We start from the raw sequence: 114,749 nt of genomic DNA on the forward strand, positions 1-114,749 counted from the left end.
TGCGGAGCAACTAAGCCCGTGCACCACAACTACTGAGCCTGCGCTCTAGAGCCCGCGAGCCACAACTACTGAAGCCCGCTCACCTAGAGCCTGTGCTCCACAACAAGAGAAGCCACCGCAGTGAGAAGCCCGCGCACTGCAGCAAAGAGTAGCCCCTGCTCGCCGCAACTAGAGAAAGCCTGCGTGCAGCAATGAAGACCCAACACAGCCAAAGATAAATAAATTAATTAATTAAACATGTATACATTAAAAAAAAAAATGTGAGCCAGGTAGATTGTCAACTAGATACGAATTTTGCTGGTGGGAAGGTCACCTAGAATTTTAAGTTCTGCCCAAGAAGATGACCTGGAAGGATGAAGATTCTCCAACAGGGAGCGTCCAAGTGTGAAAGGGCCCCTGGAGAACCAGGGCTAGGGGGAGCGGCAGCCCCAGGGGAGACTTCCCGCTCACGGGTGTGCAGCTGGGGGCTGGGGTACAGGGGGTTTCTGAGGGACCAGCAGAGAGAGCTGGTTCTAATCATGCCAGGCCAGAGGGTGCAAAACCGGGTTATGACAGAACCAGTTCAAGTGAAACTGCCCTGTCCCCTTTGTCCCCCACCTCAGTCTAGGAATGGAATCAGCAGGGGGCAGAGGAGGTGTAAAAAGGAGCAGAGCCAGCCACATGCCTTCCCCCACCAGAGGCAGGAGCCCACTTAACACATCCTACCTGGGGGAGGGGGATGATTCTTATGCTGGAGTGAGGATTGCAGTGTTGATTAGTATCTTGGACTGAATGCTGTCATTTCATCATTGAGATTCTGTTTGCAACTAAAGTGGCTGCAAAATTGTTTACTACCTAAGTGGGAGGGTGGGGGAGTACTCAGATTCCAACAACATGGGGAGGGTTGCTTTACAAAGTGTCAAATAACAAAGGTGGAGACTGCATGGCAGGAGAAAACCTCAAGGGATAGACGGAACCTAGGTTAATAGCATTGGAACTGACACCACCCCTCCCTCAACCCACAGGTATGCAGGGAGGGAAACAGAGTTAGGAAGAGCAGAGCACCTTGAGAGGATCACCCTTCCATCAAGGGATACAGCCAGCTGAGTTGACCTCCCAGGGAGGGAGGCTGGAAATTAAATTCCTTGACCATGTTCTCATCCCTCCCTCCAGTTTGCTGCTGGAGCTCCGCATTGCCCAAATCCAACTGGAACCCAGAGGGCACGAAGCATATTGATGTGATCCGTACACATCAAGGTGGAGAGTGGATCTGGAGGGGCAATTGGAAGGAAACCCACACACAGACCACCTTTGCCCAGGAGCACGGGAAGTCCATCCTCGCCAAATAAGTTCTTAGGGCATAATAGGAAGCAAAATTCAAAATAAGGGTCTGTCTTGATACTATCCTTCAGTCCATTTTTTTTTTTAATAAATTTATTTATTTATACTGTATTTTTGGCTGCATTGGGTCTTCGTTGCTGCGCACAGGCTTTCTCTCTTTGCTGCGAGCGGGGGCTACTCTTCATTGCAGTGTGTGTGGGCTCCTCATTGCGGTGCCTTCTGTTGTTGCGGAGCATGGGCTCCAGGCGCGCAGGCTTCAGTAGTTGTGGCGTGCAGGCTCAGTAGTCGTGGCTTGCAGGCTCAGTAATTGTGGCGCACAGGCTTAGTTGCTCCGCAACATGTGGGATCTTCCCAGACCAGGGCTCAAACCCGTGTCCCCTGCATTGGCAGGCAGATTCTTAACCACTTTGCCACCAGAGAAGTCCCTATCCTTCAGTCCATCTTGCCCAACATACCAGTTACTTGGACTATCTGATTCAACCCTCATTTCTGGCTGGGTTTAAAAGACTTGGTGTAATTAACAGACAAATGCTAGTCTAATTTAATATCTATGGCTAGCATTCGAGAAAGAGAAAGAGGTGAAGCAAGAAACTATAACTAGGGGAGAGAAGGAACAGGAAAAGTGGGAGAAGAAATGCATGAGACCTTGACAGTTTTGATGGAAAAAATTTATGACTTTTTAAAAGTGCTCTGGCAATTGGGGAAAATCAGAAATTAATGGCGTCTGATTACAATCAGGGACTAGATGTTAATTGCATGCACTTCCTTACACTTACACATAGAATGACAATGAGGTGTGTATTGTGAAATGATCATGGAAAAAAGAAGAAAAAAAAAAAAAGAATGACAAAGAGGTGTGATTACAGTTGCTCCACGTCAGCCAGCTAGCCCCTTTAGTATTTAGAGAGCTGGCTGCAGCTGCATTGGAAGAGTGTTTGGTCCAGCTCTTACCGGTAGAGGTGTCTGGGAGTCAAATGGCACTTGCACTGCCCTCCCCGACTAGCTGGCACCAAGAGAGAGCCATGCCACGTAGTCAGCCCCCAGGGACCTTCTGCCACAATCAGAGCCTCCTTAGGGCGATAAAATACACGGTGGGAAAAGGGTGGTTAGATATTTATATCTGTGTTCCAGGGGTGAAACAATAACTACAGGAATATGCTTCACCTTCTGAAAAATTCTCAGAGGCAGGATGTTCTCTAAATAGTTGTTTCCCTCTCCTAGTTAATGTGTGGAATCACGATTTTCCGGTCTTTAACAGAGATATTTAATTCTCATGCAAGTTAAAAAAGAATAAGGAGAAGAACTTGTGACTTTTCAGCAAAATCATGTGTTTGAGCTGGAAAAGAATCACAGAGTTACCTCATCCTCATGAAGTATCCACAAATAGAAGAGTGAGATCTGGTTTGGCTCAGAAGTCATGGATCTGGCTGGTGGAAGAGAATGGTGGACGTCCGGGCTGTTAGATGTCCAGCACCATTCCCCTTTCTCGGAAAAACTGTTTCCCCTCCCCCCACAACAGCATGGTTGTGATAGGGCTTCCCATCTTGGGGGTCTTACCCGACTCCTGCCCCATCCCAGAGGTGGGCTCTCACCAATCTCAGCCACCAGCTTCCTGGCCACAGAGATTGGCTCTCGGTGAGCAGGTGTCAGAACTAGAGCCTGTCCAAGTCCGTCCCTGGAACTTTTCATGTCAAAGCTTGGAGGGAGAGTCCTCTGATCACCCTTTCCTCTTGACTCATGATCCCAGAACTGTCATCAGCCATGTCCCCAGCTAGGTGGAACAGCCTGGCATGACACTGACCGTCAGGGAGAAGCAGGATATGAGGTGGAGATCAACAGTAACAGCAGCACACTGCCCCCAGTTCTGCAGGCACCCCTCACAAAGTGCTCCCATTAAAACCCGCTGGTGTTTAAGCTAGTTAGAATCGGGTTTCTGTCACTTACTACCAAGAGTCGTGACTAAGACACAGATTCCAGTCTAGAGCCTCAGACTTTTGACCCTAAATACAGTGGTCATACCACTACACCAAATCGTTGAAGTTCAACACCATACATTTGATAATGCCTTGTAGTTTTCAAAATATAGTCCCTCAAGGGGGCTAACTCTGGAGAATTACAATATCATGTAAGGGAAGAATATATTTTCAACATAAAATTCTTAAGTCAGTCCCTGCTTTCTTTCCAAGCACCCCTTTGTTTCCCCCTAGTGCTTTTCATCTTTTTTGTGTGTATAACCAGAGGAAGGTCTCAATTAGGGAATAGTTTTTAACACCCATACCAAACACCTAAACTCAACACAGACTGATCCAAAAGTGAAGATTGTGACTCCTGGATCGGGAATAATACTAGAGAGACCTTAAGTATCAAAGATATAAATTATGTATCTTTAAAGAGATTTGAGGCAATATTGCATCCATGGTAGAAGCACTAGAAGATAACATTGAAGAAAATTCACAGAAAATATAGTAAAATAACTAAGAAATATAAAAAGTGGGGGAAAAAGATAAGAGGCATAAGCAATCAGTTCAAGAGTTCCAACATCTGACTAACACGTTGTTCAAACAGACAGGAGAGACAAAATAAAGGAGAACAAATAAAGGAATAATACAATATAATTTCTCAGAGCTAAAAGATATGACTCTTCAGATAGAAAGGATATACCAACTGCCCAGCACAAAGAATGAAATAATCTCACACCAAGACTTAGCATTGTAAAATATCAGAACTCCAACCTTCAGAAAAGATTCCAAAGTTTCACAGAAAAAAGAGGTGCAAGAATCAGAGTGGTGTTAGACTTCTCATCAGCAACTCAATTTCAGAAGCTAGAAAGTTCAAAGTTCAGAGGGCAAATAATATTTAGACGGGAATTACCCACTTGAATCATGATCCATGTACTGTTGACATTTTCAGACATAACTGGACTTCAAAAATGTTTCTTAAACATATCCTTTCTTATTCAAAAATGTGTTGCAACAAGAAATGTGAGAGCAAGGTCACAGTTAAAGAAAAGCAAATATTTAACATATGAAGAGATTCTCCACCACCCTGATTTTTAAACTACACTGAAAACCAACAGCTCACCTATCAGTTTGATAAAATCCGCAAGTTTGACAACATAATCAGTTGCCCAGACTATTGTCCGGGAAAACAGGTAGTTTCCTACCTGATAAGAATGCAAGATATTATAACTTCTACAGAAGGGAATTGTCAACGTCTAACACAATTCCATATGTATGTATCCCTTGACACAGAATTCTCATTTTCAGGAATCGATTCCAAAAATGCAATGACAAAAATATGATAAAAACATGAACCCAAGGTATCAAAGCACTATCTGCAATAACAAAGACTGAAAACAACCCAAACAGCCACCAACTGGAAACTGGATGGGTAAGTTGTCATATATCTACACAAGGGCAGCATTATGTATCTGTAAAAAAGAAAAAGTATCTCTACATGCCACGGAGAGGTCACCAGAATAAATTAAGTGAAAAAAAGCAAGATGTAAAAAAAAAAAGAAATGTAGTTTTGCTACTGCACATCTAAAAATGGAGAAAAGGAAAGAATGAATATATATACTTTTTTTTTTAATTGAAGGATAAACCAAAAACTTTTTTTTCTAAAGTGCTTACTTGGGTGGAAAGTAACAGGAAGAGAGAAGAATAGAAGCTAGAACTCTGTAGATATACCTTATTTTGTATATTTGATTTTGGAATCAGGTAAAAATTTTATAATTATAAATATTACATAATTATAAAACAAAATAAAAATTTTAAAGTGATCTCTAAATATTGCAATATTTAATATATTTAGTGGTAGCATAACTTCATACAGAAGAACAATTTCAAGTGACTAAAACATGAAGTTGACCATACATATCTTGTAGGAGATACTCGAAGAACAACAGCAACAGCAAAAAAAACCCTGCCCCAACCCCCCAAAAAAAGATCTTAAACTGTTTTCAGTAATCATGTTGTTGATATTAATATTATTATTCTGAGATTGTATGTGTATTGTATATTGAATAATTATTTGGGGGAATAGGATTTTAAATTTTGGAGAAAAGAGATGCAGCTAAGAAAGTTAAGGTTAATTAAAACCTCCACGGTGATGATTTTGAATTTAAAAGTATCAGTATGAGAAAAAAGAAAATAATTAAAAACAGGAAAACAAGCACAAAAAACAAACAAAATATCAGTATGAACTCATGGTTTTTTTACCTTTAAAAATAAATGTTTCCTAGCTCTCTACCTTGACTAGGCCTGAACATTGTAACCAACTCAGTAGCAATAAGCACCCTTAACACCCAGATTATGATAGCTAAATATTTCCTACTAAAAGAAACCAGGAGTCCTTGCAGAAATGGCTGAATCCACAATCTGGGGTAAGAAATGTACAAAATGAGCCTGGAACATCTTGTCATTCCAGAAAGCAAAGAAGCTATAAAAACCAAAACAAACCTAACTACTAATATAACCAACATGAAGAGGCTCTCACTGTCCAAATACTGTATGAGGTAATTTGTGCATCAGTAAAGATAATAGCTGTAATGGATTGGAACACACAGATAGGTTTAATTGCACGAGTTCACAGTGATGCAGAATAAAAACAAAAACAAACAAACAAACAAAACCTCTCACTGTTCACTGCTAGAAGATGCTAGAAAACCCAACTATTATTTTGAAAACTGGCAAAAAGAAAAAAAGGGCAAGAAGGAAACAAACAAGTAAATCAAATATTTGTCCCACCTTGATATGAACTGTACCTCAAGTAATCAAATAGTTCATAAAGGAAGGGTTTCTTTGTTTGTTTGTTTTCTTTTTTGTTGTTGTTTCATTTTGTTTTGTTTTTTCAGAAGGATGGTAGCTAATAAGTGAAGAAGGAATGATGGAATAAAGAAATCACCATTTTTACAATGCTTAATGCGTTAAAGGATCTCACTGGCTGATAACATCACACAAAAAGACACAACTGGACACTGTGTCTCCTGAGCGTAGTACACCACACCACATATGAGGTATTCTTGCCAAAAAAAAAAAAAAAAATTGAACGTAAATCTGATCCAGCCTCCAGATCTAACTTCACTTTCCAGGAAATACAGGGAATGGGGAACATGACTAACCCCACATGGGATCCAACTGGCAAACCCTTCAGGGCAAATAACTCATTTCCTCAACAAATAAATTCCAAATTAAATTTTAAAAAGCGGGAGGGAGAGGAAGCCTACAAATTTAACAAGAAGACTTCAGAGTCATTTCAACCAACTGTAACACATGCAACTTATTTGCTCCTGATTTGAACAAATTAACTATAAAGAAATTATGAGACAAACTGGGAAAATCTTAACATTGACTAGATATTTGATGCAATTAACTACTATTCATTTTTAGTGGGATAACAGTATTATGGTTTTACTTAAACAAAAATCCTCCTTCAGAGATACATACTAAAATATTTACAGATGAAATGATGTATTTAGGATTTGCTGCACAATAGTCCAGAATCGGGGGAGTGGATGGAGCTACAGATGAAACTAAATTACCCACGACTTGATGGTTGTTGAAGTTGAGTGATGGTTCCATGGAGTTTTATAATACTATTCTTGCCGCTTTTGCAAAAGTTTGAAATTGTCTATGATAAAAATTTATTTCTTCAAAAAAGTCATGCAAAGTTTGTATTTACTCTGTTATATATCTATGCTTGTTTCAATATTAAAATGTAACTTTTTTGGGCTTCCCTGGTGGCGCAGTGGTTGAGAATCTGCCTGCCAATGCAGGGTACACGGGTTCGAGCCCTGGTCTGGGAAGATCCCACATGCCGCGGAGCAACTAGGCCCGTGAGCCACAACTACTGAGCCTGCACGTCTGGAGCCTGTGCTCCGCAACGAAAGGCCACGATAGTGAGAGGCCCGCACACCGCGATGAAGAGTGGCCCCCGTTTGCTGCAACTAGAGAAAGCCCTCGCACAGAGACGAAGACCCATCACAGCCAAAAATATTAATTAATTAATTATTTTTTTTTTTTTTTAAAAAGTAACGTTTTACCAGAAATCTTTGACAGCAATGGATACCCCAGAGATAAGTGCTGTGTCTACCTGAAGGATTTGTATACCCACAACATGACATTCTCTGCCCCATGTGGCAGGCTGAATAATAGCCCCCGAACACATCCACATCTAATGCCTGGAACCGTGTGAATAGTACTCTTTATGGCAAAGGGGACTTTGCAGATGTGACTGAATTAAGGATTTTGAGATGGAGAGATAATCCTGGATTGTCTGGGTGGACACAGTGCCATAAGTAGGAAAAGAGAGATTTGACTACATAAGAAGAAGGTCATGTGACAAAGGAATCAAGAGGAAAAAATGTATGGCGGGAACGCAAGCTGAGGAATGAGAGCAGCCTCCAGAAGCTGAAAAAGGCAAGGAAACAGATTTCTCCAGAAAGGCCACCAGAAGGAACCAGTCTTGGCAACACCATGATTTTAGCCCCAGAACTCATTCTGAATTTCTGACTCCCAGGACTGTAAGATAACAAATCTGTGTTGTTTTCAACCACCATGTCTGTGGTAATTTGTCATGGCAGCCATAGGGCATGAATACACCCAGTTTGCAAGTCCAAGGTGTCCTGGGCTGAGCTTGCAGCCTGCCCTAACTGCCTGTATCCCAGAAAATGGGGCTCCCAACACCTGAGTAGTGTATTGTGAGAATCGCAGAAAACACGGAACACAGTGGCCAGCTCAGGTCATTGTCCAGTAAATGTTTGTTCCCTCCTTTCTTCTCTTCCTTTACCTTCTCCCCTGTACTCGATCTGTAATCGCAAGATAGCCAACAAGCATGCGCGTTTCCTGTAAGAGAAAACATTGAAGGAAAAACAACTTTACCTTCAAGTTTGGGGTTATAAATTAAAGTGAGAAGAAAAACAATACCAAATGTCAAGGTCTTCGAGGTATTTGTTAATATAAACATGTCATTATTATCTCGGAGAGCTGACCTTGATGGGAGTATTAGTTCTTACTTATGTCAAAGGGGAAAAAAAATTTTGTTTAATCTGTTTTTCTACCAGGGCACTTTCATGGGTGTTTAAAAGTCAAGATTATTACCAGACCAATAAATTCATTTTTAACAATCTGAAGTGTGAATTCCAGTAATTTACAGATGTGATTCCTTTAGACAGAGGAAATTGACTTAAGTGGGGTTTTTTTGTTGTTGTTACTGTTGTTTTGAAATGGTCCTTTTAAAGACAATTTATTTTATTTACAGATCAGGTAAAATTTACATACAGTGAAAAAGCATATATTATATCTTAAGTGCACAATTCAATGTTTTGAAAAATGCATATGCTCATGTAACACATCTGTGTCGACACAGAAAACATTTCTATCACACCCAGAAAGTTCCTTTTTGCCTCTTCCCAGTCTCTCCCCAACTGCCATCCCCAGAAGCAACTAAAAAAATTTTTTTGGCATAGTTTTGACCTTTTTTAGCATTTCGCATATATGAAATATACTGGTTTTATTCACATTTCCCTGATAGCTAATTCTATTAAGCACTTTTTAATGTGCTTATTGGCTATTCTCATATCTTTGTGCAATTCAAGTCTATTGCCAATTTTTTAATTGGGTTGGGTTTTTTTTATTATTGAGTTATATATTCTGTATATAAATTCTTTATCAGATATATAACTTGTAAATGTTTTCTTCTAGTATGTGGATTGCCTATTCATTTTCTGAATGGTCTTTTTTGATAAGCAGAATTTTTAAATTTTGGCAAAATACAATTTATCACTATGCCAATTTCTATTTTTTAAAAAGCTACTGAGATTATGATTGGGATTGCATTGAATATATAAATCAATTTGGGGTCAACTGACATCTTAATAACACCAGGGGGCATGGTTTCACCCATAAGCATGGCTTCTGTCTCTAAGTTTTAGGTCTTATTTAATTTCTCTCAGCAATATTTTGCAGTTTTCAGTCTTGCCCATCTTTTGTTAATTTTATTCCTATGTAGTTATAGGGCTTTTTTTTAACACAACAGCAGACATTTTTAATAGTATCAGAAAGCATAAATTATACTTGAAAAGATGTGTATTCTGCAACTGGAGGGTATAGTGTTCTATACAAACAATAAGGTCTAGATGATTGATCGTTGTATGAGTTTGCTAGGGCTACCATAACAGAGTACCAAAGACTGGGTGGCTTAAGCAACAGAAATTTATTTTCTCACAATTTCAGAGGAGAGAAATCTGAAATCAAGGTGTCAGTAGCGTTTGTTTCATTCTGGGGCCTCTCTCCTTGGCTGTAGACAACCACCTTCTCGCTGTATCCTCACGTGGTCTTTCCTCTGTGTGTGTCTGTCCTAGTCTCCTCTTCTTATGAGGTCACCAGCATATTGGACTAGGGCCCATTTTAACGGCCTCGTTTGAACTTAATTACCTCTTTAAAGACCCTAACTTAAGTCCCTAAATTTATGATTTTTACCTGATTTAGGGAATTTTCAGCCATTACATTGTCAATATTTTTTTTCTGTCCCATTCTCTCATTCTTGCTCTTTGGGGTACCATTTACCCGTATGCAAGAATGCTTTATACTATCCCACATATCACAGAGTCTATTTTCTAAATCTCTTTTCTCTTTGTTTTTCAGATAGAATAAGTTCTGATTATCACTCCTCAAGTTCCCCAGCCGTGCCCACTACCATCTCCATTCTGTGTTAAGCCCATCCAGAGAATTTTTCATTACACATGCCGTACTTTCTCAGGTCTGGACTTTCCATTTGTGTTTTGTTTTTGTTTTCAGTTTCCCTTTCTTTGCTCAGATTCCCCCATTTGTTCATTCATTTTGGTTATATTTTCCTTTTAGACATTTGGACATATTTATAATAGTTGCTTTAAGGTCCTTACCTGCTAATTCCAATGTCTAGATGATCTCAGTGTTGGTTTCAATTGACTTCCTTTCCTTCAGACTAGAGAGAAGTTACGTCTTTCCTCTGTCTTTGTAATTCTAGTTTTTCTATTGTATACTGAACATTGTGGATGACATGTTATGGAGACTCTGAATTCTATTATCAAGCTCTGCAGTGTTGATTTTTTTATCTACAGGCAGTTAACTTTGCTGGATTCAGACTCCAGACTTTGCTTCTCCTGAAATGAGAGGTAGTTGAAATCTCCATTCCGTTCTTTCAGCCTTTCAGCTGTTACTTCCCACCGGGCTCCTTTGACTCTCCCCTTGCACATACACAGCTCAGGAGTGACCCAAGGATTTTTTGTTAATTTATATTTTGAAATAATGTAAGACATACAGAAGTGTTCAAAAATAGTACAAAGAGCTCCCAGCATCAGCAAAACCAAGAAATTAACATTGGTGGAATACTATTAACTAAGCTATAGATTTTATATTGATCTCACCAGATTTCCCACTAATGTCCTTTTTATTTTTAAAAAATATTTTTTCCAGTTTTATTAAGATATATTTGACATACAACATGTGTACTTTTAAGGTGTACAACATAATAATGTCTTTTTTCTGATCCAGGAACCAATTCAGAATGTTTCGTCGCATTACTTGTTACGTTTCTTCAGTCTGCACCAATTTGTGATAGTTCCTCAATTTTTCCTTGACTTTCATCACCTTGACTGTTTTGAAGAAGACTGGTCAGTTATTTTGTAGAATGTCCTTCAATGTGGTGTTTCCTGGTGTTTTATCATGATTAGATTGAGGTTATGCATTTTAGCAAGAATACTGCAGAGGTGATGTGCTCTCCTCAGTGGGTACATGATGTCACTGTATCTTATAACTGATGATGGTAACTTGATCACTTGTGTAAGGTGTTATCTGCTGGATTTCTCATTGTAAAGTTATTGTTTTTCTCTATGTAACTAATAAATAATTTGGAGTACGTATGTTTTAAACTATGCAACTGTAGTTTTTCTTCAAATACTTTCACCCACTAACTTCAGCATCCATCAGTGGATCTTGCCTACCAGCAATTACTACTGTGGTGTTCTAGTGGTGGTTTTCTATTTCCATCCTTACTTCTCCATTTATTTATTATAATTCTTCTGTTAGGAAGGGCCATTCTTTCTCTACCATTTGTTTATTTAGTCATTTATTTATATCAGTGTGGGTTCATGGATATTTAGGTTACCCTATGGGTTATAATCCAACACTGTTGTTAAATATATATTTTGCTCAAGTTGTTTCAGATTTGGCTATCATGATCACTTTTAGGTTGGCTCTGTACCATAGCCAAGGATATGAGCAATATTTACACACAGATTTGAGGGTTTATTCTTCTGTGACCCTGTACTTTCCAGGACTCCCCTCCTCCCACTTTCCAGTTACTCAGTCTGTTGCCCCAAGCTCTGTCCCCTGACTCCTCGAGCCAATGAAACTTTAGTTTTCTGTTTGAGTTCAAGCTGTTCCATGCTAGGAGGACTGAGGAAACATACAAGCAGAGAAACTGCTGTATAAATACAAATGTCACCCAGTGCAGTTCCCTTTTTCAAGGATTGGCTTCCCTTCAGTTTCTGCCTGCTTTCAGTCACTCTCCAGTGCCTCCAAATAGTTGCTTTATCATATCTTATCCAGATTTTATAATTGTTATCTGTGGGCTGGTTAGTGTGATACACACCATGCCACAATTATTGAAAACTATTTGATTGGATTTTAATTTCATAATTTCGTACCTCAAGAACCTGAATTAGCTGACAGCTGTTAACATCATTCTTTGCAGCCTTAAGATTTCTGGTTGTTAGGAATAAGTTTTGTTTATCTCATGGAAAGCTTTTAGTATGATTGATACTATCAACAAATACTGATATTATAGTTATTGTGTAAAGCATGGTCTTTGTCTTCAAAAACTTTAAAAAGCAGTTAAGCAAGTAAGGACATGTACGGAAGTGAATTTTAAAATGTGGTAGGTCCTTACCAGAGTATTTAAGCATTTGACAATAACAAAGGTTGGTGAAGATGTGGAGCAACTGGAAATTGCATATTTTATCAATTACCTTTTTCTGTGTAACAAATCACCCCGAAATTAAAGGCTTACAAGAACAACCATTCACTTATGGTTACCAAAAGGGAAAGGGGTGGGAGGAGAGGGATAAATTAGAAGTTTGGGATTAACAGATACACACTATCTATATAAAATAGATAAACAACAAGGACCTACTGTATAGTACAGGGAACTATATTCAATATCTTGTAATAACCTATAATGAAAAAGAACCTGAAAGATATATGTATTTTTTATATACAGTTATATATATATATATATATATGTATAACTGAATCACTTTTCTGTACACCTGAAACTACACAACATTGTAAATTAACTATACTTCAATAAAAAAATAAAATTAAAAACAAACAAACAAAAAAGAACAACCGGGACTTCCCTGGTGGCTCAGTGGTTGGGAATCCGCCTGCCAATGCGGGGGACACGGGCCCGTGTGCCACGGCTACTGAGCCTGCGCTCTGGAGCTCGCGAGCCACAACTACTGAGCCCGTGCGCCTAGAGCCCGTGCTCCACAGCGGGAGAAGCCACCGCAAGGAGAGGCTCGCACACCGCGACGAAGAGCGGTCCCCGCTCGCCGCAACCGGAGAAAGCCCATGAGCAACAACGAAGACCCAATGCAGCCAAAAATAAATAAATTAAAAAAAAAAAAAGAACAACCATTCAACTAGCTCAAAATCTCATGATTCTGTTGATCATCCATTTAAGTCAGGCTCAGCTGTGTGTTCTTTGGATTTTGGCTGTGCTCACGCATGGGTCTACAGTCAGCTGCTGGTCAGCTGGAGTGCTCCACTCCTAGGGATTAGCTGGCTGTTGACGGGGCAACACGTCTCTGATCACCCAACAGGCTGGCTTGTGCTTATTCACAGCGTAACTGGGCAGGGGTCTGGGACAGTGGGCACATGGCCTTAAGGCCTTAATATGTTGGCCTGAAACTTACAAAACTTAATAGTCCTACTTATTAGTCAAAGCCAAAACAAGTCACAAAATCAAAAAATGGAGAAATGTGCTTCATTTTTTGATGTGAAGAGGATATAAAGTCACTGGGTGTATAAGGAAGAGGATTGTAGGCATTTCTGCAATGCTCCATATATATACTTGTGAGCGTGTAAACTGGTATTGACACTTTTGAAAACTGTTTAGCTATACCTAGTAAAGCTATCCCCATCAATTCGACTCCTGATATATACCTGATATATAAATTAGTACTTACGTCCACCACATATGTGAAAAAGAATGTTCGGGGCTTCCCTGGTGGCGAAGTGGATAAGACTCCACGCTCCCAATGCAGGGGGCCCAGGTTCGATCCCTGGTCAGGGTACTAGATCCCACGTGCATGCTGCAACTAAGAGTTCCATTGCCACAACCAAGGAGACTGCATGCCGCAACTAAGGAGCCAGTGAGTTTCAACTAAGGAGCCCACCTCCTGCAACTAAAACTCGGTGCAACCAAATAAAATAAATAAATAAAATATTTTTAAAAAAAAGAAAGTTCATAGCCCATTTATTCATAATAGCCAAAAAAGTGAAAAGAACTCAAATGTTCATCAAGAGGAGAATGGATAAATAAATTACAGAATATTCATATAATGGAATACCACAGAGGAAAAAAAAGAACATGTTGAATAAAAGAAGTGAGATACAGAAGAGTACATATTGAAGTGCATGATTAGATTTATATGAGGTGTGAAATTAAGCAAAACTAATCTGTGATGATAGAAATCAGAATAGCAGTTTCCTTGGTGTGTATGAAGAGTGGAGGCTGGTTATCCAACAGGAAGGATCCCGAGGGAACCTGCTGGGGCACCGGAAACATTCTGTATCTTGATCTAGATGATGTTCACGTGTGTGTATGTTTCTGTGTGTGTAATAGTCATCAAGATATATCCATAAGGTGTTTGCATTTAATTGTAAGTTATACATCAATTTTAAAATAGTTTTTTAAAGGGTGGTAGTGTTGCCAAATACATGTGATTAACGTTGAGGGGAGGGAAAGTCACCGGGGCCCGGCAGGATCAGAGAAGTTGTCTTGGGCCATGGGGAACTTGCACTCGAAGGAACCGAATAGGAGGAAGATCCAGGGATTGGCCGAGAAAGGGGCAAGCACTCCCTCTTGACTCAGCTATTCTCACACTCTGCATCACTCCACCTGCCAATTTTGCAAATCCCCTTGACTCCAACCTCCTCAGTTTAAAATGAGAAAAGAAAAAAATTATAGTGACTTGGACAGGTACATGTTAAATTGCTTAAAAGTGTAAAAACATGTACGACCCCAATTAAGGTAGAGCTGGTAGCATAATTGTTTGTTTCAACACATCCTTAAAAGTCAGAGATCCTCTTATTTACAAAGCAGAAATAGAGACACAGACATAGAGAACAAACGTATGGATACCAAAGGGGAAAGGTGGGGATGGGATGAATTGGGAGATGGGATTGACATATATAAACTATTGATACTATGTATAAAATAGATCACTGGACTTCCCTGGTGGCACAGTGGTTAAGAATCCGCCTGCCGATGCAGGGGACACGGGTTCGAGCCCTGGTCCGGGAAGATCCCACATGCCGTGGAGCAGCTAAGCCCGTGCGCCACAACTACTGAGCCTGCGCTCTAGAGCCCACGAGCCACGACTACTGAGCCCACGTGCTGCAACTACTGGAGCCCACGTGCTGCAACTACTGAAGCCCACGCGCCGAGAGCCCGTGCTCCGCAACAAGAGAAGCCACCACAATGAGAAGTCCACGGGCTGCAACGAAGACCCAATGCAGCCATAAATAAATAAACAAACAAACAAATAAATAAATAAATTTACCAAAAAAAAAAAAAGATCACTCATGAGAACCTACTGTATAGCACAGGGAACTCTACTCAGTGCTCTGTGATGACCTAAATGAGAATGAAATGCAAAAAAGAGGGGATATATGTATACATATAGCTGATTCACTTTGCTGTACAGTAGAAACTAGCACAATATTGTAAAGCAACTATACTCCAATAAAAAAGTAATTTTAAAAAAAGTCAGATCCTTTATCTTTTTATCAACAAGATCTCACTCAGCCTTGAAACTGAAGCGCTCTTTGGTCACATTTCTTTGCTGCTAATAGCCTAGGTCACCTCATTTGACCTTTAATTCCCAGCGGAGAAGGAGTCCCTGTCTCTTCTCCCTCCCTGTATCCATGCCTGTGTCTTAAGAGCATGATGTTCTTTGTCAGTTGCTTTTTGTAAGTCACGTCCATGAAGACTGCCTAGTGCCAAGGGGAGCTCAGCAGACTGGGAGTCGGGAGACTCAGGTTCTTATCTGGACTCAATCACTTATTGGCTGGGTAAGCCTGAACATGTCACTTAACTTTCTGGAAAATACTGTGTGTGTGTGTGTGTGTGTGTGTGTGTGTGCACGCGCATGTGTGCACATGGGTGCATGCTGGTGGATGATGATGGTAACCTGAGGTTGGGAAACTTTTTACAAGAGGTTCTCCTTAAAGGACAGGCAGAGAGCTGGAGAACGTGAATAGTTAAGGCAAGAAATAGAAGGAGTTCATCTGTATCCAAGGTTGGTGTTGTACACAGAAAGAGATGGATGGATTATGAGAGAGGGGGGTGAAAGTAGAGCTGCAGAGGAGATGGACTCGATGGAGGGTGAGAAATGAGAAAAGAAGCACGGTGGGGTGGGAGGAAAGGCCACATTTGCTGGCAGGTGACAACAGCAGCTTATGTTTACGGGCGCCTCCTACAGACAAGGCTGCTGTAAGTCCCGTGCCTGGCTGTGCCCATTCGTACTTCCCAGTCCCCCCGCCCACTGCCCGGGAGACACATGCTGTGGTCATGCCCATTTCACGGGTGAGGAAAGCCAGCTGCAGAGAGGTTAAGTCACTTGTCCAGGGCCACACAGCTGGGAAGAGCTAGAGCCAGGATGCAAAGTGGGCAGCCTGGTTCCAGAATCCGTGCTTGTGTCCCCTACACTCTACTGTCCCTTAACCAAGGACTCCCAGGGGGCATGTGCACAGCCACAGCTGGACGTGCGTGCACAGGGACGTGCGTGCTGTATGGAGCGTCTTTTCAAGGGGATCTTTCATCTCCTCACTTTGGAGACGCAGGAGCTCACTTCTCCCTTTCTAATCGACTGAACCACCGAGGTTCCGTTCAGGAGGAGGGGTCCCCATGGAAGGCTGCAGGCCCCCCAGGTGGGCCTGAAGTTATCTGGGTTCACTGTCTACACCATCAGTGCCCAGCTTTCCTCTGGCAGTGTAGACCTGAATCAAGAAGACGAGAAAGTTCATATACTGGAGGGAAAAGTCCCCGTCATTCTGTGCATTTCGATTTCATAACTAATTCTAGGGATCCTCTCACATTTAGTCCTGCTCACTCCCAGTATTTGCAATGCTCCTCTTGATTGCATCTGTGCTCTTAGAAAAGTGAGCGTACAACTTGGAGTCAGGCCCTGACTGGCAGAATCCTTGTCCCATCTGTCGTCAGCAGAGGGCTGGTGAACCCTATTCACCCTGGGGCCCTGTTTCCCAAGAGCACAATCCACGTGGAATCTTGACACGAAAAACAGCCCGTCTGAACAGAGGCGACTGACTGATTGTTTCTTGGGGGCTCAGATGAAAGCTGGGAAGTGTGCTCAGTTGGAGTGGAGTGTTCTTTTGGTTTAATTAATTGCTGATGTGTACACGAGAGGTTGCAAGTTCAGGGCTGACATCACTCAGGCCCTCGGATAAGGAATCTAAGCCAGTGATTTGCTGGTTGCTTAAGAGCACCAAGCACTGCCTTAATGCAAGTCAAGGGCACGGCCAGGCTTTTGATTTGTTGATTAACTTTGTAAGTATTTAAGGTAAAAAGTGACTGTCCTTTCCAATCCTAGCCCACATCTTGCCTTTCAAGGGGCCCTGGGGGATCTGTTTTCCTGTCCTGATGCTGAGGGCCAACCTGGAACTGCCCTGGGACTGCAGGCGCCAGCCTTGTAGCTCTGTTTGTTTTGGAGTTCCGTCAAGCAGGGCAGGATGGAATGCTCTACTTGAACACTGAAGATGTCAGGCCCACCCCTCTGACCTTCCTCTGAGCCCAACGGCTCTGATAAGTGGGCAGGCCTTGAGCCTGGAGACCCACAGACACACTTGGATGATTTTACAGAAATCAGCTGGGCATCCTCCTGGTAGAGCTCTGAGCAGCTCCGGAGGGGGCCACCTGCCCGTGCCGCAGGCATGGCCAACAGGACCAATGCCTCCACCGCATACTACAGCTACGAATACTACCTGGACTACTTGGACCTCATTCCCGTGGATGAGAATAAGCTGAAAGCCAACAAACGTGAGTCCTGAACTGGGAAAGCTGGCCGGGCAGAGGCTGGGGGTTGGCCCAAATGACTTTTCTCCATTCACTTAAGAACTACAACAGATGTCACCGGGAAGCCAGAACATGACTTGAACGTGTGGAAATAAGGGAATGGGGGGGGGGGTGTATCTGTTATCTTCTGTAATAAGTTTGGAACTAACCTCCTGAGAAACTAAGACACTTTGGGAGCAGAATCTACTGGTAAGATAGATTTCTGGATAGAGTTAGATTTGTCTAGGGATCCAATAAGCTAGATGAGTTTCTTCAAATTGCAGATTTCACGTTTTCTGTTGTCTCTATACAGATGTGGGAGAGAGTTACTGTGTCCACTCCTCAGATGTGTGACTTACTAATTCTTATTAAAATACCCACCAGTGTTTCACCTTCACAGTCTCAGGAAGGACAACCAGACAAGTAAACATCCTTTTCCTCCTTGCCCCTGCCCAGTCTTTATCTCTTGAATAACTTGGTACTTTGTCAGCAATCTCCTCTGATTATCCCAGCTAGTCAGTCAAGATAATGAGTTAACTGAGGGAATGAACATGAAAAACAAAACAAAACAAAAACAAAGTCTCAGTTTCAGGAGCCCATCCTCTCTGCCTATTCTGAAGTCCCCTGGGTTCCTTGGGATTTCACTACCATCACACACTATGTCCTTCAAAAAATGAACGCAGTCCTTAGAAGGAACCGGATGCTTCTCGTATGAAAAGAAAGATAGTCTGTTACACACCAGCTCAAAACTGAAATTCACTCGGATGGTATCATTTAATAAAAGGAGGCAGATCCCCGGCAGGGCCCTTGGGGAAAGTCCTATAGAATGTCTGGTTAGGAAGTGTTCTGTTTCCTGTTTCATTTACAACTTGCAGAAGCTGAGGACTTCTGTTTCATGTTTGCTGAGGACTTCCTGTATCCCTGGCCCTGTAGCAAAACCTTTGGGGGCACAATAGATTTGGTGTGTGTTTTCTGATACAAGGTATATAATCATGACATTAAAATGCAGATTTTTTTTCACATACGACTCCCAGTAAGGAAGACATATAGTAATAGGGAGAAAGTGGCAGATTTGAAATAAAAGCCCACATAAGTATATTATCAAAAGTTCAGAACTTCGGGATACATATTGATCCGGACAACATGTAGCTCTGCATTCAGGAAAGAGTTTTTAAAATTAACACGAATTAAATAAAATTCTGGCTCAGCTTCAGACACCCTTTTCAGCCACCACCTGGGCTCCAAAGAGTCTCCCAGCTGCTTTGGGTGGGAGGACCGTTTGCAACTTTAGAATCTTAGAACCCATGATGTCAGTCCTCTGCCCTTCCCCCCTTCCCCACAAACAGCTTCCATTTCTGGCGAAAACGGCTGGTGTTCTCTAAATTGTGTATGAGGTTTGAGATGTTCTTTCTTGCACACTTGAACTGGAGTTGGAAGTTTACAACCTGGGGAGCTAGAAATGAGGTCAAATAAGAAATTCCTCCTCAAACTCCCAAACCCAGTAAAGATTATCTCAGTGAGGAATCTTACCAGAGACACAAGTCACTGCCCTGCCACCCCCCAGACAAGCTAGATGTTGGGGGCTTTTGACTCCTACAGGGGGAAGCCAGTTGCTGGGTCATCCCTCCCATGAAGAGTAAACATCGATTGGTATTTTCATAGCAAGGATTCAAGTTATGCATCTTAGGGGACTGACAAAATAACTCTCCCATATCTGCATACAGACAATAGAAAACATGATATCTACAATTTGAAGAAACTCACCCAGCTTATTGGAACCCCAAACAAATAAATTAAACTCTATCAAGAAATCCATCTTAAGGAAATTCCCTGGTGGTCCAGTGGTTAGGACTCGGCGCTTTCACTGCCGAGGTCCCAGGTTCGATCCCTGGCCGGGGAACTAAGATCCCACAAGCCACGTGGGGGTGTGGCCAAAAATTAATTAACTAACTAAAAAAATTTTTAAATTTTAAAATCTCATTTGTTAAAAAAAAAAATCCATCTTAAAAGAATATTCTGTCTCAAAAGTGTCCTAGTGTCTTAGAAAGTTAACTCCAGATTTATTACAATGGATATCAGATACCACTTTATACCCAACCCCTAGATATCAGGAATCTTTGACACCCACAGGGAGAGGTGTTCCTTCTGGGATCCTTTATTCCTGTTTGTGTCTCACGTATCCCAGGCTTCATGTCTTATCTGAATTTAATTTCTAATGTCTCTGGAAAAGAATTTTGGGGCTAGGCAAAAATCCCTCCCCCACCAGGGTGTTTATGCCCTGAATAGATTAATTGTCTTGTTTTTTTCTGGGTGACCAGCCATGGGGCCCTGGCTACATCAGGGCTAGGTGCATGGACTCCCAAGCCTGTCCGCTGTAATTCACATCTGAGCTCTGCTACTTACTAGCTCCGTGATCTTGGGCAAATAAGTTAGCAAGGCCAGGCCAGATTCAGGAGGAGGGAATTAGATGGGTTCTAGTGGGAGAAGCATTAAAAATTGGAGGTACTCTTCAATTCACAATAAACAAGAAAAATATGGCAGATGGCAAGATGTGCTCCACAGAAAAATCAAATAGGAAGGGTGGCTAGGAGAGCTGGGGCCCAAGGAAGGGTTGACACCCTGACTAGGGTGGTTGGTAAAGGCCTCTCCAAGGTGACCTGTGAAGAGGTGAGAGATCAAGCCTTGAGGATGTCTTGGGAAGGAGTCTTTTAAGCAGCAGGAATACCGAGGGCAAAGGCTCTGAGGCAGGGGAGCGCCTGGTGTATTCCAGGAATGACAAAGAGACTGCACTGACTATTCCCTTATATTTTTGGAAACTACTTTGGAAATATCGTTTTTCTCTTAAAATGGAAACCACTTTATTATTTCATAAGTCAACACAACCCATCCATCAACAAGAACAAAAATAATAGAAATATATGGGCAGTCAATATGTAAAGACAATAACAGAAGGAACTCAGATGGCCAAGGAACATGAGAAAATGCTCAATGTCAAAAGTCATCAGGGAAATGCACTGGGAAAGAACAATCAGATACCATTTCCCACCCACTGGATCAGCAAAAATTAAAAGGTTGGTATTTCAAGTGTTGGGGTAAGAAGTACAGAAATTAGTGCTGTCAAATGCCGCTGATGGGATGAAATCTGGGTTCACCGTTTGGGAGAGCAACTTGGCAAGGACCAGAAAAGTTGCAGATGTTCACAAGGCATCATTCAGCATCCCTCTCCCAGGCAACCACCTCAGGAAATGCTTGCACGTGTCCACAAGGATACATGTATTTCGATGTTCACTGCAGCACTGTATGTCATAGGCAGAAACTGGAAACGACCTCATATCCATCAACAGGAGATGGGATAAATAAATGATGGTGCGTTACTATGACCACATTTTTTAAATATATTTTTTAAAGGTTGATATGCTCCTTAGTCAATTACTTCACTCTACCAGTCAGAAAAAAAAATCAGTGTCAACGTTTCAGTGCCTAGCCAATTAGGGTTGTTCTGTGTCTGTATCCCCATGTGCACACAGGCACATACACACGTGCGTGCATGGACATACACACACACACCTATACACCCACATGCAATTGCACTCCTACTTTGTGTGCTGTTTTGTAATAACTCCTGCCTGGAGCTGCTGAGGGGAAACTGAGAACTCCCTTGGGTCCCCTCTCTCCTCCCTGGGCCTGTCTGTAACTGTATGAGGCTGGGTCCAGTGGGTGGGAAAGTGGACATCCTCTCCTATGGATGCTCAGCAGAGCTCAGGTGGGGAGGACAGGCCGCTGAGCTTGCGGGAAGTTGTATTATCAGCTGGTGACAATGACTCCATTTTCTGGTCCCTTTGGAAAACATCAACCTACAAGCTTATCTCCTTCTTCCCCCGGTCTCAGTCTCTCTCCATCTTCACTTCCATCTCCTCAACCTCTTCTTCCTCTTGCTGCACTCTCCTGAGGGCGACCAACCTTCCAGTTTTGCCCAGGACTGTCCCATGGATGCATATTGAGAAACCCAGGCACATCAGATGGTCACCTTAATTCTCCTCTCTTTCCTCAAGCCCCACAAACATAGGAACAGGGCTGCCACTAACCCCCATGGTAGAGAAAATTAGAAAAAAGCCTCCTCCTTTGGACACACAGCTAATCACAACCCATTCAGGTGGGGTCCCTTGAGCAGTGTGCAGCCTGTGTAACTGTTCATGGCGTCCCTGCATAGGAGGGACTCCAGGCTCAACCATGTGCCCTTTGCTCATTTCCCTGCCCCTGCCCTCCCCAATAGGTCTAAGCCCCCTATTCCTCCTGGTAGCCCCTCTGAAATTAGGCACTGTCAATTTTGTTTTCAGTCTTTTCAAAGACACCCACTTCCACACCAGACCAGAAACACTCCATACCTTTTCCCACCTTCTGGCCATTGCTCATGATTAATTCAACAATCAAAATTCTGTAACTATCCATTACGCGTCAGACAGTTGCACTGGGAGCTGGAGGTATAAAAGCAAATGGACTAAATCCACGTCCTCGATTTTTTTTTCAACAACTATTTTATTTTATTACCATGATGATCTATTTTGTGATGATGTATTTCCAAGTAGGTTACAGACCTCATGACACTCCTCCAGCAAATTTAGGAAACTATTAAAAGTTAGGACATCACAGTACGTCTAAACTCTTCAACAATTTCTTAGTATCATCTAATCTCCGGTCTATATTCAAATTTTCCCAGTTCCCCCCAAATGTGCATGAGAGCTATTTTGTGCACTCCATGCGGATGAGCTGAGTGTGGTCCCTGGAGTCTCTCTTAGTCTAGACCAGACCCTTTTTGTAGATGACACTGGCTCGAGGAAGAGATCAAGCAGGTCACACTGTTTATCCTCAACTGTCCTGTCAAGTGGGAGATACTGATCAGTAATAAACGGTTATTCAGTTAATGGTGTTAGGCTGGAGATTTGCGAAAGTTGCCCACAGAGCACAGAGAAGGACACCCCTGGAGAGAAGTAAGAGGTGAAGGAAGGCTTCCCAGGGAAGATGTGGCAAAGCTGAGTCCAAAAAATCGATGGGAATTTGCCTGCTACTCAGGGGGCTGGCGCAGGGTAGAGAACAGTTACACTCCTGTATATAAAAGATGTGCTTCCGGGAGGGTGTTTTGGGAAGAGTGACAAAGGATGAGCTCCAGATCCCCGGGGGGCCAGATTCTTGCAGGCCAGCCTAGGAGGATCCCTGTAAACTGCAGGGAGTCATTTAAAATTGTAAGCAGGGAAGAGACAAGGGCCAATTTGCTTGCTAAGAAAATGGCTCTGGTGAACATATAAATGTGAGGGTCAGTAGGGTAGTGGTGACACGTGGGCAGGAAACAGCCATGTGCGGGGGCTGGAAGCATAAAGTTGAAAAGATCCCTACCCTTAGGAGTTCACAGTATAGGAGGGAGCGGCCGCATAAATGAACGAATGAGCGTGCTCCGGTGTTACAGCCACGGGAATAGACGTATGTGAGGCTCAGAGAGGCCAAGTGACTTACTTAATGTCACCCAGCTGACTAGTCACAGAGCCAGGACCTAAATTCCAGCTCTGATGCCTCAGGACTCTTCCCAGGACACTCGTCATGATCAGGGGGCAGATTCTCACCAGGATGTCAGATCCAGCAGAGCAGGAACCTTTGTCCACCTCTCTCTCTCTCTCTCTCTCCCCCTCGAGCTCCTAAATAGTGCCTAGCACACAGTAGGCACACAATAGCTGTTTGCTGAATGAATGAATAAACTAATGTGAAGTAGGCAGCTCTTGCACACATTATTAATTTTTACGATGAATATTTGCATCAATTATCAATTTATTGCCTCTCAGCTCTGAATGCGCCCTTCAAAATAGGCTCTGTGATCAACAATGGAATTTCTTTAAAGTGAGCACGTGTTAGGATTTCTCAGGAGAGGGCTCTGGAGGGCACTGCTGGAGCACCGGGGTTGAGGGTTCAGCAGTGAGGGCGTGGGGATGTCTGGGGGAACTAGCTCCGGTCCCTGGCCCAGAACACCGTCTCCCTGAGATCTTGCAGCCTCAATGTGGCAATAACCTCTCTGCAGCCATATAGACAAAGAAACCAAAGCCCCCGGGGAACCTGTGGTTGGTCGGGGAGGGGCCGTGCCTCCAGAGCCCCTGCCGGCCAACTCCTCCCTCTCCCTCCCTTCCCCCTCAACGACCCCCACCCACCCACCAGGCCTCCAGAGGGCTCTCCATGGTTTGTCCAGCAGCTCCAGGCAAGCTCAGGCCTGGCTGAACGACCCAACCCCTCTGCCATCCAGTGGCCAAACCACATCTCCTCCAGGGAGGTCTGAACCCCTTCCAAGTTTGTCCTTCCTTGGTGTTATAGGCTGAATTGTGTCCCCCGGCCCCCCGCCAAATTCTTATGTTGAGGTTCTAACTCCCAGTACCCCAGAAGGTGACTGTATTTGGAGATAAGACCTTTACAGAGGTGATTAAGTTAAAATGAGGTCATTAGGCTGGGCCGTAATCCAAAGCGACTGGTGCCCTTGTAAGAAGAGATTAGAACACAGACACACACAGGGGGATGGCCGTGGGAGGACCCAGTGAAAGACAGGCCAAGGAGAGAGGCCTCAGAAGAAACCGACCCTGCGGACACTTTGGTCTTGGACCTCCAACCTCCGGAACTGTGAGAATATTAATTTCTGTTGTTTAAGTTACCCCAGACACGGTACTTTGTTTACAGCAGCCTGTATTAGTCCTTTCAGGCTGCTATAACAAAATACTATAGACTGGGTGTATTATAAACAACAGAAATTTATTTCCCACAGGTCTGCAGGCTGGGAAGTATGCAACAGACACATAGGGAATGCCCTGGATTGTCCCCATGGACTCGAGGGCAGGGCACCCTCTCCTACAAGATGAGGGTCGTGGGGGACTCTGAATACTATTTACTGTCTCTAAAGAAAATTCCTTATAGCTAAGCATCACCAAGTCAGATTTTAAGTAGTCAAGCCCTGTCTTAGTCTCCTTGGGCTGCTATAACAAAATATCACAGGCTGGGTGGCTTAAATAACAGACATTTATTTCTCACAGTTCTGGAGGCTGGAAGTCCAAGGTCAAGGTGGCAGTAGATTCTCTGTCTGGTGAGGACTTGCTTCCTGGCTTGTAGATGGCCACCTTCTCTTTGTGTGCTCACAGGGCCTTTCCTTGGTGCAAATGGTGAAAGAGTGTATGTGTGTCTCTTTCTCTTCTTATGAGGTCACTAATCCTAATGAGGGCTCCACCCTCATAACCTCATCTAACCCTAATTACCTCTCAAAGGCCCCACGTCCAAAAATCATCACACTGGGGAGTAGGGCTTCCACATATGAATGGTGGGGAGGAGACACAAACATTCAGTCTATAGTGGCACCTTTGTCTTGGCCATCAGCTGAAGCAGACAGAGAGAATTCACTATGCACATCCTGTCTGCTAGATATATTTCAAATCAGATCTGGCTGTGTATGCTATTTTGTACCCTGCTCTTACTGACCTCACAGTATTTTGTTTTCCCGTGTTGTTAAATATTCTTTCACAAAAATTTTGCAAATAGCTGCATGGTGTTCTAGAAATATGTATCTTTGAACATATAGAATGTTTCCAGAATTTTGCTCTTATAAGCAGTGGCCTTGGGGAGAGAAGAACTTCTTCCACTGTTGTGTGTTAAGTAAAGATGTCTCGCCTATTTTTGTCCTTAGTATTTGAATTCAAAAAAGTTCACTAAAAAAGAAAAAGCCTAAAAAATGCAAAAGCAGAAATCTCCCTCATCCAATCTCTGTGCTCCTGGTATCACTGTGTCACTCTTGTTTTCTGTGATGATCAGCAAAAGGCAGCATTGGGCAGTCTCAGGGATGCTCTGTTACTTGGCTTCGAAGGTACGGTAAGGTAAGCGTGAGTCCAGGTGAGGGTGGACAGAGGTCAACCACGGCAAGCAGGTGACCTCCTTTACTGACAAATGTGACTTTCTCTCCCTGCCTGTTCCTCTGGGCTGGATCGCCAACCCAGTCAAACAAATCAGAAAGCATCGTATCCTAGGTCTCTGCAGGGGTGCACATCAAAGACAGAAAGATGCTGGGAATGCTTTGGGCAAAGAGGCAAAGCTCTCGCTCAGATCGTCTCACTAGAAGGTCACCTAGGGCAGCAGGTAGACATGGCGAAGTCCAGGCTGGGTTCAACTCCTATGTCAAGTAGAGAAGACAAAAATAGAAGAAAAAATCCCCAAGCTCATGTGTTAACCTAACAAGCAGGAAGGATTTTAAGATTTTTGTGTTCATGCCCAGGCAGTGCAATTTATTCCATCATGGTTGGGCAGATAATTGGAAACATCTAGGGATTTAGATATATTTTTATGAGCATTCAGTGCTGACTTGAAGGCTGTGGGTTGCCCTTTCCCAGGGATGGCTTAAAATCTGGTGTGATTCTGTTACAGGGACGTCACAAGGATTGTTACCCTTATGATTTTTCAGATGTGGCTTCTGTTTCACGGAAAGGTTAAGAATCTTCCCAACACTGTCAGAAAGGTGGAAAATGCAAATCTGTTTCCTGAGACCCTGCCTGAACAGACTGACTACACGTTTGATCTTCTATTTGTTCCCTTTTCAGAGGCTAAGCTTAGGAGAAAAAAACAGTCCCATATTCCAGTCTTATAGCAACCATACAGATTATTTTAATACGATGAGTCTCCAGATACTACTCAAGTACTCCCTTGCAGGGAGTAGTGAGATGAATTGATTTTCCTTGGGTAGTGTCTGGCTTTACTGCTGTATTATTTACCTCTCAGGTCAATATGTCTTCTTCCTTTAATTAGGGGTTAGGAAGAATTTGTCATAGCCCATATTGACTTCTGCTGATGCACTGCCTCTGGCGGCTTCAATAATAAGGCAGTCTGGTAAGCTGGGATGAAGTGAGAGAGTGGCATGGACATATAGACACTACCAAATGTAAAATAGGTAGCTAGTGGGAAGCAGCCGCATAGCACAGGGAGATCAGCTCGGTGCTTTGTGACCACCTAGAGGGATGGGATAGGGAGGGTGGGAGGGAGACGCAAGAGGCAGGAGATATGGGGATATATGTATATGTATAGCTGATTCACTTTGTTATACAGCAGAAACTAACACACCATTGTAAAGCAATTATACTCCAATAAAGATGTTAAAAAATAAATAATAATAAGGCAGTCTATTCATCTGCTTCTCTGACAGCTAGGAGAGGAAGAACAAAAACACACCGCTAACCAATCTGTTCTGAACACAATGCATAGACTTCAGGGTAAAGATTGAACAAAGGACCTATATATAACTCTTCTCTTTTGGTCAGAGGGATCAAGTTCAGGTTACAACTTTAATTATGATGTTTAAGTCTTCAGCAAATTGTCAGTCCCGCGGACATGATGTAAGCAGTGAAAGTGATTTTTAAACAAAGATATGAGCATGTTTACCTTGGAACAAATTTCCCATCAAGCTAGCCCCATGTGGAGCTGCCAAACTTGAATGAGTCTGTCATTGCTCAAAAACTGCTTGGAACTCTTACTTTGGAAATGACTTTGGTGGCCATGACACATTCTATGAAATGTCCACAATGATAAATTATGTATTTCTTTGGAGAGTGGATTTGCTTCTGGGAAATAGTTAAGAATTACCCAGAAACCAATCAGGTGAATGGACTTAAGCTGATTGATACCAGCTGGGTGTCAAAAATAAAATATCTCATAAAGTAGCAAAATTGGTGTGTGTGTGTGTGTGTGTGTGTGTGTGTGTGTGTCCTTCAAGGTGATTGCAAAAGAAGAATTTATAAATGTTTGATCATCGTATGTATTTTAGGAAAATTTAGATGACTCCGTGGTAGAGAGCGGATGATTATTTTGAAGGTCCGCATTCATTTGGATTTGTCAGTTTTGATATGTTCATTTAAAAAGTCAATTTTTTTACAGATTCAATAGAGAAAATTGGTTGAATTAACAGAGTTCCAGATAAAACAGATGTTGATTTCTCTTTCATGTACAAGTTTGAAGGATGGGATGGTAGGTCAGCTCCATGAAATCTTCAAGAAGTGGCTTTGTTCTAGCTCATATCTCTGCCATCCCTGCCATCCAAGCCTGGCTCTAGCCATCACATCCATGTTCTGGGCAACAAAATGGAGTAAGGGCATAAGAAGGGACATGGGTTTTAGAAATCCAGCCATCTCTGCAGAAGGACTCCTAGAAGCTGTCCTGTAACTGCTCCACTCATATCTCATTGGCCAGAACCTTGTCTCATGACCCTACTAACTGAAAGGGAGGCTGGGAAATGTAGTCTTCATGCCAGGAAGCCATGTGACCTGCTAAAGGAGGGGTTCTATTACTATGGAAGCATGTGAAAGCAAACATTAGGATTGACAGCCAGCAGTCTATGCTACAATTACCTTTACTCGTAGCTTACATTTTAGTGAGCTTGAAGGATGCTGTGATATTACTTGCCACAAAGCCCTCTTAACTGAAATAATATTAGTTCTATTTATACATTGGTTCACGACCATTAAACAAGGAATTGTGCCATGTACATTGCATATACATATTATTTTATTTAATTTGCCTAACAGCCAAAAAACACATACTATTATACCCGTTTAACAGATAAGGAGTTTATCTGTTAATAAATTTAGAGATGTAAAAGTCTCCGATTGCCTGAGATCAAACAGCTAGGAAATGACCAAGTCAGAACTTGATGGCCTCCAGAGCCTAGGCCCTTAACCCCGTTATTATTCCCCAAGAAGGGAAAAATCTCGGGGTTAATTTTATTCTAGGACCTTGGAGAAGAGGGAAGGGAAGGAGAGTTTTCCGTGGCTGGACCAGTTTCATTGTCAAGCCAGCCTGGTGTTCCTTGTTGTAAAGACAAGCCCACGGATGTTTAAACATTTCCAACACTGGGGAATGACAGCTCTCACCCTTGGTACAAAATGTTCTCTCAAGCACTTAGGCTGAACCTTCAGGAAGAAGAGGAAAAAACCCTATTTTCTTGTCTGCCTTTTTCAACAGAACACGATGAAATAGAATATAGTACAGGAAACGGCTAGTGGCTACTGTTCGCCTTTTTGGTCTGGCGAAATTAAAATTTCACTTCTCTGAAGACGCTGTGTTCTGGGAGTGGTAACATCTCATTTCCTGCTCAGCAGATAATGACCAAGGGCTGGGACAGACAGTGTGAGCCTGGGAGAGGGGAGCAGGCGTCTCAACTGCTCAGGTTTGGAAGCTGTTTTCTTAGAGGCTCTGACGGAACTTACGTAGGTGCCAGAGACCTCAAATCCTGCATTACTTTTATGAAAGTAAAAGAGCGTTAGTGTCTGCAGAAATCTGAAACTTCCTTATACAATAAAAATCCCAAACCATATTTTCTGAAAACATACATACTCATACTTTGAGGGTTATACAATAAATTGTGACTCTTTGGGACAGAGTTGAACTGAAGCAGGTATTGTGGAATAATACACAGTGAGCAGGCAAGGGACGCTAAGAAAGTCAGAGGCTTCTTTAGATTGACGTATACACACTACTGTATATAAAATAGATAACTAATAAGAACCTACCGTACAGCACAGGAAACTCTACTCAATACTCTGTAATGGCCTATATGGGAAAAGAATCTAAAAAAAGAGTGGATATATGTATATGTATAACTGATTCACTTTGTTGTACACCTGAAACTAACACAACATTGTAAATCAACTATACTCCAATTAAAAAAAATTTTTTTTAAAGATGGTTTAATGAAAGAGTTAACTTTTTCTTTTTTTTTTTTAAATTAATTAATTAATGGCTGTGTTGGGTCTTCGTTTCTGTGCTAGGGCTTTCCCTAGTTGCGGCAAGTGGGTGCCACTCTTCATCGCGATGCGCGGGCCTCTCACTATCGCGGCCTCTCTTGTTGCGGAGCACAGGCTCCAGACGCGCAAGCTCAGTAGTTGTGGCTCACGGGCCCAGTTGCTCCGCAGCATGTGGGATCTTCCCAGACCAGGGCTCGAACCCGTGTCCCCTGCATCGGCAGGCAGATTCTCAACCACTGCGCCACCAGGGAAGCCCTCCAATAAAAATTTTTTTAAAAAAGTCCTTAAGCTTAAGACAGATGGCAACAACCTCATTTCCTATTTCCCAGGAGCCCATGCGTCCCCTTCAACAGTTTGTGGCTCTAGGGCACCCCCAGCGGTTTCTCAGGTCAGGGACAGAAAGCAGAGAGGATGTGAGAGTCAGTCTGGGGGGCTTTGCTGTCCTCGCCTCTCTTCGGTGTGAGTGCCAAGTGGCTGATGCATTACTAGGTGGTGGAGGTCCATGATTCCTTTTGCAGATACTGCATCTTTTCCTTATTACCTGTTTTTGACACTTTTAGGACCTAAAATCAACTCTTACAAGGTCTCAGTTTCTCCCTCTACCTGTCTTGGATCATAGAGGGCAGAGGTAACGATCTTTACTAAATTACTATTATTTACCCCACAAATGACTCATAGATCTCTAATCCTCCATTCATTCATTCAGTTATTTGTTCATTTGTTCACCCATTTATAAACATCTTTTCATTTGAATCCACCACAGAATCATCTTCTGTTTGAACAGAACCCAACAGAAGGCAGGGCAGGGCTAGCACAGGCAGTGCAGCAGGAGTGCCGAGGAGGATGCTGGGGGAGAGATGCAGCATCCTGAAGGGGGTCAGCGATTTCTGGTGGGCTAGGTTGGCCCCCTCTGAATCCTTAACAGCCCCCAGCAAAGCCTGGCTCATGTAGGTGCTTAATACATGCCTGTTGATTACCATCCTTCAGTGGCTTCCTTTGGTCACACATGTAGGTGCCTAGCATATCCTGGTCTGGGGCATCTTGTCCTGGGGGCATGAGTGTGTCTGGGATAAGGTACTTGCAGACACTAATTATGAGCCTGGTACTCTGTGCCCAGAGCCAAAGACAACCCCCAAGAGAAACTATACCCCTGCAGTTCCTTAGCAACTTGCCGAAAGTTCCAGACCCGGAGTCTCAGAGAAAGGAACCTCCTGACCTGCCAGGATCTACCCAGGGCCCGGAAGAGACTAAGCATCTTTCCTGTTTTCCCTGTGTCCTTTCACCTCCGGCCACAGATACAGCCAGAGTAGCGGCTGCAATAGTGCTTTTTCCTCCTGCCACTGCCCCGCAGCTGGGCCTGTCCCTCGGAAAGAAAGGGACCAGCTCTTTCCACGTCTAGCAGGCTGGCCGTGGCAGGCCTCGGGTGACAACTCCACAGCGGGAAGGGCCTGGCCCTTCATGTGGCAGGCTGGCACTGCTGCCTAGCGCACATCTTTTTTTTCTAAGTCTCTGATCTTGGGGTCTTTGAAGTTGTCCCTAACCAGGCTGGTAGGGGCTGTAGCCCTCACAGGGGAGGGGAGGCCGTCTTGCCACGTGAAGTTGCTCGCCGCTCTTTCTTCTGCCTCCCGAGAGGAAGGGAGGCGGGGAAATCCATTCTCTGAGCATTAGTAGCAGCTGAAAAAGCAAATCCATAGGTGTCACCCAACTTCATTTACTGTCTTTTCCCCACAGTAAGCCCCCTAAACTCACCCAGAGGCCCGTGGCCCTGGGAAAACGCCAGGTCCCTGCTGCTGCCCATTTCCTTCCCAAGCTTATCATTAATGGAAACATCTGCCCCCGTACCTCTGCCCCCCATCACAGCCGAGAAGACTTAAGCCCCAGAGCCCCACCCCCACAGCACATGGGAGCCCTCGCTTCCTGCCCGTGGGCTCTGTGACATCACGCTGACGTGGAGACGCGTGTCCACCTCCCACAGATTCGATCGTCATCGCCTTCTGGGTGAGCCTGGCAGCTTTCGTGGTGCTCCTTCTCCTCCTGCTGCTTTCCATGTCCTGGTCAGCCTCCCCTCAGACGAGGTAAGTGAGGAGAGGCGGAGGTATGTGGTAAGTGGCCACGTGAGGGGCTGAATAGTGGGAACCCGTATGTCCGAGGTGGAATATTATTTGGCCATAAAAAAGAATAAAGCCCTGATTCATGCCACAACGTGGATGACCCGTGGAAACACTGTGCTACGTGAAAGAGGTGAGGCACCGAAGACCACACGTGGTGTGATTCCCTGGATGTGAAATGTCTAGAAGAGGCAAATCCACAGACAGGAAGCAGATTAGCGGTTGCCCAGGGCTGGGAGAAGGCAGAGTAAGCGGGGCTGACTGCTAAGGGGCACAGGGTTTCTTTGGGGCACGAGGTAACTATTCCAACATAGATTGTGGTGATGGTCGCACAACTCAGGGAACATACTAAAGACCATTGAATTATAAACTTTAAACGGGTGAACTTTGTGGTGTGTAGACTATAACTCAGTTAAGCTGTTGCAGACCATGAAGCGGAAGTTAAATTGGAGGTACAATCCACGCGTTCCAAGTAGTAACTAGAGCCGAGCTCATTGTATGTTAATTCTCCCGTGCTACGCAATTGGCCTCCCGCATCCAACTTTCTTTCCCTTCCAGCTGAATCCGCCCAACACAGCCGCCGCTGTCCTAAGGACAATGCTTACAAGGGGCCCTATACCACCTCTCTCCCTGCCATAGCTCATGGGACCAGGGGTGGGCAACCAACCCGGCGAGGGCTGGTCCAGGGCTGGCCACTGCCCCTGGAAACGTATGGCCTGGCAGGGGAGCTGGGGCCACGAGGCACTGAGGGGGCCAGAGGAGGACGGTAGCTGGGTGCCATTATGGACCAAGAGGTCCTGGGGTGTGGGAACCGTGATCTAGCACAGGCAGCTGGGAGCAGGGGAGGTGAGCAGAGCTGTTCTGAGAGGAGGGGAAGAGGCGCCTCCAAGCCCCTGAAGGAACCAGAGGGCAGCCCCCTGCCTGATGGGGTCCCCGTGCCAGTTCCCCAAGGACCTGTGGATCTGCGGATTCACAGACCTGCCTGGAGGAGCTTCTGACTCTCCTACCCCCTCGTCCAGCTGCCCTGTCCACAGTGTCTCATGCACCGGCTCTACACACACCAGGTCATTCTGGTTCCCTTGGTCACATGTGGGAGGCAGGGACCAGCTTTCGAGCAACGAAGAAATCCATTCTTTCAGTTTTCAGAACTGACGTTGAAGCTCAGCAGATTTTTTACCCCCAAGAGATCCCCGAGGGACAAACTAATGAAATTGACTTTCTTTTCTACTCTTCTGAGTTGACTTGGAGCAAGCCCTGTGCTAGGGACAGCTTGCGAGGATACTCAGCTACCCTCCCAGCGGAAGGTTCCCCAGTCTGGTGGGCACACAGGGGTTTTGCGCATCTTCTGGGCTACAGTTTTACAACAGGGCAAAATAATGACGCTCTTTGCCCTGCCTGGCCGCATGGCTTACTACAGAAAATGCTCTCCAGGAACTCTGTGACAAGGAATGCTCAGGGCGGCCAAATAGATCCTTAGTTAGATTTAGGAAAGAGAATGCTGAGTTGCTTCCCAAAGAGTCGTTCTTTCCATGCTGGGAAAACAAAAAACAAAAAAAAGATTGTGCTAGCATCATCTGAGTCATCTGGAAGGAGGGCTTGGCTCCCTCGTGCTCCCTCCCTGGCCTTCTTCATTCACGTTCCAATTATAACCACATTTGAACGAGTTCTCTAGCTTAGACAGCTGTCAGTACCTGGCCTCATCTCATCCTGATACCCACAAGGCAGCTACCATCCCACTTCACTGATGAAACCAAAGGCAGGCGGGACGTGCCCCGTGGCCCCAGCACCTCGAGTGCAGGAGGCTCCATCCGGGGGGGATGGATTTCTGGCTCAGATACAAGTTGGCGTGAGGTACGGACACGAGACGAGCTACACTCAAACACGTGGATGGACGGAAGGTCAACCTCCCCGCCTCCCATCCCCCCACCCCTGCCTCCGCCAGCTGTGAATCTGTGACATGAGGTCAGAGGGAAAGCCCCAAGGTCAGGGTCACCATCGAGCACTTCCTCTTCTCTTCCATTTCTCCACTGTGGTGGCCTTGGTGAGCCAGGCTGACTGCCCCCCTTCCTGGGCCTGCTTCCCTGGCAGAGGGGCTCTCGCCCTGTGACTCTCCCCTGCAGGCTTTGGCCAGGCAGGAGGGTGCAGCAGGGAGCCCCCTCCCCAAGCCAGGGAAGGACGGTTCTCCGGGCAGCTTGGATGCTTCCTTCCCTCTGTTCTGTCCGCAGGAACAATGCCCAGCACCACCCAGCGTGCCCCTGGAGTCTCGGCCTCAACCTCCCCTTCTGTGTCTGGAAGCAACCCCAGCACCACAGGGCCCACCAGGGGACCCCGCCGCCTCTACCGAGCTCGGTCGAGGAATCAGGTGGCAGAGCATAGGGCCCCGTCCAGCAGCTGCAGCGGGGGAGTCCCTCTACCTCGGCCCCCCTCCACCCCCCAGGGCCACCCTGCTCTCCTCTGGGAACTGGCCCTCGATGGGGACCCGCACGGCACCAGCTGACGTCCGGAACTTCAAGCCCAGTGAGCCTCCCCTGCAGACAGAACCTCTCGATGGTAGAACCAACAACCCAAACCAGGGCCATTGCTGAGTGAGCCGGGGAACTCAAACCAACCTGGACACACACGTGCCCTCTGAAAGCCTGTTTACAGGTAGCAAGTTGTGCAACTAGGTCAAGAATGACTGTACAAGGGGGCGCATGTATGCATTTACCCAAGGCTGGCAACAGCCCATCTGGCCGAGGGAGGAAGTCCCAAATAGTGCTCATTTTATTTAGTGCACTTAACCTGCCTACTTACTGCTTATGCTTGCTTTGGGAAGGATAGAAAAGTAAAATATGTATGAATTAAGATTAAAAAATATTCACTGATCTTTACTATGTCACTTTATAGTTTCAGCTATTACTTCTGCAATGTTTTTTTTTTTATCAACTCTGAGTTCTCTTGGCTGATCTGCACCTCTTTTAGGACGCCCAGGGAGTGCCTGCCAGGTCCCCCTCCATCCCCCACTGACACCCACTGTTACTAAGATGGGGCAGTGTGTGCCCGGCCAGACTCGCTGACTGTGGTCAGGGGACCTGAGCCACACCTCCGACCTCCCCAAGGCCTTTCACAGACAGAGCCCAGGGAAGCGTCTCCCCAGACAGGGCAGTCGGGTCCAGCAGGCAAGGCTTAAGCCCAAGTGGCAGGAGGATCCCGTGCTGTGTGACTTCATGTGACCTCTGATCTGAGACCCCCGATGGACCTAGTTCTCTAGTGCCTGACAGCCTGCCCCTGGCAGGGTGCCAGCACCATACCACAAAGCCCATAAACCTCACCCCACCCCATCCCAGGTGACTGAAAAATAATTCTGTAAGGTGAGGGCCAGGCCTGGCCTTGCCAGCCTGGGGGACAGTGGGTTAGAAGGGAAGACGGGGGAAGGGAGACTGATGGGCTCCAGAGATGCAGAAAGAGGGCAGAAAGGACCACATGGGCTTTCCAACTTGAATCTAAACGTAGGATTCTGGCTTCAGGATATTCCGAGAACATTGTTGTGGGTGTTTTGCAGGGGAGGGAATAGGGGAGGTAAATGCTCCTTGTTTTCAAGATGATGAGCCCCACTTGTGGGAAGGGGACAAATGCACAGAAGCATTACTCTTGTCTTGGTAGAAATCTTAAGTCATTAAAAAAACCAGAGAAGAGTCTAAACAACACTGGAAGGAGACAAACGTGTAAATGTTTAAGCTGGAACCAAGCCATTGCCAGTGCTATAAACATCACATGGGCAAACAAACAGCGACCTCCCAGGTGGCAGACAGGGAATGCCGTGTGCTGACGTGGCACGAGGGCCCAGCAGACCCCTGGGCACCTGGGTGCGCAGGAGGGTACGTGCAGAGCTTTAAATGACCAGGACCAAATTTTATCTGGGAAACCCATGAAACTTCATATTCAACGTTCGTCAGCTACAATATCAATTAATGTAGTGAATCTTAAAAGTCAAATCCTGACCTCTGAAATGCAGGTCTCTGTAGAATAAAAATAGCCTGTGATTAAATCAATTAAACAAAACACAAAAACCTAACAAAAATAGACATTTATTAACAAGTTATAAAATTCTAAATCCCCCTTTGAAACAGAATTTTTAAAAATATAGGCTGTCTTTCCAAAGCAGAAGTCAAAACAATTTTATACTTTAAGGATTTAGTGTAACATCCTTTTTATTTACTAAAATAATTTAACACAACACGGGCAGGGCTTATTTATTCAAAAAGTTACACAAAGCTTTATTTTAAAGCCTTAAGGCAAACTTTAAACGTCTCTCTTCTTGCTCTTCTGTCTGATATATCTCTGGACACTTCAGCTTTAAAGTCCATGAATCCCTTAAGCACTCAGAAGCGCCACCTCGATTTGTGGTATTTCTTTGAGGAACAATGAGCCCCTAAGAGGAAGGGTCTTCGCTGACTGGGGCTCACGGCCCGAAGGTCCCCAAGCCCACTGTAACCGTGACCACTTCGCACACGTGGTCCCTTGAGCTTATTATTTATCAGTCAGTTAAATGAAGCCAACTTTTCCCATCGGGACACCTGGTCGATATTCAGAGCTTGTCATCTCGCAGGCCTCCCATGGAAACCCTTGACTCAACCTGACTCCTAGAGCCTGGAGCCTGGAGCCGGAAGCGCCAGCCGCAGGGGGTTAAGTGTCAGGGATCGCGGCCGCGATGTCCTTGCAGAGCCTGACGACGGCCTCCTCGTCACCACCTTCCACGTCCTCCGAGGCGTCGAGGACCATCCGGACGTGGGTCAGGAGGGTGTCTGGCCGCTGGGCCCCCAGCCAGACGTCCTTAATGTACAGAGACACCAGGAACGCAGCAGTGGCTGAGGACAGGGACAAGGCCATCAGAACGCAATCCGGTCGGTCGGAAGACAAGTCACCCGCCCACATGCCCGGGGCCAGGGGCTCTGCGAAGCCCCAGATGGCAGTGAGCGTGCACTGCCGTAAATTAATTCCGCCTTCGCTTGACTTCTAGGTTAACCTTTCTTGTTCATTTTAAAATTATCTTTTCACGTGATGAATGAATGTGTGTGAAATGTAAAAAAAAAAGTACTACAAGACAAGCCTCTTCCTTGGTGCTGACGACCCAGGCCAAGAACCACAACCGCAGTTTGGGAGGAGCGGCCCGGAGTCACTTCCCATCATCCCCTCAGTGGCACGGGAGAGAAGGTTTACAGGCCCAGACTCAGGTCCCCGACTGCGGCCACAGGAGAGGGCAGGGCACCCCGGCTACCAGGTGAGCTCACCTGCCGCGCTGTGGGCCCGCCCCCTTCCCTCTCCCCCTCGTGTCCCTCATCCCTCAGTGCAGGGTCCACCCTCCCGGACGGAGGAGCCACCTGCACATGGTCATAGCCTCCCTGCTGTCCTCCTACAGCCTTTGCTGTTCCCTCGTCTGTGCAGTCACACCCTTATTAAGTACCTGCTAAGCGCCAAGCACATAAGTTGTGTGACTTGTGTGTTTGTGTGCGCACATGTGTGTGCTCTTGTGCACACGTGCTCGAGTGTACACACACACACACACCTGGCCACGACATGAAACATAACTCTTCACGTGGGTAATAACGGTAGAAACTTAGGGGAGCCACTGCTCTGCAGTAGAGCGTCCCGGTGGGACACAAGGTTGTGACGAGAGCATCTTTCTCCACTGTAAGCAAAACCATCACTAAAGGTTCCTTTCACCTGAAGGCAAAGGCAGAGACTTCCTCTCCCACTACACTCAGGGCCCCGTGGCCCTCTCCCCGATCCCCAGAACCGTGGTGAGGGGCCCCCAAAGACTTATGACAGGCTCCAAGGAACAGGAGGTGCTCCCCACCCCAGGCCCCCTCCCGCATTTCTTCAGCCTCCGACCTGAGCACCAGCCTTACCTCGCGTGGCCGCATCCTCCGCGTTCAGAGAAGAGAGGTGGACGGCCTCCAGCATCGGCCAGTAGGGGCTCCCCGTGGGGCCGCGGGCCGCAACCAGCTGCAGCATGACGGCGTTGAAGAGGCCGGCCGCGCTCTGCTCGGGCCCCGCCAGCCCCTCGGCGCCGCAGAACCGGCTGTACAGCCTGAACACGCCGCTCGCCACGGCGCTGTCCTGAAGGAGGTCGGCCACGACCGCCGGCCGCAGCAAGATGCGGCTCCTGAGCCAGCCCAGGAGGCCCGCCGTCTCCGCCCGGCCGAGCGGGCTCGCGGCCGCGGAGCGCAGCACCCAGCCGGCCACCAGGGCGGTGACGGCGCCCACGGGGCCTGGGCCTTCGCTCTCAGGTTCGGGGTCAGGAAACGCGGGCCCCCAGTGGGTCAGGATGGACCTCAGGAAGCTCCTGCACGCCTCCCAGGTAGACGCCGGCAGCTCGGGATCCACCGCCTCCTCGGCCTCCCCGGGCCTCCGCTTCCGGCCCCGGGGGCCTCTGGCTCGGGCTGGCCCAACTGGCTTGTTCTTATCCTTGAGCATTTCTGTCTCAGACACACACACACACACACACGTGCACACACACACACACACACCACAGACACACACACCACACACACACACCACACCCCCCCACCACACACACACACACACAGACACGTGCACATACACACCACACACACACACACACACACACACACACACAGAAAAGAGAAAAGGCGGTGAGACCGGTGTCCCGCCCACCCCCAAACACACACACAGATGCAGATGGTGGGGCGGCCCGCGGGCTGTGCTCTCCCGCGATGCGTCCCCACGCTTGGAGCACAGTGAGTGCTCAGTGCTTCCCTGTGACCCGTCGTTACTGTTAGCGTAGCAGCCGAGCGCTGGTTAGCGGCAGAGCTGGGACTCAAAGCCGGCCCCCGCCTCCCTCCCGGGCTACGAAGGCGGATGGGCCCTGTCTCTAAGCTGCAGACATGCCGCTCAGGGACGGTAAGACGCCGGCTGCTCCGCGGGGCAGCGAGCACAGCTTGGGGGGCGGGTCTGACACTCACTCAGCAGCTCCCTGACTTGGCATCTCTCCGCGGCTGCTCTCAGGTCCTCCTGGAGCCTGACGTCTCTCTCGACGAGGCTCCACTGGTGCAGGAGGACGAGGGCATCCCTGGTGGACAGCACAGTCTCGTTCACGGTGAAGCGGTTCATGTCCCTGAAGGCCTGCAGCACGGTGGCCCGGTACCTCAGCACAGAGTCGAGCGCCCCGAAGAAGCTGGTGAACTGGGTGGGGGCCAAGGCGGGCCTGCGGGAGCCAACGCCACGGACTGAGCCAGGGCCGCCTCCTCGCCCAGCGGCCCAGGACCTCGTCCTGCAGCTCAGCACACCGTCCACCCGCAGCCCAGGAGACCCTTTACAACAGACAAGAGCGTGGAGCCCAGCGCACAGTGCGGGAAACAGGGAGCCCCTCCAGGGGAGGCAGAACGGGGACCGGAGTCTGAGCTCCACCCTGGAGGCACAGAAAGCTCTCTGGAAACCGGGAGAGCTGAGCAGAGCCTGCGGTGAGGGCGCCAGTGGCCACGCTGAACAGCTCCAGGACCGCCAGCTCCTCTCCGTCTCAGGAACTCTCAGCCTCGAGGGAAAAGGCTCGGCAAAGCCCGGGGCCGGCACCACCCACGGCCAAACCTGACGGTGGGCACTGCGGGGACGCACATCCCTCCGAGTTCTAAGGAATTTAAAATTCAAAACCATCTGCCTTCCACAATTTTAACATTTACGATCAGTATTCTGAATAACAATCGATTCTCAGAGACCAATGTGTCTTTGGACAACCCCAAAATAAGAAACGGGCGCTCTGGCATGAATCCAACAATTGAATTCCGAACAACAGAAAACCAAATGCCCTGTTCTTTATCAAGACAGTTTCATTCTGAGATGACAGTCCATTTGCTATCGATCCTCTGGTTTCAATCAGCATACCCCTGTTCCCAAATCAGAAACCTGAGGGCACACGGTGTATTTTCTCTAACACAGTAGAATCTGAGAAGAACTGAGCTCTCCTGAGGAAACCAAGAGTGTAATTCCAAGGGGAAAATACTGAAATTTTCAAGGAAATTCATGGATCAGGGAGCCCGTAGGCTAATGAAGGCGGAGGCGAGTTTGGGAACAGCTCAACTTTCCTAGGCTTAGATCATGGAAAATATGTTCTTTCTATAAAACATTTTGAGTGCTTGAATCCAAAAGTCCAATAGATGGTTTGCCTGCTAAAAATGACCTGGCATGACAGGCTTTAGGTTTTTCGAGTGTGCTAAGTTCTCACGGTCTTGAAAGGAACCTCCTGAAGTTGACGTGGAAAGAGGAGCAGCTGAAGTAGGTTTCCTGACGTCACCGAAGGGATGGCAGCCCCGGCCCAGAGCCTACCTGTGGAGCCGTGACTAAGGGGGGGTCGACAGGTGACCTCCAAGGGGTCATGGCCAGTGGGGAGGGGCTTACCTCAGGTGCTTCGTGAGCACAAGGAGAACGTAGAGGAACTCGTCGACCAAGTGCAGGGCGAGCAGCTTTGGGGGCTCCTGGGACCCAGGCTTGCAAGGAGGCTGCTGCCCTGCCTCCACGCCTCTGTCCCCCAGGGTGGTCACCCACAGCGTGTGCAGCAGGGAGATGAGGTTGGAGAGCAGCTGAGTCTCCAGGAACCTGAAACCAAATGTGGGCAAGTCCACTGTCTGTCACACCCTCTCCTCCCAGTGACATCTCCTGGAGGGGGTGGGCGGCAACCATGGAAGAGCTTGCGACGGTGGTGACCATCCCAAGTGGCAGACTTCTCCCCTCTCCCCCAGCCATTCTATCCTCGCACCTCCCGCTGCAGCCCCCAAAGAGGGGGACACAGCATCTAAGCGAACACAGGATGTCTGCTACAGAAATGCAGCTCCAACCCAGGGCGAGGCCCCAACCCTCCTTTCTAGACAGCCAACCACCTCAGTCCCCACTAAGGGACATTCTGGAGCCGCTGTGGCACCGTAAGAAGAGCCTTCCCGCCCACGAGAACAACCCAACCCTAAAGCATAAAGGTAACAGCCAGGAACAGATAATCAGCCAATGCTGCCTTTAGATATAAGACATTACTTTCTTTCAGAGAAAAATCTTTTAATTCTTTTTAAAAAATGCACAAAAGGAAAAAAAAAATGCATGAAAGAGCCTGGATATCCCCAGGCTTATCATCATAGGTAGCTGTTTGAAAGAAAGATCCCTGCCACCAAGGGCTGTCTGCTGAGACAAGGTCTTCATCTTTTCACACAGCCTCAAACTTAGGAGAGTGTTAGGAATCAAAACCGATCGCACTATGGACTGAACTGTGTCCCCCGCCCCATTCAGATGGCTGAAGCCCTAACCCCAATGGGACTATATTTGGAGGTGGGGCCTTTGGGAAGCCATTAGGTTTACAAGTCATGAGGATGGAGCCCCCCCGATGGGATTAATGTCCTGTAAGAAGAGAAAGAGACCAGAGCTCTCTCATTCTCTCCCTGGTCATGTGAGGACACAGTCGGCAGTGTGTACGCCAGGAAACGAGCTCTCACCAAACCCAACCGTGCTGGCCCCCTGATCTCGGACTTCCAGCCTCCAGAAGGCGAGAAAATGAAACTGTCGTTTGAGCCACCCGGTGACAGCAGCCCCAGTAACAAGACAAACACCCACTCCAGCGCTCGACGCCGCTCTGGCACCGGCTCTTCGCCGAGCACCTTGACCCTGGGCGGGAGTGGAGTGCGAACCCACATCACCGCACAAGCGTTCATGAAACAGGAGCTCCCTGTTTCTGCCTCAGGAAGGGCAGAGACCTTGAAACCTCGGATGGGGGACCCCACTCCAGGGGAGGAGCCTGGACCTGGCACAAGAGACGGAAAGGTGGTGCAGAGGATGCTGTTTCGGGAACAGATTCTCCGGGACACTTCCAGCGGACACGAGAGACGGCAGGAGGCGCCACGGTCTCCGCGTCACCTCCTTCTGCTTGACGCACAGCACAAACAGTCTCTTGCTCTCTCTCTCACACACACACACACACAGACACACAGACACACACAGACACGGTGCTTACTTGCTCTCCAGGATGTGTAGGATCCACGTTAAGAGGCTGTAATCCCGCAGGATCTCATAGGCAGATTTGGCATCCCGGGCAGCATTCTGCAGAATTTCCAAAATCCAATTCTGCAAACACAAAACAAAAAGTTACTCTTCAGTGGGAAAACCTGACTTACTTGATCCAGGGGACACTTTAAAAAATAGAATGGTATGTTCCAATTACAGGCGGTAGCTGCACGTGACGTCTGCTAAGTCTATAAGAGTGGTGGCCATGTGGGACCACCATTCCCCACAATGACAGCCAGAGGACACAGACGGCCACGGCGAGCTCGGGCCCGGGGACGCCCACCCGCTAATCCGTCACAAGCAGAGACACAGCATGGAAGCCACACGGCCCGCATCTGGGGCAGCCTGAGTGGGGAGGAGGGCGGACCCATTTCTAGCCCAGCCATGAACTGCTGGTGGCTCATCCATTGCCTTGATTTTACCACCTGGAGAGGACAGAAAGCTGGGACTCCTGCTGGAACTGGTAACTGGGTGCTTTAGAGTTCTCATGTGCTGTAGAAAATAGAAATCTACCGTACTTGAATTTGGTTTATTCAGACTCACTCCTATTTACCCACGTTTTACATGATACCAGAAGCAGAAGCTGACCAGGCTAGAAGTTAACCAAAATACTGATGAATTTTCCTAGTTACGTCTCACGCGACGTGAGCTCCGGCTCCAGGGGCAGAGCTAATGGGCAGACTCCCTCGTCAGCTGTGAGGCAGGCAGTTTCGACTCCCGACTCATTTTCCCAGCCGAGTTTTGATAACCTGCAGCTTCTCTGCATCATGAGACAACCTGGTGGCTCGGGCGTGTCTCCAAGCACCTCAGTCATTTATGGGGTGACGTGTTTCTAGAGCTCTCAGCCGTTCCAGAGCCACCTGGGTACTCATCGCCTCCCTCCCTCTCCACAGGCCCTGCCCCCAGGCCAGGGCCCCGGAAGCTAATGGAGAATCGGGAGGCCAGGCTGGGTGAGACTCCACGGGGACTTGACCGGCAGATGGAACCCCGAGCAAGGGTCCCGGCCTCAGCCCCCCAGGAGCGCTGGCCGCCGACCTGGGCCACGTCGTCGCAGAGCGGGCTGCTGAAGAAGGACAGGACGATGTGGAGGATGCCCCGCCGGGCGCAGAGCTTGTAGCAGTACTTGTCCCGCATCCCCTGGCGCAGAAGCCCGAACATCCACTCCCGCTCCGTCTTCTGCTGTAACCCAAGCAACCAGGAAACTATCGTTAAATAAGTGAAGGCTTTTCCCCTTGAAAACTCTTCAAACGCCGGTACTTTCAACTGGGGGCAAAGGCTGCAGCACGGCTACCCCCACCCTCCGTTTCTGGGTAGGTTATTAAAAGTCCTCCATCTCCTCTCTGCTTCCGTTTCTCCAGGTCAGGAATAAGGCACCAGGTCAAGTTTACACAGTGAACTGTGCTAGCTCACAGGGGGTGTTCTATAAAAGCACATTAGTATTCAACCCAGTGATTCACCAAGAAAATACAACGAGGATGCCATGACTCGAGGCCTCTGGAGTAGTCTGTGAGGTCTGAGAAGCCACCCAAGAATCAAGGTGTGGAATGGGAAGCGTTTCCACACACAGGCCCGCCTGGCCCCAGCTCCACCGCAGCCCGTGCTCTGTAGCTGACAGTCTCCTCGGGGAAACGTCAGCGCAGTGGCGGAGCATCCCATTTAGGAGTCTTTCCAGGACCCCGAGGACCTCAGAGCATTACCTCGAAGTCCGAGCTGTAGAAGAACTGGTAGAAGCCTGGAACTTTGTTCATGTTCAGGTACTCGTGGGACAGCAGGAACTTGTTGACCTTCAAATACATGTGCTCCTCTGTGAACGCAAGCAGTCAGTCACTCACCGTAGCGCCAACAGGACACCCGTGGCCGGCTGGAGTAGGGGAGCAGGGCCCTGGGGGCGGTCACACATAAATCCCTGCCCCCTTGGGGCTTTCCAATCCTTATCCAGGTTATTAGTTCTCAAGAATTAAAACGCAGTTAAGACACCTTAGTTCTACACAGCGTACGGGCTTCTCTCGCGGCCCAGGAACCACGTGAGGATGTCCAGTCCTTCGGAGACGTCACCCCTCCCCAGGCATCAGCCCACTGCCTAAACTCTAATCAGCTGGTGGGGAGAGTGGGGCCTGGCCACACGTCAGACAGCACAGGGCTAACACCCAGCCCATCGGCCTCCCACTGAGCTAACTGCCACAGCAAAGGGGGCTCACACGTGCCCTGAGTCACTTGGCTCTCGAATGCAACGGGGCCGACACCTCGTCCCCTGGTCCCAACCCTGGACCACTGATGCTGCCCTGTGCGCCAACCCCGACATGAGGTCTGATGTGGGGCAGCTTGCCTGGGGGGCACAGACTGGATGGGAGGCCAAGACCATCCACCGTGACCTCTGCTGGGGTATTTTCACAGAAGAGTTTGTTTCTTTGGAGTCTAAATGGCTAATTACCTTCTTTCCTCCCGTAATTTCTAAGGTAAAGAAAAAATCATGTAATAAAAATGATACGGGGGGACTTCCCTGGTGGCACAGTGGTTTAAGAATCCGCCTGCCAACGCAGGGGACACAGGTTCGAGCCCTGCTCCGGGAAGATCCCACATGCCGCGGAGCAACTAAGCCCATGCGCCGCAACTACTGAGCCTGCGCTCTAGAGCCCGTGAGCCACAACTACTGAGCCTGAGCTCTAGAGCCCGTGAGCCACAACTACTGAAGCCCCCGCACCTAGAGCCCGTGCTCCGCAACAAGAGAAGCCACAACAATGAGAAGCCCTCGCACAGCAATGAAGAGTAGCCCCCGCTCGCCACAACTAGAAAAAGCCCACGCGCAGCAACAAAGACCCAACGTGGCCAAAAAAAGAGATACGGAGCAGATGAAAATCAAATCTGAATTCTAACAGCAACTTGACTACAGATTGACCGTGGGGCCTTGAACAAGCTATTTAACCTTGGGGGCCCCAGCTGGGAGGCTGTTTCCTCATCTAAAAACAACCATGTTACCTCCGAAGAACCCTGTGGTCCCTGACGTTATCAACATTCTATGACTTTTCACTAATTCCCAAAAAAAAAAAGGTCCTATGATAGACTGACTTGTGCTCACACTACCTCGGCAGTGCCCTGCTGCGAGGAACAAAGCAGAGCCGTGTTCCACGCCCTGGGCGACACCTGCGCTGGGACCCACAGGCCGCTTGTCCTCTAGCTGGTGAGCTACACTGACGCTGACCCCCGAGCTCAGAGCAGCAGCTGCCAGCACGGACGGGCCTCCGTGTCAGGTCCCCCTAAGCGCTCACGTAGGGATCCGTGACGCCCTCGAGCAGTCCCTTTGGTGGGAGCTGTGACCTGCTTTTACCACAGCTTTATACCCCTACAGGCAAATACGAATACATAATCTTCCCCCATCATACACACTGTGCTGCGCCTTGCACGTGTGACCCTGATCCGTCTCCCTCACGTGTGCGGTGGGCTGGTTATGCCTGCGGGATGAACGCCTCCAAGCGGCCTCGCTCAGCCTCAAAATTTCCACCTCACCCCAACCTGATTCTGTCAGTGGCACCTGGTCTCAAAATTTGCAAGGCTGCTTTGGCGATGAAGAGAGTCAAGGTGAAGGTGAGTCTCATGTTCTTAGTTCGGATGCCGTTCCGGACTACGTCCAACAGGTACAGCACCTTCAAACCAGGAAAAAGGGGGAAAACAAAAAAAAGAGAGAATCTGCAGAACGGTTGTGATCAGCCTTACCTTGTACAGCCTAAACCACGGCTTCGCAGACTGGCCGGCTCCTCACACCCCAGGGACCACCCAAGGTGACGCCTGTCCCCACCACCTCAGGGCACAGCTTCCGAGGCTCTGTGTGTCCTGGGTGACAGCTGCCGTCACCCCTGAGTTCAACAGAAATTAGAACTGCTCTGCCCACCACGACACAAGAAGACCACTTGTAAGGGGAGACCTCTCTCCATCTCCCGGGGCTGAGGACCCGAGACAGCCTCAGGCATCACCCCCACTCCCCCAGCAGGGGACAGACTTTGTCCTGGATCAGTCTCCCGGCAACACCTCCGATCTCCTTAGGAAATCCTTCCACCAGGCCGGGCGGAGAGCCGTCCCCTCAGCCCCGCTCACCTGGGGCTGCTCCCGGAAGCGTGCCCCCTCCAGCTGTGAGTAGTAGGCTGCCAGCACGGAGTAGGCCGCGGCTCGCATCGGGGGGTCGTAGCTGCTGAGGGCTGTGACAGTTAGGCCCAGAGCATTTGAATCCACAAATTTCCGACAATCCACCACAAATTCTGAGGGAAATAAAATACAGCATTAACTACACACACACACACACACACACACACACACGCTATGATTCCGTGACGCTTGTGCAACACAGAGAATTCCATTTGCTCTTGCATCTTACCACCATCAGCTACGTGTGCGTGCTAGGTACAAGAAATGCAAGTCTTCCTCCTGCTCCCCTTAACTTCTGCTAAAGCCGGATAAAAGACTGTCTCCCCTTCCATGGCAATAATCACATGCCTTCAGTTTCTAAGATGCTTGTAAATCCCAAGAATCCCAGGAATCTTTCATTACTTCTCACAAATACCCAGTGAGCCAGAGATCAGAGGTGACATTCAGACCCACCACTGAGATCCCAGCATGCGGAGGCCTGGGGGACACAACCAGAGGGTCAGCAGAGAAAGCCGGCTCTCGGGTCTACCCTGTTCAGCCCTCGGCCTCTGAGTTCCTACCTACAAACACGGCCAAGGAAAATACGTAAGGCGGCGATGCTGGGAGATACAGCCAACGCGAACTGGTCTGAGCTGGCATGTAGATTTTACGAAGGATTAACTTATATCCACTCTGCAACCCTAGTTCTTTCTTCAAACAAATGACAGAAACCTCACAGAAGAGCGGCTCACCAAGCCTGAACAAAAGCTACAGCCCAGAGCTTGCTGGCTGGTATTCTCTCATCACCTGTGAGGCCCTGAAAAACTCACGTTACTCCAGGAGAGGGTGTGATGGGAGAGAAGGTCAGACACATGAGGGGACCCACTTGATCACACCTGCAATTCAGGACACTCCAAATCCTCTTTAACAAAAACCCAGGCCTTTTTACAATATAAACACTGTCAAGAAAAACCTCAGAACAGGGATAGGTCACCTGGGGAGGGTGAGATGAATTGGGAGATTAGGTTTGACATACATACATTGTAAATCAACTATACTTCAATAAAACAAACAAAAAGCCAAATAAACAGAGAGAAAAATGCACTAGATGGGCTGATCAGCAGATTAGACATTGAAGAAAAAAAGAACAGTGAACCTGAAGACGGCAACAGATCTAACCAAACTGAAACACAGAGAGAAAAAAGAACTTTAAAAACATGAGCATCAGTGAGCTGTGGGACAATTTCAAGCAGGCTAATACATGTATAACTAGAGTCCCTAAAAATGAAGAAATAATGGCCAAAACTTTTCCAAATTTGACAAAACCACAAACCTACAAGCCCAAGAAGCTCAATGAACACCCCAAACACAAAAAATATAAAGAAAATTACACCCAAGCTTGTCATAATCCAATTGCTTGAAACTGGTGATTAAAAAAATCTTAAAAGTGGTCAAAAAACATAGAGTGGAACAAAGATAAGAACACTGTTTCTTGTTAGAAACAATGCAATCCAGAATCAAGGTGGCAACATCTTTAAAGTACAATAAGAAAAAAACCTATCAACCGAGAATTTCCTACCCCATGAAAATCTTTCAAAAGTTAAGACTAAAAGCTGAAAGAATTGATCACCAACAGCCTTGAACTATAAGAATTCTTAAAAGTATTTTGAGGAGAAGGAAAATGATAGAAGATGGAAATCTGGATCTACACAAAGGAATGAAGAGAACAAGGAATGATAACTATGGGGTAAACAAAATATTTAAATCCCTTTAAAAGGTAATTGACAGTCTGAAGCCAAAACAACCACATATTGTAGGCTTTTTAACATTTATCAATAGATGGAAAATGTATGATAATTATAACGCAAAGCCAGGAGGGGAGAGATATATACTATTGTAAGGTGCTTCTACTATCCACGAAGTGGTATAATCTCACTTGAAAGTAAACCACAATAAATTGAAGACGTACACCATAAACCCTAAAGCAACCAACACACACATGCACACAAAAACACATATACACACACACACACACACACATACATATGCTGACAAGCACACACACAAATTATAGTTAAAAGCCAAAATAGAAAATAAAGTGGAATCAGATCGATAATCACATTAAATGTAAATGGTGTATACATTCCAATTAAAAGGCAGAGATGGTCAGATTGGATATAAAAACAAAACCCAAGTATACGCTGTCCACAAGAAACCACTTTTAACCTCAAGATGCAGATTTTAAGTAAAAGGATGGAGTGGTGATCATTTTGAAATGTAGAGAAATAGGTAATCACTATGTTATGCACCAGGAACTAACAGTGTTGTAGGTCAACTATACTTGAAAACAACAAACAAACAAAGCCATAGGAAAAGAGATCAGATTTGTGGTCACCAGAGGCAGGAGGTAGGAGGAGGGAAAATGGATGAAGGCGGTCAAAAGGCACAAACTTCCAATTATAAGATAAATAAGTACGAGGGATGTAATGTACAACATGGTAAATATAACTAACACTGCCGTACGTTGTATATGAAAGTTGTTAAGAGAGTAAATGCTGAGTTCTCATCACAAGGAAAAAAAATTTTTATATTTCTTTAATTTTATATGTATATGAGATGAAGGATGTCCAGTAAACGTACTGTTGTAATCATTGCATGATGTATGTTAAGTCAAATCACTATGTATGCCAATGATATCTTAAACTTATACAGTGCTGTATGCCAATTATATCTCAATAAAACTGGAAGGGGAAAAAAAAGTAAAAGGATGGAAAAAGAATAATTAGAAGACTCTTGGGCTCTAACAGCTTATGGACTAAATTTTCTCATTTCTAACAAGTGACTACTTTTGATGGGAGGGGGATAAAATTCCAAATGCTTTACAAAGCATCAAACTGAGGGATAAAATTATATTGTTTTGGAAAAGATGAGATACGTTTAAGATACACCTACATACCTACATAACAAACACACATAAATGGAATAAATCTGGAAAAGAGAACACTCTAAACATTTAATATTACACTCACTAAAAATAGCTAGTACTTAGCAGGGATATTTTTAGTAATCACTGACACTCTCTAAGACAAAAGGATTTTCCACGTGCCCGTGAGGAAAAGTCAATTTCATGTTCTGTGGTCATCTCTGTTATTCTCCGGAAGTCTTGGCTTTGTAACGTGTGTGGAAAAGAGCTGCCCTTGAGTGTTGAAAACATAATGGGCTATCAAAAAATAGTTATAAATACCATTCTCTTTGTTTTAAGAACCTCATAAATAGAAACTCGGCCTTGTGATAACAGATTTTCAAACCAGAATGGCTTAACCAGGACAATTATCAAGGATTAAGAGAAAAAGCACCCCACGCTCTACGGGCTTTGGCGGCAGTGCAGCTGTGCTGCCGGAGCATGAAGAGCTGTTCGTCACGCCTCCTCTCACACCATCTCCTGGAGGCGGCCTGGCCAGGGAGGCTCGTCACAGGGAGGGGTCCGTGGAGCCTGTGTCCAGTGGTCTGGTGAGAACTGCACATGGGCCTCCCTGTTCTGTGAGCTAGGAGCCAAAGAGTTCAGCCCGGTTCTCTTGAGGACAAGAATTTGCTGTGGAAAAAGCATTTGTCACTGCCATTGCTAACAGCCTTGGCTGGCCCTGCTTTTCAGCCAAGGACTCAAAGAAAAGAAGCAGTAAGGTTAAGAAAACAGGTTCCATTTTCAGCAAAGGGTTGACATGGAGCAGTGAGACTAGTTTCTCTGAAGCCTGGCCACCACACATACAAACTAATCACACACCCAATTTACGACTGCAGAATGTTTAGCAATACTTGGACCCAGGTGCCACTGCAGGAAGTAAAAACATGCTGTGGAGAACTTCTGCTACACACAGCATGGATGAAATCTCACATATATAATGTGGATAAAAGAAGCTGATACAAAGAATATAAAGTGTTTAATGCCATTTACATAAAGTTCAAATACAGGACACTGGTCCCTACTGGGGAGGAAGGGGCCTGAGGAGGAGCTGCCGATTATGTTCTGTTCCTATCTGGCCGGTGGTTTCACCAGAACTTGAGCCATACATATATGATTTGCACTGGTTTCTATACATCACACTTCAATAAAAGTTTACTTAAAACGTTGTTCATGTTTAGCTATCCACCAGGGCAACAGTAAATGGAATAGTAACTTTTTAAAAAATAATAAAACGAGGAAAAAGATTCGTGTCTTAATTCAACCACAGTAAACCTTTGGCCATTATGCTGTTCACAGATTTCTGTTCTGTTCAACTTATCATTTTACTGCTAGGAATTTTCCTCTCCTGTTGAATTGGTATACTTCCTTTTATCAGATGATGAAATTTGTTTAAAATATTATGCTTCCATTTTTTTTTGTTCTGGATTATAAGTAGCCCAGAGCAAAATTTAATGAACCTAGTTTTTCTTGGTTTGCTTGTTTGTTTTGCATATCTATTTCCCTATCCACTTATATGCTTTTTAAAATTTTCTACTTCACCATGAATGATTTTGGTGTAACCAGTATTTTAAGCTACTGCAAATCCTTTCTGGGTAGACATGCTCTGCAAATTTTTCTACCTGTATTATACCAATAAAATGTAAAAGCGGTGGTATTTGGAGATTTCCCTAACTTGAAAGAGCATTTACTAGTTACCTCTCTTCACAAAAGGCCTTCCAGATCCTGTCCTTCCCCCTTACCCCCACTATTCAAGATTCTGGGAAAAACACTGTCATGATTTTACTATTTCTCTACTGTTTTCCAAGCCTTTGCCTTCTGTCTCCTAAAAGCTCTACTGAAAGAGCAACAGACTAAATGATTTGTTATAATTCACTAAAGTTGCATCATATTTTTAGACTGTGGAAAATCTATTTTCATGTTTGATGAGAAACAGACTTAGCCAGCACTGCCAAGACCTGGGGGGAATCAAAGAGCGCAGTAGATGTGCCTCACTTAGCCGCTGCTAATAGCCACCAGGGCAGTTACGATATCTGCTGGCCATCGTCATCTGACATTTGCATGAAATGAAATGCCCCTGCTCTCCTGCAAAGAAACTCTGGCTCAGCCACAGAACCCAGTGTTCGTGGAGAGGCTAGTCTCTGAGAACACAGCCCTCTCACCTCTCTGTTAGGGACTAAGGGCAGTGCTGGAGGGTCAGCAAGTCCATAAGGTAGAGCATGAGTATAAAAAGACCATCAAGTTAAAAGGGGAGAAAACAGGGCAATCAGTGAGGCGCGGTTTCCTGGTGCACCTAACCTACATGGCCAGCACAACCAGGAGGGAGGAGGAGTTACAGAGCCCCTCAGGCATCACGCTGGCTGGTCCCCACTGGGCATCAGAGGGACCCTAATACAGAGGAAGGACGAGGCTCCCGCTTGGTGCCAGTGGAGGCCACGTGAGGAGCAGTAATGGCCACTCCTGCCCTCCCAGCCAGGAAGCGTCAGTGCAGGGGCGCCGGGACTCCCCAGCCCGGCAGTAACCGGGAGGAAGGACGAGGAGGAGAGATGGAGGATCGACAAACGGGGACGGGATCAGAACATCCATAGGCGAAAAAATGAAGCCGGACCTAAACTTCACACCTTATACAAAAATTAACTCAAAATAGGTCACAGACTTAAATGTAAAACCTACAACTATAAAACTTTCAGAAATAAACATGGGAGAAATTCTTTAGGATGGAGCGATGGGCAAAAAGTTCTTAAGACCTGACACCAAAGCATGACCCATAAAAGGAAAAACTGATAAACTGGACTTCATCAAAACTGAAAACTGCTGCTCTTTGAAAAACTCTGTTAAGAAGGTGAAAAGATAAGCTACACAGTGGGAGAAAATATTTGAAAATCACATATCAAACAAAGGACTAATAGGTATAATATATAAAGAAAACTCAACAGTAAAAACAAACAAACAAACAAAACCCATTAGAATAAATGGGCAAAAGACGTGAACTGACGTTTTACCAAAGAGGATTACAGATGGTAAATAAGCCACAAGATGTTCACCATCATTAGCCATTAAGGAAATGCAAATTCAAACCACAGTGAGATAGCACTACACACCAATCACCGACAAAATGCCCCAAACCAACAGACCTGACCGGCCTGGGAATCAGACGCTGGTCTTTACGAGTGTGTACTGATACACGTTTCCGTTCTTTCTGTCTCTCCGAAGCACTCACCCACAAAGATTCCCACCCTCAGGGTAGCAGACACAAAATGCAATTTCAAAAATATACTTAAACCAAGAAAAAGCCAACCTTAGCAGGCTCTCACTCATTGTCAAAGACAAAATCTCTCATTTCTGCTGGTATGTGACCACTATTCAGTGAAAATTCAGAAAAGGCTCCTGTCATTAAAATTAGGAAGACATCAAAGGGACACTCCCAGATTTTAAAATTATAATTAAAAAAAAAATCACTGTGTATTCAAAACATTAACTGTTACTTTGCTGAAAATCACTGGAATGGAAAGGTGAGAAGGCAGCTGAAGACCCTTCAAGAATTATTTTCAAGATTAAGGTCCTAATTCGGTAATTATGGTAATAATCATGCCCCCTCAACCCACCCTGAAGGCTGCAATTACCTGGCCTGGTCAATTCACTGAAGAGATGGAGGAGGAAACAGGGGTCATAAAGGTCACTGAGATCCATCGTGCTCCTGTCTTTAAATATCGGTTCCTGTGTGTCCTGAAATAGCCCGAGACAAACAGAAACGTGTGGTTCGACTGCGTAAGTGTAACACCATGTGCATGTTTACCCACTGTTACCTAGAGTTCAAATTATTTTGAATATTCAAGCCCATTAAAAAATGGTTCTATTAAATAAAAACAACAACAGTGCTTGTACATGAAATTATACCTTTGATATTGCCTTTGTGGAAAGAAGTTGTAAAAGAAACAAGTATGGCCAGTGCTGAAAAGTTCTGAAGCTGGGTGGTGGGTACATGGGTCCTGTCTCTGGACCTTTGCAGATGGTTGGAATTTTACTTATAAAAAGTTAACAAATCACAAGAAAAGCAGTGCTTGTATTTTACAGCGGCTAAAACCTGATGGCTTCCCCCTGGGCCCCCCGCACCTCGGGGGGCAGCAGCCTCCGGTTCTGGGGGAAGTGGAGGACAGTCTTCATCATGCGGTCCGGATCCAGCAGGCGGAGGATGTCCCCGACGCTCGGCTGCTGCCACAGTGACTTGCCCAGGCTCTGGCACGTCTTCTGATGCTCCACGGCCGCTGGGCCCCAGGGCAGCAGCCTAGAGCCGGACGGGAGAGCAGACTGGTCACAAGGCCCCATCAGGAACAGCAGTGCCGATGGTGACGATGGCACCGCAGGTAGCTTTGTCGAGCAGCTAGCACGCCAGGCACTGAGTACATGTCCTGTGTGTTGTATCATTTAATCCCCATCATAACTTAGGGGGAAGGTGGGAGTGATGGAGAGGCTGACAATGATGAGGCTGGTGTGACAGTGTCAGGGATGATAGAGGCCAACACTTATGGAGAGTTTACGATGTGCCAGGCACTATTCTAAGCCTTTCAGGTGTATTCATTTCACTTAATCTGCACGGCTATCCCATAAGGTAGGTACTATTATCATCCCTATTTTGCAAATGCGGGAAGAGAGACACAGAGAGGATCTGGAACGTTGCTCAGCTGGTCCCCTGCCCAGCTGGTAAGTGGCAGAGCAGGAATTCAAATTTGGGGACTCTGGCTCCAGAGTCTGTGCTGGACACAGCGGCAGAACCCTGGCAGCTCAGCGATGCTCTCCTGATACAAACCTTTCCTCGCTGCCACGGGGCCGTGAGCGCACCAGGTCCACCTGCACAGCCTTTGCGCCGCCCCCAGCTCTACCTTCCGCGCCACCAGTCCCCATGGCAGCCGCCCAGAGAGGTCACCTTGCCTTCCTCCTGGAAAGCGACTGAACCCGTCCGCGCCCAGGGCACCCTCGTGTGACTTCCATTAACCTGAGAGGGGGTTCTGAGGCCGCAGGGGATGGGTAGGACGGCTCGCTATTCACCGTGAGGGAGACTGCTTCTGTTTTCTCTCCTCTCCCTCATGTACACAGGGGCTGTTTATTCCAGAAAGAATACAACTGACGCAGCACCACCTCCAAGGCAGTAAGTGGGTGAGGCCACGAGGGAAAGGGAGAGACAGTGTTTATTCATGACCTGGGCTCTTTTAAGAGGCAGAAAATGGTTCTCTTTACTGTTTTTTTCCGGCGGGGGCGGGGGGCTTCTAGGCTAATACATCTTTAATCTTTAAAAAAAAAAAAAAAGAATTCTACAAGGGAAATATTTTTTTCCCTTCCCTGCAGAGTTCTCCTGAACTATTTTTCTTGGCCCAGTAAGCTTACTTCCTGTCTCAGCACACAAAGCTCTTCTTATGTACTGGGCAGATGCTGGGGTGCTGGTCCCAAATTAAGGAGAAAAGAAACTAGGGCAGCAAAGAGAATCTCAGATGCTGTCTATGAATAGCTTAACCCCGGCCCCTGCAGAGCTCAGGCAGGGCCCAAAGGGAGAGGAATCAGCCCAGCCCCTCAGGGCCCAAAGCTGCGCTGGCCAAGGAGCAAGCGGCCCCTGGGAACCCAGGAGAGACAGACAGACACAGAGACAGACAGACAGGAAAGAGACAAACCCAGGGACAGACACCGCACGCGCACACACACACACGCACGCACGCAGACAAGGAAGAGGGCGGAATTAACATCCAGCCAGCGCTCCTCAGTCTTTTCCCAGATCCCCACCTAAGTCACTCCCACCTAAAGGAAGGCACCAAGAGAAAGGTTTTCAGAAGAATCAACTAAATGACCCCCAGGTCAGGAGTGAGTCCGAGGGCAGGTCTGTGACAGACACACACTGTCAACCAGTGAGGTGGCCCAGCCCAGACAGGCCCGGCCATCGGGGACCATCCTCCCAGTGAGGGGCCAGAGCAGCCCACGCTGGCAATGGTGTGTGAGCCGAGGGGTCCACCCAGCCCCCCTTTTCCCTGGGGGAGCTCACTGGGTGGGGCCTTCAAGGCCTGCCGTTCTCACCTCCAGGCCCAGCGCTCACCTGAAGTTGACCAGGCTATGGTTGTTCTGTTCGTAGGCCCGCAGGAGAAGTAAGATCTTCTGGTCTAAAGTCAGTTGAGGGTCGGTTTAGAAAGCTTCCTGGTGACCCCCCGAGACCTTATACGCTCTGATCACACCGCCCGGTCCCCGCACCCTCACCCAGGACGCTGAGAGAGGCTCCGTAGGCCCCGAGGAGCACGGCGAAGTGGCTGCTCTCGCAGACAGAGGGACACAGCCTCACTGCCACCGACATCAGGTCCACCAGCGCTTCTGGAAGAAAAGAACACTGAGATGCCCAGCAATACGGGGGATGGGCACATGCAGAGTAAAAGTGGAGAAGGAAGCACTTCAGCAGACACAAATGCTTGAGCTATCCTTCTCTAGACAACACTGGCCGGAGGACTGTACCTGGTCCCTTCCCTGCTTTTTCCTTTTTTAAAATAAACACATCTTTGACGAGGCTGCCATCAGCCTCTCCAAGCCCCCTCCCAAACTTTAAGCATTTTTCTCCATGATTATGTTACCAAAATCTCTAATATTTCTACTCCTGCCTGAAAGCGGGGAGCCTTTCTACTTTTTCTACTGCCTGTACCAGGAACTTGGGTAAAGGTTCTCTCCAGTTCAGCAGTTTATTACAGACCAGCTCTGCAGTGATTCCTAACAGTTTGGGGATGTCAATTTTGTCTCTAAACAGGGCATGGCTTCGGGAGGGCAGGACCCCTCAGACCTCTGCCATCTCCCACGGCCTTCGCCACGCTAACGTAAACGCTCACCAAACCGACCAGGGAAGAAGCCTGGGCTGTATGAGTCCCTAGCAGGGACCCACCAACAGGGACCTTCGAACCCTTCGCCCTTGATGAAAGTTTCAATCACCCCGTTAAGACATTTAACGCAACCAAACAATTTCTGCCGGGTGAGAACCCCCCTCCTGACTGCCCTTAAGCCCCAGGTTTTAGCGCTCGCCCACGACACGGCAGGAGACCTTAACTCTGGCTTCCGTAGGCCAGAATAGGCTCTCAGGAGAGGTGGTCTGCGTTTGCTGCGTGACCCCAAGTCAGAGGAAACACTTCTTGAGCTGGGATTTGACAGACATGAAATATTCGGATACCGTTTGGGTAATGCTTCCTTAGCTCTGAGAACACATGAAATCCGGGAATAAGCTCCGCGTCTGAAGTGGGAGGTGGGGTGAGGAATCACCTCTGATGGGACTGCCTGGGGTTTCCTGCTCTCCAGCCGTCAGCAAAGTGGGCAGGAACAGGGAGTGCTGGGTGAGCATCATGTGGACCACCGAGAGCTGGGTGAGCCGCGAGCACGCGGCGCTTTCCGGGAGATACAGGAGCTGTACGGCAGCACGAAGGGCCTTTAAAAATGCATGGTCCTGATACCGAAATCTAGGAGGCAAGAACCAAAGGGAAAACTAGCTTCATAAACAATAGAAAACCTTTTCTCTCGACATTTTATTCAGGAAAACTTCCAACATGCCACAAAGGTGAGAATCCTAGAGTGCACATACACCCGTCACCCACACCACCCATGCTGCTGCGGCACACCTGCAGCAGCACACACCTAGTCGCCCACCCGTCCCAGGGAGCACTTCTGACCTGGCCTACCTGCCGGCTCAGCTTCCCTCCTTCCTTCCTTTCAGCTACTCAAAACACCCCTCTAACGGTTCAGAAGCCTTCTCATCTTAAATCCCTTTAGAACCCACTAAAGAAATGAAAGCATCATGCTCTGGAGAAAAAAGTTTTTAGTCATATGTGAATATTGTTAAGAATCACTTAGCACACAGGCAGCATTCTAGAAACACAAATTAACCAAAGACTCAAAGAAATGTCGTCATGTCATGAAGGTAATCCTCGGTTGCCATTAACCTCTGACTCACCTTCACTTATTTCTCTCTCTTGGGTGTTTTTCTCTGTTTCAAATTGATGAATAATCAGGGAAATGAAAATTACAGGTGCAATGAAATACCGTTTCATGGCTACCTGACTGCCAAAAAGAAAGAGTCTGACCACATCAACTGCTGGTGAGGAAGTGAGGACAAAACGAACTTCCATACCATGTTACGTTAGCTTGGAGAACAAATCAAAAAATCTTGTAAAACTGGAGCTGTGCCCACATTAAGAGCCAGCAAGTGACCCCTCCCCTAGAAAATCTGGCACCTGGGCACAAAGAGACATGCAACGTTCACTGTAGGGTCGGGAGGGAGGAGGGAAGGAAAGAAGGGAGGTCCTGTCCGTGAGTAGGACGCTGGCTACATGAACCGGGGTACGGTCGTAAGACAGAATGCCCCACAGCAGTAAAAAGCAATGACTTGGATCTCCATGTATCAACATGGGTAACTCAAAAACTTCTGAGTGCAAAAAAGGGACAATAAAGTGATACATCTGTATACAATGTCAAACTCAATAAACACTGTTGTTTATTGTTTAGAGACATACTGACATGCAACCAAAGTGTTAAACACACAGGGCCATGACAAAACTCAACCTCAGAAGAGTGACACTTTGGGTCAAGGGAGGGAAAAGACGCAATTAGGGCAAATAGAGAAAACTGTCAGCATTTATTAAATATGGGTGCTCTTGTATTGTTCTCTGCACATTTCTGGCTTTTAAAAAATATTTCAGTAAAAAAATTTATTTATTATTTTTTTCGGCCGTGCTGCGTGGCTTGTGGGATCTTAGTTCCTTGACCAGGGGTCGAACCCGAGTCCTTGGCAGTGGGAGCGCGGAGTCCTAACCACTGGACCACCAGGGAATTCCCAAAAAATATTTCATTTTTTAAAGGCTGTTTCTCTCATCGCTGTTAGAAGGACACACATGTCAACGGGCAAATCATTTTCCCTCCCCAACACTGCTGTCTCGTCTCGTTTGCCCAAAATGGGAGCAGTATCTGCTCCACCACGTCCTTTACGCTAATAACAAGCTACACCACCGGCCCTGCACCAGCAAAGACACTCGCCGCCTTACTGAACAGCACCAAGAAGATAAATTCAACTTACTTGAGTCCAGTCTTCACAAATTTCTGCCAGTCACCAGGATCAATTTCATTAAGTGAATTCTAGGAATAAAGTAAGCAAGAAATATATGTGGAATATCTGAATTAATTTAAAATAGAGGACACAGAATTTAAATTACAGCCCTAGAGTAAATATGGAATATAGTTATCTAAGTAATTCGCAAAAGCTTGTAGTTGCTTCTTACTGTGATTTTTTAAATTGTTTTGTTATTTCCATTAGTAGCTCTGTCTTAGCATACCTATGATCACCAAATGACCAACAGAAAATTCCCAAGTAGCTGTGTAACTTTCCCCTTTGTCCACCACTCTGAATAGCACTGACTGATCTGCGACACACAGAGGTGCAGCCACATGTGACTGTTTAAACACATGAGAGAACGTCTACCCAGAGCAAGACCACTGCGCCCTAACAGGGCCAACGTAAGTGCACAGTCCCTGACGTGGAGAAAAATCTCCACACATGGTGCATTATGTTACATCGGAAGAGTGGCTGCTCTGGAGGGAAGGGGACCACCTGGGAGAAAAGCACAAGAGAGCTTTCTGCAATGATGAAAATCTTGGAGAGCAGTGTGGGCACAGGGGTACGTGTATCTGTCAGCACTAAACTACACACTTAAGACCTCATATTCCACGAGATGAAAACCACACCTCAATTACAAGGAAAGGGCTGTTGGAGATGCTGATAGCGGGGAGGCTGGGCACGTGTGGGAGAAGGGGGCACGTGGCAACTCTGAGTTTCCACCCAATTTTGCTGTGAACCTAAAACTGCTCTAAAAAATTAAGTCTGTTAAAAAAGGAGCGGGGGAAGCAAGAGAGAGAGAGAAAGAAAACAGCAAAGTGGGGTAAGGAGGGAGGCCTGTCCCGAGAACACAAATCCCTTGAAGAGCACAGCCCAGCACCCCCAGCTCCACAGCTCGGTTCCCTTACATCTCAGGAATGCTCCTCCTCCTCTTTCCTAGCTCTACTGGGTCAGGTTCCTACATGCCTTAAGTTCACAATCTTGTAACACAACACATTAAGTTCTTCCGGATGCTAATTATCTCTGTGCAAAAATGTAACATTAAAAATAAAAGAAAATAAAGGCCCAAAACAGCTAAATATTTCCAAATTTTATGAAAGCTCTAAACTCACAGAGCCAGGAAGCTCGTTGAACCCAAAGCACAGAAAACCTGTAGAAACAACTCTCGGGCGTATCGTAATCATATTGTTTAAGCAACGTAAAGAAAAAAATCCTCAAAGCAGCTGGAGTAAAAAGGCATCATGTAAAGAGAAATACAGATAAGAATGAGAGATTTCTTATCACAAACAATGCACACCAGAAGACAGTAAAGCAACATCTTTAAAATGCCTGAAGAAAATAAAAACTGTTAACCAGGAATTTTGCACCCAGTGAAACTCTTCCTAACTCAACCTGAGGCCAGTATTACCTGACCCTAAAGCCAGACAAGGGCACTGCAAGAAAATAAAATTATAAGCTAATACTCCTCATGCACACAGATACAAAATTTCTTGGTAAAATGTCAGCAAATCAAATCCAACACTATATAAAAATGACAACATATCATGACCAAGTAGGTTTATTCTAGGAATGCAAGGGTGGTTTAACATTCAAAAATCAGTTAATATAATTCACCCCATTTAACAGTCAAAACAAAAAACAATACCATATAACCATCTCAGTAGATGCAACAAAAAAGCATTCCGACAAATTCCTGCAACCATTCCTGATAAAAGATGGCTCATCATTTCAAAGCTTGCCCTCCACCTGCCCTTCGCCTCCTAGGCGCGGCTCCTCTCATCCCCCACCAGGTCGAAGTCACGCCACCTGGCTTGAATGTATCTGCAAGCCTGGGTTTGTCTATCTCACTCGTTCCCTTAAAAGTTTAACCAGGGGCTCTAATAAGAGACACCGACCAACAGTTCGTTTAATCTTAGCAGCATCTGCTCCTCGCGATCCTGGGCACCATCATCTTGCTGGCCGCCGCTAAAGGACGCGATCAGCCACTGTACACAGGCCTCCAGCAGAGTCCTTCTCCAAGCACGCAGCTCTTCCGCCGACCCTTCCAGGACAGCCAAGACAGAGTCAGCCACGACCCAACTGCGGCAGAAGACAAAAGTCAGAGTTACAGGCATGGCCCAAATCCCTCTAGCTTTAAGTATATATAGTCCAACATCACAGTGGGCCATATAAGGCAGATGCCCTGAGCCCTGGTCCCTACACTAACTACCCAAGCACAGAGACCACAGGCTTCCCCTGTCCCTTACGCAAACTTCAAAGACGTACCAGAACTTTTACGACTAGGGGAAACACTATTAGCACACCAGAAAAAGGATATATTGTCCAGACTTTGTCTAGATCAGGCTCTCTCAGCCTCAGCGCTACTGACATTCTGGGCCGGAGAATTCTCTCTTTGCGGGGAGGGGAGGGGGCCTGTCCTATGCGTTACAGGATATTTAGCAGCACCCTTGGCCTCCACCCTCTAGCAGCCAGAAGCAACAAGCCCCCCATACCCATATCGTGACAGTAGAAGATGTCAGGCGTTGCCAAATGTTCCCTGGAGTGGGCAAAATCACCCCTGGTTGATAACCACGGCTCTAAGGGAATCAGAACCACCCACTTATGGAGACGAACTTGCTCCAGCCAGGATGGAAGTAGAGTTCTCGGAGGAACTGCGTTCTCCCCAACTGCACAACAGCAGTGCAGCAATTTCCACTGCTTTATAACCACTACCGGGAAAAGCGAAGCTGAGACAGGGAGAGCCATTAAACAATCTGAGCCTTCATACCTCTTGTGACCGCCTGGAGTCTGAAGCAAGCGGGGCAATCGGTCCATGAGGACATGGAGGTCCTTGGCTCTTGCAAATGGGACCAGCTGGGCCAGGATCTCCTGATGCAGCCCAGACTCTAGGGGCCCATCAGCACTGAGAAGCCTGGTCTGCAGCGGCCTCCACAGGGCCTTCCTCAAGACAGGAATGACAGCAGAGGATACTGGGGCAGACAAACAGGAGAGGGAGGTGAACACCGCGGAGCAGTACAACCCGCTCACAAGGGCTGACGGCTCTATCTCAGGGAACCTGTGACCTGCGTGATGCCACACTGGTAGCACGAGACTGACCACGGCAGGAGCTGTGATGCCACGGAAATCGGCAAATGCTACAAATCAGTCTCCCCCAAGAGCCAGCTGTTGAAACATTTATCAACACGCCACTGGTCACCTCTCATCACTCAACCCTGACAGGGACTGTTCAGTCCCGCAGACCCTGGGTACAGCCCCAGCTCGAGGGTCGTGACGAGACGGTGAGCACCCAGGTCCTGAACTCACTCGGGAACAAGAAGAGCACTGAGAACCACTGGCCGGAAGACGCCCTCCTGCAGGGGCGCTCTTACTTTTTAAAAACATCTGTTATCGATGATGTGAAGCTATGCAGCACAGAGGTAAAGCAGTGAGCGAAAAATCATTCATATACACGACAAAAATGAATTAAATTAAATTGGAGGTGATCAGAAAGTGCCTTGGATCTGAAACCCAATGGGTGGAGAGAGAAGAGAGAGCTGGGCCCAGCTGAGTGCCCCGCCTCAGCACAGACTCACCAACGCTCCCAACGGTGGGGAGAGGGGGACAGGGCAAAGGACCATCACCCGAGCCACTCCCTCAACCTAACAAGACCCAGCCGGGGTCGCTCCTTCCTTGGCCCCCAACGGCCATAGCTACCGCCCACCGCCGGCCCCAGCTTCCCGTGGGTAACTCAGGGTCGATGGGAGCTCCATCCTCAGAGCTGGGTCAGATATCGGAGGAGAAACAGAACTAAACGACACCCCCAGAATGTGGAGTCCCAGGGCTTAAGGGCGGACACACAGTTCTCAGCCCTCCCGGCTGCCCAAAGCCCCCCTTCCTGTACCTCCTGCGGGGCGCGTGAAGTGCTCCCGGGTCCTGCGCTGGAGGTACGTGCGGACGACAGGGAGGAAGTCATCCAGGGCCTCCTGCAGGCAGAGCCCCAGGCTGGCCCGCCCGCACCACCGCTCAAACCGCAGCACGTGGGGACAGCTGTGCTGCAGGAGCAGGGCCGCGGTGCCCAGGGCCGCCGGCGTCCGCCGGGCCAGGCAGTAGTCGAGCAGAGAGACCCCGACGGCGGGGGCCAGAGCCGGCTCTCTCTGCAGAGCCTGGAGGAGCACGGCGTCCAGCTCGTCCACGGCCAGCGTGGGCAGCAGAGCCCCCAGGCCTCTCACGTACTCGGAGGCCCAGAGGAGCTCGCCGCTCTGCAGCTGCTCCTGGGCGCGGCTGGTCAGCAGCTGGACCAGGGTCTCCCCGAGAGCGTTCAGGTGCCTCTCCTTCTGGCGGGACTCAGTGGGCCGTTGGGCCACCAGGTGGGCCTCGGGCAGGCTCAGCAGGGCCAGGGTGACCTCCCGGAGCTGGGCGCCCTCCATGTACGGGTGCAGCCCCTGCAGGGCTTCGAGCTGAGGAAGGGTCTTTGGCATCGGCGTGGCTGCGCGGGCCCTCCGGTTCCGCAGCTCTTTCAGGACACTCTGGGTGACGGCCTCCGAGTACCTGGCCAGGAGGCCCAGCTGACCAAGGCCCTGGAGGACTGGGGCACTCGCCACCAGCAGCGGAAGGACGCCCGCGCTGAGGTGGGCCGCCAGGAGCTTCACGAGGACGGGACTGAGGGTGTGCGGGGGAAGCGCCTGCTGCTCCAGGGCCAGGTACCAGGCCTCCAGCGTGGGATGCGTGAGGATGGCCACGAGCACCTCCTCCAGCGTCTGAAACACAGGGACAGGGCCCAGACCTCACCCACGGCCCGGCCACAGCGGCCACTGAGGAGGACGGAGAGCAGAAAGCAGCTTCCCTAAGCCACTCCACCCTCAAGCTCACGTCCCAGTGCCCCTCTCAGGGGTGCCCGCAGCACCCCAACCCAAGCCCACAGCTCTTACCCCATCGTAACGCACCTCCTCCCCTGTACAACGATGGGGCCCGGACTGTGACTCAGTCAGTGACCCCCAGACCGGCAGGAATCTGATGAACGCAGCCTGAATGAATTCACTGTGCAGTAAAACTCTCTCCACAGTCACTCAGGCAGGGCCGGGCCACGCAGAAATGCCAAAGTGGGAGGACGATCAATCCTCTCCTGGTTCCTCCCTAGCAGCCCTGCCCTCCTAAATAAATCTGGTTGAGGGACGTGGGTACCACCCGACAACCAGGGCAGGGCTACCCTGGCTCCGGAGAGAGTCCGTGGCTGGGGAAGATGGGTAGGGGTTAAACGATCCAGAACTGAAGGTGAGCCTGCGTCCACTTTCAGAAGGAGACTGGGCCTCCAGTGACCCCCTGAGGAACTAGCTCTGACCCCGAGACTAGTTTAAACCACCGAGCAGAGAGCAGCCGAGTGTGCTTTGCTGGATTAGATGATGATTTGATGCAGCCTCGCTGAACACGATTCCTAGCCAATGAAGTCACCCAGTCCCCGGGGACAGAAATACATTTTTTTTCCTTATTTACTCTTCAGGAAGGAAAGAGGAGCCTATCACACTTTCCAACTGAGCTCTCCCAAATAGAAAGAAAAACAGAAAAGCACACATCAGGAGTGCTTTGCCCAACAACTGGCTAATAGGTGGTCTTGCACCAACAAATGCCTCCCCCCGAAGAAAGCCCCCTTGGAGATCAAAGGAAGGGAGCCATGCGTTCGACTGTGAACTGAGGAACATGCCTGCACCCAAACCCAGTACAACAGGTCAAATGGCAAATGGTGAGAGATTCAGCCTGGCCCCAGTTAAAAAGCTGACTCCCGAGACTGCCAGCAGGAGGGAAGGCTCACTCTTCCCCAGGCAGTGTGGTCGCTGTGTGTACTCACGATGAAGGGCCTCACCCACTGCCCAGCCTTTACTCAACACAGGCTGCAACCCTTTAAGAGGAAAATACGCAGTCCGAGTTCTCAGGATGCTCACGGCACAGCGGGAGGGAAAGTGATCGCAGCAGGGCAAGTGTGGGCACAGAAGTGACTGGAAAGATGGACGCCCCAAGTAAACCGTGCTTCTCGCGGGGTGGGGGGATGGTGCTTAGTGCCTCCTCTGGACTTCTCTGCACCTCCCTGCTTCCCTGCAGTGAACATGTACTCGCTTTTAACCAGAATGGAGGGAAAGCCAGTGGCTGTGACCTCACAGGAAAAGGCGAACCGGAAGGAGACCCAGGGAGGAAGGGCGGCGGTACCTTGTCATTGGCCAACTCCAGCGAGGCCATGGACTCCACGTCCAAAAAGAGGTCGGACTCAGCCTGGGCGGCCTGGCACTTCTGCTGGTTCTGGGTGTCCAGCTGCTGACAATGGATGACCAGGCGCCTGAGGAGGTCCAGGAGGAACTGCAGCAGGGGAGGCCCCGTCCTCCTGCCCAGCTGTGAGGACGAGAGACACACGACCCTCAGGCCCAGGAAGGGCTAACAGTCACCAGAACAGAGACTGCCGGGTCACGCCAGGGCCAGAAGGGGCGAGTTGCAAGAAACAAGAATCAAGGAGGGTAGCAGGCTAAAATGGCAACTCCCCGTAAACTGCCAACAACCTCAAAGTCATTTCTTTTTTTTCTTTTCTTATAAAAGTTTTTAAATTTTATTTATTTATTTTTGGCTGCATTGGGCCTTCGTTGCTGCGCGTGGGCTTTCTCTAGTTGCAGCGAGCGGGGGCTACTCTTTGTTGCAGTGCGCGGGCCTCTCATTGCGCTGGCTTCTCTTGTTCCGGAGGACAGGCTCTAGGCGCATGGGCTCAGTAGTTGTGGCACATGGGCTCAGTAGTTGTGGCTCGCAGGCTCTAGAGCACAGGCTCAGTAGTTGCGGTGCACAGGCTTAGTTGCTCTGCGGCATGTGGGATCTTCCCAGACCAGGGCTCGAACCCGTGTCCCCTGCATTGGCAGGCAGATTCCTAATCACTGCGCCACCAGGGAAGCCCTCAAAGTTATTTCTTAATAAGACATGTCCTCCTAAATCTTGTTGAAACACACAGATTTATTTGGACCAAGATGAGGGGGAAAGGCCCACCTCAGCACCTAAACTAAGGGACTTCCCTGGTGGTCCAGAGGCTAAGACTCTGCACTCCCAATGCAGGGGTCCCGGGTTCAATCCCTGGTCAGGGAACTAGATCCCACATGCCGCAACTAAGAGTTTGTATGCCGCAACTAAAAAAGATCCCGCACGCGGCAACTAAGACCCAGAGCAGCCAAATAAATAAATATTAAAAAACAAACAAACAAACAAAAAAAACCTAAACTAAAAATCTGTAAACCACCTCAGGGACAGAAGGCCCAACAATGAGCCGCCGCATTAAAACTCATGAAGGAAGAGGAGACGCCTGGTCGTGCCGCGGACCCGCTCAGCCGTGCGAAGGGCCCCGCCCGGCCTCAGCTGCCCCAGCGACCACGTTCAGCTGCACGTGGCTCCCAGTCTGAGATCTGCGCCTCTGCTCCAGGGAGAGGGCACAGCACCAGCAGCCGAGGCTCCCAGGCCGCGGCCCGCTCGGGGCCCTGCACGCTGGCTACTGCCCTCCCCGTGTGCGGACAAACGGGGCGACAGCGGGGCCCCAGGACTCCATCCACACCGTCACTCAGTGTGGACCCGACCGGCAGAAGGCCACGCTCTCTGCAGGCGGCGAAGCCAGGGGGCGGGGGCAGCGCTGACCTGGCCGAAGTTCTCCACGGCGCTCCTGACGTACAGCAGCAGGTGTTTGGCGGAGCGCAGGGCCTGGTGCATCGGGAGCTGCAGGAGGGCAGCCCGCAGCTGCCCCTGGACCCCCTGGTCCAGGAGCGGGAGTGCGCCCTGGCCCTGACCTTGGCCCTGGCCGGCGCAGGCCATCTGCAGCAGGGCACTGAAGGAGGGGGCTGGGGGGTCCGGCGGGGCAGGGCTGCCCGACGTCTGCAGCGCCTGGGAGACAGCAGAGGAGGGAAGAGAAAAGACAGCTCAGCTCCAGGGCAAAGGGCACAGGGTGCTACAACAGGGACAGGGCGACACGCACACAGAGGGACGTTTCACAGAAGTCACCTACTGACACTAAAATCTACGTGAGCCTGCGGCATTTTATTCAAGTCAAGTCCCAACACGCTCAGTCACACGTATTTTCCTAGCGTGTGTCCACATGAGGGCACTGAGCCGGGGAGGTCTTTACACACTCTGGAGAACAGGAGCCACGCGGCACACAGACAGGATTTTACTCACAGGAGTCACTGTGATTAATCCCTGGAAACTGGGAAATGCCACCCTGGGAAGGAGCCGGCTGGGTGAGCTGCACGCCTTCCAAAGGCCTCCCCCGGGAGGACGGGAGGATGAGAGGACATGGCCGGACGGAAGATAAGTTCCTGAAGTCATTCCGTCTCCAAGTGGGTCGTTTCTTCTAACTTAATTCCCAAACTGCCTTCTTTATTCACCCCACGTGGCTTTTCTTGTTATAACTCCAAACACTGTTTCCTAAGGCCAATACAACTAGGCTGTATGGTGCCCTGAAACTCAGCGGGGCTCGACCCTGGACCAGCAACAGCATGACCCGGGAACTTGGTAGAAATGCAAATTCCCGGGCCCGCCCCAGACCTGCTGAATCACACGCCCAGCGACCATGTCTGAACGAGCGTCTGGGGAATCCTGACGCGCCCTCACGGGTGAGAACCGCCGAGTGCCTGACTCCACGGAGTGGACGCCTACACTTGGAGCACCGTGCAGCACAGCACGGACTGCTAACAGCCACGGAAGCGGCTGTGTGCCCCTGACCACCTCCTGACCGCGGCCCGTCAGGCGGGGAAGGCGGCGATAGCCGTGATGGGCCTGGGCTCCGGAGCCCAGAGGCCTGCCTGAATCCTGAGTCCACCACTGCCTGGGGGCGGAACTGCTCTGAACCTCAGTTTCCCCACGTGTACCAGGAGGATAGTTAAGTCCAGACCCCTCTCTGCGTTGTGAGGATTAAATGGCGTAAAATACGTGTGATGCACTTAGGGATGAGGCCCTAACAAACCGTGAACGTGCAATCAACACAGGCTTCTGCTACCAAGTTCATAAGAGGAAGAGGTCCTCCTGAGCTGCCTGCTTTGTCAAGCGCAGCCACAACTGAGTGAATACACAAAAGCACACACGCAAGGTGAATTTCTTGCTCCACCCAGCAATCCTAAGCACGCTGCATCAGAGCCAGACCTGCAGCACCCCTTTTAAGAATGCAGTCCCCACCAAGAGAAAACCGTTTCTTTCTTTCTTTTTTCACTTTCCCGTCTAGCAGAGCGTAGCCTGCTAGCGGCCTTCAGGTCCAACCGCTGAGCACGCCAAGCCTAGGGGCCGCTGAGGCGTGCAGACGGGGGCCGTGAGGCGAGCGCGCACGCAGCACTCGGGAAGGGAGGAGACCCCGCCCCCAACCCCAGCCTCAAAGCCCAAACGTGCAGCCAGCGGGGAGTTCAGTTCTGCTGCGTCGCGGAGCCCCTCGGGGTCTCGTCACATTAGCTGAGCGGCAGAGACACCACGTGCCTTCCTCTCCTACTCTGGGGAAACGAGAAGGTGAAGACCGTTCACCCTGTTAAGCTGTGAAAGCTACACAGCTGGGGTACAGCCCGCCGCGGCCCACAGGGAGGAACCTCCGGGGTTTCCTAGGTTTCCGCAGGCGTGGTGGTCGCCGCAGCTCACCAAGGCCTCTCGGGCTGGCTCCGGGATCCAGAGGCTGTAGTATCTGTTGAACCTGCACAGCTGACGGCAGCAAGGTGGGAGCGGAGGCTCCAACTTGTCGTAAGACTGAAGCAGAAGACACAGAGCCAGCGGGTCTCTCTGGGTGTGGAGGAGGTCCATCAGCACCCGTGTCAGATACGCCACGATGCTTTCTCCTGCAAAGGAGGGAGACACAGCGGGGAGAGGCTTGCTGGGACTGCCCTTCTGTGACCCATCAATAACATCAACTCCCACCCCTATTCAAGACCCAGAAAGAGTCATAACCATTCTGCAAGCGATCACACAACCATGCTGGAAGGCAGATGCTACCACTGCAGACCATGCCAGACTCTTATTAAACACAGAGCACACAGTCAGACTTCGGGTGCTGAGGCCCAGAAGTGGAGACCCAGGCACTGAAGAGGTGAGGCCAAGGCCACCCGGGACAGGGACTTGCTTGGTGCAAACCAATCCATTTCCACTTCCTTGGCACACAAGCCTCCCTTGCAGTTAGGCTGGGACCACATGACTCGCTTAGCCACTTCCAGGCCTGGCCAGAACACCTCTGCTTGACTGTCCACTCTCTCTTCCTCTTCCACAGTGACCTTGGAAGCCATATGTTGAGATGGCACAGCTACAGGATGGGAGCAGCCAGGATCCCCGAGCTACCTCCTGGACAACAGCCACCCAGGAGAGCACCTGAGCTGTCCTGGACTATGACAAGGTCGAGAGAGAGACCTTTATTCCGTAAACCACTGACGCACTGGGGCGCATGTGTTACTGCAGCAAAGCCTGAGCAATCCTGACTGACTACACCATTGCGATCTGTGAGTGCTGTCTTGGGTCTATGTTGCCTGGACACCCAGTAAGGATGAAGGACTTGTACCTTAGCATCAAGATATCAAGAATAAATACTGGGGCTTCCCTGGTGGCACAGTGGTTGAGAATCTGCCTGCTAATGCAGGGGACACGGGTTCGAGCCCTGGTCTGGGAAGATCCCACACGCCGTGGAGCAGCTGGGCCCGTGAGCCACAACTACTGAGCCTGCGCGTCTGGAGCCTGTGCTCCGCAACGAGAGAGGCCGCGATAGTGAGAGGCCCGCGCACCGCGATGAAGAGTGGCCCCCGCTCGCCGCAACTAGAGAAAGCCCTCGCACAGAAACGAAGACCCAACACAGCCAAAAATTTAAAAATAAATAAATTATTTAATTAATTTAAAAAAAAAAAGAATAAATACTGAAGAGAAAATACCGGTGTTACAGCAGGTGTCTGTGCAGCCATGCAAACACATTATTTCAGACTCATCCGTCAAACGAACCGTTTCCCCACGGCCTCGCCAGCCTCTGGATTCCTACCGCTGTACACTTAGTTCTACCAGCTGTGTAGCGACCACTGTGGCGGGTCTGAACCCTTGCTGCCTTGGGTGTTCAGCAATTGTTTCCAAAGCCCTTGGACTCCCACCTCCTACCCCACAGAGACCCAGCCGGCCTGATGCAACCAGAACACCCTCACTACACACAGGCACCTGCTTCACTTTCTGTTCCAAGGAGCAACTTATTCCTGGCTTCCAGGGCAGCGGGGACCACAGCACTGAACGGGAACGTGAGCAGGATCGTGTCTGCATTCAGTAAGGATCCAACCTCCTCATCCAAGCCTTCGCTGCCCTCCACCAGGACATCCACCATGTCGAGAACATCTGAGGCAGAAAGATGGGAATCAAGGCCAGGCAAGAGGTGCCAAAGGAGTCTACTGCAAGAACCCCACAGGTAGGGCAAGCAAGGGAACATCTGCAGAAAGAGGGAAAAACGAAAGCTAAACTTCTCTTGGGGGAAAATGCTTAGCGTAATGTTTGATTCTAAACAAATAAGGGCATTATCTATAAAATCTTAAGATCTCTGCCAGACAAAATGCAGGACTATCCAGCTCAGGTGATAACACGTTGAAGCTTCCTCGGGTGACTCTGAGAAGCCCAGAAACTTTAACCTGGATAGTCACAGAAATAAGCCAAAATCTGAGAAGCAACAGAGCATAAGGGTTAACGCACAGACTAGGGCCAGAGTGTCTGAAGTCAAATCCTGACTTTGCTACATCCTCGCTGTGTGAGGCTGAGCAGATTGCTTAACCTCTCTGTGCCTCAGCTGCCTTGTCAATACATAAAATGAGGATAATCCCCCTCAACTTGGGGTTGTTTATGAGGTTACACGAGTTAGGATTTATTAAGAGCTTAGGGCATCACCTGGCACAAAGTAAACACTGCACAAATAAAAACAACGCAGCAAATAAGCCCTGTACATATTTCCTGTTACATAAACAAATAAGGGGATTTCCAATTCCAGATGCGGCTGATCTCTGATGCAAAGAAATGGGACGTCTGCCCTCCGCACAAGGCTTCAGTGCAATTCTGTTTTGCCTCTGATATGCCACCGTGGCTGGCTTTTCAGAAGCCCGAGGAGCGCGGGGAGTGGCACCCACCGTCAATGTGGGAGATGGGAATGCTGACATCATCGGCGTCCTGCCGCGTCACGGAGGCCTGCAGGGCGCTGGCTTCTTGGACAAAGTCGGACGCTTTGTCCGTGTATGAATAGGGATTCGCCACCAACGTCAGGAGAACCTGAGCATTAAAGAGTCAAGTGGCAAGTATTTAGATGGTCACACGTGAAATGGAAAATGCCCCCAAATGTCGCAGGTAAAATAAAGGGAAGAGCAAAAATCTTAACAGGCCTTCAAAGAACAATAGTTTTTCTGCAAAGTTTTTTAAAAAAACTTTTTGTTGTAGAATTTTTAAAAATATCTCCTTTTCGCATCAGACTACTGCTTTTAATACCGCTCTTAGTATACTACTAATTCCTCCTACAAAAACAAACGCCCAAAAGGAAGTTAACAGCACACAGTAATATAGTCCCATTTTACAGATTCTAAAACTAAATAGTTCTGACATCTCAGCAAGAATTAGGAAGTGAGTCAGGAGGAGAGGCCTCTGGGCTCTGGCACATCAGAAGTGCCTTGATTATACTGAGGATCACTCAGTACGTCGTCCTGAACATGCTTCTTTACGTGGGAAATATGTGCTCACGCGTTCCAAAAACTGAATCACGGCCTCCTTGTTCTCCTCCGCGGTGTCATCCAGGTGCTCCAGCCACAGCTCCAGCTCCTGCCAGGTGTGCTCAAACAACCCTGTGTCCCGCAGGATCTGAAAAGTCAGGGAAGAACCCGCTTTCCGTGGGTCCTCTGAGACCCACGGAGCACAGAGGGGGTAAAAGTTCCATCTGGTTTTACTCTAAAAGCTACGCTTCAGAACAACACCCAGTGTTGAGGGAAACGAGGACAAGAGGTCGCTCTGGGCTCGGTCAAGGAGAACACGGTCCCTCGTCTTGCTGCTGCTTATTCCTCTCCTTCAACTCCTGAATGATAAAAAGGGAAAATATCCCGCTGCTACTTGAAAGTCTGCTTTTCAACCTGGGACTTGACTCCTCCCAGCCACTCAACCCTCAGCCTGCATGAAATCCTCCAAGACAGTGACCCAGTCAGGCTGAATCATCTCAATGTGGCTTCTCAAGACCCAGGCCTGGGCCAGAAGCACCACCTTAGTTCTGTTCTAAGGGAGCAGAACTTGTTACGAGGCAGGACTTGGTTAAATGACATCCCCAAATGGCCCGACGACAGAACTCCGGGTCTCAGCAGCCCCTCGGCACGAGCCCTGCACAGACTGCTCTGAGGAAGAGCCCGACGTGCCATTACACCCACATGCAGGGAGTGATCATGAAATCACACCTGCACAACCTTGTAGAGGAGGACATTTCGCGTCCTCCAAGCAGCTCAGGCGAGGTTGAAGGGTGGCAAGACTACTACTGGCACTTCAAAGGTAAAATCTCTGTACCCTAAATACAATGAAATACAATGAATGTAATTTTTCTAGCAACCCTCCCGGCCCCGGCCCTGACCAGGATGTCTGCTGCCCAGTGGAACCAAGGAACTAGATTTCCTAGCGCTGCAGCAAGACCTGACGTAGCCCTGGAAAATGAGTTCAAGTGTAAGAAAGAAGAGACGCCAACAAACTCCTCATTCCCTTCCGCTGACTCTGGTGACACCTGTGCTGTGGGTGACGGCCGCGGTCAATCGCCAGGGTCCTGGAGAAGGCTGAGTCTGGGGCTGAGGGAAGAGGCGTCGCCTACTAAATTGTTCCCCAGAGGGCTGAAATCTAATGTTTACTGAGTCTAGAATGTGCCAGGCATGGCCTACTATTTGATCACACGTAACCTCCCTTGCAATCCTACGGTTTTGTTATTCCCGTTCACCACGAGAAAACTAAGTTCAGAGAGGTTAAGCAATTTGTCCAGTGCCACCCAGGAACGGCAGAACCAGGACTCAAATCTTGGAACAGGACTTCAAAGTGCCCGCTTTTCCCATTTCACCAGGTTGCCTCTTGGGAACACAGCCAGGTTAAGACAGAATACATTAAAATTGCCATAAAACCTTCTGTTTTTAAATTGTAACAGTCCTAATACATCCTTAATTCAACAACTGTTGACTAAGCATCTACTATAAGGAAGATTGTACAAAACGCTTCTAGAACTAGGAACTGGTAGAAAAGGCTCACCTTCACGATCAGAAGTTTGGTTGATGACTTGAGATGCGAATGGCTACTGGTCACAAACATCTTCATCAGTAAGTAAAACACGGATCGCTTTCCTCCGATAATTTCTGCATCTGGGCCTTCCTGGAGTTTGAACAATAGAATATTATAAATGTAACAAAGGCCACTGCTTGCTGAGCAAACAGGTACTGCATGCCCAGTGTTCTTCCCGGCCTCTCATCTCATCTCATTTTAACCACCGCTCGGCAAGCCTGCCGGGAGGCTCTACACGAGGAACCTCAGGAGTTAGGAGCTCCTCCCACACCCCCGAAAGCAGCTGTAGTTAACATCAGTCACAGCAGGAAGCACGGGGGCCCTTCAGGTGCTTCACATACGCTGACTCACTTTGTCCTCCCAACAAGCCTGCGGTGGAGACAATCGTCACCCCCATTTCACATGTGCAGACACTGAGGCACAAGGAGGTAACAGCCGTTTAATGACCGAAGTGGGACTCAAGCCCAGGAGCCCTGGCGCAGACGCGGCACTGGCTGGTGGCGGGTGGCTGGCGGGGAAACACACCACCCAGGGCTGCCTGACTCCGTCCAACGCCACGCTTGCTGCACTTCAGCAAGATGCCGGTGCTGATATAATCGGTTCCTTACACATAAGCAAGCCTCTTAACAAAGGCTTCTGGGCTTTGAACACATGGAGCTCCAGATTCCCAGCCCAGACTCCGATGCATCTGTGTCTCCCTGGAGCGTCCCCACAGCCCTGGTCTGAGCACATGAGGGCTATTGTTCACAAAGCCCAGCAGAGCCACCTTATGAGCAAAAAATGAAGCATGGGATATAAACTAATATGTTAATACCAGTTCTTTCAAGGTAAGAGCCCTCTGTTCCCTTTCCAACTAAATCGTCAAGACCCCAGTGGCCCAGTTCAGCTGGGGTAAAAACTAAACACCCCAGACTCATCCGTCATCTCACTGGGGTCCTGGCAGCGACCTCACGGGGGCTGTCAAGTTGAGAGCAGGGTGTGGGCAACACTGCCTGGGTCCAATCCTGGATCCCCCTACTTACGGCTGGGACCCCACGGAAGTCTCCTAACCACTCAGCTCCAGCTGCCTCGTCTGTAAGTGGTGATAAATGAGATACATAGCACACTTGTGCCGAGCCTGGCATTCAGTAAGTTCTCAGTGAGAACTATCCTCAACTATGAGGCAGGTGAACCTTAGAAAGAGGACTTAGGGGAACACAAAGGTCCCAGTGCCACGGTGTTCTTCTACCTTTCTGGAAATATCACCTCTGAAAGTGCCAGTGTACGTTTCCGCACTAGTGGTTCCATACAAGAGCTCATAGAAGACATAAGTCATTAAAACAAGTCATCTGAGCCACTGAGAAACACACTCAGACAATGCTTAATTTGGCCTGGTCGTTTTCCCTCTTTGGATAGAAGTGACATGGCGTCCTGTGTTTAAATACAGAGGTAAATATCTGTCGCACCTTGAGTTCCCTTTACGATTCAACATTATGTTCTCCAGAAATCCTAGAAGACATTATCAAAGACACAGAAAACAACGCCAGCAATCTTTACTGATTTTTCCACCAGCCTCAACCCTCTCCTGGCTTGGTGTCTATTCCCATCTCTGTCTTAAGTTCTTCCAGGATGAGGACAAAGGAGAAGGAAATGTATTTTGTTTATTTCCAAAAAGGTTTTTAAAGGACAAGAAAAATGTTAAAGAGTCAAGAGAAAAAAAGTACAAAAACTCCCAACACCCAGCAGTAATATATTTTCAGTAAGGATAGCTAAGCACCTTACTTTGCAAAGCAAAGAGATTCCTGGTTCACAAATCAGGACCTGGCCTCTGCTCTAGAGGCTTCTCTCTAAAAGGAGAAACGTCAACGTCTTCCTTCGCAACCAGCAGTCAGGGTTCTGATGCAGCTAGAAATTCCCAGGCCAGAAAGCCGACAAGCCTGCCGGTGAGCTAACAACAGAGGCGGGGTCACGGCCTCCTACCTGGGCCTTTAACCACAGGAACTTGCTGGCGGGCAGTGCCAGGGCCACCTTGAGAACAAGGTGCTGCAGGGTGAGAGGCACCTCCTCACGCAGGCCCTCCTCTGAGATGACGCCTGTGGGCGGGAAAGAGGAAGACAGATGAGACATCGGGGGGTGGGGGGCGGGCGCGGGGGCCCAGCTACTGCTGCCCTGGCCACGAGGACGCGACAGGGAACTGTCCAGGGAACTAGGCAGGAAGACGTGGGGTTCCGCCCGTCCTTGTCCTGCAGTCACCCTCACACAGGCTGTGCCCGCTCTCCTGCCCACACACCTCACCGACACATCCCCCCGTCCCAAGGTCTATCCAAGTCCTTCACCAAAGAGCGGGGGTGCTATCTGCCCATCCCTGCACTCGGCCCACAGTGACCTCCTCCTACAGCTCAAAGCCCCCAGTGCACACTGCCCTCCAGGTACAGAGGTACAGTCTCTCGTGCGTGTGACCCCTGGTGCGGGGCACAGGCCTTGCTCCCTAGACGGCAAGCATCTTGTGCACAGCCTGCGGCCGCCTGGGTCTGAGACGGGGTCCTCAGCCTCTGGCCTGATTTCTGGGTTAATCCTTTGCTTGGGAAGGACGTGGTACCAAATGTTAAATGGCCACTTTATAGTAAATCTCATATTCTTACAGCAAGAGAACTTTTTGCCTTTAAACCATCAAAAAGTTAATTACAGCTTTTTGAATAGGATTATTTCAGTAGCTTATATAAATTCCAAGAATGATATTTCCGCAAGTCTTCCTCCGTAGGCCCAATTATAAAGTCAGTTTTATCAGACAAACTTTTCCATCAAGGAAACGTGGCCAGACAAGCATAATGTTACTTTTACAAGATGTGGTTTGAACTTCACTGGGTAAAATATGAGTAACTATGTCAGAAGTGCCTTGCATGACCGGGACCTCCTTCTAAGGGGCTCTCATTTCTGCACCCCTCTTCCTTTGCAAAGAGGCTTTAGAATTAACATCACATAATCTCATCTGTCGATCACCCACGGCAGGCAACGCAGCCTGGCTGGCTTCTCCCTTCTCTCTTGATGCTGCCAAGTGTTCATCTGATATCTCCTTAAGGAAGACCAGCTATTTACAAAACATTGGTCCAGATGAAAACAGCCCGGCTGGCGGATCACACGCGCCGGCCACAATGCCCAGCAGCCTTCCCAGTCCTCGGCTCCGGAGCCTCTGCTCCAGTTTACCCACACTTCCTTCACCCCCACTGGCAGCACCAGGAGAGGGGCGCCCACCATCCCTCGAGACGCACCTTTCAGGAGCTTGCTGAAGTCAAAGTTGTACTGCATGACCACGTGCGGGACCACCTTCTGGTAGAGGCAGATGACCTGGAGCAGGACGGCTTTCAGAAGAATGGTTTCTGCATCATCTGAACCAGAATTAAACAGCTTGAATCAGGAAACACACTTGCTCTCTGTCCTCAATCAGTGAGCCATTGAACCACCCGTGACCCATCACAGTCAACTGTATGTGGAACACTGAGGCTGCAGACAGATCCCCGTGGAGCGAGATTTAAGGAGTCAACGTGGTGAAAGTCAAAAGTGCTCAAACAGGCTGGGTCTAAATCCCGATTTCACCGCTGTGATCTCGGACAGGGTAAAGCTACTCTGTCTCTCCGTGCTTTAGCGTCCTCGTCTGAAAAATGGGGACACGTGGCAGTGCCTACCCTACAGGGCCGCGCAAGGATGAAAGAGGACAGAGAGATAAGACGTGAAGCCCACCGCCTCACCAGTGACAAGGTCTGAGTCAACACATCTTATTTCCAGGGGGACCGTGTAGCCCACCACTATCCGCAGAACAAAAGAGAGGCCACCTCCCTCACGGAAAGGCCAGAGCATGTGGCACTCATCATACAAGTTTTTAGAGAGACACAGTGCTTGCATAAATCTTGGGCACATTTCTAACAGATGTTAAAACTCAATGTACAATGCCATGCTCATTCTTCTCCCTAAGCCAAGAAGGACACAGGATTCATTCAGAGCCAGAGAGGCCTTCACAAGTCCCTCTAGACCAGCCCCTCTGGACAGGAGGCGCCCAGGCTGCCTGTGTCAGTGGTATCTGCAAACAGAAGAGGCCCCTCACCGCTCTGGGGAGCCACGCAGGTAGCAGGGGTCCTGTTGCCCCTTTTCTTCGCTTTCTCGTCATCCTGTTCTGTCTCCTGCTTCCTAAGTGACTGCCAGACCCACACGATGGCATTCAGGTCTGGTAAAATCTAAAAGGGAAAACAAAGAAACAAAAAATCAGTCACGTTAAAAGGAAGAGAAACAAATGAACTGAACCTACTAACAAGGAGAAGCAAGAACAGAGGAGAGGGGCCAGCATGTGCAAGTGTGTGCGTGTGACCGAAAGAGGTCCCAGCCTCTGGGAGCTCTGTTTTGGGGTATAATTCCCAGAACTGAACACTGTAAGAATTTGGTGAAAACACAAGCACCGATCATTAAAACAAACCCCTGAAGACTTGTTCACCGGAGCCAGACACTGGGAACCAAGAAACTCATCCTTACGGCCGGCTGGGGGCACCCAGCCCAGCAAGCCCTTGGCTCTTCCGGGCACCCACCCAGTCTGCAGACGCCTGGCCTCCCTGCTCACCAGACCGAGCCCCAGGGAGGAAGGAGCAGGCCACCCGTCACTGCAGCCCCAGTCCTGATGAGACCTGAGTCCCAGGAGCACCCCAACCCCTTCCCTTCACTTCGCACCCACCCTCTGGGCCCCCAAGCTCGCCTTTTCCCTCTGGTGTGCTCGCCTGTGACCCCTGTAAGCAAAGGCCAAGTCTGGCTCCCGGGCCTACCTTGCTCAGGGCTTCTCTGAAGAGCCGCACAAAGTCCTCCATCATCGCCGCCGTGTACACGCCCGACTCCTGCCAGGCCCCTTTATTCAGGCAGTAGTCGATAGTCTTTGAGGCTCTCTTCAAAATGATGGAAATAAGGGATAAAGCTGTGTGTTTCACTGATTTGCTGTCCAACTGGGAAGAAAAAGAGGTAAATCCACAAGTGTCTTTGGGCCGCACTGGTGGACACAGAGCGCCCAGGCCCTGGCCCTCCCCAGGAGCCTGCCGAACCTCTGCGCTGTGCATTGGTGGCCCGGGGACCCTGCCCGCTTCACCTCCTGCAGATGTGACCTCAGCTGTTGCCGGGAGCGCGGTTACTAAAGGTGGCATCTGATGGTTATTCTTAACTGCTGCTCCACAGTCTGTTTTTGGTAAAGTCTTCCCTGACCACCACTCGGCTCCACAGATTACCTGCCTCGACAACAGCCGAGATCCCACCGGGACCCGACCGGCCTCTCCACTTATCGTCAGGTGGAGAGATGACGGGCCAGGGCACCAGGCACCCGAGTCCGGCCAGCCACCTCTAGGCACACAGCCTCCACCCCAGGCCTCCCACATCCAGACTCTCTACCTGGATTCAGACAGCCAGGAGGGCCTTCAAAATCCTCACTCGCTGAAGAGGTTCAAGAACCTGTGCTATTACCACAAATGGGGAAAGGCTAGGCCCCGGCCGGTGGCAGTATGTCCCTGGGCCAGCAGCAGCGAGGACGTCTCCTGGGACTCGGGAGACACGTTCGATCTCAGGCCCAGCCCAGCCCAGCCCAATGCCATCAGCCCCGGGTGACTCCCGAGTACAGAGAAGTCCAGGGAGCACCAGCTGGGATGCTGCAGCTTTACAGTCAGGTAGAAACAAGAAGGTTTTCTGATGGGCCTTCAGTTTAATAACACCCCAGGGCCCCAGCACTCCAGCTGGTTGGCGTCTCATTTTACATGGACGTTGTACGCTAATGTAGCGCTACATTAAATGTCTTAAACCAATAACCACTCCCACCCCATCATCACTTCAAAGGCAGGACCCGAACGAGTGTAAACACGTACACCCACCAGCTTGGAGCGCAAAGCTCAGTCAACAGCCTGAGACCCTGTCTCCAAACACATTCCTGTTCCCTGTTTCTAAAACAAGCTCACTCTTTTCCTTCTGATCTAAAATGTACGCCATTAAAATTCTGCAGATAACACCGTAAAGAATACAAGAAAAACGTCATTAAAAAACCCCACGTACTCCTAAGTCCACCCCCCAGACACACCTGTCTCTGGTGTCACTTGTACGAACACACTGTCACAGCTCAGAAAGGGCCGTTGACGAGAAGGCGAAGCTGTGGCTTCCCCTCCGCTGGCCCTGGGCCTGCACAGGACGGCAGCCTCGGCAGGAGAGGAGGCCACGTGCTCTCCCCGCCCCATGGCTGCCCCGCCCAGCGGATGGAACACCCCCTAGGGGCACAACCCCTCTCTCCTGAAACAGCGTGACAGGGAGCGAGACAGCCTTTTATATCCAGACTGGGGTATGTACCGGGGTCGGCTCAAAGGGCAGTGTAAATGCAGCCGGCCAGGCTGAAACTATCTTCTACCCGTGAAGAGGCGGCATCAGACACCTTCCTTTCAATTCTACTTTGCAAGTCCCTGGAATAAGATATCTTGTGTCTCTCACAAAACAGATGCGCAAGCTAGCTGGGTCCTAACCTTGATTCTATGATTTGGTAACCACAGCAAAAGGCCTTACTGGCCGGTCCCACCCAGGCCTCTTCCTCTTCACTCCAGCGCCTCCTCCCGGCCCCCTGGCCACTCTCAGCACAATCCCTGGATGGGTATCAAGAAATGCTCAATCCCACCACACAGGCCAATGAGTCTTCGCCAATTTACGGTAACTGCCCCATCACCACCGGAGCCGACCCACTACGGCAGACCCTGGTCCTGCTGTGTTCAGATAACAACCCAGCCTGCCTGAAGGATGGGGACTCCACCCGCACCGAGGAAACCCCAGGCCCTGCACTCCCCTGAACACCTGGCCTCCCCAGGTGGGTCTTGAGGCAACCTGGGTTTAGGAGGGGCTGGCTGGCCTAGGACCCGTGTATGCCAACAAATCATGGCTGTCCACCTAAGGCCATGAGTTATGGTGAAAAATGCATGGGTCCCTCACAGTGTGGTTTCTCATGGGACTTGGGAACCTTTATAATAAATAATGACATGGACTTGAAGTATCTATCTTTTCCTTGGACATGTCCTCCCCAAACTCCTGAAACAGCTGGTCCTCAAAGTAAATGTTCCCCAGAAAACTTAACACTATTCATTTAAACCACAAAAGAAAGGATTTGCTAGGCAAACCTCAGTCCTGCCCTATCCAGAGTTCCTAAAGTAATGAGACTTGAACACATGACATTAGGCTGCAGCTGAGCACACTTCCCCTCCCACCCCTGCGAAGGCCCAGAGCCATGGAGGGGTCCTGCCGTCCCGGCTCTGTGCTGGAGCAGGACAGGCATGTGCCTCGGGCCCCAGGGCACCGTCCGCGGGCGAGTGGACACATGGAAAGCCTCAGAGGCTCTGACAAAACACGAACCAATACATGCAGGCCGGTATTCTCGGCACAGTCCCCAGCACGGCCAGTGGGGCGAGTGGGAGAGAGTCTGGAAGCAGGGTCCCCACTCACGTTCAGTGCTTGGGTGAACATGATCTTATTGCACACCAGGGGCACGGTGGTCACCATCACCATTGCCAGGAGCCGAGGCAGCGGGATGAACTCTCTGGTCTGAAACGCCCGGGAGATGTCTGGCTGGGCAGCGTAGATCTAGGGAAGGGAGAACAGAGAATGAGCTGGTGGCGGAGGTTAGCTTTCAAGTCTGAGTCTGTCTGATTGTAGGCACCCAACAGTAAAGCCGCTGCAGTGAAATAACTACAGTAATAAAGGTCCAAGGCTCGCCACAAGGAACAAGGTCTGGAATATTAACCCCTAAATCCACTTGTTAGAGACAAGTCGGGTCATGAGACTGTTACTGGGGACGGCGACCTTCAAAGCAGAGCCTGGTCTGTGGTCTGGGGAGCCTCTTAAAACCTCTGATGGCAAACAAGTCACTGCTAGAACTCACAACCGGATTATTTACTCACCAGTTACTGCACTTGGCAGGCACCTAACAAAGTATGTCATCTTTTCAACACTTCATGACAACTCTTTGGGGTAGGGATATTTTATATCAAGATAAAACATGTTTACAGATGACAAAACTGGACCTCGATGAGGCTAAGTAATTTCTCTAGGGCCATGAGGCTAGAAGGCAGAGAAGCAAGGGCTCCCATCCTGCCCTGCGACGGCCGCGCACCTGCCCCTGCCCCTCCGGAGAGCAGCATCAGGGCTGCTCCCGACAGGGGTGGTGGCCACAGGGATACGTCACCAAAGTGGGGGGCAGAGTGCCTCCTTCTTGTCCCAAATACACGCTGGGAGGGAATTCCCCGGTGGTCCAATGGTTAGGACTCAGCGCTTTCACTGCCAAGGGTGCAGGTTCGCTCCCTGGTAGGGAACTAAGATCCCGCAAGCCACGTGGTGTGGCCATAAAAAGAAATAAAAAGCAAACACCCAAATACACGCTGGGACCACCGCACACACAGGCATTCAAGGAAAATGAGGGAATACGTGAATAAAAGTTTGTTTTACAGGTAACCCCATGCCCAGGTCAAGGCACAAGAAAATAATCCCAGGTGTGTCACCATTAGGCAGTCCATAAATCAGAGAGACAGAGAGAGAGAGACAAGAGAGAGACAGAGAGAGAGAGACAGAGAGAGGTAAAGCGAGCCGGGCAGTACTGCCTAAGAATCTGAAGCAGGCACTTCCTTTGGTAGATGAGGGGAGGTTGACACCCATGATCAGATGGAAATTAACTCATATCCACTTGAACAGACCACCAATTCACAGCTTACTTCAAGTTGTTCTAAGTACTTGAAATGGCAATCTTTAAAAACTATTGTACAGTTCAGACATTTCACTAATTCCAGCCCAACTGTGCCGAAACTCATCAAGATCTCACTCTGAGCAAAATCTGGTTGAAGAAGATGAAACTGGCTCAACAGATTCAAAAGCATAAACCTCAAAATTCAGCTCAGTGAAAAGTACAATGTCCTTAGAGGATAAAGACACCAAATTAACATCATCTAAAATATGCCCTGCAGAACGGCTGAAAGAAGTTCCTCATCCTGCAGAGTTTATCAGAACGTCACTCACCCCTCACCCCTCACCGCTACCAACTCCTCACACCCACCCGCCCACGACCCCATCTAGCAGACGTCGAAACGCCCATGGCCTTCACCTTGTTTAGCAGCTTGATGTTACTGGACCAAGTGGACTGCACCCTTGGGAGAAAGGAGAACGTCACTTCCTTGAAGTACTTGTTCAGTAAGTCCGGGCACACTTTCAGGATGTTCACCACAAGTTCAGCGACCAGCTCATCGTCTGCTGCAGTTTTCAAACCCAGCAGGAAGTGCAGGAGAGTCAGGTTTCCTCCTCTGCCAGGGAGAGAGAGAACAGAGAGGGGTGAGCAGGGAGTTTTCACAAAGCACTGAGAGCTCAGGATGACAGGGGTAGCTCCGCTCAGTAAACACACGGCTGTGACACAGTGATGGGAAAATTCCATTTCTCGTGAATTTCCCTCACAGCAGAAAGTCAGATGTTTTCATGGTCTGTAGGGCTCCCACTCTCCACCAAAGGGCCTGAGCTTCACTTCTCACCTTGTGAGTGGCTGAAAAAGTCTCTGCCTTGTCCTGTTCCTCACCTCTCCTTCCCTCCCTTGAGTTCCAGCTGACTTTTAAAGAAGAGGAAATTTTAAAATTTTCTTTTGTGATTTTACTGACCGCTTTCCTCCAACCACACACAAAAAAGCACATATGTAAAGATGTATGTGTGCGCTAAGTATAAAAATACAGAGAACGCATTTTTCTTTTAAAAAGATTGTTTTTTTCCCCATGAAGTGCTCACAAATTGCCACAGTCCAGAGTGCCACAAAATTATTTCTAAAACTCAACCAGATGGCACAGAGTCCTTCTACGGGTTTCTGCTTCCTCTGTTTCTAGCTAATTTCAAACTCCTAGGCTTTCACTTCACAGCCGAAAGAAGCTACTATAGGGGGAATAATCTACTGTATGAAAAGAGTCAAAGCTTGTCCCAAAGTGGGCAGTTTTCAAACATATAAGAAGATGATAAAAACAGGAAAACGTAGACATTAAAACTCGGAGAAAGGGAGCACCTGGCCCAGGATCTACATGGCCAAGTAGGTTTTACCCCCAGATACCTTTTAAGAAAAGATGCCTTTTCATATCTGCTTGTCCCTGGGAAGTCATAATATCCAGAAAAAAATCAAAATTTGCCTCATTGGCGTGTCATGTTGATGGCTTCTGGGATCACCACGTTTTGTAGCCCCTTATAAACTGACCAAAACTAAGATGCAATATGACACTTTACAGACAATAAAAATTTTTCAAAACTCGAATTAGAAAGAGTATTAATTTTGATCAGAAAGCTATCCTTTAAAAAGCTTAGAATTCTTAATAGGAAAATACCATGAGCAAAACATAGTTTGTGCTTTCATATGCATGGAATGTTAAATTTGCAAAGAGTGGGACGTCCCCAGGGGTCCAGTGGTAAAGAATCCGCCTTACAATGCAGTGGACGTGGGTTCGATCCCTGGTCAGGGAACTTAGATCCCACATGTAACGGGGCAACTAAGCCCACGTGCCACAACTACTGAGCTCGCATGCCTCAACTAGAGGGCTCACGTGTCACAAACTACAGAGTCCACGTGCCCTGGAGCCCACACCACAACTAGAGAAGAGAAAACCCGCACGCCGCAACTAGAGAAAAGCCCGTGTGCCGCAATGAAAGATCCTGCGTGCCGCAACTAAGACCTGACGCAGCCAAAAATAAATTTAAAAAATTTTTTTAAAAAAGGTTTACCTAGAAACTTAAAAAAAAAAAAATTTGTGGAGAGTGCCAAAAATACTACACACACACACAATTTCAATCAATGATGTAATAAAATGAATAGCATTTAATTTAGAGTTTGCAACACGTGCCAGACACTGCTCGAGGCAGTTACCACACACTGCCTCTCTCTGAGGTGGGCACTAATTGTATTTCCTTTTTACAGATGAGGCAACATTGGCAGAGAGGAGTAGTAACCGCTGAGGTCTCAGAGGCACTCCAGAAACTGTTCTCTGAACCTCCACAGTAAGGCTCTGCAAGCTCTGGCCCACCACCTGCCTTTGTCAATAAAGCTTTATTGGAACACAGTTACACCATTTGTTTATTTACAGCATGGCTGCTTGGGTGCCACAATGGCACGGTTGAGTGGCCACAGTAGGGACTGTATGGCACACCAACCCTAAAATACTATCTGGACCTTTAGAGAAAAGTTTGCCAACCCTTGCCTACACTGTCATGCCTCAATTTCAATGCCTACTATGTGCCAGGCACTGTCGTAGGCTCTGGGGATTCAAAACAGACTGGTCTCTGTTCTCACCAATTCTTGCCTATTGGGTAATGAACAAGCAAATAAATAAATATGCAAGATGGTGATAAGTCACCATCAGAAGCAAGGGCCAGGTGAAAGAGCAGTGACAGTGGAAGGACTATCTCAGAAGAGGGCTGCCAGGGAAGGCCTCTCTGACGTGGTGACATCTTCACGGAGACCTGCAGGAAATGAGGGAGCTTTACGACCACCGGGAAAGGAGGCATTTCAATTTTCTCAAAGCTTTCCATTAACACCCCACAAACAAAACTCCCTTCCTCTCTCCTAAGCACAAACATTTGTCTTTTGCCCATGGCTGAAAAATTTTACATAAACCATAGCTTATTTAAACACACCCACAACCACTAGTTGATTCAATATGTTCATTAAATGATCATCTATTTTATGGGTCTCCTTAATAGGGAAAAAAAGCCTTTTTAGCATGGTGTTATATTAAGACTCAAGAAGTCTGCTCTTACATTTCAGCAAGAAAACAAGCTTACTCTCACTGATGAGAGAAAAGCTACAATATCACCAAAACAAAATTAAAAGGAATGACATGGCAAGTTAATTCATAATAATCACAGAATCAAAACAAGTTCAAAGCCACAAGCAGGGAAAAAAATCCCCACCGAATTAATCCCATTATGAGGGATCAGTCATTTCCTGACTGGTTGAAACCAAATCAAACCATCTCTATCCTTATAATAAAATGTCAAGGGGGTAAAACTAAGGGTCATTCACAATGACCAGAAAATACGTCCAGTGTTTTTAATTGTCAAATGGGAAAAGAGCAGGTTAATGAACAATATATCTAACAGTAGGCCGTTCTGGTTTAAAAATTAATAACGTGGATATGTATTATAGGTCTATGACTCTAAAGAGAAAGTCCAAAAGAATATAATCTAAATCATTAGCTGTGGACTTTGTTTCCTTACTGATGAAATGTTATCATAATGGTGAAATATGAAATAAAACGTAAAAACAAAACTTTGAAATCCCAACTCATCAGCAGCTGTGCCCGAGGAGACAAGGGTTGTGTAGCTGTCACGAGTGTGGGCTGGGAACCAGATCTCCTAGGTTCCAGTCTGAGCTCTGCCACTTTCAGGGTGAGTGACCTGCCCTCTGTGGGCCCATTTTCCTCATCTGCAAAACTGGGGTAACAATGGCACCCACCTAGGACTGCGGTGAGGCATGAGAGGGCACCCCATCTCTGGGAAGGAGGATGTAACAGAATTATTCTCAGATCCAGCCGGCACATAGTTGCCGAGTGAACACACACAGCACCTTCCTGGGTGAGATACCTCACACTGTGTGTCTGAGTCAACTGCTACCCTGAGACTCTGCCCCGAGGGCACACAACGAACAGGAGCCCTCTGGGTCCTATTCTGAGTTCATCCCTAAAATGAGTCAGATAATGCCTAAAATGCTAGTTCTAACACACTACAGTTCCATTATTTAACAGATTTCCACTGTAAGTCACATATGTGATGATCTCTGAGAACTCACACTCAGGATTCACACGGGCGTTACACTTTACCTGCCGAAGGTACCAAGAGACGCGTCATAAAAATTAATCCCATGCTTGAGCGAACAGCAGAGATCCATCAGGAAGTTATGAACAAGCTCCCTCACCATGGTTTTCCCTGCGTCTTCAGCAGAAGTCTACGAGGGTTTCAAAGAAATTCAGTGAAAATCCCAAGTTCAGAAGTCTTACGAACAACTACAGGGTAAAAACTGGACAATATCACATGCCTAATGGCAACTTAGAAAACATTTTAAATTGAACATTTGGTGTAATTCAAAAACAAAAAACCCCACAGAAAAACAGAAACACCAATCAAAATTTAAAAATACTCTTATATGTGGAATCTAAACAAAATAAATAAATAACACAAGAAGAATTTTTTTAAAAAGCTCACAGATGCAGAGAGCAGATTAGTGGCTGCCAGAAGTGGGGGTCAAGGGGGTGGGAAAAACAGGCCAACTGTGGTTTTCTGTTTGTTTATTTGTTTTTTACTTCAAATAAATTGAATTTAAAATGTTCTTTTTAAAGTTGAACAAACAGGGAGTTGCTGGAACAACAAGAAACTACAGATAACTTGAGATTTTATGTCATTTGTTATTGTTTCCCAGCACTTCACAATAATTCTTATAGCAGCCCTGTGAGTCTGGCAGGGCAGACAAGATGACACCCATCTCACAAATGAGCAAACTGTGGATGAGACAGCTGAAGTCGTCACTGAGTTAGGAAGTGCACAGCACATCAGTATTAGGATCCCCAGCACTAAAGATTCTCTGTTTACAGCATATGCTTTAAATAGAACATTTTTTCTAAGCTTTTTCTTGCTTCTGCATTGTGATACTGCGACAGAAGAAATAAATATTTGGTCATCGTCTCCAGTTCCTGGCAAAGAGCTCCTAAGTCCCTCAGAATCTCCTAGGTGATAGGGGCATCTTTCATTCTAATGAGGCAACTCTTAATGGGCCCCAGGAGAGCTTCAGGATGAGGTCTGGACGCCAGAGTGTAACCCGTAATGAGAGCATCACTTAATTCCCTGATTCTGAATGTCCTCACCTATAAAATAGAACCATTAAAAAAAAACAAAAACAAACTCAGGACTTCCCTGGAGGCCCAGTGGTTAGGACTCGGCGCTTTCACTGCCTTGGGCCCGGCTTCCATCCCTGGTCAGGGAACTAAGATCCCACAAGCCATGCGGCATGGCCAAAAAAAAAAAAAAAAAAAATACTTTTAAGAGGGGCAAGTTTAAACCTGTATTTTTAAACAAGCTTATGAATGACTTAATTTCTCTTGCTCTTTTGAATAAAATTCCACTTTGGGGAGTGTTTTTATTAAGCCCCTGAGGCTTCCTGGTTATAGAAAATACAAAACATATCCAAAACAAGAGGACATAGGCGAGTCGTGGAGATAAAAGGAAGTAAAATAGTGGGCTCTTGAGAGGTAAATTATCACAGAGTTATCAGGAAGTCTGAGCCTTCATGACTCTGGCCAAGTCCATGTTCAGAAACACCCTGAGAGGGGGCTTCCCTGGTGGCGCAGTGGTTGAGAATCTGCCTGCCAATGCAGGGGACACGGGTTCGAGCCCTGGTCTGGGAAGATCCCACGTGCCGCGGAGCAACTAGGCCCGTGAGCCACAACTGCTGAGCCTGCGTGTCTGGAGCCTGTGCTCTGCAACAAGAGACGCCGCGATAGTGAGAGGCCCGCACACCACAATGAAGAGTGGCCCCCGCTTGCCGCAACTAGAGAAAGCCCTCGCACAGAAACGAAGACCCAACACAGCCAAAAATAAATAAATAAATAAATAAATAAAAAAGAAACACCTTGAGGAAAATCAAAATGAGGAGAATTAAAAAGTACACTGGCTTTGGGTCCACGTGAAGGCAACTGTTCTAATTTAGCACTTGTTACAAAGTAAACTCTACATGTCAGGAGGTGAGGAAATTGAGGCTCCCTAGGTACTTAGGATCCTGAAGTAGAAGCAACAGGCCTTGAAACTCCAACTGCTGGAAAAGTGTGAAAAGAATGGATGGGAGAGGAGAGGTAAGTGAGGCGGGAGAGGTAGCAGGGATCAACCCTGTAAGTCTACTGTGCAAGCTGCAGGGAAAACTCAGATGCCACACAGCTAAAGGGAATGATGGTTTTCTCATTAAAAAAAAAAAGTTTAATATCATGATACCTCAGAGATTAGAAAAAAATCTTACTGTAAAAAAAAAAAAATTTTTTTTAATCATATTGCATCTAAGTTGGGAATTAACATAACCACAAGCCAAAAGAAACATCAAATGGGGGGACTTTTTTGAAGGCAGGCATATGTGTAGATTCTTCAGTCTCCCGGCTCTGGGTATCACATACTAACAGTGAGGCCAAGAGAAAGCCAAAAACAACTATACCTCGACATTCTCCAGGCTCACGTCGACAATCCCCTTCCAGCTGTACAGAGACGCTATGTGGTTCAGCACTTGCCCAGTAAAGAAACGCACCTTCTGGGTTTTTGTGATATTTTTATTGTGAACTACCTAAAAACAATAAAACAAATGAATTTCAAGGAAGTTGATTTTTTAAAATCGTGTTTATTGGATTTCGTCATTATAAAAATAATGTAGGCCTGCGGCAAAATATTTAGCCAAAAAAAGAAAAAAAGTAAAGAGAAAAAATTCACCAATATTGCCACCACCCTAGGATACTCACAGCTCACATTTTGGTATGTTTCCTTTCAGCCTCCCTGCCGCCATCAACCACACAAAATATACATGTGTATGTATTAGGTTCTTGTTAGGGTTTTTTTTTTTTGGCTTCTTTGAGAATATATTTAATTATTGTTTTGTGCCTGCTTTTACTTAATGCAGCATGAGCTGTCTCCACATCATTAAAAATTCCTTTAGAACATCATTTAGGAGGGCTGAACATCATTCTATCCTATGAGCGACTATAACTTATGTAACCATTTCCCAGGTGTGTGTAATTAGGTTGCTTCCAAACTCTGGCTATCATTAGCAGCATCCTTGTACAAAGCCTGCCCTGCATCCCTGACTCTGGACTTGGAATTGTGGCATCAGTTCTCAGCTCCACACAAACCTACCCACCCCGCCCAGCTCCTACCTCTGAGGGTTTATGTATTTCAAATACGTTCCCCAGGTGACTGTGTGGCAATCCCATCCCTCACTCCAGGTGTACAAACATTTTTAAAACCTCTGACACATACTGCTAGACTTGCTGTCTTCCAGAGGGGTCGTAACACTTCCTCCAGGAAAGTACCTGACTCAAAGCATCTTTGCTGGCACTGAATATCATTGTTTTGAAAAGTCAATGCCAAATTTGGTAGGTGAAAAGACCTGTACCTCATCACTTGCACTGCTTTGAATCAGGGTTTCTCAACCTCGGCACCACTGACATTTTGGGCCGAATAACTGTTGTGAGGGGCTGTCCTGTGCACTGTAGGATGCTGAGCAGCATTCCTGGTCTCTACTCACCAGACGTCAGCTGCATTTCTCCAGTTATGGCAACCAAGCACTGCCAAATGGCCCATGGAGGGCAGAACTGCGCCGGTCGAGAAGCACTAAATACTACACTAATCAGCCATTTTTACGTGGGCTGCCAGTTCACGGCCTTTTGACAACTATTTATGTTGGGAGGCTCATGGAGTTTTTCTAACTGATCATTTAAGGGGCTTCTGTATCAAAGACAGTTATCCTTTCAGCGAGTTTTAAAATTTCTGTCAGATGCATGTAAAAGGCAGAACATGCAAGATGACACAAAATAACATTTTGCCAGGTGTGTAAATGAAAAAGAGTTGTATTTACAGCTCAGTTACCCCGGTGGCCTCCTGTGAAGTAGCGGGGAGCAGGGAGCAGCTTTTCTCCTGCTGTGACGAAACAGCAGCCGCACCTGAACTGAAGTGGTGGCTTCAGTGCCTGTCACCTTCAGGACTGGCTCAGCACCGCCAAGCTTCTGCTTAAGAAACGGTTTCCCATTCAACCTATACAACAACCCATATAACCTACGATGTTACAGCTCTAAAGTCCTTTAAAACACTGGAGCAAACAAATGATAGGAACATTGATCACCAAATACGTACCTTTGTTTTCAGTGTGGATAACAAAATATTGATGGTAGAGATCCTATCTTCCTTCATGCCTGAGCTAAAAATGCAAGGAATAAATTCTGAAAGTAAAAGTTTCAAAGCATTAGACTCAAAAATACTTTGAATGAGAACCGATGAGAGAACATTACTTCTTAAAATGTTTGTTTGCTGTACCATTCTTAAAATGGTACAGCAAACAATGCCATTTACTTGCCTTTTTTTTTTGTTTTTTAAGTTTTGTCTTTTTTAATTATACAAGTTCACAGTAGGAAAAACTATTTTTGTGACATAGGAAATAAATATCTAAAGGCAAAACAATGACTGAACCATTAAAGTTCAATAGTTCCTTTAGTTCTGTATTACTTTGCTTTTCTCATTAACTTCGGTAAAGTTAATTGAATACTGACAGTTTGAAAGAGAATGTATGGTACGATTACAGTTTTCCAAAGTTTCTCTCTTCGCTTAGACTTGCTCAGAGATGTATTTAAAGTGATGGTCGTCACTTTATTGATTGGTGGTAGAACTTGGACCGATTTATTTATTTGCTTTCTCTTCATACTTTTGGGATCACCAAGGACTCAGCCTCCACGGCTTGAAGCTGTATCATTACTAACATACTGGTGACACTGGTAAAAAGCAGCAAAGCAATTACAATTTCTCTTCCTCCATACATGCTTAATGGGCACACGTAATTTCTACAAAAGCAAATTCATTATTCTTAAAAAAAAAAAAAAAAATCAGAAAATACCAGACAGAAATTTAAAATCAACCATAACTCCACTACCCAAAAGTTAACACTGTTAATGTCTGGGTTACCAGTTAACTGTTAACCTTCTGATATATCCATATTCTGTTAAATTTAACTTTTAGTAAAATAGGATCATGCTTTACCAGTTTTATAACTGAGTTTACACCCAATCCTATATACTTAAAAAATTTGACATCTATATACATATTTCTACATCATTGTTAATAGCTGCATTCCTCCTTATGACCAGCCCTCAATTTGCTCAATCCCTTGCTGGTGGGTAGTTAGGAGGAGTCCAATTTTCAGCTAATATGAAAAAACGTCCCCTAACAAAACCTCTGCTCACATCCTTAATTATTCCCTTAGTATAAATGACGAGATGTGGAATGTCTGGACCAGCCCAACCGCCCTGCAGAAACTTTAACAGAAGTGCATCCCCGCCCCTTCAGCAGCATGGATGGATAACCCCAAATCAGTGTCCTTTATTTAATAAATGGCCAGACGCCGAGAAGACCCAGAAGGATTCTGAAGAAACGCCCAGCCCGGGTTGCAGAGGGCATCCCGCGCGGGCCCGGCAACGAGCAGGACGTGCCCACTGCACCACGCGAAGGAAGCATCGCCTCCAAGGGGCGGCTACACAGACCAGGCTGACAACACACGGGGACAGTACCCGCACCTGCTCGTAAATGGTCTCTGCAGCTCGTCCTGGAGGGGGCTCTGGGCTCCCACGCTGGGGGAGGTGGGGCAAAGGCTGGCGGCCCCGTGCTGTCCCTCCCCCGACAAGTCCCTGGGTCCCAGCTGGGACACCAGCTCCTCACCCCAGACGGGGCTTGATCCCGGGGGGATCTTACTGGACAACTGCCCTCTCGCACTGCCATTCACAGTCTTGATAAAACACAAGTAGCCCTAATAGATTAAACTACGCCAAGCCTTGCTCTAGAGACACTGGCACCCAAAGGTGGTACTGCTGTAATTCTCTGAAGCTCTACTACTAATATTCTGGTAACACTAGGCATTTTTTTAAAACACAATTACTAAGAAAAGCAGGGTAGCCACGGCTATGAATCCATGTACTTTCTGGAACCATAAAGCCTCCTTTGTCTGCATGAGTCTCTGAAGTTTGCACTTCTCCTTTGTTAGGCCCGCTCAGCATCCAGCTAGCGAAACAGGGATACCTCTGTCCGCACTGACCAGCGGCATCAAAACCGCACTGACCAAAGTCTCGCGCCACACACACCCTTTACCCTAGTGTACGCGGCAGCTGCAAAGGCTGCAGACTTTTAGTAACCTGCAAAATGCTCTGTGGTAGGTTTTTCAAAACAGTCACAAGCAGGCTTTGCCCCGAGACAAAGAGACACACCTACCTTTCAACTCCAGCACTTGTGCGACTGTGCTGTCATCGCCTGCTATCAAGAAGGAAAGAGCGAACTGAATGTAGGCCAGCCGGACGTCATGCACTCCCTGGGGGCAAAGGAGACCCGCATGTCACATGCGTATCCACACACGCACCCCCGGGGAAGCAGGAACACGCAGCAGGCACGCCCCGCCCGTCCCAGTATCACAGAGGCCTCCTGGGCTTGTGCCATTAGCGGGTCTAAGTCTAAAAGCACTGGTCATCTCTTCATGTAAACAAAGGGGTTTTTTCTTTGCTCTTTCCCCTCAATCTTCTGCTCTATTTCTCCTTCTCTTTCAAACTCTCTCTAAATACAAAAGTATAGGTCTCCCCTTCCCCGACTGGAATATATACACATTTTTAGTTCATGGACCACTTTGGTTTAGAGCAGAAGACTCTCAGCCTGTCTAGATATGACCTACTCTTGTGTAATGAAATAATACATCTGTTTTTGAAAATCCAGAGATAATGGAAAGGCTCGTGCTGATTCTGATGAGACATCAATGAGGTGACGTCTGGCTTTTATACTATAAATTTACATCAGACACCAAAGTACAGATGCTGTCTCATTACAAACCCACCATGGCCTTCCCAGGACTGCAATCTACACTGTCCTGCAGGCATCAGCCATTACCCAGGAGAGCATCCTCAGTGAGAGCCCGAAGGCCATGACCAACAGCCAACACCTCAGGGGAAACCACTAGGGCCACCTGATCAGTTTTCCCTCCCAGTAACTTTAAGACAAACCCGTGTCTCACATTCCCTTTTTACATCCAAAGAACCCACGGCATATGATCACGCAGGTCTCTTGTCAGTTGGACCAGAACTAGCACATATGCTCAGATCCTCCACTGCTTACACCGAAAACTTTTCCCTATTTCAGTTATTCCAAAGGTACTTTAATTTGATGACAAGAAGTAAGTTAACATCACAGAGAATCATTGCCCTGAACGCCTGAAAAAATTAAGGAGTCTCCGCCTTCCAAGAGTCCCATTCCACTTAGTGGGGGCAGTAGTGATGATGATGATGATGATGATGATGGTGGTGATGATGGTGATGATGGTGATGGTAGTGATGATGGTGATGATGGTGATGATGATGATTATGATGATGATGATGATGATGATGATGGTGGTGATGATGGTGATGATGGTGATGACGGTGGTGATGGTGATGATGGTGGTGATGGTGGTGATGGTGGTGATGATGGTGATGGTATCAATAACGTTCACTGAGCACTTACTATGTGCCAGACACTATGTCAGATGCTACACATCTGTTATCTCATTTACTCCTTATAACGATCTGAGGTACAGATGCCCACAATACCCATTTTACAGTTGGGGAAACTGAGGTTTTAAAAACCTCACTTAAGGTGACATAACTACTAAGTGAGTAAGTACTGGAACTGGAATGATACGAAATACCTGTACAAACACACTGCTTCACGCCCAACTTCACATCTGCCTACAGAGAAGTTCCTTCTTCTCGGGGGTACCATGGCATCTTCGTTCCACTTTTTCTGAAGGTGCAAGGACCGTAGTTGGCACCATTTAGGCCTCTATGTATTTAATTAATTCTGTCTTGTTTTATTGGATATGTTTCTTCTGGAGAAAAGAACAAGCACCCGACCCCTGGTCTGTAACATCTGGGTGGAGGCCTTGCTCGTTCCTCGTACTGATGGAGTTTATCCATCCACACCACACTCCATCCACACCACAGAACACACGTCAGCAAGACCCTAAGATCAATGCTGCTTTACTCCAAATACACTAAGAGCCCCAAACTACCCTCTTGTTCTGGGGACCAACCTGTGGGCCTCTTCACAATATGGAGTTTGGGTACAATGATGGCTAAAGTCTTGAAAGTGAGCTGCACTCCTTAGACTGTCAGCAACGCTCCAGTGCTTCATTCACCAACTCGATGTTAATAAAACACCAATTACACTCAAGATGCCATAAACTCAGGCTGAGAGGATGCAAAGGTGACTCAGATTCTGCCCCTGTCCTCAGGAAGCTTAAAGTAACAACTGCTCCCAAGCCATCCAGACGTCTCACTGTTCAAACAAACGTGTCACCTAATTCAAGCACAGTTAACTTGTTATCCTGGTCTACGTACACCTCACATTTCAAAAGAATTCTGGCAAAATGCTAAAACTTGCCTTATAAAATTAAATTAGGTTTTACCCTTTCCCAGAGAGTAGGAAATGTTCCACAAGTCTTAGGGTTTTTTCCTCCACTGAAGTATTGGGAGTCAGGGCCCTGGAATGTTGGCCCCAACCTGTCCTTGCAGGTCTTTCTATCCTGCGCGAACACAGCAGAGTTGGACTAGATCCTCTCAGGGGTGCCAGCAATGGATTCTGAACTGAAAGAGAGGTTAGTTCTCACCTGCTGGCATCCATCTTGTTTATCCCAGAGAACCCTAAATTTCAGATTCCTGACACTGTGGAGAACAAAACCCCCGAGACGTAGCCCCGGCCCCTCTCCAGCAGCCACCACCGGGCCTCTCCACCTGACCACAGCCCCTCGCTGTCCCGGCGCCTCCACCTTCCACCTCCAGCAAACGCCATCAGAGGCAAGAAGGCCACACGCCTACTCTTCGTTCCTACCCCGTGAATTCACAGGGTTATCATCCCAGGAAGAAAACACCCTGAACTCTATGGCTTGTTCTGCAAAACACTGTCTAAAATAGACCAAAACATATTTGGTAAAACTGTTCTTTGGCACAGGATTTTTAACAGTGCTTTCTTTGGGTGAAAAAATATTCATAATCCTCTTTCTTCATGAAGCTTTAATAAGTCCCTCCGAAATGTTAAAAAACATTTGTTAAAATGTCATAAAAACAATGTTAACATAAAAACATAAAAACAATGAAAACATAAAATGTTAACATAAAAACAATGTCAAAATGTCAAAAAAATTTATCTCCCAGCTCCTTCAATAACAAAAAGGAAAAAAAAAAAAAAAAAAGTGGGGGAGAGGCAGAAAACTCAAAGAAACGAAGAGATTTAAGAAAGGTATCAACCAACACAATGTGCAGCTCTTCTTTGGACCCTGATTTGAACCACGAAGTGTACAGACGTTTTTGAGATAGTTGGGGAAAAGCTGAGGCCACCCTGGGCATTAGATGATGTTGAGAAATTATTAATGGTGTTAGGTACAATGATGGCACCATGGTTTTGTTTCATAAAATGTTCTTTCTGTTAGAGACACACACTGAAATATCGATGGTGAAATATACGTGGGATGTGCTGTAACAGACTGCCCCAAAACAACCCAAAAGGGGGGAGGGGTGACAGGGTCTGAGGCTGGATGACAGGTACGTGGGAATTCATTGTGCCGTTCTCTATTTTTTTTTTTTTAATTGAGATGGGCTGGGTTTTTTTGTTTTCTTTTTTTGTTTTTTTAATTAATTTATTTATTTTTGGCTGTGTTGGGTCTTCGTTTCTGTGCGAGGGCTTTCTCTAGTTGCGGCAAGTGGGGGCCACTCTTCATCGCGGTGCGCGGGCCTTTCACTGTCGCGGCCTCTCTTGTTGCGGAGCATAGGCTCCAGACGCGCAGGCTCAGTAGTTGTGGCTCACGGGCCTAGTTGCTCCGCGGCATGTGGGATCTTCCCGGACCAGGGCTCGAACCCGCGTCCCCTGCATTGGCAGGCAGATTCTCAACCACTGCGCCACCAGGGAAGCCCCATTCTATATCTTTGAATGTCCCTGATATTTCTCATACTAGAAAAATTTTTTAATGTCTAGAAACCATTTCCTACAATATACAGAGTATTTAAGATACTTGATATAGATGATTAAAGAAAGTAAAAATACTTCCATTTCAACAACAACTCCCGTTTTACAGATCAAGAGAGATGTAAAATAAGTTGCGAGGCCCTGAGATGAAGCAGCACATGTGCCGGCCTGCAGCCGGATCCAGGCCGGGAAGCCCAGCTTGGATTTTCCCACACTGTGTCCTGGTGACTGGCCTGTCCACTGACGTGTACTTTACTTAGATGGCTGGGCTGGCTGAGGTCAAGACACAGGGTGGGAAAGGGAAGGGATTCTGACAGGTAATTACTGCCAGGCTGATTGCCAGGGAAGACCAAAGAGCCATGATATCTGCCCTAGTGTGCAAACAGTATCTTTTATTAGATACGCACTTAGACGCCAGGAGCCATCACTCACTAAATGAAACTTCTGACACGTTAATCATAGTATCCATGAAACACTAAGACCTGGAATTTTTTCCTCAGAGAAAACCTTATTCATAACCGAGGAAAACCCTCAACACTGTTGTGACCGTGATTAACCTTCAGTCTATTACCTGGCAACGCAGAAACTCTTAAGCCCCGGGAAGCGCTGGAGAACAAGGTGACGCCTGGCTGCAGAAGTCACTTACTCTAGTGTGGCTCCTCCACCTGGGCAGACAGGGCTGGGCCTCTGCGGCCTGGTCCCGGCGCTCAGGACGGGGGCGCGGAGCACGGAGCCCGGGCGGCTGTGGCACTGGCACCGGGGCACCAGCTGGGAGAGTGGGCGCACAAACGGGCAGAGGCGCTTCGGCAGCTGCAGCTGGCACACGTGTCGGGAGGGTGCCCTTGCTCCAGCCTACGAGTCCTGAAACTCGTACTCTTTCCTCAAGAACCTTTCCAAACCCAAGTGAAACTTCTGGAGCCACCAGGAAACTTTTTTTTTTAACAGCTCTCCTGAAAACCAAGCATTTACATGTCCATTCTCTTTGGCACAAGCCAGCCCCTACTCATTGTAAGCCTTATAATTGGGAGGCGCAAGAAGCATGGTAAAAAGCCATAAACGTCCTCTTTGAGGAGGTCACTGGCTTGGCCTCCCAAGGCTCTTCTACAAAGTGGACGGACCCCGCACGGGAGGACCAGGCCACCAGCAGGGCCTCGCCACGAGGCACACGGAGACTGTTTCCAGTGCTCTGTGAAGACGCTCGCAAGCTACATCACCCTCACAGGCCAGGAAGGCACTGCGATGCAGAGCCCCCAGGGAGGCTGGCCTCAGACGTCCCTGGCACTCGGGCTCCGCAGGCGACCGGACCTTCACCGCCAGCCGGGAGTGAGGCCTCCCTTCCTCACAGGCTCCAGCCGAGGCACACGTCTCTCCACACAGGGGCCTCCCGCCCCATCTACGCGAGGACCGAGGCCAGACAGAGGAGGACACGTCAAACACTTTGCCCCCTCAAAGGGAAAGGACGCTCGGCGCGCCTCACCTTTGAATCCCTCTTGGTCACCAGCGTGTACAAGGTCTTTTTATTCAAATCGAAATGGCTGCAGACGTCCCTGGCAGCCTCGGGACCCTGGGTCACCATGGCGGCCATCAGGTTCAGGCAGGCTCGAGCCATCCTGTTCAGAGACAAGAAGGAAACCAGGTGTGTCAGGACAGCAGAAACACAAAGCCACCCCCCGAGAAGCAGCTGCACACTCGGCTGTGTGGTCTGCTACCCCCAAACCAGAAAACGGAAGGAAGGAGACATGCAGACACGCTCTTTCTTTAAAAAAAAAACCCTCAGGAAATCTTCAAAGAAAGCTAAAAATCTGAGTTTGAGCAGGATCCAAGAACACAAAAGGCAAGGTCAGAAGAAGATGGCCGTGTCTGTGGCCAGTAAATGGTCATGTATCTGGACCCACACCACCCCTGCCTTTGCAGGGCACGAGGAACACTTCTGCACGGTGGGCATCTCCAAATGCGAGCTCCCGGCTGCCTTCCCATCCTGCAGTTACCCAAAATTCACCGTTACTGAGCACCTACTACATACTAGGCACCGTTTAGGTGCTGGGAGGATGGCGTTTTACAGGACGGTCAAGGCCTCCACCTGCAGGTACCCTGAATTCTAGGGGAGGGAGACAGCGAGTCAAGACGTCGGTACGGATATTATGTCACACGTATAGCTGTGGATGTGGCGGCCAGAGAGGGCCTCCCTGAGATGACACCTCTGCAAAGCCCTGAAGGCGGAGAGGGAGGGTGCCCGAGAGGACCTCGGGGAAGAGCTGTCGGGACAAAAGGACAGGCAGCTTGAAGGAGGTCTGAAGTGTTCCCAAGACAGCAGGGAGAGCAGCAGGGCGGGAGGAGAGGGACACCTGGTGGCAGAGGATTTGGTGAGGGGCCGGTCAACAGGAGGGGCAGAGCCACAGTCTTGACGGCCTCGGAAACTGCTCCGCTCTGTTTGTGAGTGGAGGAAAGGTCAAGTGCACTTGTGGAGCGCTGAAGGCAGACCAAGCCCAAGGCTACTCCTGCCACGGAAAGGCGGGCAACTTACCTGTAACCCGAAGCATACAGGGACTCACAGATGAGCTTCATGTGGTTATTCATTAGCTTTTTCACGATGTTGGTTCCCACCACACGAAAATGGGAAAGGTCACTGGCTGTCCGCAATAATATGGCCTCGAAAACTTGAAATATTAAAAGCATCTGCAAAGACAGAACTGAAATGCTTACTAACCATCTCCTTTCTTTTCCTCTTCTACATGTTCTCCTCTAGTCTTAGCCACAGCCACCTGCAGGTTTAAAACCTTCAACTTGCAGGATGACGCCTACCCAGATCCCAAGCCAAACACAGGGATCTGCCAGGCCCCAGGCTCTGGAATTAGTCTTGTCCCAATAGTCTAGCTAAATAGACATAAGCTTGCTTACAATTAAACCAAATGAAATTAAAAGAGAAATTTCTGCTATCGATTCAGCCTCACTGCTTTGGCGATATTCAGCTCTACAGCCTTATGGCAATAATCCTGAGATTTCAACAGGTTCATAAATATCCTAAATTTTGAACCTCTTTGGAACCAGAAAACAACAGTCAACTCAATATATGTCTGTACCTGTGACACACAGTCTTTACCTATTTCCCTTTTGTTAAAGCAAACCATGGTGAGACTAAGTGGATTTAGATTAAGAATCTATGATCTTTCCTTCTGGTATTATTCACCAATAACAAGTTACTATTTTCCACTAAAATGCTTTCAAAGGTTATAATGCAAAAATGAACGTATCCCTACAGCACAGGCACAGAGCATCATTTTCTGTAGAAAGCTGGTAATGTCTTGGAAATTTATATCACATTTCTCTTCATCAAGCTTAACACAACAGTAGCATTAACTTTTTCTTCTCTCCATCAGGCCAGGTAAGAATAGCATACTTCACTTTCAGGGTGCTTCTCCCCACTCAGGAGCTGGAAAATCTCTGCACACTCAACAGAAATCTTTATGTACCCCTCCACGACATCATACACATCTTCTCGTGGCAGTTTCTTGCTGCAGAAACAAAGGCTTCCAGGCTGAAATGAGAGTTACGATCAAATGTGAACGAGGACAGTTAGAAACAATCTCAGCCGCTACTGCAAACAGAGGGAGATTTCAGCAGGAACATCCAGGTGACTGGAAGTGCCACTTACTGAGATGGAGAACAGAGTAGCAGGGAGGAGATGGGGGACCAAGAGTTAGGACACGGTCTTTCCTCCATCACCACTAAGTCATAGGCAACATCTTTCAAGGGCACTGGTTTAGAGCAGAACGCTTCCTGATGCAGGTATCCTCCCCGATGTTGATACTCACCCACTCCTAAGCACCCTCTGGGTCTTTATCAATCTAACCCTGCTCTCCCCTCCTACCCACCCCTCCCCCACCACCATGAAGGGACTATAATGGATAAAGAAAATGTGGTCTATCTATACCTATATACAGAAATGTATACAACGGAATATTATGCAGCCTCTAAAAAAGAAGGAAACTCTGCCTTTTGAGACAACATGTATGGACCTTGAGGGCATTAAGTGAAATAAGTCAGACAGGGAAAGACGAATACTGTTATGTTCTCACTTATATGTGGAATCTAAAAAAGCCAAACTCATAGAAACAGAGAGTAGAATGGAGGTTGCCAGGGACCGGGGGATGGGTAAAATGAGGAGATGTTGGTCAAAGGGTATAAACTTATAGCAATAAGATGCATAAGTTCCAAGGAATCTAATGTACAGCATTGTGACTATAGTTAACAATACTGTATCATATACTTCAAAGTTATTAAGAGAGCAGATCTTAAATGCTGTCACCCCAAAAACGTGGTAATTATATGACGGGATGGAAGTGTTGACTAACCTTATTTGGGTAATGATTTCACACTATACATGTATATCAAATCACCGCATTGTACACCTGAAACTTACATATGCTATACGTTAATAATATCTCAATAAAGCTGGAAAAACAAAACACAACAGAAAAAAAACCTTCCCTAACACCTGGATGAAAACAAAACCCCCTAACATTGATCAGATCCACCTCTCTGATGGTCCAGTGAGGTGATCCTACCACAGAAAGTTACAAGAACATATCAAAAGGGAGGGAGAACCCGAGACCAGATTCAAACACAAATCCAACAGAGCCTCACACAAGGGATTCACACTTTCACCCACTGCCTTCAGCCCTGCCACACCTCCCAACTCCTTCATCTGCACCCAGCGCCTGTCAACCCTGGTTTCCTTCTGAAATCAGTTCAAATGCAGCACCCAAAAGTACAGAGCTCTGGGCAAAACCGCGAACGTGTCTAAGGTTACAATCCTTCAAATAATTAAACATGCTCTTTCTTCCACCAGAAAGTTTCCTATCCCTGTCCTTTAGAGGACTTGTGCTGGAACAGTCTGTACGTGATTTTACGGACTGATATCTGCCTTCCCACTTGATTACTCATAAGCTTCACGATGGCAGGGCCCACGTGATTCTTACTCACCATTTTACCTCTACCCTAGCAAATAACAAGCCCTTGTAAATAATGAACAAATGAATGTATGAAATGTATAATTCTGAGCTACAGTAGGTATCATCTTCCTAGCACTGGCTAGCAGTTGCAGGTACCAAACGTTTAAAAACAAAATCTGTGGACGACAAACTGGAAACTGAGGATATTCTGGCCATTAACTTAATAATTTTTCAGTTGACAGAAACACTGTCACTGTTTCATTTTGACACACTGCCAGTGTTTCCACATACTAGCATATTCAATTGTGTTTTGTCCTTGTAACCTAAATACTTTCTAATGGATTACAAGGAGTTGTGACGGGTGGTCACACTTTTCAAAAAGTGAAATTATAGAATCTGCTTCATATCAGTCACTAGTCTAATCCGGGTCAACTGACAAGTCCTGTGGTGGCTTCATGTGATAGCTTATTACCTGTTATCGGGTCAGTGTGAGCGTTGGAGAATCAGAGCTACGGAAAACAGAGCTGACAGCCACGGTAGTAGCAAACCTGCTCACTGAACAGCCCCGAGCTGACTCACAGGCAGGACTCGACAAATAATTTGTTGTGTGAACGAGTAGTACAGTTATTCACTTTCCTAGCGGTTGCAATAAAGAATTTTAGAGCTTGCTGAGGGATGCTGCGCAGGAAAGGGAAGCATACAGTCGCAGGCAACTGTCACAATCAAGCAAGTCGGGGCCCTGGACTCGAAAGCACCCGGGTCTCGGTTTCCCGACTGCAAATCGGGAGACCGGGCTCTGCAGAAAGGAGCGGCTGTGTCTGCACACGGAGGCCCCACCCAGACCGAAGCCGGGAGACAGCCTCGCACGCTCGCACTCTCTCCCCCGAGCCCCACACTCACCCGGCCCAGCGCCCTGCGGGTCCCTCAGCTGAGCCTTGAAGCGCACGCCCGTGAGCTCTTCGGTGCGGGCCCGCTTGGCTGCGCCCGCTGGGGGAGCCGCGCCGTCCGGGCCGCCCGGGGCCTTCCTCTTGGGGCCCCCCATGGCCGAGAGGGCGGGGGCGCGCCGGGAGCCACACAGCCGGGGGCCTGACAACAGGACACGCGCGGACAACCAACGCGTGTCTCGGGCCCACACGTGGCCTGAAAGGGGCGGGGCTGGCGGAAGAGGCAGGACCTCCGGAGGGAGGTCGGCGGAAGGGGCGGGACCTGTGAGAAGGACGGTCCGACGGGAAGCAGGTAGTGAAGGTGCGGGAACCCGGCGGCCTGGGTTCCCTTTTGGTGCTAATGGTCCAGCTGGCTTGCTGGCGGCCCGGGGCAAGCCGACACTCCACGACAGCCCCGTTCGGCCGCGGTGGGGAGAGGCCCATCGGCGGCCTTCTCGAGCGTTCTTGGAAGGAAGAACCCCCAGGTCCTTCGCTCCCGGAGGGCCCGAGCCCAGACGCGTGGTAGCAGCACAATCAGATCAGTTCTTGACCTGAGAGCGCTCTGATGAAGCCTCTTGAACTTGATTGACATGCAGCGGGATTCGATGCTTTGCATATTCGAGGCCCTGCGGGTTGGCCGGGAGGGTGGATGCCCCTGGCTAAATGCCAGGCGGGCTTCTGTGGGGAGGTCCTTGGTCAGACACCCGGTCCGAAGTCGTGTGGATTCCCCTAACCCTGACCCCTAGCGTATCTCACTCACATCTCGAACCAAGACCAGCTTGTTTGGTGGGATGTCGCCCCAGACTGACCTCCACTTCCCCCAAACTAATGGGAGGACGGGCACCCTTCCGGCCTTGCAGGGTGGGAGGAAAGGATCAAATGAAGTAACGTCTGTGAAAACCCTTCGTGGACAGCACATCGGCCTCCACATCTAAGCCACCGTCATTAAAATGGAGACAGCAAAGCCAGCTGTCCTGAGCGGAGAAAATGATGCAATGCATGAAAAACTGCTCTGACGGGAAAAAAAGTACTGTGTGTTTTTGTAAGATGTTATTAATTGACTTGAGAGTCACATTAAATGTTCTGAAATAAAATGGAGGCATAAATAAATAAGTAAAAACAGGCTGGTGCATTTTTTAATACAACTTCATCAATACTTGGTTATGTGTTCAAATAAATCATGAACCATTAGATGAGTAATTTGGTGATTGCAGGAATTGTCTGTCAGCTTGTCCTTTAGTTTCAGGAAGTACCCTCCTGTGTTCTGTAAGCAGGTCTGTAGTGAGCATCTGAGAATGTGGTTTTTTTGTGGCCTGTTGGAATTTCAGAGTCTCTTATAGAAAAAGTCTATGGGGTTGACCCTGAGTCCCTCACCTGACAGGACTGTTGTGCCTGTGGAAATGGCTACCTTGTAGGCAGGTCAGAGGGAGTGGCCTGAAAAGATCTGAGCTCTTGCAGCGGTACTAACAGAAAGGGATATGCCCAAAATTCAGGCTGTAAAGGGCAATACTCTTGTTAGCAAAGACAGACTTAATTCTAATTGTCCACACGGGTTCTCTTCTGTGGTTAATTGCCAACCACCAAGTTTGTTTTCAACCAGGGTGGACCTGACCAAAGAGACAGCAGGGAGAGGTAGTAAACAGTCAAAAACTATTCAGTTTCTGCCTGTGTGGCCTTGGGCAAACAAAGACAGAGAGAGTGGGAGAACTTGGCAGTACTACCCAGATGATAAGTGGTGGACCACTCACCCCGTGTGTCCTAACCCCAATTTAGAAACAGGGGACTTCCCTGGTGGCGAAGTGGTTAAGAATCTGCCTGCCAATGCAGGGGACACGGGTTTGAGTCCGGGAAGATCCCACATGCCATGGAGCAACTAAGCCTGTGCACCGCAACTACTGAACCCGTGCACCTAGAGCCCGTGCTCTGCAACAAGAGAAGCCACCACGATGAGAAGCCTGTGCACCACAATGAAGAGTAGCCCCCGCTCGCCGCAACTAGAGAAAGCCCACGTGCAGCAACGAAGACCCAACGCAGTCAAAAAAATAAAATAAGTGTCTATATAAATGAATACAGAGACCTGGGTCTTGAGCTTGGTTAATGTCAATCTATCCTAAAAGGCAAGTTGACTAAGTATGCTGTCAAAAAGCCTCAGGATGCAGGTTTTCAAATCTACAAGCTTATGAACTGGCCCCTGGACTGTGGTGAATTAGCCAAGGGAAGAGTCCAGTCTCTAATAGCCAACCAGTTCATCTCCACTGGCCATATTTCTCATTCACATCTCGCACATGTTAAGTGAGTGTGTTTATTTATTCCCATTTCAATCTTACAAGGTTAAGTTCAAGTTCTGGAAATGGATAAAAGGAGAAGCTCAATCAAAGACCATACCAAGTTCATATTAAAGCATGTTTATCATGGACTCTCAGGATGTGAGAATGATATATTGCTGTACACAAGCTGACAGTTTACCCTGCATTATTTCATCTGGTTAAATGCTTGTTAATGCAATCACATTATAGAGAGGAGAGGTATGGAATTCCTTTCTCTATTCTGATACAAGTTTTAGTCTCTTTAGTGATGAATGTTTTAGTATGACACTTACCCGAGTTCAAAACTGTTCCATTATCTGCTTATTTAGCAGTGGGAAGAATGAAACATTCTTTCAAAAACAGTCACTATGAACTCCAGTGAAAGACAGTGTCCATAGGCTAGAAGAGATAAGTAAACCTACAGCAATATTTACTGTGTGCATTGCATTATACAACCAGCCATAATAGATTCCAAAAAATACTACATGGTAGACTTACCCTCAAGAGATTTACAGTATCACTGGGATGATAAGTATCATTGTGATAACCTGATAAGTTCAATCACAATAAAGAATTTAACCAAGAACCCAAGATGATATGAGATGCTACAAGGCCATGTAATAATTATCAAATGAATTATTTGAGCAATAAATACATCACATTAGTATGATCCAGGCTAGGTTGTTGTGAGTTTCTTACCCGAAATGATAGTAAATCAAAGAAAACGGAAGCATCATATTTGTCTTTTTTTCTCCTCTGAGACAAATTGAAGAAGAGCAGAAAATGTTCCCGTCTTGTCCAATATGGAACTAAGCCAAAGTGTGAGGACAGTCGATAAAATCATAACCTAGATGATGCTTGTCTTCTTAAATTTCCCCAAGTCCACTCTCTGCTCACCTCCCCACACATGCACACACGCACCTTCTCGCGGCCCCCATCTTCCCAAAGCCACAAGTTGTTGCAAGCTTTTCCCAGAACTTATATCCCGGGACAATGCTTTCCTCCAGAATTATTCATTTTCTTGCCTCCCTCCCTATGCTAAGTCCCACTTCTTCCCCACACTTTCTCCTTAACCTGTTTCCTTACGAAAGCTGTTTTAAGCTAGTTATCAGAAAATAGAGAAATTTGGTGAATTTACCATAAGGTGTTGGAGAATAATATCAACTTGCAGCCAACCCATGAATATTTTTACACTTTAAAAGAGGGCATTTGGAGATCACAACTCCCCCAGTGAATTTCTAGTAGTTGCATTTTAGTCACTGTGACATTGAATGGGGGCTGGAGCGGGGGTACGAACAGGCAGGTCATGGGCCAGGAGGCAAAGAGCTTCTGAACATTCTGCGTGAATCTGCCTGTGAATTCCAGCCATTATCCCATATTTTATAGTTGGGGGGTATGCCCCTGTGTTTAAAATATACTTCAATCCATTTGGGAAGTATGCACTCATCCTACTAGGACAATTCCCATAAGAGTCATATCCACAAAAAATATGTATTGTGTTGATGACCAAGGGTCTCAGATCAGACCTGCTCAAAATAATAGGTTATTGAGTTGATGGCCCTAATCTTTGAACAGTGAAATGTAGCAAAATCCATACCCAATTAAGAGATTAAAATATCAATGATAAAATTTCAAAGCTATGTGAAAACTAGTCTAACATCTTAGTCATTGGACAGAAATATGAGAAAATATAGAAAATTTGAATAACAATGTATTCAAATTAATAGCTGGTATGAGAACTTTATGCACACAAACAGAATACATGTTCTTCTTAAATAACAGGGAACAGTCATAAAGATTGACTACCTCCTAGGCCACAAAGGAGGCCCTAATAAATTCCAAAAAAAAAAAATCAACATCATACAGACCATGTTCTCTGACCATCAGGCAATAAAATTTGACCTTGATAATAAGAGGATAGGTTTTTAAAAATCCCTTAAAGGGCTTCCCTGGTGGCGCAGTGGTTAAGAATCCGCCTGCCAACGCAGGGGACACAGGTTCAAGCCCTGGTCTGAGAAGATCCCACATGCCACGGAGCGACTAGGCCCGTGAGCCACAACTACTGAGCCTGCGCTCTAGAGCCCGAGAGCCACAACTACTGAACCCACCTGCCACAACTACTGAAGCCCTTGCACCTAGAGCCCGTGCTCCACATCAAGAGAAGCCACTGCAATGAGACGCTCGTGCACCGCAACGAAGAGTAGCCCCCGGACTCGCCACAACTAGAGAAAGCCCGTGTGCAGCAGCGAAGACCCAACACAGTCAAAAAAAGTAATGTAATAAAAAAGCCTGGGAGAGGGAAAACAAAAACAAAAACAAAACTTCTAAGTAATCCTTGGGAAGCATTAGGGAAATTATGAAAGACTTGGAATGCAATAAAACAAACACTTTACATTGCTTAGTCTGTGGGACACAGGTCTTAGAGGAAAATTTGTAGCTTTAAGTACATTTATCAGAAAGCAAGAAAGGTTGAAAACAAATGAACTGATAATACATATTCAAATCAAGAAATTGGAAAAAGTACAATAGAATCAACCCAAAGAAGTAAGAAGAAAAAAGTAGCAAAGATAAGGAGAGAACCCAGTTATAAAGAAAATGAGAAAAACAATAAAGAATATTCACAAACCAAAAGCTGATTGTTTTTGTTTTTTAGATTAAGTAAACAAACCTGTGGCAAGATAAATGAGGACGGAAAAAGAAAAACTGCAAAACAACAAGACACAGGAGTAAAGGGGGAAAACAGTATGCAAACATAGATTTTAAATAGTAAATATTTAAATATATTTATAAATGTATTTAGAAACAACTATTCACAAAAACTTTCAAAACAAAAAGAAGTTAACAAATTACCCTTCTGGAAAAGGGTGAAAATCCCAAAATTGACACAAAAAACACTAGAAAATTTGGATAGACCAATAATTGTTAAATAAAATGATATGATAACCAAACCTTTCCCAAGGTACAGGTGATTTTCAGGTAAGTTCTTGCAATCTTTTAAGAAACAGATAATCCCTACCTTATTCAGTTTGCTTCATAAAACAAAAAAGAAGGAAAGATTCCCAACATCTTTTATGAGGTTAATATAACCTTAAATACAAAACTAACTATAGATAATACAAAGTAAGAAAATGATGGGCTTATTTCACTTATGGACATAGATGTGTGTAAATAAAATATTAACTAACCTAATCCAACACTGCACTTGAAAAAAAGACATGAAATACAAGGATGGTTTGATGTCATGTCTATGTAATTCACCACATTAATAGATAAAAGGAGAAAAATAAATTATCTCAATAGATGGAAAAATGTATTTGAAAAAATACCTAGTCATGATTTTTTAAATTCTCATAAAACTAGGAATAGAAGGAGCTTCTTTAACTTAATAAAGATTATATGTACCTAAAACCTACAGTAACCATTTTACATAATGGAAAGATTGTAGATGCATTTGAATTATGCCTGGGAACAATAGGAAAGACACAGATGAATTCACACTATGCTGCTGTCTATTACTAGAGGTCCTGGTTAATGAGATAAGGTAAGACAAAGAAACAAGATATGGAAGAATTAGGAGAGACAAAACTGTCATCTACTTATAAAATTCAACAGAAATACAAACTAAATAAAAGTTTAGCCAGGTTGTCAGATATAGGATCAAGTCACCAAAATTGGTATCATTACCTCTGCACTAGCAATAACTAATTTAAAAATGTAGCAGAAAACAAGACACCAACACAAAGGAAAAAAAACCTGTAAATTATTTCAGAATTAAACTAAAATGACTGCACAACATCTTTAAGGAGAAAATTGTAAAAGAAGATCTGACTAAATAGACAATAAAATGTTTCAAGGAAGAATGTCTTCACAGTGTATATTTGTTAGTTAATTCTTCCTAAATTAAGCTATAAAACAAATTATTGCCATTCCAGTCAAAATTAAGAAACTCAAAAAAAAATCATGATAAATTTGTGTGGAAAAATAAAGGTCTATGAGTAGCTGAGTCAAAAATACTTCCTTATCATGCATGAAGACATATCTTAAAATTATAATAGTCAAATTAGAATGGTAGTGGTAAAAAAAAAAAAAAAGACAAATAGAGCGGTGTAACAGAATATAGACTCAAAAACAGACCTGTGTCGTGGAGGTATAGGTTAACAACTCTGAAACTGCTTTTATGCATCCTGGAATTAAACAAACAAGCAAATGGATGGAAAATGGTGGGGGTCAGGTTTCTCACTGTTGAAGAGGGCAGTTACTTATAAACAAGAAGGTAAGGCTAGAATGAACCCTGTGAGGCTGATAAGAGTTGGAGATATCACTGTGATCACATATTTAACTTAATATAAACAGAGATAGATTGATACAGAAATAAGTATAGATATGTATTATACCTGGGTTTGTACACGTGTATATATTTCCTAGCTCTTTTCACTGACAGAACCTAGAAGCAGTGACACCCCAGTGGCAATGAGCACACCCAGTGCCCACATCTTGATTTCTAATACCATTACCAAATAAAAGGAGCCAGGACTCTTTGGAGAAATGGCAAATTCTAAGGCTGGGACAGAGCACATATTAAACAAGCCCTGAGCATCTTGTAGTACCAGAAAGTAAGAAATGTTTCCCGAAAAATGGAGGATATGTCAAAGGGACACAGGAACCAACTTGAAATAATTCCCAATGGAACAATTTGAGTGACAAAATAATTAACATAGTATTGGATTATAATCCCAGGTATAAAATAAATGTACATGTCTATACAGATATTAAATGATTGTATAAATAAATAAATGGGGAGAAGGTCTTCCTTACAAGGTAAGATTCCTTACAAATCTTCTTACAAAAGTAATCCAAGTAATATATGTAGTTACTTCCTGCTCCAAGAGGTGGAGCTTAGATCACACACTCCCTCCTCACCTCCTCCAGTGTAGGCTTAGTGACCAACTTCCAAAGATTAGAGTATGGAAAAGGAAAAATTATAACTTCAGAGTGGAGAAACATGACAAACACTACCTTAACCAAGTGATCAAGGTTAACATCACCAGTGATAAGTGATGTTGCTATCAGGTACCCTTGACGTGATGTGATGAGAAGGGCATTTCACGTCTATAGCATCCTTCCCCAAACCCATAACCCCAGCCCAATCATGTGAAAGACGTCAGACAAATCTAAATTGAGGGAGTCTAAAAAATACATCACCTGTACTCTTTAAAACTGTCAAGATCATGAAAAACAAGGAAAAACTGGGAAACTGTCAAAGATCAGATGAGAGTGGGGAGACATGACAACTAAATGCTCTGTGATGCCCTGGACTCGATCCTGGGACAGGAGAAGGACACTAGGGGGAAAGTTGGTAAAATACGAATAAAGTCTGGAGTTTAGTTAACAGCAATGTACCAAAGTTGGTTTCTTAGTTTTAACAAAAGTCCCAAATAAGCATGAAAAATATGGATATTAGATGAAACTGGATGAGGGTGTATGGAATTCCTCTTTTCAACTTTTCTGCAAATCTAGAATTATTCCAAAATTAAAACTTTATTCAAAAGAAAACAAAGACCTTTGCATATACAGGAACTTGACATATGATAAAGGTAGCACTACTTTTTTCACAACGGGTTTTCCACCAGAACACAGCTGTCATGAAACCCACGGCTGAATCTAAGCCAAAATGGGAAAGGAAAAGACTCATATCAACATTGTCATCACTGGACACTTAGATTCAGGCAAGTCTACCATTAATGGCCATCTGATCTACAAATATGGTGGGACTGACAAAAAAAACCACCGAAAAATTTGAGAAGGAGGCTGCTGAGATGGGAAAGGGCTCATTCAAGGTTGCCTGGGTCTTGGACAAAGTGAAAGATGAACGTAAGTGTGGCATCACCATTGATATGTTGTATCACCGTCAATATCTCCCTGTGGAAATTCAAGACCACCAAGTATTATGTGACCATCATTGATGCCACAGGACACAGAGACTTTATCAAAAACAAGATCACAGGCACTTCTCAGCCAGACTGTGCTGTCTTCATTGTTGCTGATGGTGTTGGTGAATTTGCAGCAAGTGTTCCAAGAACAAGCAGACCCATGAGTGTGCCCTTCTGGCTTACACACTGGGTGTGAAGCAATTCATTGTTGGTGTTAACAAAAGGGATTCCTACAGCCAGAAAGAGATACAAGGAAATCATTAAGGAAGTCAGCACCTACATTAAGAAAATTGGCTATAACCCTGACACAGTAGCATCTGTGCCAATTCTGATTGGAATGGTGACAACATGCTGGAGCCATGGAAAGTCATCCATAAAGATGGCAATGCCAGTGCAACCACACCGCCTGAAGCTCTGGATTGCATTCTGCCACCAACTCATCCAACTGACAAACTCATTTGTCTGCCCCTCCAGAACATCTACAAAATTGACGGAATTGATACTGTCCCTGCGGAGCCGGGTGTTCTCAAACCCAGCATGGTGGTCACCTTGCTCCAGTCAATGTTATAATTGAAGCCAAGTCTGATGAAATGCACCATGAAGCTCTGAGTGAAGCTCTTCCGGGGGATTATGTGGGCTTCAACATCGAAAAGGTGTCTGTCAAAGATATTCACCACGGCAGTGTGGGTGGTGTCAGCAAAAATGACCCACCAATGGAAGCAGCTGACTTCCGGACTATCCTAAACCATCCAGGCCAAATCAGTGCTGGCTATGCACCTGTGTGGGATTGTCACCCAGCTCACATTGCTTGCAAATTTGCTGAGCTGAAGGAGATTGATTGCCGTTCTGAGAAGAAGCCAGAAGATGGTCCCAGATCCTTGAAATCTTGTGAGTCTGCCATGGTTGATACGGTTCCTATAAGCCCATGTGTGTTGAGAGCTTCTCTGATCCCTCTTTGGGTCGTTTACTGTTCGTGACATGAGACACGCAGTTGCTATGGATGTCATCGAAACAGTGGCCAAGAAGGCTGCTGGAGCTAGCAAGGTCACCAAGTCTGCCCAGAAAGCTCAGAAGGCTAAATTAATATGATCCCCAGTACCTGCCACCCCCATCTTAACCAGTGGTGAAAGAATGATCTCAGCACTGTTTGTCTCAATTGGCCATTTAAACTGGTTAATAATATCAGTGTATCATAAAAGCCTTCAGAAGGAAACAGAATGTTTGGCTTGTGTGCATGTGTGTGTGTGTGTGTCAGTTTTAAGTTATTAGTTTTTAAAATCAGCACTTTTTAATGGAAACAACTTGACCAAACATCTGGCACAGAATTTTGAGACCCCTTAAAACAAAGTTTAACGAGAAAAAAGAAAAAAAAAAACCAACAATGGCACCAAAGATCAATGGGAAAAAGATGGTGTGGTGCATTGCAAAGCTCATCCACAAATCCCTCCCAGCCTAGAATGCAAGCCTCTTGGCAATGAGACTTTGCAGTCCCTTCCTCCGGAGGGGGGATGTTTCTTCACCCATCCAGGAACAGTTTGGATTTAGAGGTCTCAGCAGCCAAGTACCACTGCCACCACAGAGTATTCCTGGCTTGCTAGTTCAAATTATGACAGTTCTGTGCACTTTCATTATTTCCTTTACTTTCTTTGGTCTTTATTATTCAGTTTACTTTTTTTGGTGTTTGTTAACATTTTAACTACATCAACACTGCAATTTTACTTTGCTGCTATTGAAGTAATCCTGGACCACTAATTCCAAATGTAATTATATTTTCAAAGAGGTTTTGTGTGGGGCAAATCACCCCTGAAAGTGCAGAATGGTAGGCAGGTCAACTTGAGCGCTCTGGAGATGAGTAAAGGCTTGGGGCGGTGGGGGTGGGGGGCGGGTTGTGACTGGTGTACACAGGGACCAGCGGACAGCCCTGAGTGAGTTAGGGCAGCAACCCATGGGGGAAGAGCATTCCAAGTAGGAGCTACAGCAAATGCAAAGGCACTGAGGGGACTTCCCTGGTGGTCCAGTGGTTAAGAATCCCCCTTCCAATGCAGAGGACAAGGGTTTGATCCCTGGTCGGGTAACTAATATCCCAAAGATCCCAAGATCCCAAAGATCCCACACGCCACAGGGCAACTAAACCCGAGCCGCAACTACTGAGCCCCGGCTCTCTGGAGCCTGTGCACCACAACTAGAGAGACGCCCACGTGCTGCAACGAAAAGATCCGCATGCTACAGCTAAGACCCAACGCAACCAAATAAACAAATAAATATATATGTGTGTATATATATATATATATATATATATATATTTAATGCAAAGGCACTGAGGTAGCGAGGTAATCAGAGAGGTCAGGAAACAGCAAAAGGGCCACTTTGTCTGCAAGGGAGGGAGGGCCAGAGTGGTAAAAATGAGGTCAGTTGGAGAGTCAGCCAGACACAGTTTATGCAGTTCTTGTTGACAAAGTAAGGTCTTCATAATATTTGGATTGTCTAGATTTGCAGTTCCCAAACTGGGCACCAAACTGCCCAGAGTACCGCAAGAAACTCACATACTGGAAGATTTTTATAAGTTGAGGGAAATACAGCAATTCCTGACATCTACTGCAAACCATGAAGTCGAGGTAGTTCATAATTTCAGCATTAGATTGTGCTACTTTTCTTTTTTTTTTTTTTCTGCCTCTGCAGTCACATTGTGTTCTCTTTTTAAATTTTTATTTATTTATTTACTTATTTCTGGCTGCGTTGGGTCTTCGATGCTGCATGCGGGCTTTCTCTAGTTGCGGCGAGTGGGGGCTACTCTTTGCTGCAGTGCACGGGCTTCTCATTGCGGTGGCTTCTCTTGTTGCGGAGCACGGTCTCTAGGTGCAAGGGCTTCAGTAGCTGTGGCACATGGACTCCGTATTTGTGGCTCGCGGGCTCTACAGCGCATTCTCAGTAGTTGTGGCACATGGGCTTAGCTGCTCCGCGGCATGTGGGATCTTCCCGGACCAGGGATCAAACCCATGTCCCCCTGCATTGGCAGGCAGATTCTTAACCACTGTGCCACCAGGGAAGTCCCTGTGCTACTTTTCTTTCTTTCTATTTCTTTTCTTCTTCTTCTTCTTTTTTTTTTGGTGCTATTTTTCTATCAAAGATGTCAGAGCTTCACAAAGCTGGGATTTCAGTGGTTACTGTAATAAAAAGCAAGTACCAAGAAAAATCTACACGAAACAGAAAATAAGGGTGGCAGTGTCCAATCTGATTTCAAGGTTGGAGACATAGCGATGTGCCTAATGGGAGTGCATACCCCCTTAGTAAATAATTGCGGTTATTTAAGAATAAAATAAAAAATATTCTTTCTTTTACATAATATACATTTTCCCCAAATAGCTACTTAATTAATTGTTAGAACATAAATACTTGCTAAGTTGTTTGGATCTAACCATTTAATAAATTTTTAACAGTTCAATAATTTTTTTTGGCCTAGGGGCCCTGCGCAAAATCACTGGGACAATAAGGGCACCATGAACTGAGAAAGTCTAGGAACCTCTGCTCTATACCCTTAAATGGAATTCACTTTCATTGGTTCTGAATTCCTGTTAATGGACTTTAATTTGTTTTTTTGTTTGTTTGTTTTTTGTTTTTGGTAGCTTTAAGCTTCCCCTTGGGAATGATCATTTAAATTAAAATTTTCTTTTTTTTGTTTACCCATGTTTATAGCTGTATCATTCACAATAGCCAAGGCGTGGACGCAACCCAAGTGTCCATCCAAAGATAAATGGATAAACAAAATGTGGTGTATACATGCAATGGAATATTATCCAGCCTTAAAAAGGAAGGAAATTCTGTGACATGCTACAACATGGATGAAACTTGAAGACATCAGGCTCCATGAAAGAAGCCAGACACAAAAGGACAAATGCTGTACGATTACACTTAGATGAGGGACCTAGAGTACTTAGATTCATAGAGACAGAAGGTAGAATGTTGGTTGCCAGGGCCGAGAGAAAGAGGAGAATGGAGTGTTCTTGTTTAATGGGGACAGAGTTTCAGTTTTTGAAGATGAAGAATGTTCTGGAGATGGACGGAAGTAATTGTTGTACAACAATGTGAATGTACTGAATACCATTAAACTGCACACTTAAAAATGGTTGAAACGGTAAATTTTAGGTTATGTGTGTTTCACCACAATAAAAAAAAAATGATTTATGAAATTCATGGACCGCAGTTATTAGTCCTAAGACAAATTAAGATTCTCACCTACAGAGGGCGCCCTTGTCAGTTCCTAGTACCTTTCCTTGGTGGGTTGCAGAAACTGTACTGTCTGAAGCTGCAGGTTTCTCCTCTCCCAGCACCTGTGCAGCAGTCCTCCCCCTCCCAGCCTCTCCCTCACCCTTCTGAGGCTTTTGCTAAAGGATTTTTACTGCTGTTGACCAAAGGGAAACAGACTTGGCTTATACATGACCACCCTTCTCTTTTCTTCCTTCTCGGAGAGACACAGTTATGAGAGGCGCCAATATGGTCTATATATTCACCACTTAAAAATGGTGAAGATGCACCGGTCAGAATGGCCATCATCAAAAAGTCTACAAACAATAAATGCTAGAGAGGGTGTGGAGAAAAGGGAACCCTCTTGCACTGTTGGTGGGAATGTAAATTGATACAGCCACTATGAAGAACAGTATGGAGGTTCCTTAAAAAACTAAAAATAGAACTAGCATACGACCCAGCAATCCCACTACTGGGCATATACCCTGAGAAAATCATAATTCAAAAAGAGTCATGTACCACAGTGTTCATTGCAGCTCTATTTACAATAGCCAGGACATGGAAGCAACCTAAGTGTCCATCAACAGATGAATGGATAAAGAAGATGTGGCACATATATCCAATGGAATATTACTCAGCCATAAAAAGGAACGAAACTGAGTTATTTGTAGTGAGGTGGATGGACCTAGAGTCTGTCATACAGAGTGAAGCAAGTCAGAAAGAGAAAAACAAATACCGTATGCTAACACATATATATGGAATCTAAAAAAAAAAAAAAAATGGTCATGAAGAACCTAGGGGCAAGACAGGAATAAAGACACAGACCTACTAGAGAATGGACTTGAGGATACGGGGAGGGGGAAGGGTAAGCTGGGACAAAGTGAGAGAGTGTCATGGACATATATACACCACCAAACGTAAAATAGATAGCTAGTGGGAAGCAGCCACATAGCACAGGGAGATCAGCTCGGTGCTTTGTGACCACCTAGAGGGGTGGCATAGGGAGGGTCGGAGGGAAGGAGATGCAAGAGGGAAGAGATATGGGGACATATGTATATGTATAACTGATTCACTTTGTTATAAAGCAGAAACTAACACACCATTGTAAAGCAATTATACTTCAATAAAGATGTTTTAAAAAAAATGGTGAAGGTGCTACATTGTATGTTATGTATATTTTACCACAGTAAAAACTAATTTTAAAAGAAAAGAAAGGTTATATAGTGTCAGGCCTTTGAGGACTGGAAGAGCTGATGTCAGATTCAACCAACATTTTGTAGGGAGACGAGATCCCAAGAACTCAGGTATGTCACAGAGGGCTGGGGGACAGGAATGCTTCCGGGCAGAGGAAGAGGGTGAGGAGGCTGACAGAGTGGGCCAGAGGTGGGGAGAAAACGGGGTATTCAGAAACCAGGGTCAGGGAGAGTTCACAGAAAGAAAAAAACAAAATTCTGGTGAAAAAGCCCAGCCCGGTTTCCTGACAGGGGACCAGGGCCACTGTCGTCCAGAGAAACAAGTCGGAAACTATTACATTTCCATCATTACCTAACAAGGCAAAGGGCA

The 114,749-nt window shown here is 47.1% G+C and overlaps 2 protein-coding genes, 1 non-coding gene and 1 pseudogene across 3 annotated transcripts; 3 read left to right on the top strand and 1 right to left on the bottom strand.

The window, feature by feature from the left end:
* Positions 1–17,469: 17,469 nt before the first annotated feature.
* Positions 17,470–34,405, top strand: LOC118894692 (melanocortin 2 receptor accessory protein). The gene is given in 5 exon segments (XM_036851120.1): positions 17,470–17,643; positions 31,432–31,531; positions 33,790–33,892; positions 33,894–33,982; positions 33,984–34,405. Coding segments are annotated over 5 exon segments (564 nt in total). The 5' UTR covers positions 17,470–17,537; the 3' UTR covers positions 34,150–34,405.
* TRNAE-UUC lies at positions 19,486–19,558 on the top strand. The gene has a single exon. It is a non-coding gene; the product is annotated as a tRNA-Glu (tRNA).
* A 1,224-nt stretch (positions 34,406–35,629) lies between the features above and the next one.
* Positions 35,630–101,797, bottom strand: URB1 (URB1 ribosome biogenesis homolog). The gene is given in 40 exon segments (XM_036850460.1): positions 35,630–36,411; positions 37,453–38,022; positions 38,530–38,771; positions 39,959–40,156; positions 41,553–41,662; positions 42,638–42,781; positions 43,300–43,406; positions 45,132–45,243; positions 45,692–45,852; positions 52,301–52,403; positions 52,791–52,962; positions 54,757–54,820; positions 54,915–55,025; positions 55,953–56,146; positions 57,757–57,815; positions 59,688–59,871; positions 60,560–60,761; positions 61,673–62,528; positions 63,970–64,149; positions 65,422–65,664; positions 67,399–67,592; positions 68,941–69,111; positions 69,888–70,026; positions 70,489–70,605; positions 72,013–72,132; positions 74,002–74,114; positions 75,291–75,407; positions 76,121–76,250; positions 76,827–77,000; positions 79,510–79,647; positions 81,158–81,353; positions 84,891–85,015; positions 87,263–87,388; positions 88,948–89,033; positions 91,066–91,162; positions 96,311–96,443; positions 97,358–97,509; positions 98,231–98,360; positions 98,362–98,368; positions 100,686–101,797. Coding segments are annotated over 40 exon segments (6,801 nt in total). The 5' UTR covers positions 100,828–101,797; the 3' UTR covers positions 35,630–36,229.
* Positions 101,798–108,683: 6,886 nt separating this feature from the next.
* Positions 108,684–110,033, top strand: LOC118894079 (annotated as a pseudogene).
* The last annotated feature ends 4,716 nt before the right edge of the window (positions 110,034–114,749 follow it).

Source organism: Balaenoptera musculus, chromosome 4, assembly GCF_009873245.2.
Source record: "Balaenoptera musculus isolate JJ_BM4_2016_0621 chromosome 4, mBalMus1.pri.v3, whole genome shotgun sequence".
Classification (NCBI taxonomy): domain Eukaryota; kingdom Metazoa; phylum Chordata; class Mammalia; order Artiodactyla; family Balaenopteridae; genus Balaenoptera; species Balaenoptera musculus.